This window comes from Bos javanicus, chromosome 25 (assembly GCF_032452875.1).
Source record: "Bos javanicus breed banteng chromosome 25, ARS-OSU_banteng_1.0, whole genome shotgun sequence".
In the NCBI taxonomy this organism is placed as follows: Eukaryota; Metazoa; Chordata; class Mammalia; order Artiodactyla; family Bovidae; genus Bos; species Bos javanicus.
In genome coordinates this window covers 41,438,272-41,572,257 of record NC_083892.1, presented here as the reverse complement: position 1 = coordinate 41,572,257, position 133,986 = coordinate 41,438,272, and the positions used below count along the sequence as shown (strand labels likewise).

The window sequence follows — 133,986 nt, the reverse complement described above, 5'->3', positions numbered from 1 at the left end:
GGCCGGATAGCCAGGCCAGTGGGCCTTCGTTTTACAGGTGGGACAATGGAGGTGTGGGCCTTGCGACTTCCCCATGGAAGCTGTAAACAGGGTTTGAAGTGGATCATCCCACCCATCTTCAGGCCAGGACCCCCCCTCACCTCTGCCCCACCTGGGGGCTGGACTCGGGACCTCAGGGTGGAGGGGGGGGAGGACGTCTACACAGCTCAAGGGCTGTGGTGCTGCAGAGCCCTTCAACCCGGTTTACAGACAGTCAGCCTGAGGCTGGGGCAGAGCTGGGGGAGCCTGAAGAGTGCATGCCTCCGAAGACCACTGCAGGCTGGACATGCCATAGGCGGGACAGCCACCTGGACCCACAGCCGCGTGGCGTGTGGCACACACAGCCGCAGCACACCATGGCCACACCCCCACGCTGACGACGGGCTCTCCTCCGGACCCCAGAGAACAGCAGGAGCTGAGGGGGCGGGGCCTGACTTCCTCCATCCTTGCCTTCAATCCCCAGCTCAGAGCGAGGAGGCCTGAGACCAAGGGCCCAGGACAGATGTCCCTCCAGGCTGTAACCATTTGCCTGACCACCCCCCCAGACACACACGCACACACATCTGCACACAGGTGTGCCCAGGCTCACACCTGCTCACCCACCCACCACAGGTGCGCCTGTAGGCTGTAGGCTGAGCTATGTAGGCTTAGCTCTGGCTAAGCAGCTAAACATACCTGCTTTCGTATGTTCAGATGCCGGGCAGACAAATGTCCATTGCAGTTGATGGAAGGATGGAAGGATAGGCAGGGAGGGAGGGACAGACAGACAGCTGGTGGGCAGAGACTGAAACTAAGACCCCCCATTGTCTCCTGGTCACGACAAGTCGCTCTAAGGCCTGCTATGAACCCATTTTACAGATGAGGAAACAGAGGCAAGAGGTAGGAATTGACTGGCAAGTTCTCAGTGATGCTCAGGACCCAGTCTCTAGGGAGACGCCTGCCTGGCCTGAGTGATGCAGGTGGTGTTGGCACCACAGCCATGCCGATCTCGGGCACCGGCTCCAGCACCTCCCACAGTGCTGTGCTGGGGGTCCGCCTGCTCCCCTGGGCCTGCAGGTCAGGCCAGTGGCCTGGGAACCTGCCCCACTTGTCTCTCTAGACCCCCCTCCCCACCTGGGCCGGACCCGAGGGGCTCAGAAGCAGCACACAGTGGGATGAAGCCCGGAACTCTCCCCGCCCACAGCGTTCACAGCACACGGTACTCAGAAGCTTGTAATTAAACACTTGAGTGTCATCAGATACCCCAGCACGGGGCCTGATGAATTCATCACCAGGACACAGACCCCTCGTTTCCTCCTCCCCACCCAGTGTGCAGTGGTGGCCCTAAGCTGCGAAGAGGGGGCAATGTTCTAGAAGAGCAGATCCCACTCACCCCACCCCAACAGGCCCCCTCCCGTCCCCAGCTCTATCAGGTGCCCACCCAGGCGCCAAGGCCAGAGACAGGCGTCTTCCTGGCCCCGCTCAAGACTCAACTCCTAAGCCGCCCACCCGCCCCTCCCTTACTGTCCTGGGCTCCCAGCCCTCTCCCACCCCTCCGCCACCACCCCCGAGTCCTGTCCAGCCCACCCTGAGGGCCCCGGATGCAGCCCCTCCACCACCTCCCAGGCAGCCAGACTCATGTTCTCAAAACTCACGTCTGATGACAGGACTCTTCCTCCAGAAACCCAGAACCCCAGCCTAAGCCCAAGAAAAGCTTTGAATAAACCCAAACGAAGGGGTGCCCTGCAAAATGCTGGCCTGGATTCCCTCAGACCCGCCAAGGCCCTCAGAAGCAAGGACAGTCACAAAACAAAGGAGACTCAGGGATGGAATGTCACGTGGGATCCCGGAACAGGAAAGGGGATTAGGGGAGACGAGGAAATCTGAGTCAAGTGTGGGTGAACCACCAGGAGGGCACCAGTCTGGGTGTCTCCGCCAGCGCCCACGGCCCACCAGATGAGCTGAGGTGTTGCAGGGGTGGGGTGGCCTGCGCGTGCCCAAGAGCCCTCTGTGCCGTCTCTGCACCTGCTCTGTAAATCTAAACTATCCTAAAATAAAAATGTTTTAAAATGAGACTGCGTACCAGGGATCCGATTAAAGTATGGTGAAATGTTCACACCTGTTTAATCTTGGTTGGGAGTAGGGGTTTCCCAGTGGTTGGGAGTGGGTGGTAAGGAAACAAAGAACCCACCTGCTAACGCAGGAGAGGTAAGAGACGCGGGTTCGATCCTAGTCGGGAAGATCCCCTGGAGGAGGGCATGGCAACCCACTCCAGTGTTCTTGCCTGGAGAATCCCGTGGACAGAGGAGCCTGGTGGGCTACAGTCCATGGGATTGCACAGAGTCGGACACAACTCAGCGACTGAGCTCGCAATCTTGGTGGTGAGGCAGCTAGTATCTGTTATATTGTTTTCTGTGTGTTTGAAATGTCTCATAATTAAACATTTAAGAAAAAACAAACCCAAATCTAATACATTACCCAGGCCTGACACCCTCCAAAGACCCCCTTGAACTTTAGGATTAAGTGCAAAATTCTTAACCTCCTCCACAAGACTGCCCAGGACTCTCCCACCCACCACCTTACCCTGACATCACGTGAGGCCTGGCCAATCCCCAGCAGTTGGCCTCCATGTCACACAGGGACAAACGCCTTCCATTTTGCCTGGTTCTGGCCCGGGGACCAGGCTGCCCGCCTGCAGCTCTGGCAGATCCAGCCTTTGTAGGGAGGGGTCACAGATCCCCAGCCCATGAGGGGTCACCTTCATGCACCTCAGAGTTGTGGGGCATGACGCTCTCCCTACGCCCAGGCCCAGGTCTGGGGGCCACCTGTGAGGCAGGCGTTGTTCTCCCGTTTCACAGATGGGAAGCCAAGGCCGCCCAGTGATTAGAGGGGTGTGGGCCCGAGGCCAAAGTCTGCCCCGTGGACCAGCGCTTTCCACCTCGCTGCCTTCCTGGCCCTGGTTTCCCACCTGTGAAGTGTTTCCGGGGCCGCAAGGCCAGCCTGGCTGGAAGAAATCTTGGGGCCTTTGTATTCTGGGCCCTGTTACCTCTCAACCCTTGGGTGAAGGACACCATAGAATTTTACTGGGCACCACTATGTGCCAAGCCCTGAGTTTACAATAGCAATGATTCCAGTCCCTGGTGGGGCTTGTGTTCTGGGGGGGCGTGGGGGGCGACTGGCAGTGCATAAGCAGGCACATACGTACTGACTGGAGGTCTCTGAAGAGTGCAGGAGGGCAGGGGGCTGGGAAATCACGGGGGTGAAGGGGGATGTCCCAGGAGGCCCCCTGCAAAACCAAGACCTCCTTGAGCAGGAGAGGGAGTCAAGCCACGACTCAGGGAAAAGCATCACCGGCCAGCGAGAGCAGGTGCAAAGGCCCTGAAGCAGGCGCTCCTCTGCTCTGTTTGAGAACAGCAGAGAGGCCAGTGCGTCTGCAGCGGAGCTGGGGGACTCGAGGAGACTAGGGCCTCCTAGGTGACAAGCCCCCCGGTGGGACGCCCATGGTCCCAGGTCACACAGGACCAGGCTGCTGCGGTCTGAGGGCTGGCCAGCTGGTGGGCCCTGGACGTCCCGGTGCCACCTGCACCAGGCTTGTCCGCTGTCTTCAGAAGTCTCCCTCCGGCTTAGTGAATGTCCCTCTGCCACCGCCCATCACAGGATGGGCAGGGAAATGACGGCTGGTAGGAGGGGTGGCCAACAGTCTTCCAAGTCCGGGCAGGCCAACTCCCATTACACCAAAGGGAAATTGAGGCTCAGAGGAGACTCAGAACAAGCTGCTGGGACTAGCTCTTGGATCCCCTGCTTTCCCGGCCACGTGTGTACGGGTAGGCAGGCAGGTGCATGGCTTAACTGCTGGGCAGGTGTGACGGGGCACAGCCGAGCGTTCTGATGGGAGAACCAGTCAAAGTGCCAGGCAGAGCTAAAGGCCCCACGAGGCCAGCTGGGTCCACCAACTGGGCTTCCAGAAAGGGAAACTGAGGCCCGGAGCGGGCTGGCCGGCTCCCAAGATGCTCCTGGCCCAGACGGTGCCCGTTCTTCCTGCCGTGTCCCCCCGGCCTCGCCACCAAACGACGCCTGGCCGGGGGCTGCGGCCCACCGTGGACTCACCCTGCCCCAGCCCCCAAGGAACAATTTACCTTTCAGAGCCGGTCCAAGATATTAATTAAGATAAATCTACCTCAATTTTGAGATTCTCTTATCATGTAATTTATCAAAATTATGTTAATTATTTCTGTAGGGCAGCAAAATTATTACCTCTTTTGTGTCTGATTTGTATTAATATTCATAATTTAATAATTCAGCATCCTGGCCATCTGGTCCGGGAGCGGCTCCCTTCCCTCCCTGGTCCTCGCAGGAGCGTCCCCACCGCGCCATCCGTGTCCCCGGGGCCCAGGCTCCCTGGTCCCCACACCTTCGCGCGTCCAGCCCTGTGGCCGCCGCCCCCCGCCCGCCCGCCCGGCCCGGGGCCCCGTGGCCTCAGCCCGCCGGTTGAAGCGCAGGTACCACGCACACACCGCCACCCCGCTTGGCAGGTGAGCCAAGCTGAATTGACATTTTCCACACTTTGTGAGTTTTACACTGTAATTTGACATAATTAATGCCTACATTACTGCTGATAATTTAGCTAGTTAATTAAACTCGGAGGAGATAATTAAGGAAAGGCTACTGCTTGGATTGCTAATTGTTTTTGTCATTATTTCAGGGGCCGACAGCTGCCGGCTGAGTCATCCTGTTTTGTCAGCTGACGGGTCACGTGATACGGGGGTCCCCTGGGGGGCCCCCCACTTCCAGGGGAGGGAGGCACGCAGCCGGCTACCTGGCTGCTGCCTGGAGCCCCGCCAAGCGCTGCAGGCTGGTCCCGCCCCTCCTCCCTCCCCCTCCCCCCTCCTCCTGTTGAGGTGACAGCCACCCCCACTCGGAGTACTGGGCCTGGGGTCACTCCAAGGTCAGCCTGAGCAAGCCGGGGGAGGAGGGCAGCCCTCCCAGCCCCGCATCCAAGCCCACGGGCTGAGGTGCCCAGGCAGCACCCCAGCCTTCTGCAACGGGCAGATAGAAGGGGGGACTTCCTGGGCCTGCTGGAAGTCAGCATAGATTATCCCACGTGGCGGAGAAAGACTGGAGACCGTGGGAGCAGGTGGGGGGCGGGACTGTGCGCCCAGCTCTTTGACCTCCATCAGCAGGTGGAGCTGGGCTTGGAGAACTTCTCTGACTCTGCTCCAACCCTCCCAAGAATGGAGGGCTGCCCACCCGCTGTGGCAGGCAGACCTGAGACCAGAGGAAGGAGGGCTGCTGAGACCCCCCCAGCGGGCCGCAGTCCCTGACGAGCCGACAAAGCGCACAAGGCCGCCCGCACGCAGCACAGCGCGGGGTGTAACGCCGTCACTGGGGTCTCCACTCTCAGGGGAGCCAGGGCCCTGCTCCAGGTCGTACCGCAGACCCGCCGTGGGCCGCAGGGTGGGCAGGGGGCTCAGGAGGATGGGCTCCGAGCCCCGGGCCATGCTGCCACAGACGGGGGGCAGCCTCTTCGTTCCCTGAGCAGGCCCTGAGGGAGTATGTGACTGCGTGGTCAGGGCCAGGTCATCATGTCCGTGGTGCTCACAGCCTGGTTGGGGCACACACGGGCAAAGGAAAGGACTGCACACGTAGCTTAGGGGGCTCGACTTGGCTATCAGAACATGCAAGGCAGAGGCTCAAACAATCCTGGTTTATTATCCCTTAGAACAAGAAGTCTCCACACAAAAGGTTCTAGACCAGCTAATTCAGGGCAAGGCAACAGCCACAGGATGTTAGCAAACACCCAGGAGCCTTCCCTGTTTCTGCCCTTCCAGTCACTGTGGGGTGACCAAATCTTCCCTCATGGTCCCAAACTGGCTGCTGTGGCACCGTGAGTCCCAAGTCCCACCATGGCTCCCCCACACCGCAGGTGGCTTCCAGCAAAGGTGGGAGGGCAGTGGCATCTCACGTAATCATATGACTGTCTTACTGGGAGGTTTGCAGGAGTGGTATCTCACGTAATCATATGACTGTCTTACTGGGAGGTTTGCAGGGAGGCCTGGAAACGCGAGCTTTTCTCCCAATGAGCCTTCTACTTCCTCTCTGCTTTTGGCAAGAGCTTTAGCTTGGACCGTGAGAACTGGCTTTCCTCCCACAACAAAGCCCCTTCGTGGAATGCCTCATCAGCTTGGATGAAAGCTCTGTTAGCAAATCCTCAACGTCCTTCCTCTAGCTTTCGGGTTGGCTACCTTCACCCCAAACTCACCTCTCTCTTAAGACTTATCAGAGGCCACAAGAAGCAGTCCGTTAACACTTACATTCTGAGTATTTTCCTAGTATGTCCCCAGCTTTGATGAATCTGTGGTCTGGAAGCTAAGGTAGCACAGGTTAACAGCTGCATCTAGTTTTCCATGAGTTCATCATTACGATCACCAACTTCCCAACCAGAGCGCCAGGCCTCGCTGCCCGCCACCCACCGGCCCTCCCGTAGACAAGGTCCGTGTCTGAGGTTCTGCTGGGGGCCACACCTCCACTCCAGGAAATAAATTCCCAGTCGTCTACAAATACCAGAAAATCTGAGTAAAACGAAAAGGGGATGATTTTCCCATACGGAGTAGGTTGAATGATGCCCCCTAAAACTTCATGTCCACCAGGAACCTCACGGTGAGACTTTATTGGAAATGGGGTCATCAGTGGGGGCCCTGATCCTTGTGAAAGGAGGCATCTGGACCCAGACCTGCACACCAGGCAGCGGCTGCAGGAAGACGAGCAATGCAGCCACGCGCCAGGACGCCGGGGATTGCTGGCAACTCCAGAAGCTAGTGAGAGGCCCGGAACAGGCCTTCCTCACAGCCTCAGAGGGAGCCGACCCACAGACACCTTGGTTCTGGAACCGGGTGCTTTCTGGCTGCACCACGTGGCTTGTGGGATCTTAGTTCCCTGAGCAGGGATTGCGTCCAGGCCTTCGGCAGTGAAAGCACAGAGTCCTAACCGCTGGACTGCCAGGGAATCCCCAAATTTCTGTTTTTCAAGCCAGCAAGTTGGTGGTGCTTTGTTTTCGCAGCCCTGGGAAATTCATACATGGTAAGAAACCCAAAGATCCGGAGGTTCTGCATGTGTGCTAAGACTCTCAGTCCTGTCTGACTCTTTTGTGACCCCATGGACTGCTGGGCTCCTGTGTCCATGGGGATTCTGCAGGCCAGAGTACTGGGGTGGGTGGCCACGCCCTCCTCCAGGGGATCTTCCCCACCCAGGGATCGAACCCTGGTCTCCGCATTGCAGGCGGGTTCTTTACCGTCTGAGCCTCCCAGAGCCTCCTTTACTGGGGATGAGAATGGCCATGATTGGCTTGTACTAAGTATGACTCATTTCCTAGGGTTGGGGAGGGGGCTATCTACCCTGAGCCAAGGATACCGAGAGCCGTCTACCCTGGAGGGGTACCCCAGACAAAATGGGGAAGCCAGTAGGGTCTGCTCTCAGGACATGCAGGGCCCTGGGAGTGAGCGGCGCAGGGGATGCTGTGGGGCCTCTGGGCGGCAGCCGGTGGGAACAGGCCCCCTGTGGGGACTGGACAGTGGCCACTCAGCCCGGCTCGCAGCAGCCTGGTCAGAGCGCCGCTGGCCCTGTGATAAGAGGAGAGGCGGGGTCTGAAAGGAGGGTGGGGCGGGGGTGGTGGGCGAGGGCGGTGTCCGCACGCCCGGAGGTGGGCAGGAATAGAGGGACACTCAGCCAGCGCAGGCGGATGTCCCCAGCGGGAAGGCGGGGTCATAGCGAGCCACTGGCATGGGCAGCAGCCCTGACCGCTGGAGAGTCAGGCCACGGCTGCAAGGGCTGGGCGTGCGGTGGTGAATTCCCTAGCAGCTGTGCTAAAAAAGTGAGCAAGAGACGAAATCAGTCTCGTAACATCTTATTGAACCCGCTATGTGTGAAATGTCTCCATTTCAACATGTGATCAACATAAAATGCTCTGAACGGGCGGTCCTGTCCTTCCTGCGGGCGCAGTGTGGGAAAGCCCGCCCGCCTCTCACCCTGGGGGCAAGCCTTCCCCGGGACTGGCCAAACAGCAGGTGCGTGACACCCCCTCCCCCAGGCTGTCTGAGCTCTCCTCTCCCCTGGACTGGCAAGTGGGGGGCTCTGCCGGAACTCAAGGCTGCAGCCCAGCTTCTTCTGTCCCAAGGAAGCCCAGGTGCACTCAGGCTCACCCCTGCTGTTCACCTATCTGCCCACCCTCCGACCCCCAGCTCTGAGGGGCTTCCTTCCCCCGCTGCACTCCCCGGGCCGCTCAGCTTGTCCCTCACGGTACCACCAGTTCCTGCCTCTCCCCCGCTGTCCTAGAGACAACATTTTCCCGCTAAGACGCCCCTGTCCCCCCCGTGGAGCCTCGGACCCTGACCCCAGCCCCCTACTCACAGAGAGGGGCGGGTCCATCCCGGGGGGCCAGCCCCAGAGCCAGACGCCCCCCTCCCCTCTCTCCAGAGGTCTTCCCACGTCAGTAAATGAGGGGAGAAATGGCCCATACGGAAGTGTCACGTTCCTAAAACCACTGACCAAGTCTCACACAGCCGTGTAAGAGCGAACAGAACAGTTTTAGCTTTTTAATTTAATACAATATTATTTCAATTTGTGATGAGATAAGATGTCCTGGAGATTGCATTCCGATCGGATTCTATCCTCACGGACTTTGGGAAGTGTCAGCGGCTGCAGGTGAGGCGTGTCGGGGGGAAGTTCTTTACTAGCAGCATAATGTGCTGGCGGCCATGCCATCCGCCCTCATCAGGGTCCTGGGAGAGCCCGTCAGCACAGAATCTGGGACTCCGAGACAGGACGGCTGGGAGAGGCACCCGGGTGGCCCTGCAGAGGGTTCCCAGGCCCCCAGGCCCGTGGGCGCCGGCCTCTGCTGGAAGGGGTGGGAGGCGGCATGGGCAGGCCCCAGAGTCAGCGCTCTGTTCTTGGGGGTGAGTGGGAGCCCCAGCAGCCTCAGGGGGCGGGAGGCCCCGTTTGCACACGGCCACACATGGAAAGGCAGCGTCCACAGCACACACGGGGGGGAGGGCCGGGACCCCACGTTCCCGCCGCACCCCTCCTGAGGGGCTGGGAGCCTGTGGGCCGAGGGGGTGTCCACCCAGAGCTCACGTGCACTGCCCGCACAGCGCGCTCTGGGTCCCCGGGCTCCAGAGTGCCCTGACCTGACAGCCAAGCTCTGAAGCCCCCTTGGGGTCTTCACGAGCCCCCATGCCCTAGTGTGCACGCTCCTAGGCCCACCCCTGCGTCTACCACGGGCAAGGAGACCCCTCCCGGGGCAGGACAGGCCCCGTGGGGACAGAAGAGCGGGGCCCACGTGCCGGGGTCCTGCCCCGGCTGATCCAGGGTATTCGAAGCGGGGACGGCGTCGGCGACCTATTTATTTAAATATTTTATCAAAGATATAAAGAGTAATAGGATGAGGATAGCTCAGTAGGAAAATTCAGTGGAGAAAAGAGGCTGAGTAGCTTGGTTTACGCAGGAGACCAATAAAACTTCAAGACAAGAAGTTTGCACCACTTACGTAGGCCGCAGGCGTCCTTCCGTTCTCCCGAAGGAGAGGAGACACTGAGGCCTCCCCGGTCGGATCTTAGAAGCCCAGGCATAATTAGTAAGCATGGTGGGTTCCGCGCTCCAAATGGAGACTCAACCAGAGTGAGAGAGAGAGCGACATGGGGAGACCAGTGTTTCGAGAAACTGATCCCAATTCTTTATTTTCCAGAGTCTGTTTTTATACACTGAGATGTTATGCAAAAGTCATGCGGGGTCAGCAGTCCTGACTTTTATCAAAGTCAGGTGCTTCATACAAATGTATACAGAGGTCTTAGGGGTGCTACATCATCTTCTGGCCAGGGGGGCCTGCTGACAATTTACGACCCTCTCCTTGTGACAGCGGTCAGTCCAATCAGGACACTTATTTCTCCAGGGCTGATTATTCTCAAAACAGACGCCACCCAAATAAAGTTACATTCCTACAGGGTGAGGGTGTAGTGGGTTTTAGTTAAGGAAAGAATTTACTTAGCCTAAGGTCTAACGTGATTAATATCAAAGGTTAATACTTACTTCTTCTATATATTCATTAACGTGTGTAAGGGCAGGGGATGTGGAGACTTAGCAACAAACATTGGCTCAACAAATGAAAAACCCTTCACCAATACAATTTCTAATCAGCCCACTATACTTATAGTTTTCTAACTTCTCTAAAGAACCTGTTTTTAGAGGGTTTAAAGCATCTTGTGCCTCTCACGGTTGGGAGGCTGTGAGCAATCACATGTGGCTGGACGAGCCTGTCAGGCAGGCTAGAGAACCTTCAGAGGAGTTTGTAGGTTAAAACACTCTTGTCACACCCAAGAGTTTTTATTGACTGGAGCTCTAGGTTAACTCCTTCTCCGAAAGAGGTGGTGGGGGACAGCCCCCCGTAAAGTCAGAGGTGTAGGTAAGAGCACAAAGTAGTAAAGTAGGCAGGCTCTGGTTATGGGGGTAGACGCTCGAGGATTTCCAGGGGGACTCCTGAGGCTCGATCCCGCCTTTGCGTATGTCGAGCCTCCTTCCTCATGACCTTTGTCACGGGCGGAGTACCTCACTCTGGCCCCCAACACCCACGGGCTCCAGGGAGGCCCCTCCCCTGAGCAGACCGGGCCTGACCTCCGGCGCCTTCACACTGACTCCACCAGGAAGGGCCGCGGCCAGCCCTGGGGTCAGTGGTACAGGGGGAACTCGGGCGGGCTGGTGGGAGCCGGGTCACACCCTGCGTGTGTCCTCTAGAGGCCTGGGCAGCCCTTTCTTCCCAGGACGCCCAAGATGCTGAGAGGTGAAAACGTGCCCACAGCAGTGCCCACAGAGACTTGTCTGTGGGCCGACTGTGGCTCCTGCCTGGGCCAAACCAGACAGGGCCCCTCCCCAGTGAGTCCCCAGACAGGAGGGGGCCTGGAGGGGGTCCAGGCTCTGCTCCCCGCACCTCCCAGATGGAGGCTAAGGACACCAGAGTCCAGGCCCCGCCACGCCCACTGTGCGAGCTGGCCATCCTCCAGGATCCACCACCTTCCTGGCAAAGGCGGTGCTGCTCACCTGACTCCTCGGCCCCGAGACGGGCCTACATCCTGAGGCCACACCTGCACCCTAGCCCCAGGGTCGGACACCCGCTGCCGCCAGCCCTGCCCAGCCAAGGATGCCTCTGTTGACCCCTCCTCCTCCTGCCTCTGACCAGGGGGGCCCTTCCCCCTTCTAGGGTGGGAGTGGAGATGGCTGGGGGATGGGCGCAGGGAGCCCGGGGCATTTGTGGGAGGGACCAGGCCAGCCTCAGCCCCACGGACATGGCTGAGGGAAGCGGGTCGGGACCAGCCAGTGGGGGTTGCGGGGGGTGAAGGAGGCTGCGGGGCCCCGCTGAGGTCTCCACTGTTTACAGCTACTGGGGCCTCGTGTGCGTGCTCGTCCCCCACACCCTGGGCACTCTGCCCACCTGAGCCCACGCAGCTCTCCAGGCCTGGGCAGCGCCCCCCACAAGGCAGTTCTGCGCCAGCCCGGGGCTCAGGCCAGCCCTGTCCGGGGACCGGGGAACCCCCAGCAGCATTGCAAGCCCCTCACTCGGTGAGAAAGCTCAAGCCCAGGAAGGGCGGCGAGTGGGCCAGGGTCACATCCCGAGGCGGGCCTCACTCATTCACTCACCCGTGTGCTCGGCTCATTCGCGTGCCAGGCGTGGTCCTGGGTTTGGGACACGGCCCAGCTCCCTGACTCAAGGACATGGAACGCCCGCCTTAGGAGACACACGCCTAAAGCAGGGTGGCCTCCAAGGGCCCCACGTGGGCCAGGGCGGTGGGCGGCCGGGGGCTCAGGGAGCCTCTTCCAGGAGAGCCCGGTCTTGGACCCAGGCTTGTGGAGGACGGGGCTCCAGGCGAGGGGTGGTCAGGGCCTGCCGCACGTCTGCCCCGGGGAGGCCAGGGCAGTGGAGGCTCCGGCGGCAGCAAAGGGGGGCGGCCAGGTGGGAGGCTCCCGCTGGGCTTGGAGTCCGGCACACAGGAGCCCCTGCTGGGCCACCTCCCCCTTCCTCCTGTAGCCACGCTGGCCCACGCCCCACCCTGAGCTCCCCTCACACCCCGGACCCTCCGCGCAGCCAGGCCTCGGTTCAAGCATCGCCCTGCCCTGAAAGTCCGTCAGTGAGGCCCCAGGCCAGCGTGTGGGCCCCATGAGGACCCCTGGGGAACAGCCCTCTCCAAACACACAGCCCACCACCGTGTCCAACGATGGGAGCACGGTTCCTCTGGGCCATGTCTGGGAAGAGAAAGGCCATATTGAGCGCCTCCTGTATGCACAGGTGGATCTCAAAGCCCCAGGAACCTCCCAGCTGGGCATGGGTCCAGCTAAGCCTCCCGCTCAGCGCTGTGCCCACTGCACACTGCCGTGCCCACTCCTGTTGGTCTGTGGGCCTCTTGCAATTGTTGGGGCCCCCTGGGGCTGGAGCACCAGCTGAATTCTCCTCCAAGTTGGGGGGCTGCAGTGAAGCCGGGCCCCACCTATATGCCTCGAGGGTTGTCCCTGCGGCCCCTCCTGCTCTGCCCCCGATGGAATGCATGTTGTGTGACCTGGTAACTCCTCGGCCCCCAAGGACACCGCCAGGCTTGACCTGCCATGACCGGGCACTGGCCCCCGGGTGGACAGCAAGCACAGCCTGCCAGCAGCTCACACCCTGGGGTGTGACCGCCAGCAGGGGATCTGCTACCTTGAGCCCCCCAGCACCCCCAGGGGGGCCTCCAGGGCCCCAAAGAGGAGCCATGATGGAGGGCAGCCCCCTCTCCCCGGGGGTGCCTATGAGGTGCGTGTCCCCACCAGGGCTGTCCCCTAACGGGCTGGACAACCTCACACGCGCCGGGAGGAATCCTTCCCACTCCGTCTCAAGATGCCCTGTGCACCTGCCCACCCGGGCTCCCGGGTCACGTGGAGGGCACTGCCACAGGGGTGCTGGAGCTGGGCTGCAGGTTCCAGCCCCAGGCCACACCTAGCTTGCTGTGTGACTCCAGGGGGCTGGCCGCACCTCTTTGAGCCCCCGTCTCCTTGTCAGTAAAATGCAGCTATCGGCTCTGCTGAGTGGCCCTCTGCCTCCCCCTGGTGGTGAAGAGGCCACACTGCCGCAGGGGCCCGCGTGGGAGGATAGTGTAGGGGCTGGCACTCAGGGAGGGTCAGGCTGACAGCCCCGGGGCCCTTCCAGGTCCTCTTCCTAACACGCAAGGGCCCCGCGCCTCTGCTCAGAGCCACCACGGTGCCCAGTGCCTGCGGAAGGACGTCAGGCTGCCCTACCTGGCCGAGTCCCTGCAGGGCCCAGGCCCCACTGACGGCCCAGGGCTGTCCACAGCCCCCCATCACCCCGCCCTCCACCAGGATCTGGCCGCTATCCAGGGGTCGGCAGGAAGTCTCTGAGCCCCTCTACCCACTCCTGGGCCAGGCTCAGCCCCGTGGCCCAATCAACCTCACCAGGAACACGCAGCCCATTGCTACCAGAGGCTTAGGGAGGGCAGGGCCCTGGCCCAAGGCCACGCGGCTCAGCAGCACAGCCGGGACCGGGAGTCCACCTCTGTGCCAGGCAACGCCCCGCCCTGTCAGGTCACATCCTGATCACGGTTCCCCAGACCCCAGCGGAGACCCCCACAGCCCGTGAGGACAGAGAGCTGAGAGCCGGTGGGCCCAGCACATTCAGCCAGGGGCTCCCATCCCCACGGGCACCTACAGGGTCCTGACGCCACCTGTTGCCAGGTGGGGGAGTGTCCGTGCTTTGCTGTTGCCAAGGGTCCCCAGGGCGGGACCACCATGGTGGGCTCCGCGGTGGCTGCAGACCCCACAGGAAGACACGGCTGTGACTCGCCGTGCTGGGCTGGGAGGCTGAGCCCTGGGAGGGAGGCTGACTGCGGTCCAGGGGCCCGGGCTGGCGCTGCCGAGGACGCAGGTCTGGGCTGCGAGGAACCTCTGCTCCCTCAGGCCTGCCCTGCGGGACCGTGGCCCCCTTACCCGGGGTCGGGCAGGGCGGTGCCTGGCTCTCCCTTGCTGGACGCCAGGAACACGGCCCACAGGGGCCCAGCTGGCCTTCACCTCAAAGGTCAAAGTCACAGATCTAGACGGGGATCCCCACGAGTGGGGGGCCCGCACCCGGTGCAGTTTGCAGAGACCCGGCCCTGCCCTGGCTCCTGAAGGCTCACGTCTAGCCTGTCCGCGCCACCAGGCCAGGAAGCAGCCAGCAGGCCCATCCCAGAGGGCCCAGGCCGGGTCCAGAGAGGCTGTGAGTGCCCTAGGCCACAGGCCTGTCCACGCAGCAGCAGAGGACGGTGGCTAAGACCTCTGGGCTGTCAGGAGCTCAGGGCCGGACGGGACACGGAGGCCAGGCTACGCGTCAGTTTCTTTATTGAGGCGCCCCGGACCCCGCAGAGCGGGCAGCGTGGGTCCCACCCCACTCGCAGGTGAGGGTCCTGCAGCGCCACCAGGCGGCTACTCGGGGGTCCTGCTCCGGCTCTTGGGGGACCAGATGCTGGACAAGCGGAATCTGGGCTTCTTCCTCTGCTCCTCGCCGCTCCTCTGCAGGTCTAGGGGCGGACACAGGGGCCTCGCTCGCCCACCTGGAGGCCGGCTCCCCACAGCCTCCCACCCGCGGGGCCTCCCAGGCCCCAGCAGAGCCCACCCGCCGCCCTCCCCAGGGGAACGCGCCAAGCGCCTGCCTGGAGAGCACCCGCCGGGCTGGGCGCCATCTGGGGGACGAGGCCTCCCCTCGCCCCGACCATGGGACCCCTCAAGCCCGGGAGACTCACTGCCTCATGGTGAGCCTTCCTGACCAAGCGCCTCTGCGGCCCCGCGGGCCGGCAGGCCCCCTCCCTCCCACAGGCCCCGCCCACGCACCACAGGCCCCGCCCCGATGGCCCGCCCCGCCCCCACCGGCCCCGCCCCCCCTGAGCCGGAGCCCCAGTCACCCAGCTTCTGGATCATGCTCTGCAGCACCTCGTCCTCCTCCTGCTCCCTGAAACGGAGCGGCCGTGAGGGCACGCAGCGGCGGGGGTGCGGGCACCCTCACACCGCCCGACCTCACCAGCCCTCTCACCACCTGCCGGCGGGCCACACCACTGAACCACCCTCTCCCGCCCCACGCGGGTCCCCGCTTCTCGGCCTGGGACAGTGACTCGGGGTCGGAAGGGCCGGCGTGCACCAGGGGTCTCACTAGGGGAGACCCTGGGAGCCGGGCTGCCTGGCAGGGCCCGCCCTCAGCCTCAGGACCCACCTGCAAAATGCACAGGGTGGGTCTCCTCCGGCTGACCAGAGGAGAGGTCCTGAGCCCCCCTCACCCGGACCCCCCTGGACCCCTCACCTAAGCCGGTCCTCATCCAGGAAGTCAATGATGTCGCTTCGGCTGTTGACCGTGTGCACGTACTGGTCCAGCAGATCCTGCTCCCGCCGCCGGTCCTGGGGGGACTTCAGACCCTCTGCACGGACAGCTGGCGTCAGCGGAACCCTGTTGTCCCCACCCTGCTCAGGGACGTGGTGTCCCCACTCCCCAAAGGTCAGGCTCCTCCCCTGGCGGAGCAGGGGGGTCCCTGGCCTGTGAGGGGCAGCACTGGCTGAGGGAGCAAGTGAACAGCGCCTGAACTGGAGGGGGGCGCTGCGGGCCCCTCCCAGCTGTCACAGCCACGCACACAACACCGCCCGCCCGTCCCAGACACGGCGGGCTCGCAGCACTATGGCAAGGGGCGGGCAGGCCTGCCAGGACCCGAGCCCCAGCCCTGCACTCAGCTGCGGGAACCACGATGCCAACAGACTCTTGTCAGCTGCTCCCGGCACGCCCCACACAACCCTCACCACCACCGAAGGAGAGGGCGCTGGGATCGCCATTTTCCAGGAATGAAACCCAGGCACAGAGAGGCTGAGGAGCTCAGCCAGGCAGCCAGCCGGGGGCCCAGGGAAGTCCGCACCCCGCGCCCTGCAGCCCCGCCCCGCGCCACTGGCTGGACGCACCCGGCTTGGCCATCAGCCGGCGCAGCTCCCCCTCGAGGTCCAGCTGCTGCTCCTCCAGGCGCTGATCCCTGGCCCTGTCAACGGTGCGTGGCTGTGAGCCTGGCCGCCCGCGAGCACGCCCGTGAGCACACCCACGGGCATACACATGAGCACGCCTGCCAGCACGCCCGTGAGTACGCCCACGAGCACACCCGTGAGCACACCCACGGGCAAACCCGGGAGCACGCCCGCGAGCACACCCGCGAGCACACCCACGGGCAAACCCGGGAGCACACCCGTGAGCACACCCGTGAGCACACCCACGGGCATACCCGTGAGCACACTCCGTCACAAGCACGCCCGTGAGCACACCCACGGGCATACACATGAGCACGCCTGCGAGCACGCCCCTGAGTACGCCCACGAGCACACCCGCGAGCACACCCACGGGCAAACCCGGGAGCACGCCCGCGAGCACGCCCGCGAGCACACCTGTGTGTGCACACATGTACCTGCACGGAGAAGGCCCCTCCAGGGGGCCACGGCCAGACACTCACTTGTACATCAGCTCTGACTCCAGCCTCAACAGCAGCTGCTTCTCATGGACGAGCCGGAACCAGTCCACCATGAGGGCATCCTCTGAGTCATCTACAGAGAGGAGCGGGCTGGGCGCAGGCCGGCCGAGGCGCCCAGGGCCACGCTGGCTGAGGCCAGGTCAGGATGCTGGGTGGGGAGGGGAGGCCCGACCGGGGGAGGGAGGGGGCCCCAACCCGGGGTGTGGGGGGCGCTCACCCCCCTCAGCCGCTCGCAGACGCTTCTCCAGCTCCACGCCCTGGAGCTCCAGGGCATCCAGCTGCCTCTCAATGTCCTGCACTTGCCGCTGGATCTCGGGCGGCATGTCGTCGGGGTGCAGCTGGGGATGAGCGGGTGGTGAGAAGTGGGGGGCGGCCGTGAGTCGCCCGGGTCCCGGGGCTGAGCTTCTCACCCACCCCCACCCCAGCCCACTCACCCTGACTGGGGAGGCTGCCGACTTGGCAGGCGGAGCAGCTACACCGGCCGGGCCTGGAGGCCTCCCTGGGGAAGGGGCAGGATGAGCCTCTTCAGGCACCAGGCCCAGCATGACCCAGACGTGGTCTGCAGTGGGGCCCACCCAGCCCTGCCCCCCGGGACGCCCTGGCATCCTGGTATGCCTGCCATGCCCAGCAGCCCCTGCTGGCGCCTGAAGAGTGCGAGCTGGCAGACAAATCCCAGGAGACCCTGTGCTCACCCGGGCCCTGCCCTCCTCTAGGTTGGCAGCTAGCACCCCAGCCACCCTTCCCACAAGATGCCGGGAGCAGATGCCCCATCGCTGCCAGGGTGACTCAGGTTCCAGGAGGGAGGCGGGGCCTTGATCCCGTCCTGGGGCCCAGCCCAGCCCCTCCAGCCCCTCCAGACCTCCAGCCCCACCTCAGATACACAGAGCCCGGCACGTCCAGGTGCACTCGCCTCTGCTGGCACTGGAGGCTTGTCTTCCTCCATTCTAGGCTTCACGAGCTCCTATGCATCCTCCAAAGCCCCACGGGGCATGTCCTCCAACGGATCCCAAGCAGGAACGCGGTATGCCCTGGACTCACCTGGTTTGCCTTGCGGAGGACCTTTCTCCTCCTCCTTCTGGCTCCGGGCAGGGCTTTCCTTCCTCGATGGTTCAAGCTGCAGCCAGTCGCCAGAAACATCCAGGCTGGCTGGGACAGCCAGCTTCCTGAGAGGGGATGCAGACGCAGACGCGGCTACCCGTGGTGAGGATGAGCCATGTGTCAGGCCGGTAGGCCCAGGCCCTCCCCCTCCTGCCTTCCTGAGCTGGGGCCCCTTGGAGGGTGCCCACATGGGTGTCAGGCCACAATCCAAGTCTGCCCGGCTGGCCCCGTCCATGGGAGGGGAAGGGGACAGAAGCCTGGCCCTTGAGGGCACAGGGGACCTGCTTGGGGAGGCAGAGCGGGGCTGGGAGCAGACAGGCACAGTCACGCCTCACACAGGCATGCCCGCCCGCCAGGACCAGCGGCTGCTCTGCCCCCGAGGGAAGGGCCTGCTAGACCGGGGCTGCCTGCAGAGGAGGGTGGGGGCCTCTGCTGGCAGTACCTGGGAGGCTGGCCCCGGGGCCGGCCGCGCCCGGCGTCCTGTCCACCCGCACAGAGGTCAGCGTGATGCGGATGCCCGCCTTGGAGCTCCCGGACGCCTTCCCGGCTGCATCACCTGCCCGCGGCTCTCTCAGGACCTGAGGTTCCTTTGCCTCCGGGGCCCTGGGCAGAGAGGCAGGAGGTCAGGGGAGGGACACAGGCCTCCCCACACCCTGTGCAGACCAGTCTGAAGCACGTGTGCAGCTCTCGGCCCCGATGGCCTCACCTGGAGAGCAGATGTGTGTGCACAGGTGTGAGCGTGTGCTCAGGCGCACACGGCCGATGCACACACGGCCCCCGCCTGGAGCGTGTATGAGGATGGGTCCCCGCAGCTCACACAGGGAGGCCACCCCGCACCGCGGACCTGCAGCGGCCCTCTCTCCCTCCCTGCCCCTCTCTCTGCCAAGCCTACAGTGAGTGGGGGTCCCAGGTCAGCCCTGGGGGGACGCACCTCGGGTGCTCTCCTTCCCTGGGGCCTCCAGGCTGGCTCAGTGAGGATCCGAGGGTCCTGATGGACCCTCCCTGGAGCCGCCTGACCCCCCGAGGCCAGCAGCCTGAGGGCACATGGCCTGTCCCCCCAGGCTCCCGCTTCCACAGCTGACCCGCACGGGCTGACGGCACACAGCCCTGCCATGGGTGCCAACTGGCCGCCGTGTGGCTGGCCTGTGAGAAGCGCCTGCTCCGTGCCTGCCCGGTGCCCACCCTGGCCACAGGCGGGGGAGGCTCAGCGCCCCGGGGGCCTGCCACACGCACCTGTCCACAGGGCTCTTCTCCACGGGCTTCAGGCGGGCCCTCCACCCCGCCGGCTGGTCCTCCGGGCTGCCCTGGGGGCTGGCGCCTGGGCCTGGATGGGAATAGTCTGCTGGGAAAGGCTGCCCCTCCCGCTCCTCCCACCACCCCACCTTCGGGCGCCCCCACGGCCAGCCTGGCTCCTGGGAAGGACTCCCCGCTGTGTTGTGTGCCTGGGGGGTCCCTGCCCGCTTCTCCTGCTGCCAAACAGGGTGTGCGCTCCAGGGACTCCGTGCGGGTGTGGGGTGACCGTCTGCAGGCCTCCTCAGCTCTGGGCAGAATGGCCTTCGGGCTGGGGGCTCAGCCACGAAAGAGGAGGAAGAATGCTTTGGATCCTGCGTTCTCTGAGCCGCCCAGTGACCCCACGGGTGCCCTCAGGGGCAGCCCCGGCGCCAAGAAAAAGCCAAGTGCACAGTCCTGCAGCAAAGTGCCCGTAACGCTGGCCTGGAGCACGAGGCCAGGGCAGTCAAGGGCATCAGGGCCTTTGGAGAACAGACCCCGAGGCCAGTTCTGGGCAGTGAGGAGGGACCCACGGGAAGGGGACCCTGCCAGGGCGCCGTCGCCATAGGGCGGCGGGGCTGTGGGGCTGGGCCAGCGGGTGACAGCCCCCCAGAAGGGCCCCCAGGAGCCAGGCTGGGAACAGGACCACGGGCTGGGAACAGAGTGGCCACGACACGGCGGCAGGCTGGGCGCGGGGACGCCGGGGACCCCACCACCCCCACAGCCCGGCCTGCACCCCGCCCACACTGGGGGCTCTTACCCTTGGCCAGCGGGGCCTCCAGCTTCAGCCTGGAGCCAGCACCGGCCCCGACAGCCCCTGAGGAGGCAGCCGAGCCCTTCTTGGCCTCCTGGGATGCCCATGAGGTACTGCCCACACCCGGGGTGGCGGGAGGCCCCATCCTCGCGGGGGAGCTGAGGGTCTGTGGGGATGTGGGCAGTGACGCCCTGGCTGGCGGACTGGCTCCGGGCCCCTCGGATCTGGGATGGGAGCTGGGAGCGGGGGTGGCGGTGGTGGGGGCCCTGTTGGCGGGGCACGGGTGTCAGCAGGGGTGGGAGCTCCCTCGACCCCCAGGCAGTAAGCAGCCCCTCGTCTCCCTGAGACGCTTCCCAAGGCCCACCCTCCTGAAGGCTGCTGCGGGTGTGGGCATTGCGTCTGGCCCTGGCGCGCCCTCCTGTGAGCTCTGGGGTCGGCTGGCACTGAACACCCCCCGAGGCACCACGTGCAGGGCGTGGGCAGCACCCTGACTTCCCTCCCTGACCCCCCGGCCCGCCCGGAGCAGCCGGGCTGCATGGCAGAGTCTGCGCTCCGTCCTGAGTGACATGCACGAGGCCCGCCCACAGCCACTGCGCCCCCGGGAGCGCACTTGTGCAGGAAGTGGGGCCCCGGGCCCCTCAGGCAAACCAGTTCTCTCTCCCCATCCCCCCAGACTGGGCTCCCCACAGGGGGCACCCCGGGAGCGCTCACACAGCCTCGGCCCCCGAGAGCTCTGGACACCCCTCAGCGCTGCAGCGGCAGGGGGTCTGCTTGCCCGTGCCCACCCTGGGAGGCCCTGGCACCCGCCAGCGTCAGCAGCTCCAAGCCAGGAGCGGCCCCGATGGGAAGGGCAACTCCGGGCAGTGGCTGCAGCCTTGTCACCAGCCTGGCATGGACCCTCCAGCGTGTACCGGGCACCACGGTGCACCACCCCCCGCCCCCCCAGGGGCTCAGGGCGTGACCTTATTTGGAAACAGGTTCTCTCCAGGTGAGATCAAGCTACGACTCGCTCATCCTGGATGAGGGAGGCCCTGACGTCAAAGACAAGAGGGAAAGGAGAGAAGGAGAGGACAGATGGACAGACAGGAGCCCGTGAAGACAGCAGAGACGAGCCAGGGGCCACGGGCGCCCCCGCGAGCCTGTGCTGGGGTGCGGCCCTGCCCACCTCTGGCGCTCGGACCCGCGGCCTCCAGCTCTGTGAAGGAACAATGCCTGCGGTTGCAGCTGCCTGGGCCCCGCTTGTCCAGCAGCCCCAGGACACGAGCGTGGAGACCCACCTCTACCCACCACCCCGCGGCCCTGAAGGGTCCCGCATGCTGAAGACACTGGGCTGTGCTCAGCCCCGCCAACGCTCAGACCACCCGTGGCCCCGGCCCCTCATCTGTGCATGGTGTCCTCACGTGGACTGAGCATGGCCTGGCCCCCCGCACACATGCAGCCGGCTCTACAGGGCCAGCTGTGGCCCCCGCCTACAGCCTCCAGGCCCTCCTCAGTCCCCACACCCCCCGGTCAGGAAACAGGCTGGGGATGGGCAGCCCCAGTGCCACACGCCAGGCAGGGCCGAAGCCCCGAGCACCTCCCCGGCCTCCCCGGCTGCCCCAACCCCGCTGGGCCCCAGGCCCCTCCTGCACCCACCTGCCGGGCGCCCCGAGCTCCGGGAGGGTTTTGCGGAGGAAGCTCAGTGCCTGCTCCTTGCGGCCGTCCCTGGAAGGCATATCTGCAGCAGCCGGGTCAGGGCCGGGGGCAGCTCCGGGGGTCTGGAAGAACCGCTCCCGAGCCTGCTGGGTCTTAGAGGATGATGGGGTCCAGGCTGGGGTGCTTGCTGGCACTGGAGACGCCGGCCTGGAACTGAGCTTGGTCTGGGGGGCTGAGACTCGGGGTGTGGCCCAGCCTTGCGGTGTGGCCGGGCAAGGATCCGGGGCACTCGGGGTCCCGGTGGGCTGGGGTCTGCCTGCTGGCGACGGCCATACCGTCAGGGAGCTGCTGGTTACATGAGTTCCGGCTTCACCCCCTGCAGGGCCCACCATGAGCCTGGGCGCAGCTGGGCTCCCCGTGGGGACTCGGGATGAAGCGGGGGCTGGCGGGTCGGTTGCAGCTGGAGCAGAACCTCTAGCAGACGTACTGCCCGCTACGGCGTCCCAGCCAGGCAGCCTGGCCTTTGGCCCCACGTCTCTCTGTCCGCTTGCCTCCCGCGTCTTCCTCAGGCCTCCAGGGGTCTCCGAGTCCATGGACATGGCTCCATGCCGCCTGGAGGCCAGGCTGGGCAACGTGGGGCTGGCAGAGGTGGTTTCGGGGTGATGGCTGGAGCAGATGAAGACGCCGGGCTCTCCTGTGGCCCTGTAGGCCCCCGAGTGCAGAGTGCTGGAGCACTGCTTACACCTGCGGGGGTTGGGGGCGGGGAAGGCTCCATCAGCCACACGCGTGTTCATTCCTTCCTCCCAGGGCACACACGTGTGCGTCCCATGTCCCCTAGTGTGGCTGGTGAGTCACTCAAAAACCCCATCTCCCAATCATTTTGAGGTAGTCTCGCCCAAGGCCCTCCTTAGGGGTGCAGACGCCCCGGGAAGTGCCCACACCCATCAGCACGCACACAGACGCACACGTGCACACGCGTGTGCACAAGCCCACGCCCACCTGAAGCAGCCACGATGGTACAGCCTCCCGTCTGCCAGGTGGCGCTGCATGAGATGCACGTGCTGCCCGCAGACGCCGCAGCTGCTGTTGAGGGAGCCCCCCGCGGCCTGGCCCTGGGGGGTGGGCGCCACTGAGCTGCCTGCCCCAGCCCGCCCACCCCCAGCCCGCCCAGCCACCCAGGGGCTGGAAGATCCCAGTTTACAGACCGAGGCCCCAGAGGAGGCTCATGCCTGGACTCAGTTCAGGGTCTCCAGCCTGGTCCAAGGGGAGGGGGGCTGGGGGCTGATGTTGGGGGACCCTGAGGACCAGGACAGGTTCCAACACCTCCAGTTCCCACCCCAAGGTGCAGAAATCCAACCCAGTTCCCAGCGCCCCGGGCGGGGAAGCCTGGAGTGACCACCCTACCCCATCCCGTCTCCACCTCACCTTGCAGGGCTGGCCTGGGAGCAAAGGACACACCGCCCGTTCTCCAGGCCCACCGGGCGGGGGAGGGGCTGAGGTGAAGCAGCGGCTTGCAGCCCGCTGGGCCTGTAGGGCCTCCCTGGCCTCCATTTACCCGTCTGTACAGTGGGCATCACACCCCCACCATCACAGCATTGAAGGAGCTCGTGGGGCCAGTCTAGGGGGCAGCTGGGGCCACGTCTGGGCCCTGAGGGGACTCCACATCCTGGGCACACTCAGGCCCCAGCGCCCTGCTCGGGGGAAGCTGACAGAGAACCCATGAACCAGAGTGAGGGGCTGGGCGCTTACAGCCTTCCGCGGGGGGCCCTCCGTGCCCCCATCTTTCCGCTGGACAGTACGGTTTGTGCTGACTGGAGACAGCGGCTGTCCCCGGGCCGGGCCGGGTGCGGGCTGGGTGCGCTGGGTCGGGGCCTTCTTTCCAGACGGCTCCTCACTGGCATTAGACGACGGCCTTTTGACACCGGCCGTGCGCTCAGCTGGCATGAGACACGGGGTCAGGGCCCAGGCCCCTCATGCTGGCTCTGAGAGTCCAGCCACCCTCTTCCCCACCCAGTGTGGGTTCCCTGGAGGTGCCAGTGCCAGTGCGGGAGCTGGGGTGGGGGGGTATGGGCGGGGGCCTGGGTGGGGGGCGGCCCTGACTGCTTCCACTCGCAGCAGGGCCTGGCCTTCCCTGCTCTCCCCCCTCCCCTCCCCCCCATCCCTTGCCCTCCCCATCCCCTCCCCCATCCCCTCCCCTCCCCCCATCTCCTGCCCTCCCTAATCCCCTCCCCTCCCCCCATCCCCTGCCCTCCCCCATCCCCTCCCCTCCCCAAGAGCCCTGCTCTGCGGGCAGGGAATAGGGACTTTCTCTTCCCCCACCGAGTGGGGCTCTAGGGCAGGCTGGCCCTGAGCCCAGAGCGATCCGGGGATTTCTGAGCCTGGGTGAGACGAGGCGTGGTGGGAGGTGGGGAGACTGCTGCACAAAGCAGCTGGAGCAACGTCCCCCCCGGCCAGCCCCTCCCCTGTCCGGCCTGTAGCAGCTGCACCCTGCCAGGGCCAGCTGACCGTCAGCACCCAACGGGGGGTCTCTGCGTCAGGCCTGAGAGCCCAGTGGGGCTGGCCACGCCGCCCGAGCTGTGGGCGCAGACCCCAGGGATGCAGACAGGCAGACCCAGGCCCGGAGGGGCACGGGAGAGCTGGGTGTGTCTGCCCGCGGGGGGCCTGGGCAGGGCAGCGCTCACCGGAGGCACCCCTCTGGAAGTAGTTGTAGTACTGGGACACGTAGGTCAGGATGCTCAGCCGGTCGGGCACCTTCAGGGCCACCATGTCCTCGGCGTCCAGCAGGGCCGGGATGCCCAGCTGCTCCTCCGCCACGCTAAAGGCCTGAGGGAGGGCGGCGGTCAGCGAGGGGCCGGGAGACCCCACCCCTCCTTGGCCAGACCACCAGCTACCCCCGGAGGAGTGGGATGGGCCCGAGGCAGCAGAACTGCCTGGAGTCCAGAAGGGTCAGGTTCTGGTTCGTGGTCTGCTCGGCCTGCGTGGCTCCCTGGCCTCAGTTTACCCGTCTGTATAATGGGGATCACACCCCAACAACGGGATTGAAGGAGCCAGGGGCCCGTCTGGGCCCTGGTCCTCAGGGACTCCACCCCGTCACCGTGGAGACCCCTCAACGGTCCCCCACCCCCGGATCTGTGCACTCCTGACTGACACGGGCCTCACAGGTCACGGGGCAGCTCTCTCCATGGGAGAAGCCCTCCCCAGGCCATCGGGGACCTGTGTCCTAGGAGCCAAAGCCGGGGGCCGCGGCTGGAAGGGCACTGGCAGGAGGGGCTCCCCACTGGCCCTGGCCTCTGCGTCTCCCTGCCCCGCCTCGGGCTGCCTCCCCTACCTGGCTCTGCGCCGTCGGGGCTCTTCCTGCCCGCCCAGTGGGCTCCCGCCTTCGCACTCCATTCCTCCCCTAAACTACCGTGACTCCCCCAATCTCTGTGCATCCAGGAGGCTCCTGGGCCCGCAGCCCCGCAGCCCCAGCGGTGATGGCCCCTCCACGCCAGATACCGAGGCCTCCCGCCGCCTCTAAGTCCTTCAAACACAGGCGGGATCTGGCTCCTCTGGCTGCCCCCCGCCCTGCACAGACCCTGTGGCACCAGGGGCAGCTCCCAGCACAACAGCCTTCAGAGAAGAAGCCAAGTTGTCCCCACACCCCGGGCTGCCGGCTGCTCCAGGCTCCTCCCTCTGTTCTGGTCTCCTCTTTCTTTTCCGACCTCCCCCCCAGCTCTGTTCCAGCCTTCTCCTCTCACTGTTCCAGCCTCCCCCTCCGTCCCTGCCGGCCCCGCCCGCTGTCTCCCACAAGCAGGGCGCCCTCCAGCCCCGGAGCCTCACCTCCGCAGCCCCCCTCCTGGCCTCACCCAGGGAGGCACCCCGGTCCCCTCACCACGCCTCGCACCCGCACACACATTCCCCGTGGTCAGGTGGTCTAACCACCCTGTCACAGTGGGCATATCCCATCCCAAGCCGTCCACGTGTGGCTAGTGAGGGTCTGAAACGTGGTCAGTGCCGCTGAGGAACTGAAAATGCCATTTCATTTCATCTCGATTAAGTTTCCCATTGTCCACGCCGAGCAGCGGCTGCACCCAGGCCAGGCCCACAAGGGAGCGCAGTGAGCACGGGCCAGCGCCCTGGCATCGGCGGGTGGCCAGGAGCTCGCTGAGCAGCAGAGACGCTGAGGCTAGCCGGGAGGGGTCCATGGTAGGAGAGCCAGGCAGCAGTTGAGGCCATTAGCCTGAGAGCAGGTCCATCCCAGGACCCCCAGGGGCCCCGTCCCGCCCACTCCCCCTGCTCTGCCCTGGGTGGGAAGGAGGGTCCAGGAAGAGGGACTGGGAGGGCCTGGCTGCAAGATCAGGGGCTGCTCTGGGAGCTGGGGCTGCCCTGCGCGGGCTGGCCCTTCCCCTGACCACCTGCAGGCAGCGGCGACTCTGAAGCGACCCCTGGGGACGTCGCCCCATGAGGGTCCCTGGGACACGGGCTGGGGAGGCACAAGCGGGCACTCACCAGCTTGTTGTTCTCATAAACGTTTTCCTTCCTGAGAGCATCGAAGTTTCTGGAAAATAAGAACGCTGGTGTTCAAAGCAGCTCAGGGTCCAAGAAAGGAGGAGCCAGAAGGGCCTGGGGGAAGGGGGAAACTGAGGCCGGGGTGGGGGTGGGGAAGGAAGCAGGTCGCACGGCGACCGCAAGGAGGGCAGGGCTCTGGCCCGGGAGGCCATCCAGCACCTCCTCTGACCTGGGCCTCACGGCCCACACGGGCCCCCAGCTACAACCGTCACCTCTCACCCTGTGGAGGCTGCACATGATCCTGCCCGTTAGGTGTGGCTGGAAGCAGGCCCTGGGCGGCAGAGCGGTCAGCCCTGCCGGGCTCCCACTCAGGGAGGGCGCCCCCTGGCAGGGAGCTGGGGGGTCCCAAGAGGCCAGCGTCCCAGAGCGAGTGGCTCCACGGACGGAGGTGCGCACGGCCCAGTGGTCAGGGCAGGCCGGGCCCTGCGCCAGCTCCAGGCTCCTCTCGCTCCCTGTATGAACTCAGCGCTGCCTGTGAGCGCTGCTGTCCCCAGCTCCGTACAAACACTGCCCGGCACTTGCAGACGCCGTCAACGCCCCGCTCACAGACAGGGATGAGGCAGAGAGGCTCAGTACATGCCCGAGGCCACACAGCAGGACGACAGGACCAGAGCAGGGTCGAGGCCCCAGAGTCCTGGCGTTTGAGGTTCACACGTGCCCGCCAGGTACCCAGCCGTCCTCCTAAGGGGGCAGACCCTCCAGGCTGAGAATGTCAGAGCCCCCACGCCCACCCCCACCCCGCACTTTGCCGCGAGTGTGCAGGGGCCCCAGGCCCGGCCTGGAGAGGCCAGAGCACAGAGGTCACTCCAGAAGGGGGATAAGCCTGGTGCCAGCTCCAGGCCAGGCCTAGGACTCCGCGCAGCACCGCACGGCACCCCTGGGAGGACGGTCCAAGCCGAAGACACAGCCGGGCCCCAACAGGCAGCCAGCCCAGGCCTGGACAGTCAGCTGGGTGGCTCAACGCCTCCGGGAGGCCTGGTCACATATGGGTCTGTCTGGCTGTCCATGTGCTGGGCGGCAGCCTCGCCACTTTGGGGTGATCTTCTGCAGAAGCCTCAGGGTACAGGAGAGAGCTGAGGGCTGCACCCCAGTGCTGCCCGACCCGGGCAGGGCCCTCTTCTCTTGGGGCCCCACCTAAGAGGGCGACCGTAGCTGCTCACGCCCACCTTGAAGCTGGGGAGGTCACAAACAGAAAGGAGACCCTGCAGCCACCTGGCCCGGGAGGCCTTGGCTCCCAGCCCTGACCGTGCACTGACCCCCTGACCCCTGACATACCCAGGAGGCCTAGTACACAGATGAGGAAACTGAGGCTGGCCCTGGGCCACACGTCGGGGGGCCCACAGGCTTCTGGCTGCTGTTCATTGCCCTGCCCGGCTCCTCGGGACCCACCGGTCTCCGCCTGGACCCCCACCTCCCAGGTAACTGGTCCCAGATGTGAGACCACCCAGGAGAACAGAGGTGCTTTGTGCCCGGGGCAGGGTCGCCAGCAGGCTGTCTGCGGGGACAAATGATGGCGGGGCAGGGAAATGGGCGTGGCGGCCCGGCCTCCCCTCCCCCGCAGTCCGTGGCTGGAGGACTGGCTGGGTTCCATCCATCGTCCAGCGACTCCCGGCCAGGCTGGCCCTTCTGACCTCAGCATCCCTTTGAAAGCCCAATCTCTTCTCCAGACCTGCCCTGGGTCACTGACCAAAACGGCCATGTCCTCAGCAAGATGCTCGGTGCTGCAGGGCAGGATAACAAGGTCTGTTTTGTCTCCAAACAAGCAAAAGAAGGAAGCCCTCTGCCCCCTGCGTTGGCCTCGGTCCACCCGGGGGGCTGCAGCGGCTCCGTCCTGCGAGGTGGGGGGCAGCCAGCTGCCCACAGGACCCTGTCCACCTGCAGACTCAGAGTGAACATCTCAGAACCCAGGGCAGGTCGGGGCACCCACGGCTTGGGGTCAGCCCCACTGAGCAGGCTCAAGGTGTGCCAGCCAGAGGGTGCAGAATCGCCCTTCCACTCAAGTTCCAGGCCACCACACTCAGCACCAAAGCCAACCTGCCTCCCAGGCTCCTTGGCTGGGCCAGACCACCCTGACCAGTCCCACAGCGACCATGCCCCACCCAGACCCGGCTCTCTCCAAACTCCCTGTCTCCTGCCACCGGGCCTTGGCTCACGCTGTTGCCTGCATCCAGAGCGCCCCTTCTCCCAGAGCCTGAGCTCACAGCTCCCTCAGCAGGGGGTTCGGCCGGCATCGCCCTGGCTCAGCGGGGTGGCGGAAACAGCCAGAGTCAGAGTGGCCTTGCAAACCCTTTCAGAGAGCATCAAGGAGCGCCCACCCCAGGTCGCCAGCCTTCTCCCAGCAGGTGAATCCCCGGTGGGACGGGCTGAATTATCCTCCCCAAGGGGCCGTTTGGAGCCCTAACCCCCACGACCTCAGGACGTGACCCTGCTGGGAAGCAGGGAGTTCACAGAGAGAATCAAGCTAAGTCAGCAGGGGCCCTAACCCAAAACGCCTGGCGTCCTTCTAAATGGGAAACGTGGACGAAGAGAGGCCCAGAGTGGAGGCTCGCGGAGCAGACCGCATCCGCATGTCCAGGGCGGAGGCCCACAGGGAACCAGCCCTGCGGATACCCGCCCGGGGCTCCTGGACGGGCCGGTGGGACGGCTTCCTTCTGTGCCTCAGCCGCCGGTTTGCAGACCTTGCCCAACAGGCCCCGCGGGCTGACCCCTCGTCTGACTCAGGCAGGCCTGGCGCCAGCTCGTGTTTCAGTTTAAGGCCTTGAGGGGTCAAACCTGCACACCTGTGGGCGGGGACCCAGAGCACCCCCAGCCCCAGGTAAATCAGGCCTGTTCCCGGACTGTCCCAGCGGCGCACTGCTTAGGACTCTGCTTCCCCTCTGGGCGGGGCACGGGTTTGATCCCCTGGTTGGGGAAATAAGATACCACAAGCTACTCGGTGTGGCCAAAAATAAAAATAACCATAGTAACGATAAAATCATGGATGTTCTGTTACGACTCCAAGGCACCTGCCTGGGGCCAGCACACAGCCCGTGCTCCATAAACGCTCTGACGAGCTCCTCTGTGCAGTGCTCGCTGAGCGAGGGGCCCCCTGGGCATCTGTTCACTGTCGCAACGCTGGCTGAATGAATGAACTCACTGGGTCTGGGTGCCCTGCCCTGGCCAGCGCCCAGCCTGGCACAGTGCCCGGGCACGCACAGCCCCTGCCCCCCGCGGCCACAGCTGAGCAGGGCTGCTGATCTCCAACGCCCCGGGGGCTCTTGGGCATGCATACCCCCTTCCAAATTCCTGGAGGGCTGACCTCACGCTGTTTACTTCCTGGAACTAAAAGCAGCTGCGTGGGGGTGGGCTCTAGGGCTGGAGTGGGGGTGGGGAATGCCAGAAGCAGAGCCTTTTTTCCAGGTGCCTCCAGCACATCTGGGGTTAATCCCACAGGGAAGGGGAGCAGAGAGGGGGACAGATGGACAGACAGGCCGAGACACAGACGGAGGGACACATAGGCACGAAAGCACCCAGGGAGGAGACAGGAGAGGCCACGGAGCCGAAGAGAGTGTTGGGGCGGGGGGAGCTGGTTTGGGGCCAGAGACACCAAGGCAGACACCTCGGAATAGGCTGGGGGACTGGGGCGAGGAGGCGGCCAGGGCGAGGCAGGGAGGGGTCCCCACGCGTGGGGCTGGCCCCAGGACGCCCCCCTGCTTGCCGTCTGGCTGCAGGCCTCCCCCAGGCTGGAGTAGGCCCAGCCAAGAGGGGTCAGCCTGGGGCTCGTGCAGCAGCTGAAAGGGGAGTCAGGCGGGGGTTCGGACCCGAGCCTCTTCCCACAGGCACCCTGGAGAGCTGGCCGGAAGGCCACAACAGGGCCGGGCTACAGCTCTCAAGCCAGAGCCAAGGCTTGGTCCCCAGGTGGCTTCCTGCTGACCACAAAGCCAGCGCCGGAGGGTGGGGAGGCCATCGCATGCCCGGGGCCTGGCCCCTCTGCCCTGGCCCAGGAATTAGGTCTTGGGTGGGGGCCTCTGGGACTAGGCCTCCTGACCCCACCATGACTGGTGAGTCTCCCAGAGCGGTCAGGGAGCCCCCCACCACCGCCCCTGCTTCTGGCCCAGCCTGATACAAGCTGCAGGGAAAGGTCAGGTCACTCCCCACGGGACTGTGGGGTGCGGGGGGCACCCCACAAGTTTGCACAGAGCCCTACTCCCTGACTCCTGACCCCTCCAGGGCCCCCACAAGGCGGGGGGCTCCAGCAGCACACCCGCCCGAAAGGCCCTGGAGAAGGAAGCCCTGCCTCTGAGAAGGGCTCCCACGCTGCATCGTGCCCGCCCGCCTTCCTCCCGGCCTCCTGGAGTCTTGGTTCCTCCAGGTCCAGCCCCACAGGTTTACTGCCCGGAGGCGGAACGGGAGTGTTTACTTTGAGCTGTTCCTGAGCTCACCTGGCTGCTGGGCAGGTGTGGCGTCACTGGGGAACAGAGCCTGTGGGCGGCACCTCCAGGCCCATCTGTGAACCTACAGCTTCAGAGTGGGCTCGGCAGGGGGGCTGGGGGCAGGGACAGACCGCTGGGTGAACCTGTCTCCCTACCTGCAGCAGACACTGCACACCTGCCAGGGTGCCTGCGGGCGACCAGTGCAGGGCACACGGGAACCCCAGGTCCCGCTGGGCAGAGCTGCCGTGAGGACCCAGCAGCAGGCAGCCGGAGCCCCGCACTGGTGTGCTCCTCCGCTGGGCGCCAGGAGGAGACAGGCAGCAGGAAGGCCTGAGAAGAGGTAAAAGGAAGGCCTTCCTGGTGGCAAAGCTAGGAGACGCGGAGACAGGATGTCCACTTTCCTGCTGCCGGGGGTCTTCACAGGATGGGGAGGGAGGGGGTGAGTCTCACCCAGGTCTGACCAGGGAGGAGCCACCCTGCCAAGTTCCCACATGCTTCCTCCCCTCCTGCACCGCTGGGGGCCGGTGGGGCGGCTCAGAGCTTCTTGGGGAGGCCATCCCCTTGCCCAGAGGCGTGGCCGGAGCCAGAGGCAGAGGAGGGGTGCTTAGGGCACAGACAGAGGCCCGCGACGCACGTGGGCCCACGCTCACGGAACCCCACCAGTTAGTATCTGTGGAGTCCCTTCCAGGCCCCGCCACGTACGGGACCCTGACGCGTCGCCCACGGCTAACGTGACAAACATCCGCAAACGGGGCGGCTGAGGGTAACAGACGTTTACTCCCTCCCACGCTGGAGACCGGAAGTCCAACACCAAGGTGCCGGCAGGGCTGAGCTCCCTGCGGAAGCTCCCGTCCCTCTGGCCTCCGGTGGCCTTCCCCGGCTGCAGCCATGCGCCTCCACCCTGCCTCTGTGGCCACGGGCCGCCTCTGCCCTGTCTGCTGCTCCCAGGCGCCTGCAGAGCCCTCACCTGGCAACGACAGCCGCGCCTGCTGGGCCCCAAGCACCAGCCACATCTGCCGACCTCCGGCTGCATGCTGTTAGCTACTGAGCGCCTGGCACGCGCCAGATATGGTCCCAGGCACTGGGGACACAGCAGTGCACAAAGCGGACATCCCCCCGCCTGGAGCTGAAAGTCCAGGGGGCAGGTGATGGACACCAAGCCAGCAAGGAGGGGCTACACCATCCCCTGCGCCGGGCAAGGCCTCCTCCTGCCCCAGCGGCCCCTGCCCCGCCCTCACCACCTCTGGAGCTGCCTGGAGCTCCTGTCCGTGTGTCTGTCTGCTGTCCGTCTCTACATCACTCCCTGCCTGAGGCGGGGGAAGGCCACCTGGCACAGTGCGGAGTGCTGAGTATACAGCAGGCACTCAATAACGGTTATCGGAACTGCTGCATGACACCAACTTGCGCCAGGACGCAGACACACCCACATGTGCACGCCTGTGTTCACCTGTGGGCAGTGCATGCTGGGACAGGCTTGCACACACACAGGCCTCCAACCCCAGCTCAGCTGAGAACAGTTGGGCACTCCTGGGGCTCGGAAAGGCCCCAAATTTCCAGTTACACCCATGTGGTGTCCTGAGGCTGTGGGGCTGGCAGAAGGCCACACCCGCTGGTTTTCTCGCCAGTGGCAGACTCCTCCTGCTGACCCTGTCCAGGTTTCCTGGGCTCAGTCACCAGCTAGCCTTCCCCAGGACCCTGCCTGCCCCAGCCTCCACTGCTAGTCCGTGCCCCAGTCTCCAAGACCCCAGCCCACCCCTCAAAGCCCAGCTTCAGGTGTTCAGTGTGGAACACTCGCTGCATCCCCAAGCCGGGGCTGGGGGCAGAGAGCACAGCCCACCGGCCTCACACGTGCATTTCACAACCCCCGGCTGCAGGAGGAAATCCTTGCGGGCCTCTTTCTTAAGACCAGCTTCCCTCTAGAGGGCCTGGGGACAGTCCCTGGGGGTACAGGGGACATCTGGGTGCGGGCGGTGGGGGGGGTCGGGGCACGTGCCAGCTCTGGTTCTGCCTGATTGTGCTCTGTGTCCCAAGAAAGGATGCCTCCTCCCTGGGCCTCGGTCTCTCGGTCTCCCGGTCTGTAGAGCAGACCCGAGGGCAGCACTTACTGTAGGAGGTACAGCCTCGGGCCTCTCCCACCTGCGGGCTCCCTGGAAAACCTGTTCCACCCACCTCTGGCTCCACCCACAACTTCTCGGGAGAACTTTGAAACACCCTGCTTTCCCAGAAGGCATCTTCTGAGGACACTCTTCCCGAGCCTCTGTCTGGCCAGCCCAGGCACCCGCCCGGGCAGCTTTACTCATTGTGAATTCTCACGATGCAGGGGCCCAGGGCCTCACGGCACAGAGCTTTGTCCCAGCCAGCTGGGTCCCAGTCAAAGAGTGTTTGCTGAGTGCGTAACAGATGGAAGGGCCCAGAATGGGGACAAGGCCTGGCAGCAGGGCAGGGTCCACCTCCCAGCCTCGGCTCCGAGACGCTCCTGGGGGGAGACGACCTAGTCCCCAGACTGCCCCACCTCCCAACGCTCCTGTCTCTGGCCCTATCATCCCAGGGTACTGAGGCCTAGCCAGTGGGACCTGGACCCGGGTGGTCTCAAGCTTTTGGCTCTGTTAGCCCCTCCCCTACAGTGACCCTGGGTTGCATTCCTAAAGGTGCCTAAACAGGCTCCGGGAGGGGCAGTACCCCACAGTCAGTCCGATCAGTAAGGGCCCCTGATCTGGTGGCTAGGTCTCAGGACAGTGGGGGGTCTCAGAGGGCCCGGAAGGGCAGCTGTGCCGGCCCTTTCCCAGGGAGACCAGCCAGGAAGGCTGGCTGTGGCCAGAGCCCAGGTCGCTGGCCTGAGTCACAGACTGACTAAGCCGGCGGGGGCGGCCGGAGGTCCTGGCTCCGGCCCAGCTCCACTTGGTGGTCGGGCAAACTGAGGCCGCGGGGGCAGCCTGCGGAGCGTCCCGCCGGGCCGGGGGTCCTGGCCGCAGTCCACTGCCCCGCGCCCGGCCCGAGCAGGCCGGCCTCGGTCTCCCCGGCGGCGCGCGGGCGGCGGCGCACTCACATGAGGTCCGGCCGGTGGCGGTGCAGGATGGCGCAGAAGGCCAGGCCGTCGCGGAACGACGTGGTCATGTCGGTGATGCTCACGTCCCGGTAGCCCTCGCACTGCTGCCGGCACCACTGCTGCAGCGCCTTGATGGCCGCCATGCGGGCGGCGGTGTCCGCCCGGCCGGCGCCGGAGCTCGGACAGCGCTTCCCGGTGGCCGCGGCCCGGCCCGAGCCCGGGGGGCGGACGAGAACCCCGTCCCCGAGCGCTGGGAGGACGAGGAGCCGCGGCCGAGGAGCCCCGGGAGCACTAGGAGCCGGCGGGAGCGCGGCCGGAGCCCGCCCGCCTGGCCCTGCCCCCAGCTAAGCCACGCCCCCTACCACGAGGTCCCGCCCTCCAGGCCCCACTCCTCCAGTCAGGATCCGCCCCAGGAAAGGCCCCGCCCCCGGGCCCGGCCGGACCCCGCCCCGGCCTGGCCCTGCAAGGCTTCGGCCCGAGCAAGCCCCGCCCATAGGCCCCGCCCAGGCCCCGTCCGCCGCTCGCCCCTCCCTCCCGGGGTCCTGCGGAGGCGCTTCGACGCTCTTTCTTTTCAGTCCTGTCCCGCACCCTTCTGGGACGCGGAGACTGAGGCCTGACCCGGGTGCCACCAGGCGGGCCGGCCGGCGGCCCCCACGCCCTCCCGGCGCTCAGCAGGAACGGCCCTCGCATTTCTGGCCTTTGGAAGGACTTTCCGATCCGGCCTGTCTTGCCGGCGGGCCCGTGAACCTCCCGGATACAAAGAAGAGGCAGCGGAGGCCGGGAAAGGGGCTTGGTGTCGTTGGCGGCCCTGCGGGTGGGGCGACGTCCTCTAGGAGTCTCCCTGCCTGAGTCCCCTGGGGGGTCTCGGTGTTCTGGTCTGTGTCCCAGTTTTCCGCTACGCCCCAGGTTATTAAGGAAAAAAAAGGTCCCCATGGGGACCTCAGTTACGGGGCTGCTCCCAGCCGTCCGTGTTCTCTGGGAACCCTGTCCGTATGCAGGAGGACAGGCAGCCAGAAACACACGAGACATGTGCGGTGACCCTGCCCACCCGGCCAGGCCCAGGGCTTGTCCAGACAAGGCTGCTGCGGGCAGGAAGGAAGGTGTTTTTCCTATAGAGGCCCAGCAAGGGGACAGGGTGGCTTCTGTGCCCACTAGGAGTGGAGACGGTCTTCCCACGCAGAGGCAAGTCCTTTCTGCGACTGGGCCCAGTGGTGGTGAGCTTCCCATCCCAAGGGGAAGCAGGTACTAGACAGGGAGCCCCTGTGACTTGAGACCGTGGCCGCTGCCCTGACCCCCTGGGGTTTTCCGGAAGGGACAAAGGGCGATGTCCTGCCAGCTCGGCTGGGCTGGTGCTTAGTCCTGGAGCCAAGTGGGTTTTCCTGACCCCAGGGCAGAATTGAGAACTGGAAAAGCCAGTGAGGCAGGGAAAGGCCAAGGCCACGAAGGGGTGGTCACAGGGCTGGACGAGGCTGGGGGCTCCGAAGGAGGAGGGAGGTGGCCGGAGCGCTGACTCTTGCCCGCGTGGCTGCCTCTGGGGACAGTGGTGTGGCAGGCAGCACGTGTGGGGTGTCCCCTTCAGCACCTCACAGAGAGTGCGACCTTCTACCTCGGATACCTCCAGTCTGCCCACACCTCCCCGCCACGGCCCCTCCCATCCAGGCCCCTAAACTTGGGCCCCTCCCCTGCAGCCTAGGGATCCTTCCAGAAAGCCAGCAGAACAAGCCCTTCCCTGCTTGGCCCCTGCAGCACTCTGAGTGAAGTCCGGCCTCTTATCACATCTCCTGCTGCTGCCTGGCCCCACCCTCCCACACCTGCCCTGCCCCTCTGGCCTAGAGCCTCTGCCCTGGGGCCCCCTGCACTCAGCCACTCCTGGGCCTCCCAGCCCTCAACCAGCCCCGCCCGCAGCCACCGACGTGGTCCTGCTGTTGGGGCCGCAAGCCCGGGCATGACCCTCGCCTCCTGTCTCCTCCCTGCCCACATCCAGTCCAGCCGGAAGCTGACCGTTGCCACCACCTCCACAGCCACCAGCTGCTGCAAGCCTGGGTTTCTCCAGGAAATCTAGCCATGCCTCTGCTTCTGGCGTGACACCTTCAGTCTCTTCTCAGCACAAAATCTTTGACAACAGTGGGAGCCAGAACTTGCCCCCCAACTTCTCAAACCCCTCCTCCGACCCCCCCGCCCCCACTCAACAGAAAAGCACTGTCTTCAAAACGGGCCTTCCAGCCCTCCCCCAAAGTCACCTCTCCACATCCCTCCCACCACCACCCCTCGGACGTGCTCCTCTTCCTGCCGTTTCCGCTGCCTGGAGCCTTCTGCAGCCTCCCCTGCAGGTCAGGAGACTGCTGTGGCCTACGGAGGCGGTGGGTGCACTCCGTCCCCGTCTTCTCCGTGGTCTGCGGGCTGGATGGAGAGAATTTACCAGATGATGGGGCGGCAGATGGAGGAGCTTGGACAGTGCAGGTCCGACAGAAGGTCATCACTGGCCAGGTTGGCCTCTGGGTCGTGAGAAACACTGGCGGGCTGGATCCCGTTGCTGGAACTTTGGGACGTGTTTGTTACAGCAGCTAGCATTCCTACCTGACTGATACACGTAGCACAGACAAAGGCAAACGGCCCCCATGACAGCGAGGGGATCCAGTCCCTTTAGATGGCGAGCGAGGGGCCCCTGTGCTGAGCCAGAGGCAGGAGATGGCTTCCCTGGGGAGACCTGAGACCTGAGACCTGAGGGTAAGTGGGAATCGGCTTGTCCCCCTGAAAGGACAAGGACAATTGGCTTGCCCTTCCTAAGAGGAAGGGGGGAGTGTCCCAGGCACAGGGGCTGGCGTGCATGGAGCTCGGCAGCAGGGATGAAGCCAGGGGAGCGCCCGAGGGATGGAGGAGCACCGGAGGGATGGAAGGACCCAGCTGCCGGGGCGGCTGGGGTGGCGGCTGGGGGGGCTCGGGGAGGCGGCAGGGCCAGGCCGGCCCCACTCCAGCCTTTTCTAGCATTTCCACACCCATTTTTCTCACCAAAAGTGGGTGGACCCGACCTGTTCTGCAGCTCAGGAAAATGAGGCTCTGAGGGGAGAGGGGACCACTGGGTCGGCAGACAGAGCTGAAACCTCGGAGTCCCAGCCCCTGCGTGTGGGAGGGCCCAGGGAGCCTGGGTCAGCCCGGCCGGCCTCCTACCCGGGGGGCCACCCTGGTCCTGGGCAGGACTTCCAGGCCAGATGGTCTCAATCTCCCCGCTCCTGCTTTCCAGACCTCTTAGTGAGGCTGGGGGCCCTCCCTGGGAGGAAGGCTGGCAGGCAGGGTGCTGGGGACCAGGGGCATTCGGACCACAGGCAGCACTGATTTGCATCCCAAAAGCCTGCTGGGCCCCTAGGCAGGTAAGCGGTGGGGGACCGTGCAGTGGCGGGGTGGGGTCTGCAGACCTTTTAACCGGTAGATTGAACTGCAAGTAACAGATCTGGTCAAGGCTGATAGCCTGAGCTGGAACAAAACCAGGGGTGCCTGTCAGACACAGCAGAGCTGGCAGTGCCTGGAGCCTTGAGGCAGAGGGAGGAGACCAGAGTGGGAGCAGGGGCGGGTGGAGAAGGAAGGGAAAGGTACCCACCCACCAGGCCCTTCCTGCAGGACTTCTCAGAGCCTTCGTCCCCTGCCAAGCAGCATGATGCCCAAGGGAGTGGCCATGCTGCACAGGGGTTCCCAAACTGACCCCCGCGTCAGGGTTGTCTCAGGAAACGGCGCTGGGAGCCCGGGCTTGTGTGGAAGACACGCTCGGACCCCATGGGCAGGCCCGGGCTGGCAGCCGCGCTCTGCACAGCTTTGCCCCATCCGTCACACCCCTTTTCTGAGCCTCCTGCGCTTCACAGCAAGGCGAGTGGCTTGTCCCCAGCAGCACTGGGGCTGACCCGTGGAAGTGAGGGCAGCTGCAGTTGTGGTCGCCAGACGCTTGTGGGCAACAGCTGAGCAGAGCACCCCGAGGGGAACCAGAGCCACTTGCACGGGTACCAGGGGGTCACACGGACTTCACAGCAGAGCATCCCAGGGGCGTCCCATCCTCCCCCAGTTCCCAAGGCCACCGTCAGTTCAGCTGCTGGCTCACACGGGCGGCTGTGGATGCCAGCACCCCAGGCAGGAGGGAGCTGGAAGCTGTGACACCCCATTTTAAGGGGCCACCCATTAATTAATTAGGCCCCATGAATAATGCACGCTGCCTTGGGTATATTAATAGCATATTTATATGGCATGCTATGGATAGTATACGTTCTCGTCCGAACACCTCACGAATAATTCACGACCCGCTCCTTCCACAGGCTCCGGGGGAACCCGGCCGGTGCTTTGGCTGAGGCTCGTGGTTTGCTTCCAACAGCCGAATTTTACATTTCATTATAAATGGCTTTGCTGGGCATGTCGGTAACTTTTACATTTCCATCCACTTTATTATTAATGGCTTTCCCGAACTGTAGCAGCCCAATGTTGCACACAATGCATTATAAATATTTGATCCGGCATCTATAGTCTGCCATTTATCATTTATAACGGGTTACAAAAACATTATAAAACATTAACCGCACATTTATAGATCATTTTCGGCTACCACGACGATGTGTTATAAATACATTATTAATTCTCCTCATGCCATTTATAGGAACCCCATGTAATGGGGCCCAGCCCTCCAGCCCTGTTAACAGCACGCAGGGGCTGGCGGGGGCACCGGGCGGCGGGCCAGGGCAGAAGCTGGCCCTGCCTGCAGCGCCTGTGTGTCCTTGGCGAGGTCGCAGCACCTCTCTGTTCACAGAGCAGGCCTCGAGGACGGGCCCCCTTCACTGAGCACTCCTGTGCTCACAGCCCCCAGACCCGGGCGTTGGCGCATCCCATCACATGGAAGTGGAGGCTGCAGTCAGGGATGCTGAGCTGGCCGTGGAGGCCTGGGGTGCCCCAAGCCACCTGCCCCCGGCTTGGGGCTGAGAGTTCAGACACGGCTGCCCTGGCCTTGAAGGGAGCAGGCCTGGAGGACCCCAGGGGTGGAGCAGAGGTTCAGGGCGAGGACACCCAGGCAGGGGCGGCAGGCTGATGGGGCAGCTGGGGCCCAGCGTCCCCCAGCTCCTGCTGCCACAGCGCTTCCATCCCATGGGCTCTCCCGGCCTGTGGGCGCCAGGGACACCGACGGTGATCTGGGCCAGGGATGACGGGCTTGAGGGCCCTTGAGAGCCCCCTAGAGACTCCCTGGGTGTGCAGAGCAGGCGGCAGTCAGCAGTTGCTTCCTGCGCTGGAGCGGTCAGTGGGGCCCAGGGCTCTGCTGCCTCAAGTCCTGCCCCAAGGCCCCCGCTCCCCGTGTGTGGCATGTGACCACTCGCTGGACGATGCCCATGGAGCCCCGTGTGTCAGGCGTACCCTCTGGGCCGCTTGAGCCCCACAGACCTCCCAGGCCAGGCTTTACACCGGGAGGCACCAACAGGAAACCGGGGCTGCGGGCTCTCCACGCGTGCAGCACAAGAGCCCAGGGCTCCAACTGTAGCTTGGCAAGCTGAGTCCTGCAAAACTCCTCTTCATCCTGCAAAACCCACTGGACACTCCACCTTCTCGGAACAGCCCTTCCCAGCTCCCCGGAGCATGAGCCTGGTGGGGTCTGACCTCTGGGGGCTCGGCCTGGGCCTGGACCGGGGAGAGGGCTCCGGGGTCAGCCTGTCCTCCCCAGAGCCTTCCTAACAGTCCACTTCCCCCGGGAGGGAAGGGCTGGCAACCCTGGGGGAGCCCCCCGCCATAGCCCTCTTGGCCAAGACGCCTGAAATAACCCCACCTCAGCCCAGCCAGGCCAAGCTGCACATTTTCAGTTGCTCTGAGGGAGGAAAAGCTGGGGAGTGTCCTGGCCCAGGACTCTGGGGCAGCTCGACCTCGTGTGACCTGAACAATGAACGGCCTCAGTGCCTCATCTGCAAAGCAGGGCCACGAGCCGGCCCTCCCTGGGTGAAGGCGCGGCCCTACTGCTGGGGACCTCCATGAGGACACCTGGGTCCTGGGCCCCCGCTGCCCACGTCTCTCTGGCCCTCTGCCCGGCCACCTGGCCCGTCTGCAGGTCAGGGTCCACCTCTTGCCAGGACCAAAAATGAAACCAGGAGGCGTTTGTTAATGAGGCTGTAAGGACACAGGTGACACACATTGTCACCATGGCAATGGCAATCTGGCCCCACCCCTCTGCACCTGGTGAGGAGAGCCAGGTCCTCTGTGCCCTCTGACAGCCCTCCCCGGACAGCAAGGGGCCTGGGGGCCAGCGGGGCTCCTCAGCTCACTGCCTCCCTCTGCTTGTTAAAGGGGGGCTGAGGCCCAGGAAGGGTGCAGGGGTCACACGTCCAGGACTGGAGCCGGGGGGCTCCACCCCACCTCCACATCTCCCCACCTTCCTGACTCTCAGGAGCCCCAGCCCCAGGCTGGCCCGTTTCCCGGGACCTGTGGGTCCAGCCAGGCTCCTGGACCTTGGATGTCCCCTGGGCAGCCCAGCCCACCCTGCTCTGCAGGGAGCAGCCCCGAGTTTCCGCCATGCAGGGAGCAGGACTCGGGCTTCCACCTGCACGGTTGTGCACAGGTGCCTATTAGGTGGCCTTGCTCCCCACAGAGGGGCTCATTCGGCGTCCCCAAATCCCCGCTCACCCCGCACACGCACACCCCGCCCCTGCCCCCCTCCACTGGGCCCTGGGCCAGGCGTCCCTGTGTAGAATGGAGCTGGCCAAGGACACTCATGGGGATGGGGGCCAAGCCAGGAGGCCACCCGCACCCCCGCTCTGCCCTCCCCTGCACATGGCCATGTGCTCTCCGAGCTGGCCCCGCACCCCCTGCAGCCCCCACCCGCCAGGCAACGCTGAACCCTGGCTGGCAAACTCAGGGGCTACGGACGCCGCCGAGCCACAGCCACCTGCCCACAGCCCTGCCTTTGCCCCTGTGGGTGGGGGCGGGCAGCGCCCCCTCTCCCAGGGCCCGGCTGTGCCTCCCTGCCAGCCTCGGCCCTGACATTGCTGGGACTGGGCAGCAAGGGGCCCCAGGCTCCCCTAGAGCCTGCCTGCCAGCTGGGCCCGTCCTCAGCCCGTGTTGAGGTGAAACGCCCCAGCCCCAGTCCTCCAAAACCCCAGGGCGCCTGTTTCTGGCCACCCTGGCCCGGGTGAGACCTGCAGATGTCCCCACAGCCACCACCCAGGCCCAGATGGGGGCTGTGGCATTGTGGAGGTGCCATGGGGCTCTCTGCAGGGCACCCAGGCTGGGAGGGGACCCTTCAGGTCCATGCCTGTCTCTGCAGGGGCGGCAGGGGGGCTCCAGCCCCCAGGTGGGGTATCCATCCCACATGCCCTGGGCAGGAGCCACCCAGACAGGACAGGAGGGCGTTGGGGGGCTTCACCGGGAAGTGGGCGGGACCTGGACACTGAGGGGTCATCGCATGGGCAGCTGTGTGGCTGACCCGTCAGGGGCAAGGGGAGCAGGGAGGCTGGGTGAGGGCGCAGGGGTGGGAGAGGGCCTGTGAGGCCGTCCTGCAGCCAGACAGGGCCACGGCTGACCCGGGGCCCTGGGCAGGGAGCACAGCCCCATCCCTGGGGGCTAGAGCACTGCCCGCCCCTGCCCCCAAGGGCCTGTCTGCCTCACCCAGGCCGGCCTCCAGGGCCTGGGCCCATCAGAGCCTCAGTGGCCCCTGGTGGCCCGGGCTGAGCAGGAACCGGGTGACCCTGCTGGGGGGTGGGGCGGCGGTGATGAACCTGGGGGGCAGTGGGAGGGAAGACGGAGGCGCCCTGTGCGTGGGGAACACCCGCTGCTGTGAGCGTCGATGTGGGAGAACGGCGTCACCCCGCAAGATGGACACAGGCCTGGAGAAACCAGTGCCGCCTGGGGGCCCCAGGGCCCTCCCCTGCCCTCGGTGCCCCAGGCCAAGTTCCCGGGCAGACCAGCCCCCAGCACTGCGGCTCCGCGGGGCCGCCAGCCACCCTCAGCGGACAGATGCGGCTGGCCGTCCCCCTGCAGCTGGAACAGAGAGGCTTCCGGGAGGGAAGCCTGCAGCCTCAGGCCCAATGGTCCCTTCTGGGGATGGAGTGGGGGCTAGTCTGCACCCCCAGCACGCCCCACTCCCCCAGGCGCTGATGAAGCCGGGCCCGTGGGCAGTGGGCGCCCGGGCACCATCGTCTCTCCCCCCAGCGCTGCCAGAAAGGAGAGCTAGCTGGAGGGCCAGGACTGTGCCCAGGCAGGGGGCCTCCTGTCTCCCGGCTGGGCCAGGCTCCCGGCTCCCATTCATTCCCCCTGAGCCCCCTCAGGTCTCTGAAAACCACACAGGCAGCGGGATCAGAGAATTCAACAGGTTTCATTTGAACCCAACTCTGAGCCACGACCCACAGGATGTCAGCACCCTCCCCCCCGGCTGCGCCCCCAGCACCCGCAGGCAGGACAGCCTCTGGGAAAGGTGGCCCCCATTGCCGGCAAGGCCCTGGGCGTGGGCTCCGAGTGCTGCGTGGTCCGCCTTGGTGGTCTGAAGCTCGGCTCACATCATGGCCTCCAAGTGCAGGATCCTCAGGGCCTCAGAGATCTGGGCGCTGGTGTCCATCTGGCCATACATGCCCACTAAGAAGGCCCGGTGCAGCAACACGGCCGCATGCTCTGCGGACGGAGGAGGGCCCGTCAGCTCTGCCCCTGCACCCCAGCCATTCTCGGGAGCGGAGCCTCTGCCTGTTCTTGCTCCCGGCCGGAGGACTGAGGCCCCCGGGGGCAGCAAACTGACCTTGGCAGAGGAGGGTGTACTCAGGCAGGTTCCTCAGGGCTGTCTGCACCACCTCGAAGTCCCGGCTGCCCAGACAGTACATGAATGTGGGCAGGAAGTCGGCTGCAATACTGAAAAAGCCACGAGTTCAGGGGAGCCCCGCCCCCCCACCCCTACCCTGAGCCAGGACAGCCAAGGCCCCAAAGCCCCCCACAGCCCTAGCCCCGGGGACACTAGCTCACCCGGGGTTGTTCTGGATGGAGCGCAAGGCCAGGCTGAAGGCCAGGCTGCGGCAGGACTCCTCGGCCGAGCTCATGAGCCGCTGCAGGCTGGTCTGCAGGAGAATGCCTGTCAGCGGGGCCACCTCCCGCTAGGGCTCCCCGCTTCAGCAAGCGCGGCCGGGGACCCCACTCCCCCAGCCCCACTCCGCCTCAGTTCTGGGCTGGATGGCAAGGCGCGCTGCCCCTGCAGGAAGGAGGTGGGGGTGGCTATGCCTCCCGCCCCAGCCCCCTGGGGCCCGCGGCTGCTCCGCACCGAGAAGAAGCCCAGGATCTCCGGTCTCCGCCGAGACATCTCATCCACGTCGCTCAGGACCTCCAGCAGATCTAAGTCGAGCAGAGGGCGTGTGTGACGGAGATGTGTCCCCCCCACCCCAGCAGCCTAGAGGCGGGGGGCAGAGTCCGGGGCTGGCCCGCTGCCCGCCCCACACCGGACGGGTAGGGATCCCAGCCTGGCCGAGGCCCCAGGGTCCCAGGTGCAGCTCGGCTGCTCAGAACAAGGCGCCCAAGCCTCCTGGGACCCTCCACGCCACCTCAGCGCTCGCTCAGGCCAGGGCGCCCCCAGAACCTCAGGACGCCAAGCCTGCGGTTCTGCCGCCTCCCCGACTCCACCGGGACGGCGCCTCTGGTTTGGGCTCGACCCGGAGGTGCACGCTCCCCCAAGACCCTCCGTCAGGTCTGCGGGGCTGGGATCTGTGTGTGCACCACATCCCTGGGTGTCTGTCTGTGCCCACCTCAGAGTCATGCTGCAGACATACCGCCCTGCCCTCCCCCAGGGGCCACCCGGGCTCAGCTCCCCCGAAAGGGACCAGGGGCCACCGGCCAGCTCCTCGCCAGGCCTCCCTTCCTTGGTGTCCACGGGGACTCCAGGGGGTTCCCCAAGAACACTGGCCAGCAGAGCAGCCCCCACCCCCGACCCTGGTCTGCAGCTTCCTCCTCCAAGCCCCTCTCCATGGCCCCACCCCCACTATGAGCAAAGACCCGGCCCTCCCAGCCTTCCCAGGGGCCCTGCTGTCTTCTGGATGCCCCCCAGGAGAAGCCAGGACAGCCAGGGCCGCTTTGGGACCCAGGACCACAGGGACAGAATGGGGGCCACCACCCACCATGGGGGCACCCCGGCCTGGAGGGCGCACGCACCCCTAACTCACCCTCAACCGTCTGGCCGCGGGACAGCCTCTTCATGTAGGGGGCCATCTCGGCTGCAGTCAGAGGAGTGAAGATGCAGACACTGACCAGAGGCAGGGAGCCAGCCGAGCTCTCATCTGCGAGATAGGAAGCCAATGCCAGTCAGGGGCAAGGGGACAGGATGGCCCGCCCTCAGCCACCGTCCACAGAGGGCCTATGCAGCCAGATACACTCAACGCTGTGGCCACAGGACCCCAGCGTGGAGAGGAAGGGTGTCCCTGCTGAGCAGCGTCTGGAGTCAGGGCAGATACCCGAAGACGTGGCCCTGCCCAGGCTGGGCACAGCACCAACATGCAGCGGGCGCTCAGTGTGTGATAAGACCACGAGCCTGCTGGGGGCCACCTGGGAGACACGCGCTTCTCCCCAGAGCCTTGCACTCCCTGCTGCCACCGTTCACACAGCAGGTGCTCAATAAAGGCACTGTGCCAGGCGTGTCAGCGGATGGCTGAAAGTCACACTCAGCACCAACGACTGGGCAAAACCGGGGCAGGACGACCGTGAGGGGCCAGCGTCAGGGCAGCCCCCGGGGGCAGGACAGCCGTGAAGGACCAGCGTCAGCGCGGCCCCCGGGTCCTCAGCCTGCTCACGAACCCACCACTCGCTGGACACGCTGCTGCAGGCGCCGGGCTGCCGCCAGGGCGGTGGGAGCCGCGAACGGGGGCAGGAATGTGGATGCAGCCAGGCAAGGGGACAGAGGACCCGACTGGTCCCACAGAGCAGGTGCTGGAGGTCACGTGGGCCACGGCACCACCTGGGGCTGCGCGAGCGTCACAGAGCCAGAGCCAGAGCCAACGACGCCCCGGGGACGCCCAGGGGAGTCCAGCCCGGCCCCGCCCAGCAGAAGCCCAGCCCCACTCACCCTCACCCTCCTCATCCAGTGCCCGGTCAGCCCCGCCGTCCCTGCTAGGAAGGCTGAGCCCCGCCAGGAGCGACTTAAGCATCACCAGGTCGCTGCTGTCAAGGGACAGGTCACTAGGGGGACAAGGGGGGGGAGACAAGGCTCTGCGTGAGGACCACATGCAGGGGGCAAATGGCGACAAGGTCTGCCTGAGGGCCACACGGGGCGGGGAGGGGGAGGCCAGGGCTGTGCCTGAGCAGCATGGGGGTAGGGGACTCAGGGGGCCGGGGAGGAGGGAGCCAGCTCAGGACGGCCCTGGCGCAGGCCCAGCGTCTGTGACCCGGGCACCATGGCCCTGGGAACTCCCCGCCCTGAGCCCTGCCACGCTGGGCCCCGGCCGAGACGCTGGGACAGGGGTGCACTCACTGCAGCACGTTCAGATGCTTCTGCAGGAAGGCGACGGCGGCTGCAGGGCTGCAGCTGATGTACTTGTGGGTGAACCGCACGAACTTGCTGGCGAAGGGCACGAGGTGGCGGGAGGACTTCCTGTAGTTCTGCAAAGGGCATCGCGAGGCGGCGCTCAGCCGGGGCTGCCCCAGACGGAGGCTGTGTGCCCCGTCCTGCGCGCACCCCTCCCAGAGCCTCACAGCGCAGGCTGGACACCACCAGGTGCCGCCCTCTGCTGGGTCCCTGAGGCTCAGGAGTGGCCCTGGCCCACGCCCCGCAGGGGCTCCCCCGGGAGGGCGGCAGCTGGGGGCCTGGCCCTGCCCCCGCCCCCCTGCAGCCCGGGGCTCCGCTCTCCTGCAGGGCTCCCTGGAGCCACATCTGCCCTCACCCAGCGGCTTCAGTGGACAGACCCCCAGTCCTGGTCAGGAGGACCGAGCCTGCTGCAGTTGTGGGAACAGGGGGACAAACCGACTGGGGAGAGAATTCAGAATGGGGGGGCAGGGCATGGTGGCGGGGGTGGGAGGGGGCTTGGAGGTGGGGGCAGAGCGGGGCAGGGCACAGGGACGGGGCACCCACCCGCAGCAGGCGCACGAAGGAGAGCAGGCAGTCCCACAGCGCCCCCTGGTGCTCGCTCTGGAACACCTGCGGCTGCAGCAGCTCCAGGACCCCCAGCACGTGCATGAAGAAGGTCAGGTGGTTCTGCTGCCGGAACTCCTGGAAGTTGAGGTGCGTGCGGCCGTGCAGGAGGGCGGCGATCATGGGCAGGTGCCTGCGGCCAAGCCAGAGCCGCCTGGTCCTGGGCGTCCCCCAGCCTCTCCCCTCCCCTCAGAGACCTCATCTGCTGGACAGAGACCACCCCGAGCCCACGGATGCCCACTGCGAGGCTCCTGGCTGCTCAACCGACTCACCCGGCCCTGCCCCCCAGGCTTGGCTCGTCAGCAAGCAGCCTCCGGCCCTGACCAGCCCCAGGATGACCGCCACAGAGCCCATTCCTACAGGAACACCAGGTGTGGGGCCCGCCCCTGGCTGGGCATGGGGAGACACCACGCCCCACAGCCAGGCGGTACCTCAGCAGCAAGAGGGGGTGGGCCACCGCCAGCTTCCGACAGGCCATGCTGGCGTCGGCCACTCGGCTCTCGGATGCCCGGGAGTCGCTGGTGTCCGCCAGGAGGGTGATGAAGCGGTGGATGAGGCCGTCCAGCTGAGAGGGGCAGGGGGTCAGGGCCAGGGCCCTCGCGGCTTTCGTGCCCACCTGCCCACCTGGGCTCAGCCCCAAGGCCCTGGCACAGTCCCTGAGGCCCCTCATGGTGTCCCAGAGAAACCTGCCCCCACTGCTTTCTGGGGCTTCAGAGGATCAAGCTGGCTGTAGCCAGAGGTCCTGGCCAACCTCAGCACGCAGTGTGACATCAGCCGCTCCCCGGAAACAGAACAGAAGCCCTGAACTATCTCAGGTGAGAAAGACCGACCTCACAGGTAAAGCTTAACTTCAGGTGTGTGAAACACAGAACACACACAAAGGAAAGCAAGCTAGAAAAACGTCGCTCCCTCCTCCTGGGACGCAGGGCTGGAGGCAGATCCGACTCAGGGCCCTGCCCAGGGAAGGCAGGGAGGGGGCAGGGAGACCCGCAGACCACAACCCCCCCGCACCGCTGAAAGGAGGGGAAGGCAGACTCTGAACATGGAAGACCACACTAGGCACGTGGGGGAGGCAGGCAGCCAGGAAGGGGCACGCTGTCCACACGCGCCGAGCACAGCGGCTCGAAGTCACCACGCCCACAGGGAGCCCGGCTGATGTGCAGGGACAGAGCAGGGGCCGGGCACAGGAGACATCATCACACACATCGCGCAGTCCGCGTTTCTCAACAGTCCCCATCAGGGAACGAGGGGCACACGGGGGGACGCCCACTCTGCTCTGCTCCACACCTGGAAGACTTCCCGGAGGAAGGACCCTTCAAGAGGTCAGACAGGAGAGGGAGGCACGGTAGGCTCCAACTTCAGACACTCATCCACCCTCACCGAGTTCTGAGAAAAAGCACTTCCCTACTTCCTGGTCTGGGTTCTACCCCCAAGCAGAGGACCCAGGCGCCCTGAGGAGCCCGTCGGGCCTCACCTTGCAGACACTGCTGCCGGTGGCCCCCTGGCTGTGCAGCAGGACGTCAGGCAGGGGCACCCGCAGGTCCGGCCGCTGCAGGTAGAGCTGCACCAGCAGGTCGCGGCTGCACTTCCCCAGCACGCTGTGGGAGAGCAGATGCGGCGGCTGCGTGGCCAGGGCAGTACCCCCCACCCCGCCCCGCACAGTCTGAGCCGGGTGGCCCCTCACCTGTCGCCCCACTGCTGGACGCAGCTTGTCAAGTGTGCCGTCACCTTCTTGATGCCTTCGTCGCCACCGCGGCAACAGCTCAGCAGCAGGGGCAGCCGTGCCTGGAGCAGCCCGCAGGTGCCCGCATCCCCATCCTGGCTGCGTGCCTCCGCTTCGGCCAGGATCAGCTCCACTAGCCCCACAAGCTCCGCCGGCTGCACCCGCAGCACCAGCTCCTCCCGCCGCTTCTGCAGTCGGATGCGGTCGGTCAGTCCCGCGCGGCATGGCCATGCCCGGGCCACCCCGCCCTCTGGGCAGGGGACACCCCAAACCTGCCTGTGGGGTGCGCTGGTCCCTGCCCTGCCAGATCCGAGGGACGTGGATGCAGGCCCAGAGGAAGTCAAGGGAGGCCGAGGGGTCAAACCTGGAGGAGGTGGGGAGGCCAGACCCAGCAGGAGGCGTGACTCCAGGCGGAGGGAGGCGGATGGGACCGGCAAGATGCCCCTTGTCGGCTGTGACCCCGGCCGGGCTCAGAGGACGTGGGCCACCCGCCCGACCTCGTCCAGCCCTTCCCCCACCCGCCCCGCACTTGCAGCCACGCGGCACTGACAACAGCCCTTACTGTGACTGGAGAACAGGGCACCGGCCACCCAGAGCAGGGCCACCCGGGCCAGAGAGCCGGCTCCTGCAGGGGCCAGGGTGGTGCTGGGCCAGGCTCCCAGAGGAGCTCTGCACTGGGCGGCTGCACACAGCACTCTGGGGCCTCACAACGCCTGTGGTGCCAAGGAAGGAGCCAGCCTGTGGGGTGGCGGGGGCTCACCTCTGTTCCCGGCCCCTGCCCAGCAGGATGCGGATACACTGGTGCAGGGTGGACCAGCTGGACTGGTGTGTGAGCAGGGCCAGCAGGTAGGGACGGAAAGATGGCACCTGGGGGCCAGGGTGGCCTTTGCCCTAGGACAGAGGAAACCTGGGTTGGTCTCCACCGGGCTGCCCAGCTCTGGCAGATGGGGTCAGTGGATGGCGGGCAGCCTGCAGGAGGTGGCACAGGGCAGGGAGAAGCCGCCACTTCAGGGCAGGGCCTCCCAGGCTGGCGGGTCACTCCGCAGATAAAACATGGGCTGAACTAAACCCACCTCTCAGAGACGGGACACACAAGCAGCACTGTGGGCGCGGAGTGTGACCCGCACCCTCAGAAGCGCAGACCCGCCAGCGCAGGGCAGGAGCAGGGCCAGGGGTCGCACAACCCCTCCCCGGCCTCCCGGTCAGCGTTTCTTCGTCTTTCCACAGCCAGAAGGGCCCTGATGCGGGCTCCGGCCCCCACTCCTCGTCAGGGGGAGGTGGGCTCCACTCTCCCTCCAGCGCCCTGCGAGGACCTGGGCCCACAGGGACCAACCTCACCCCTGCCCTCCCGCCTCTGTGACCAGATCTGGCCGGTCATGGCGACTGGCTCGGCACACTTGGGACCTGTCCGGCCGATGAGACTCCAGCCTGGGGCCTGCCAGAACCGACGGAAGAGCGCGCGCCGGCCCGGTGAGCCCCACCTTGCCGCGGGAAAAGAGCAGCCTCTGCTGAAGGTCGGGGCAGCTGCCAACCACCTCGGGGTCCAGCATCTCCAGCCAGTCGACAAGCAGCCCCGAGCAGGGCCCCAGGAGCATGGCCTCTTGGCTGCAGGGAAAGGGGCTGGGGGTCAGACACAGCCGCCCGGGACTGCCCCCAGGCCCAACCGCAGCTCCGCCGACTCACCTGCAGCTGTCGGCCTCCTGCTTCCCAGGGGCCAGGGGCTCCTCCTTCTCTGGCAGCAGCAGTGAGCTGACCACCGCCACGGGCCCCGAGGGCGGGACGGCGGACGCGGTGGAGAAGAGTGCGGCCAGCAGCTCCTCCAAGTGAGGTGACCTCGCCTCGATCAAACTCCGGAGGACTGCAGATCAGAAGGGGTGCCCGTCACACGGGCCCAGGGCATGCCCGACTCCAGGACGGACAGCCCCACCCCCGGGGTTCTGTTCTGCTGGGGGTACCCGGCATAGGGACTCTGGAGCGGCAAGGGGGTCCTCAGTGGAGCCCGCGGCCCGAGTACCTTTGCTGATGAGCTCGGGCTCCACGTCACACTGCTCCCCAGATTTGAGGGTGGCCACGATGGCACGCACGGTGGAGCTGACCGCTTCTGGGTCCCCGCGGAATGTCAGGGCCTCCACCAGGTGCAGGAACCCGCTCCGCACTGCAGGGGAGAGTGTGACTGGGTGGACTCCCGCCAGGGCCCCAGGAGTGACCCCCTCAGTTCCCCCACACACTCCCCTCCCCGAGGGGCCACCCCTGGGCCCTGGCCCTGAAACCACTGGACCACGCCCCCGATGCCGCTGGGCGCCCCCGGGAACAGGCCCCCCGACGCAGCGGCAGAGCCTGGGAGCCCCGCCTCACCGTTGCTGATCCGGCGCCGCGCCGAGCACTGGGCAGCAAACAGCCTGAGCTGGGCCTGCAGGGGCCCAGCCTCCACGGAGGGGCCGTCCAGCCACTGCAGGGCCTGCATGAGCACTTTGAGGAAGAGTGACGAGAAGCCAGTGTCCTGGGGCGCGCAGCGCTGGGGGCGGGCAAGGCACGGCTCAGACGGGGCCAGAGCCCCAGAACCCACCCGCCGCGCAGCGCCCCTCCTCCACGGTGAGGGCCCACCTAGCTCCCCCAGTGATCCTGAGGACACACGACAGGGCAAGCACATGTGCGGGCGTGGACGGGGCGGGAGAGGCAAGCGCGGCCCACCCGCGGCCCACCTGGTACTGGCAGAGCTGGCGCATCAAGGGGCAGGCAAGGACGTGGCTGCGGTGCATGGCCAGGGCCAGGGCCCCGCCGTGTGGGGAGCTCAGCAGGGTGGCGAGAGCCTGCAGGAGGCGCACGGCGACACCTGGCACCTCGGGGCTCCCCTGGCGGACTCGCGCCAGCTCCCGGCCCAGGGCCTGCTGCAGCGCCAGGGCGGCAGGGCGTGCGTGGGAACTCTTCCACCGTGGGCCCGGGCTCAATGGGAAGATCTGTGCAAAGAAAGGGGGCTGTCAGGCCAGCAGCGGACACCCTCATCCACCACTCTCTCCAGGTGGGCGTGCGGAGGAGACCGTGGACTGGGGACAGGGGGGCCAAGGGCAACAGGCCCCGGAGACCACGTGTGACCTGTGCACACACGTGTGTGCAAGCGTGCAGCCAGGAAACGGCACGTGTGCTCTGCAGCACCCGCTCCTGTGCCTGGGGAGCCCAGCCCACGGGCCCGGGCGGGGCCCTACCTGCAGGAGCAGGCCGGCCAGGTCGTCCTCTGGGCCCAGCGCCCGCACCCGTGCCACGGCCCGGGTCCCGCCCTGGCCCGGCGGCTGCTCTGGGCTGCTTTTGGGTTTCGGCGCCTCTGCGCTGTCTGCAGGGAGGGAGGAGCAGTGTCAGTGAGAAGCCCTCCCACCCGCTTCACTGGGACCCTGCCACCCAAGGCCAGGCTCGCCCGGGGCCCGCCGCCCACAGAAGCAGCTCACGGGCCCTACCGAGAGCTCTCGCCCGGGATGCCAGCCTCACCGGGGCTCCCGAGGCCCACGAGGCACAGAACCCACTAGCGGGAGGGGGACACGGGGCAGGGCTGCCCGAGTGGCCGTGCGCGGTACCTCGCCGGGCGGGCAGGGAGGCTGTGAGCAGGGAGTGGAAGGTCTGGCCTCCGGACGCGCCACGCTCGTGCTGGACCTCCACCAGGTGGGCCATGTAGTCTGCAGGGACACCGCGGGTGACCACACGCAGGGCGGGGCTCCTCCCCACCGCGCCCACAGAGCCCCTTGCCTCCCCGGGACCGCAAGCGGCGTCTGAGGCGGCCGTCCGCTTGGAGCCCCTGCCCGGGGCGCTCGGCAAGGCCTGGTGCTCACTCTTGTCCATGATGTTCTGCTCCAGGGTCTGGGGGTCGTGGGCCACGGCCTGGTCCAGGTACTGCAGCAGCTTGCTCATGCTGGACACGGGGATGCCGAAGGACTGCACGAACAGCAGCAGCTGCTGCGGTTCCAGGTCCTGCAGGGCTGTGGGCAGCTCCCCTCAGCGGCCGGGCGCAGGGCCGGACAGCCCCAAGGGCAGCCACTGGGTCCCCCAGCCCCCGCCCCGCGTCAGACTTGCCCACGTGTGTCCTGTTTCCCAAACCAACTCACCCCCTACCTGCCTGGCCTCCCCAGCTACTGGGCACCCTTCCTCCTCCCTGCAGGCTGCCCCAGCCCACCCCACAGTCCAGACCAACTGCCTCCCTCCCTCCTCCAGCACCCCATTCTCTCTGGGGCCTTGTAAGGCCGTAACAGCTTGCACATAGAGACAGCTCCCTGAAAAGTCTAGACATGAGCCGGACAACAGACGTCCCAGAACGTGCCAGAGGCCCCCGAGCTGCCCTCTTTCCTTGGCAACGGCCTACAGTGAGAGGCGAGGCCCAGATCCCCCCAGGCAGTGCCAGCGTCCCCCCCGGGCTGTCCCCCCCCGGGCTGTCCCCCACCCCTGGCAGTACCAACGCCCCCCTCCCTGGGCTGTCCACCCGCCCCGGGCAGTACCGGCGTCCACCAGCCGAGGGACCTCTGAGCGGATCATACGCAGCTTCAGCCAGTCGGGCAGCAGCAGTGCCTCCTCCGACGTGTCCACCAGGAAGGCTGTGGGTAGCGGCTTCTTCTCCGGGAACCAGATATCCAGCAGCGCCTGGAACTCGCTGTCACCAGCTTCAGGAGAGAGGGTGCAGTCAGCACCATAGCCACTCTGGGACCTCAGGCTGAGGGCTGATGCCAGCGTGTCCCCAATTTACGGGGGAGCCGGGGCTGCTGAGGAACAGGGCGGGGGGGAGTCTACCAAGAGCAAGTGCGACGGGCGCCAGAGCCTGCAAGAGGCGGGCTTACCCAACCCTCACAACCACCGTGTTCTCCTCTCTCGGTCAAGGAGATCGAAGTGCAGGGAGCCGGCCAGGCCCCCAGAAGCCGGGTGAGGCCAGGACCAGCACGTGTGCTGGGCCCCGTGGGCTTGGCCGAACCAGCCCCTTCCCGCCCTCGTCTCCACAAAGCCCTGGGCAGCCAGCAGGCCAGACCGGCATAAGGCCGCCTCCCTGGACACAAGACGCAGAGTCACCCACACCATCAGCCTCACAGGAGGGATGGAGAGGCTGCCAGGCCAGGAGGTCTCAGGCAGCCAGAGGATCAGCCAGCTCTGGACACAGCCCCTGGGCAGCGGGTCAAGGGCCACACCCAGGCCTGTGGCGGGGACCTGCGGCCCCTCGGTGGGCAGCCCTGTGGACATCTCCACCTCAGAAACCTGGCAGGAGAAGCAGGCCCAGGTGTCCGGCAGCACCCATGTGCACCTCAGGACGACGGGACAGCGGCTGGACCTGAGGGGCCCCACCACGGAGAGGTTCACGTGCTCCCCAGGAGGGGCGTCTGCCTCCACCGGAGACCCGGCCCTACCACCCGCAGCCTGCTCACCACGGGGCGGGCCCAGAGTCAGGAGGATGACCATGGCGTGGACCACCAGGATGTGCATGGTGGCCGTCTCCCCGCTGCTCCAGCGCAGGAAGACCTGGTCCTGCGACTCTGACTGGAGGAAAAAGGCGGCGTGAGAGGCCGAGGCGGGGCGCGGGGCCGCGGAGCTGGGCGGGGCCTGGCGGGGCGCCACCTCCTTACCCAGCTGTAGACCTCCTCGCCCTCCTTGCTCTTGCGCATGCGCTGCACGTAGCGGGAAAAGATGGACAGCAGGGCTGCCAGCACCACGTCCGATTCGGCGCTGCAGGAGCGCTTGGAGAAGAGGTGGGACATGATGGTGGAGCGCTCCACGATGAGCCGGGCCACGTCCTAGGGGACCGGGCGGCAGGGGGCGGGGTCAGCGGCTCGGGCTCTCCTCCCGTCACACCCGGCCAACGGCCCATCCCTGGCCAAGGCCACCTGACGCCGCACCCCATTTGGCACAGACACCCCAGCACCGGCCAGCACGCCGACGACAGACGAGGCCCCGTGTGCAGCCCCCTCAGGCACACGGGCTGTGAACTGGAGAAGGCTGGCCCCTCGGAGAGGAGGGAGTGACAGGAACACAGACGGCTCAGGACCCACAGGGAAAAGCCGCCTGCCCACAGCCAGACGCGTCTACTTGCAGCCGGCAGCAGTGACGTGGGGGAGGCTAGCCCCTAGACCAGACTCAGAAGGCAGGGGCCACCGGCCCCTCGGCAAGAAGCCAGGCTTGGGCAGAATCCCACTGCCCACCAACCTCAGTCCTCAGCCAATCCCTCCACTCCCTCTACAGGGACCTGGAGCCTTCAGGACCCCCGCGCTGTCAGCCGACAAGCTCATAGAAGAGCAAGGTCAGGAGAAAGACGGCCACGAAAGAGCAGGCCGCGGGAGAACACAGGCCCGTGCCCGGCTCACGGGGCCCCACAGGAGCAGGATGCGTGGACCTCGCCCCTCCGCCTCCCAGGCTGGCCAAACCACACCTCTCGGGCCCAGAGCCCCAGAGACACGGGGGCTCCTGCCCTCGACTCCTGCTCTGGACAGAAGGTCCCTACCAAGGTCCCAGCACTCGGGACCCAGAGCCAAGGTGTGGCGCTGCCGCCTGCTCGCTCACAAGCTCCCCCAGCCCCGCCCCCTCACCAAGGCTAGGTCGCTGTGCTGGCCCTGCTCCTCCACGGGCGTGTGCTGGGACAGGTAGACCAGGTAGGCGCTGATGGTCTGTGGGTCGGTCTCCATGTGGATGGCCTGCGGAGGGGGGCCGTGTGAGCGGAGGGGATGGCCCCCGGCCCCTCCCGACGGGGACGGCCCCGCCCCTCGCCCGCCCCCGCCCCCTCGGTGCCCCGCCCTTCGCCTCCGCCCCCGCCCGCACCTGCTGCAGCGCCAGCGCGGTGGTACTCCTCACGCTCTCGAACAGCGGCAGCCGGGGCAGGTCGCGCAGCAGCCACTGGTAGCCCTGCAGCGCATCCGCGTCGCCCGAGTCCTCCTCCAGGGGCGGCTCCTTCTCCTCCCCGTCCCGCAGGCTGCCCTCTGAGAGCACCAGGGACAAGCCCTAGAAGCGGACAATCGGGCTCTGGGGCTGCCGGCTCCCTCCAGCCCAGCAGACACCGCGTACTCAGAGCTGTCAGGACAGTGGGCTGGCTGCCCGGGAATCTGGCGCCAGCGCCTCTGGGAGGCGGCAGGACAGACACAGGGCCGCCCCCGGGACACTTCCGGTCACCCCAGAGCGGGAAGGGCCCGGGCGGGCCAGGACCCAGTGTCTGCACGTTCCTACCATGCCCTTTTCCCTGATAGTCTCTTCCGGTGAAGCCCCGGTGAGAAAAACGGTCGTTTTAACAGGAAAGACAACCGTGCCAGGGGAGCAGAGGGCCTGGTCCCCTCACCTTCATGGCCAGCACCCTGGCGGCCACCTGCGAGGAGCCCAGCCGCCGCAGGAAGTAGTCCAGCACCTCACACGTGGTCTGCTCGTCTGCCTTGGGGCCCAGCAGCAGGTCCTGCAGGCGGCCCAGCAGCTGCTTCTGCTTCTGCTGCCTCTGTGGGGGCAGGGGTCGGGGGTCAGGGCGGGCGTGTGGGGCCTGGGGTCGGGGGGTGGGGTCAGGAGATGGGATCAAGGTGGGCATGTGGGGCCCCGGGGATCAGAAGTCAGGCTGGGCATGTGAGGGTGGCAGGGTCAGGGCAGGCATGTGGGCCCCAGGTGTCTGGGGTCGGGGCAGGCGTGTGGGCCCCCAGCGGGCACTCACCTGCCGCTTCCTGGCCTTCTGCTCCTTGCTCTCGCCCTCCTCCTCCTCCCCGCCCGAGGCGGGCTCATCAGCGGCGTCATGCAGCAGGAACTCGCACAGGCACTGCACGGGCAGCACGTCCAGGGAGCCCTCGCTGGACTGCACCAGGTCGGCCAGCCAGGGCATGGACTGCGAGGAGGCCTGGGCGGGCAGCAGCACACGGCTCTTTCTAGTCAGTCCCGCTGCCACCCTCCCCCCAGCAACTGCCCGCCACCAGCGGGGACTCCCGAGGCAGCTCTCTGCACCCCGGAGCCGTGGCTGAAGGGCCCGGTCTCCAGGCGTGCCCTCCAGCCCACAGTCTCATCTGATGCCAGGGCCCCCCGCAGCCTCGGGAAGGCCCCCCGCAGCCTTGGGGGTGCTCACCTGCCTCTGGATGATGTTGAGAAGGAAGTCGGGGTTCCGGCTCCGACATAGAAGGTGCCCAAGGCGCAGGGACTGGTTGAGGCCTTTCACCTGGTCCAGGATGTGAGGCGGAGGCCTCCGGGGTGGCCCTCTGAGAGCGCCAGGCAACACGTGTGTGTCAAAGCAGCAAGTGAAGCGCCCCCAGCTAAGAGTGGATGGGGGGGGCCTGCCTGCCTCCCACCTGCAGCCAGCTGCCCATCCTCCCGCAGGCCCGTGGCTCCTCCCCTCTCAGCCTGGCCTCGGGGGCTCTTGGCTTCACCCACAGTGTGGCCCGGCCTCCCTTTGGCCCCACCCCCACCCCCCAGGCCTGGCCGCCCCCCGCCGCCCGCCCGGCTGCCCCCTGCCAGCCAGGCCAGCTGTACCCCCCAACCCCTGCCCGCCACGCCCCCACGCCCCGGGCTGCGCACGCACTGGGGCTCGAGGCTGGTGAGCTGGGACAGCAGCAGGCTGCTGCTCTCGGTGATGGTCTGCCGGGTGGAGGCTGCGGCCAGGTGCCCCTCGAATGCCAGGATCTCCTGCTTCTCCCGCTGCGAGACCTGCAGCTCCCGGTTGATCATCTCGGTGCGGCTCTCCTCATCCGTCAGGGTGCACGGCGGGTACGAGTAATTGCTGGGACCGGGGGGCGAGAGCCTGTCACAGTGCCGCCCCCGGGGAGTGCTCAAGAGTAGGGGTCAGAGCCCGTGGCGACGTCCCTGGCCCAAGCCCGAATGGAGCCGTTAGACTGTGCAACGTGTCCAGGGGCCATCGGCAACACGCCACAGTCAGACCTCAGTGAGGGAGCGGGTGTCCCTCAGAGCCCACAGCCGGCCACTCTGTCCTTCCGCATGACCGCACGCTGGTGCTTCCAAAATTGGCCAATAGGCGTCAGGGCCCCAGACCCAGAACAGAATGTGTGCGGGAGGGCCGTGCGAGACCCCTGCCACTGGGCCAGGTGTTCCGGCACAGGCACCAAGCCGACTCCCACTTCAGAGACACAGGCGCCCTCCGGGGGCCTGAAGGCCGGGACCCCTGACACACATTCTGAGTGTAACCGAGCCCCCGCATCCTGGCCCCGCGTGGTGGCAAGCGACTCACTTGGTCATTGCCATCTCCATGAGCATCTTCAGCGTGGGGTACTCTTCCCAGGCGGCCAGGCCTAGGGGGCAAGGCAACAGGTGGCCGGGGGACCCTGGCCCGCCCCCAGCCCCTCCCCACTCATCAGCCCGCCCCTCGCCAGGCTCTGCCCCCCGGCCCGATGAGCGGAACATCCAGGAGAAGCAAGGCCCACACAGGCTCAGGTGGCCGTGGCTGGCTGGGGCAGTGGGCGCTCACCAATGTTCTCCGGGTTGAACGCAGCGACCACCAGCAGGAGGGGCCACGCCTTCCAATAGAGGGTGGAGATGGCGAGGTTTGGAGGCTGATACCTGGAACCAAGATGGCCACAGCTCAGCTTTGGCACCGGGCGGCAACAGCACACACATCCTGTGAGGGGCCACGCAGCCACTGCAGCTCAGATGTGAAACGTGCAGAAACGTCCAAGCTACAGGACTCGTGGCGTCTGACGGCTGTGTGTGTTTGAGGGGAAGGGGAGGGGAGCACCAGCGGATGGGCAGAGGCTTCTTGGAGGAACGACGCTGTCAGGTCACGCAGACGACGGCAGCGGAGCCCCGCGGCTGCGCCGAGACCACCCTATCACATCCGCAAACGAGTGACGCACGCGGCAAATGGAAACCGCGCCGCGGTCGGGCGCTGAGGAAACGGCGTGCACGCACTGTCGTCCCGAAGCAGACACAGCGCCTGGTTCACACACGAGGGAACCAAGCAGCAGAGTGCTGCGGGCCGAGGAGAGAGCGGGGCAGTCGGGGGACCTGGGTGCCGGGGGCCTCACCCTGGCGGGAGCTGGATGTTCTCGGGGTGGTGGTAGGTGCACAGGTTCAGGACGGCGTCGATCAGCTGCACTCGCTCCACCTTCAGCACGTCCACGTCTGAAACGCAGGAGCCACACGCGGGTCCCTCGGTGCACGCCCCGCCTGGACTCGGGCCGTGGACGCCCAGGAGCAAGGGCACAGGGCAGGGGGGCGGGGACGACGCAGGCGCGGGCGCGCTGCCGCAGGAGCCCCGGGGCGCCAGGGCACGACCGCACCGCGCGGCGCCCGAGGCTGCAGCACGGCCGGGCTCAGGGACGGGCGAGGACACGCTGACACCTGTGGGTGCAGCGGGTGCGCCAGGGCGAGCAGGGGAACGGCGAGACCCCCAACGCTGCAGGCCAGCCCAGGCCCACCAGCAGCGAGACACACGCTCTAGAAGGGGGCGGCTCCGCCTCAGGCCCCCCCGCAGCCCTTCAGAGAGGCGGGGGACAGACACTCCTGCCGGGTTCAACCGTGCAGAGAACACACGGAGGCCCGGGAGGTCGCGGGGAGGGGAGCCAGCAGCGGGAGGCCCTCACCGTCAGCCTGCACAGCTGCAGCCCGCTTCACCAGGTGGTCAGCCAGCTCCATGGCGTCGGCGGGGCCAAGAGGGAGCTCCCGCGAGAGCCCGATGACTAGAATGCGCATCAGCGTGTCCTCCAGGATGGGCACCTCCGAGCAGAGGCGGAGGAAGAAACTGCGGGCAGAGCGGGCAGAGGAGGGCTCGTGGGAGCCCACCCCCAGGGCAGGGGAAGCCCCAGCTCGTCTCACCTGGGCACAGAGGGGGCACTGCCCACCCTCCCCATGGTCACTTGTGCCTGATGCCCATGTGGACCGGGCCCCACAGCCCTGCGGAGGACGGAGTGGGAGCCGGGCCTCGGGGGTCTCACAGGCCAGCTCGGCCCCGTGCCGTGCCCTCAGACAGGGGCGGGGCTCCGGCAGGGGTGGAGGAGCACGCTGACGCCGCGGTGGGGCCCAAAGAGGCAGAAGAGGGAAGCGACCTGTCAGAAGCTCAGGGAGGGTGACCCGGCTCGGGGACCGGTGAGGGCAGAGAGGACACGTGTGCGCGCTGCCTGGACGCGAGGGGCGGGGCCCACCCAGCCGAGCATGCGCGAGGGCGCAGGGGCCTGCACAGTGCGTCTGGGGAAAGGGCGGCGGGGTGCGGGCTCAGGGACCCGCCCCCAGGCCCGCCCCCGCCCTGCTCACTTGCGGTCGCTCTCGGGGGGCCAGTTGTCCCACTTGTAGTAGGTCTCGGGCTGCTCCGTGAAGAGAACCTTGTGGAGGCTGCAGCGGGGGAGGGCCGTCAGGCTGGGGTCCTGGCCCCACCCCATCAGCCCCCGTGGGCGGGGAAGCCCGTGCGCAGAGCGATGGCCCGGCTCCTGGCTCTGCAGTGAGGCCTGGGAGGCTGGCAGGCCATGGGCCCCTCCCAACAGGGGGCGCCCCACCCCACCAGACAGGGCCCCGCCTCCCCGACGCCCTGCCGGAAGCTCGGACACCGCGAGGTTTTGGCTGTTGCCCCCTGGCCCCTCTGGCCTCTGACAGCCTGGCGCCAGCTAGTGGCCTGTCATCCGGGGAGGAGCCCTGTCACTCGTCACCCGTGAGCCCCGGGAGCGCGGCCGGTCGGGGGCGAGGCAGAGCCGGCCGCACCAGTGCACGTAGTCCTTGGGGGCGAGCTTGCTGATGGAGGGCACGACGGTGTGCAGCCACCACACGGCATCCCGCTGGATTGCAGCGATCTGGTTCTGGAAGGAGCGCAGCACCTCGAGGTCTGGGGAGGAGGAGCCGGTTACATCGCCTGCATGGCAGCCAGGCGCACGGAGAAAGCCTGGGCGGCACAAGCACCCTGAGACGTCACAGAGGAGCGGGGCCCCAGATGGGGGGTGTGGGGGGGGCGGCTGAGACGGCTGGGCAAGGCTCGCCAGCACCTGACCGTCCTCCAGGGTTGAGGACACCTCAGGGAACTGAAACCCTGAAATCCCAAGTGTCCTTCCAGCCAATCGCTTAAAGGGCCTTGCAGCCAACCCTTTCCAGGGTCAGTAATGACCCAGAGCAGGCTGACCCAGACACCGCTGCCCTGCCCCCCTACCCTACTCCCAGCCCAAAGGCACCAGGACCTGCACAAGCAAACCAGCAGAGGGCGACCCCGGGCTGGGAGCGGTTGCTCTCCGCCTGGGCAGAGTAGGAACCAGCAGTTTCCTGGGACTCCAGGAGCCGAGCTGCAGCTGCGACCCTCCTGCCCCAGGCCCACACTCAGAGCAGAGCCCCCTTCTCCCACCCAAGGCCGCCTCCCCAGCACGAGAGCCCCCCGCAGAAGGCAGCCCGCCCCCAGCTCCTCACTCTTCTTCTCTCCTTTGTCCCAGGCGACGCCAGCCTCCTTCACCTGGGCAGTGATGCCCAGCATCATGGACACGGCCAGCACGTCCGTGACGTGTACCACGAAGCGCTCCTGCAGGACAGAGCAGCCCCGCCCAGCCCAGCTCAGCGCAGCGGTCCACGTCCCCGTCTCCCCTCTACCCACCCCCCACCACGGCCAGCAGGACGGCAGGATGCTAGGGACCAAGAACCAGCCACAGCAAGGCCAGGTCGGGCCACAAGGGGAGGTATAGCCCACAGAGCTGGACTGAGCTACCCTCGGAGAAGAGGACCCCCAGGGGCTGTCTGCTGACAGCTCACGTGGCTCCCGAGATCCACCACTCTCGGCCCCAAGTCCTATTCTCCAGAGGCCCTTCCCGCCTCCCCAAACTCCCTAAAACCCACGCTGAGCAGACCCGGGCCACGGGGGCGCCGTCGGTCTGCGCACACCAGACACTGCTGCCCCACCCCCACACCCAGCGCAGGGGCCGCGGGGACGGTGGCCTGGGGGTGCGGCGCCGCGCACCTTGAACTCCATGTCCAGGTACTGGGGCTCCTTGCGCTCCTGCATGAGCCCGAGGCAGAAGGCCTGGAAGTTGATCTCGTGCTTGGTCTGCTTGATGATCTCGCGCAGCAGGGCCCGCGAGGCGCGCAGGTAGTCGTCCTTGTTGGTCAGCAGGTCCTGGAACACCATGGCCAGGAACTGCGGAGAGAGACCGCGGGAGCTGCCGGCCGCCCGCCCCAGCCCCCGCGGCTCTCACCTCATGGGCCAACAGGAGGCCTGCCCAGAGAGCCCGCGACCAGACACCCCGGGACAGCAGAGCCTCCTCACAGCGCTCTGCACCCGCCGATCCACACCCTCTCCTCCAGCGGCTCCGGGGCGGGGTCGCGGGGCCCCACCTTGGGCGCCAGCTCGGAGCTGTGCTGCAGCACGGTGTACAGGATCTGCATGTTGTTGGGGTTCCGCGCGTTGGAGAGCTCGTTGAAGATCACGAACTTGATCGTGGTGCCCAGGTTGTCCTTGTGCGCGTTCAGCAGCTCCCTGGGCCCCGAAAGCAGAGGGAGCTCCAGCAGCTGCCGCCCGCACCCACCATGCCCCCGCCGCCCGCCCCCGGCGGCCCCACGCCCACCGCCCGCCCCCAGTGCCCCCGGCAGCCCCGCGACCCCCTACGTCCCCACTGCAGCTCGCCCCCGGCGGCCCCGCGCCCCACATCCCCATTGGCCCCGTGCCCCCGCCCCCGGCGGCCCCGCGCCCCCCACCCCTGCAGCTCGCCCCCGGCGGGCCCGCGCCCCACACCCCCGGCGGCCCCGCGTCCCCGCCCCCCCGCGCACCTGATGCAGAGCATGTAGTGGTTGAGCAGGACCTTGGGCTTGAGACGGATCTTGATCAGGTGGGAGATGACGTCCATGTCCTCGGCGCCGTGCGTGCTACAGTTCATGCACACGGACATGAGCAGGTCCTGGGCAGGCCGCGTCAGCTGCGGGCGGCGGGAGCGGGGGACGCTGTCAGCCCCGCGGCCTCGGCGCAGGAGGGCCCCGCGCGCGTGCGCGCAGACGCGCGCCTCACCTTGGGGTTCTGCAGCCACATCTCCAGCCTCTGCACCGCCATCAGCCGCGCCTCCTTGTAGCCGCAGGCAGAGGTGAGCAGCCGCAGGAGGTTCCGCGAGACGCTGTCGATGGGCTGCCGCCGGTTGAGCTGGTCGCGCAGCATGTCCAAGACGTACTCCTCCACGCTCTCCGCCAGCTCCTCGTACCTAGGCCAGAGGGGGGACGGCAGCGGGCAGGAAGGCAGGCAGGCGGGGGTCTCCTGGGACCGCGCGGGCCGGGGGCACGCGGCACACCTACCTGGGCATGAGCTGGCCCTCCTGCTCGGGGCTGAGCTTCTCCTCGGCGATCAGGAGCTCCGTCTGGCTGTCCTCCTCCTCCGTGAGGGACGGGTGTGGGCTGCTCCCTGCAGAAGGAGCGCCTAGTGGACACCGGCTCCCCTCGGTGCCGCGTACCCGGGCCCCTCCCACTGGGAACCCAAGCCCAGCTGCCGCAGGGGCTCTCACCAGCACTGAGGTCCCCTCCGCCACGCCCCGCCTCCCCCTGCAGGAGCACACTCTTGGGGGGCATCTTGGTGTTGAAGGCTGTCTGGATGTTGTCCACAAAGGTCCTGCAGTGCGGGCTGTCCACCCAGATCCGCTCCCCCAGGGAGTCTTCGATGTACACCTGCCAGGACGGAGCCCAAGCCTCAGCCTGCCCTCTCCTGCGACCCCGTGTGAGGGCAGGAGCAAGCTGGGAGCCTCCCCAGGCCCTGGCTGCCCCTTCACAGCCAGCAGCTCGGGGCAGAAGATGCCCTGGGTTGCCACACGCGGCCCTCGGGGCTCAGACGCCTTTACCCCCCGGTGGTCCAGCAGTCCCCCCACCCCAATCGCGGCCCTCTGCCCCCTTCACCAAGAGTGATCGCCTGGGAGAGGCCACTCACCTTGACGAAGATCTCAGGCCAGTTCTCATCCTCCTCATACGCGGCCATGAGGAGGTTGCAGGCCAGCACAGACACTAGGCTGTTGCCCTTGGCCTTGAAGCTGACGGAGGCATCCCGGCGCAGGAGGCTGCACAGCGCCTGCGGGAGATGGCGCGGTGGCGAGGAGGCCCGTCTGGCCCTGCCCGCCCCTTCCCCACTTCCTGGCATGGAGGAGGGGACGGCAGCCCTCACCTCAATGACGCCCTCCGTGGCGAAGATGTTGGGCTTCATCTTGGCCAGGTACATGAGGCTGAGGTACAGGACGCTGTCCGGCTTGGCCCGTGTCACCTTCAGCTGCTTCACGGCCCCACACAGCACGCCCTCCAGCCGGTCATCATTGCCCTCCAGCTCGGCCGCCTCGATCTCGTCCAGCAGCACCGTGGGTGGGACTGCCGGGGGAACGCCCAGTCAGGTGGGCAGCCCCGAGCCAGACCGTTCCACGCAGCCCCCAGGCCAGGGGCTGCCGAGGCCGACTTCCAGGGACCTGACTGAGGGCCTGGGGTGGAGCCACGACCGCAGGTCCCCAGGGAGTGGGCGGGGCAGCTGGGCCGTGCGGTGCAGGGGTTGCCCGACCCCCAGGAGTGACCAGGCCCAGGAGGGGCCGTGCGGGAGCCCCCCAGGCACTGCTAGAGCCTCTCGCTGCAGGTGCGTGGCTTAGGAACACCTCCTTTTCTACAAGCTGGTCCCTCCCTGAGCTTCCGAGCGGGCTGGCCGGGCACCACCTGTGGACCCGGGCCTCCTCCTCCACTGCGGCCTCCCCGCGTCTGCCCCTCAGAGGCTGCTCCCTGCATCGCTGAGAGCCTGCCAGGGCTCCGACTCTCCCCCCGCGCAGCTGCCCTCTGCTCTTTCCCTCTGCTACCTCCTTGGGCATCCCGGCCCCGACCTTCCTCCTCTGACGGGACCAGAGGCCCCCCTCCCCGTTCCCCACCTGAGGGCCCCCCGGGCCAGGCGCGGCTCCACCCACGTCTGATCTGTGCCGCACTTACGATCGTTTGGGTCTACCTGTTCTGTCACTTCCACTGTGATTTCTTTTCTGACCCAAGAGGTTTTGTTAGGACTGTGTTTTTAGATACCCAAGTGATGGCAACGCGATGGATTTCTGACTCAAATGCATGGAGGACAGAGGTTGACCGGCACTCCCCGAGTGCTCTCCACGTGCCAGGGAGAAAGACAAACAGGCAGGAAGAGGGGTGGAGCTCAGAAAGTCCTGGCCGTGGAGACACTCCAAGTGCCACACGCCATGAAGTAGCTGAACTCAGCCTCTTCTGTTTTGCTAAATGTGTTTCATTTGTAACATGCCTTTCATAACCATACTCCAAGTAACCTTCAAAGCCACCTTATCTGGGACTCGTGTGATGATAAAACCAAAGCATGGCCAGTGAGGAGAGAGCTGTGGCCTGAGTCGGGACTCGGTCCCTCAAGTGCTCAGTGCTGACCTGGCCCAGCCGCCAGGGAGGGACCCCGAGCCAGAGATCCGAGGCGGCTGCCACCCAGCGCAGCCCCGGGCCAGTCTCCGCCCGGGTCTCACCGCTGCCCGGCACAGCCCCGGCCCTGGCCTGAGCACGGGCCCCTCCACCAGCACGAAGGCCGCCAGGCCACGGCTCCTCTCGTAGTCCTGCTGCCAGTCGAATCCCAGCCAGCCTGTCAGGCTCTGTTTCCCACCACAGTCCCTGACGGGCCTCCTCTCTCCCCGGTTCCCCGATGGGCCTTCCCCTCCCTGGCTGCCACGTGAGCCCCTGTACACTTTAACACCCAGGACTGATGTGATGTTAAACAGACCCGACCTCCAGAAAAACGGGAACGTCCAGGGCAGAACAGCTTCTGTGTAAACAGCGGGCTTGTGGGTAAGCTTTATGCCTGTCTCTAATGCTGTCATGATACCTCATCAGCTAAGAGATAAAAAGCAAGCAGGTGAACTCTGCACCGTTAGGAACTGGGAAGAGAGTGAGGTAGCACAAGCTACCGCCTCCTGGGTGGACAGGGTCCTCACGACACGTACAGCCCCCAAGGACAGCACCTGTCTGTCTGCACTGCCCTGGACTCCCTGCACTCAGAGAAGACTGTCACAGAGGCGGCCTCGGAAAATAGCCAGGCCAGCAAGGGAACAACAGAGTGCGCCTGCTCCCCAAGGACCGGAGCTGGCAGCCCTCCAGGAGAACATCAGGCTCACGCCCGCTCCAGCCCTGGAGCAGGGCCGGCAGGAACCCGTGCAAGGCTTTCCAATGCAGGAGGCCCCTGCACGGCTGTCTGCTCCCCAGAGAGGGCCACAGAGGCGCGCACTCGGCAGCAGCCCCAGATCGATGTGGGCCACCCTGCCCTGAGTGACAAGCACCTCCCATCACTGTCAGTCTGAAGCAGAGGTGCAGTGAAGGCGGCCCTATGAGAGATGCTCTGAAAAACAAACTCACAGCTGACTCCTGTCCTCCATTCTCCAAAGAACCTACACTCCTAAGCTTGGAAGTAGCCTTTCTGAACCCTGGAGCACGGACGAGGCAGGGGCTGTGCTCTCTGGGGGACGTATAGAAGCTGTCTTTACCTTCAATCGGGACCACGGATGGTTCTTTAATGGAGGGAGAGATGGCACGCTTCTCTGCAACCGCAGCCTCAGCCAGGCGTCCCAGGGCACTCAGCGGAGGCGTGGAGGAGAGTTTGGGGCGCTTGGTGAGCCCCGGCAACGCCGAGGCACCCGCCAACGCAGCCGCAGCATCCCGCTTCCGCTCCGAGGGCAGGCCGGAAGGGGCAGGCTTCAGCAGGGTGGAGGCTGTTTTCGACTCAGTAGTCTGACCCTTTGAGCCCAGAGCAATGAAGTCTCCTGGCGGAGGGTGACCTGCAGAGGGACACGCACCTTCACACAGCAGCTAGGTAGAAAAGGAGTCCGAGAACAACTCCAACCTCCCACCATTTCCATGGGGATTCGACTACGGTCGGGGCAGGCGAAAAAACAAGACACCCAGCAAGTGCACAGCAGTGCTGGGACTGGCCAGTGAGCAACAGCGGACAGTCACACGGCGCTGACTACACACCAGGCCGTTTCCAGCCTATCAGCTTCCGGTCCCTTCACCCTCAACAAGTTTCTGAAACAGGCATCATTAACCTCACTTTACAGGTTGAGTACTACCAGGCACAAAGAAGTTAAGTAAAGCGCCCAAGGCCACTCAGCTAGCGCGGGTTGGAGGCCAGTCTGGCTCCAGCCTGCTGTCAGCCCCTGCTTGTGCCGCCCCCTCCTCCCGCCAGGCACTCCTGGGCTGCGGTCCGCGGCCTCGGATGCATAGACCAACGAGCCGGCCTGGGTCGAGGAGGCGGTGGCGGCGGTCCCAGACCCCCGTCCCGGGACTCCCAGGGCCCCCGGGACCAAGGGCTGCTGTCCGAGACCCCATTCCTGGGAACCGCGTTCGGCTCGGGGAAACAAAGCCGCGACCCGAAGGCGCTGCGCCGTGTGCCGCGGGGAGAGGCCGCGCACCCGAAGGCTTGGCCGCAGCGCTGGGCCTGCGGACAGTGGTGGGCTTGGCCCGGTTCATCCTGCCCCCGAGCCCTCGCCGCTCCGCGCTGCCGACGCCGCACTGGGGGGAAGACCCGCGCTAGTCAGCAGCCCGCCGCTCGCCCATTCATTCCAATCTGGGACTGCGGCCCGGGGCGAACACTCCGCCCCACCGCGGGCAGCAACTCCTGAAGCGGCCGCGCGACCCCGCCTTTCCGCCTTGGATCCCGGGAGGCTCCGTCTCTCCGGCAGAGGCGACCCAGTTTCTTCTACTGAGAGCGATAGATGCCCATCGCACCGGCGCCCGGGTACCGTCGCGGCCGCCCCAGAACCGGAAGTCGTCCTTTGAGCCCGACTTCCGGAACACCCGGAAGCAAAACAGCGAGGGGGGGGTGGGGTGGGGGTGGGAAGGCGAGCGGGTCCGCGGTGCCTGCAGCGCCCTCTGGCGGCGGGAGGCCGGTGCAGCCTCCTCGGTGAGGCGGGTTTTGTCACCCGCTCCCGCAGGTGCGGCTGCCCTTAGTGAGTGTCGAGCCCAAGAACACGCAGCTCGGAAGGGTGGCCTCGGCTGCTCCCCGTACGTGCTGGGCCTTCAGAGTGCTCTCCCACCTGTGGGCCGAAGGGCAGGTTGCGGGGTTCCCTGGGGGGGAGGGCGTCTAGGAGGGAGCCCAGCAGCCAAGCCGGCACCGGGCAGGGCCCCGGGGTGCGGCCTCGGGACTCCCGCGGCCTCGGGGCGCCGGCCTGCGCAGCGGGGCCCGCTCGGTGCTGAGGACGTGGTCGCCAACCACGCGCCGAGTGCGGCTCCACGCCAGACCCTCACGTCCTCCTCTTCCTGGGGGTCTCCACGCCGTCCCCACCTCCCAACCAGGAACGAGGATCGGGTGGACAGCCAGGCCCCACCCGGCCACTTGCAGCGGGCGGCCCCCTTGAAGGCAGAGCGGAGGGTCCCCGCGCGAAGGACGAGGCGACCGTGGGAAGGACGCGGGCGCCACTCACCGACCGAGCGCGTCGGAAAGGCGGCATCGCTGCCGAAGGAAGCCGGACAGGGCCCGGAGCTGAGAAACGGATTTTATTCAGTAATGCTGCAGTGGGGGCAGCGCTGAGCTTTGAAAGGCGCAGAGAGGGTGGGCTCAGGTGAAAACCTGCGGACGGTGGCCAGTGTAGACGCACCGGACCAGCTGCCGGCGGCTGTCAGAGCCCCGGACCGGCCTTCCTCCCGAGGATGGTGTTCGGAGAAAGGGCTGCGGGCCTGGAGAGACCCCTGCCGGGGAAGGGGTCCGGGGGGCGGGCGCTGGCTGCACAGTCTGTCCTCTCGGCAGCCCCCGCGTTGCCGGACTGAGCGCACACGGAGGCGGCGTCCCCGGACGTTTGTCAGCTAGAAGCCCTGCTGGTCTCGGCCACGTCTCTGTGAGGGTGTTTATGCAGAGGTGGTTTCTTGTTTGTTTTTTAAAATTAAGTTTGTTTGTCTGTGTCTGTGCTGGATCTTCCTTGCAGTGTGGGCTTCCCTCCAGCTGCGGTGAGTGGGGGCTCCCTACGGTTTTGGGGTGTGAGCGGCTCACTTTAGTGGCTTCTTTTGTCCCAGAGCATGGGCTCCTGAGTGCAGGGGCTTCAGAAATTGTGGTGCAGATGCTTAGTTGCTCCACGGGCTGTGGGGTCTTCCTGGGCCAGGGACCGAGCCCATGTCTCCTGCATTGGCACGCGGATTCTTATCCACCGCACCACCAGGGAACCCCCTGAGCAAAGATGCTGTGTGGTTCTCACAGCCCAGCCCCAGCCAGAGAGGTGCCTTCCCTGACCCCACCAGCCCCACCTCCGCTCCCCCGGCGGGTCTGCTGCCCACCTGGGGCAAGGTGGGCTGTGGTCACTTTTCTCTCTGCTGTGACAACATCAGTTGCATTTGGGGTGTTGAGGTTCTAAGCCAAGAGTCCAAAGGCTCCCAGGGGCATCTGCAGGAAGGACCGCTCTCCAGGGACCCTCAACACCAGAGAGGCTGACCTTGAGCCCCCCTGGACGGTGCCAGGCAAGCCCCGGAAGGTGCCAGGGAGCCAGCAGCTCCAGGTACAGGGAGCGGGGGCTGGAGGGCCAAAGGCTCAGCAGAGGCTTCAGGGAGGGCTGGACTCTCTGTTTTGCCTCCTTGGAGCTTGTCTGCCCGGAGGAGTAACGGATGGTGAAGAATGAAGGGTGGAGCAAGGGAGGGACGCTCAGTGAGGAGAGAGGTGCCCACCTCCCGAGAAGGAAGACAGGCAGGGAGGGCGGGCTGGAGGGGCGCTGGGGTAGGTAGACAGCCAGGGGTGACTTTGGGCGGACAGGTCAAAATACTCCCCCTCTGATGGGGTCGGATGTTGGGGGGGAGCTCAAGAGGAGGGGACATGCGTACACCTATTGCTGACCCGTGTCAGTGTACGGCAGATACCGATACAGTAGTATAATTATCCTTCTATTAAGAATAAATTTAAAAAATTGAAACAAAAAAAGGAAACCCCTCTGCATCAGACTCCCGGGGGCCCACCCAGCGCTCCCTGTCAAGGCTGCCCCTGGCTGCGCCGGAGAGGCCCCCTTCTCAAACCTGGGACTGCTGCAGACAGTGGGGCTCCAGGAAGACAGCCCAGGGAGCCGTCACGCCAAGGCCAGGTTCCGGCAGAGGCTCTGCCAATGCTGGCCTTCCCCTGGGGCCCCCAGCCGGCCCCACACCACGTGAGCGCATGACCATCCTGGGGAGATGTCTAGCGACAGCCTGATTCTGTAAGCTGTGCCCGACTTCTGACCCAGCCAGCACGCCTAGGATCTGACCCCAAATGTGCAGGAATTCCAGCACCAAGTTGAGCCTCTTGGAGGCCTGGGGTCTGGCTGCCTGGACCCAGGCACAGGGCGCCCAGAAGACGCACTCGTCAGAAGTTGCTGCGGAAGGACCAAGTGGACCTCCTGTGATGGAACAGCCCGATCGGTGGCGAAGGGAAAGAAGCCGTCCGGGTGTCAGGCTGTCGGAAGTGACCGCATCTATCTAACGGTGGAAACGGTCTGGGAGAGGCACACCCAGTGCTCCCCATGGTTACAAGCAGGCCTGGGCTGGGCGGGGACAGCCGGACAAGCCGTCCTCTCTGGGCGCTTCATTTTCACTGATGTGAATGGCCCAGCGAAGGTTTCCAGGAATGAAGGGCAGCGCGCCTGCCCCACGGGGCTGTCCCGGCTCCTCCTGCGGGGCCTGCTCAGGCCCCAGCCTCCCTCTGTGTCGCAGGAGGGGCAGGCACGGTCCAGGCTGGCAGTCACCACCCTGGCCTCTCCCTGGGACTTCAGCCTCTGTCTCACTGGACAGCCTCTTCTTCCTTCAAAATCCAGCCTCCCAGCATGGTCCCTTCTTCCATGAAGTCCTCCAGGGCTGCCCCCGCCGGGGCAGGCGGTGGCCGTCGCCCTGCTTGTGCCTCCACCCTGGCAGCTCGCACACCTGGCGTCTGTGCTCACGGGCAGTGCCCCAGGGACAGCGCCCAGCCCTTGTGGAATGGAGCCTGCCTGCCTGCCTGTCTGAACTTTCTGGACAAGCCCCAGATGCTGAGGTCGGGGTCACAGAGGTCAGAGGTCAAGGGGTGATGGACAGATCTTTCCTGTTGGGATACTGGGGCAGCAGCGCTGGAGGCCCGTCCCCCACAGCACCAGCTGGCCACCTGGAGCTCTGCCGCGCCCGGTCCAGGAGGGAGGAAGGGGCTGCAGGGACAGCGAGGGGCCACCCGGGCTGCCCCCAGAACTGGGGGCCCAGGAACCTGCTTTCCACAGGTTACCCGAGAATGCAGGGATCTCCAGGCCTGCCTGAGACCCCACTGCGTTCGTTAGCTTCCCAGGGAAGCCCCTCTGCCGGGCAGCTGGAGCACAGGCGTGCCCTGCAGGCTGGGTGTCGAGGTTGGGCGTCCAAGGAGGGGTCCTCTGCCCCTTCCAGCTCACGGAGCACCAGCTCCTGGGCTCCGGCCGCACTCTCCGTCTCTGCCTGATCCCCAGGCCGCCCCTCTCTGGTCCCCTTTTCTCAATGGATTTAGGGCCCCCCCAACCCAGACGACCCCAGCTTGAGGGCTTTCCCTGAATTAGGCCACAAAGACCCTGTTTCCCGACAAGGTCCACTCTGAGGGTCCGGTGTGGGCATGTGTTCTGGGGCCGCCCTCCCGCCCATGGCAGCTGCATTCCGAGGACCCTCGCCTGGTTTGCCGTGCGCCCCGACCCCGTCCGGCACCCCAGCCTTCTCATCTCTGCGCACGCCAGGCTCCTGTCTCAGGGCCTCTGCCTGCCCAGGCTCTTCCTGTGTCAGAAACCCCAGGCGCCGCTGTTCTCACCCCAGGACCGTGGCCCAGGCCCCCAACAGCTCCCTTTGGAGCCCCTGCCACCCCGAAATCCTATCGTTTACCTCCTTCTTTAAGGCCTGCGTCCTCCTGCCTCCCCCCCAGCAGCACCTCGCCGGCGTGTCCCCTGCCAGATGAACGTGGGTGGGGTGAGTGGACCAGGCGGGCAGAGCGAGGTCGCGACCTGAGAAGCCGTGATGGGCTGGTGCGGGGTTCAGCCTGGACAGATGCGTCGGCTGGACAAGCCCAGGCCTCTGACCCCCACTGCCCCAGGTCATCTGGGCGGTGACCCCAGAGCCACGGTGAGAACCCTCGCCCCCCAGACTCCTCACCTAGTGGGCGCGTGGTGGGCACACACCTCCACCAAGCCCCCACGGCTCTGCAGGAGACAGGAGGGCAGCCCCTCCCTGGCACCTGCAGGTCTCAGGAGCTGAGGGGGCCCGTAGATGGGGGTCAGAGGTGAGAGGCACCTACCCCGGCCCCCCGGGTGGGGGTTGGGGAGGGGGCAGGACTGCAGCTGTGTGTGGTCTAACGGCCTCCATGCAGGAAGCAGCTGCTCCAGTCTGGGGCCCTGGGCACCCCCTGAGCTGGTCTCCAGCCCTGGGGGGCGGGGTGTCCCCGGCTGAGGTCTCCTTGCCTGGGGCAGGGGTCCCCAGCCCAGCCAGGCCTGGCCCGGCCCAGCACTCACAGTGGGGGGGCTGGGAGATGGGTGCCCTCCAGCAACCACCACAGGCTGAGGACCCATCAGCTCCTAAATCCAGAAGCCACCTCGTCCGCGCTGGAGACCAGGTCAGCCGTGAGTCAGCGGCCGTGGGGACTCTCGGGAATTCCCTCCGCCAACGCCGGGCTGTCGGGGGGCGCAGGGGCCTGCCGCGGGGTGTGGCTGTGGTGAGGCCAGCTGGGGAGTGGGTGCCCTGGGCGCCTCCGCCCCCCCACCCCGCCTGAAGCCTCTCCGGGGGCCGGGGGGGGGCTGGGGAGGTGGAGCGGAAGCCCCAGGGAGGCCGCCTCTGGCCGGAGGTGGGAAGCGCCTTCCGACAATGGTCTGAAAATAGAGCTCCTGAGGAAGCTGACCCGCCAGGGGAGGGGCGGGAGCAGGAAGGCTGCCGGCCCGGAGGGGCCCCAGGCCTCAGTTTCTCCGCCGGCACAGCCCGGGTGTGGGGCCGTGCGGCTGAGGAAGCAGGCCTGGGGGGCAGCCCCCCACAGGAGAGCCTCTCTGAGGGCACGCTTCCCACCAGGCCACGGGCATGCCCAGCAAACGGATTCCAGGGTTAGTCCCGTGTCAGCCGGCGCCCCCTCCCGCCCCGTGAGGGCTGGCATACTCTGGGGCCTGCACCCAGGACCAGGCTCAATGCCTCTAGGGACAAGACTGAGCCCAGGGCCCAGCTCCGGTGGGAACGCCAACCCACTCGCGACACGCTGCTCCCACGCTTTCGAGAGCCTGCGAGGCGGCGGGAAGCAAGTGTCAGCCACAGAGAGCAGGGCGGGGAGGAGCCGGGTGCCCCAGGGTGTGGGGGGCCGGACCCTTCCACCTGCGGAACCCTGGGGCCCCAGGGAACCCCGCTGGAGAACCAGGGCAAGCGGACTAAGCAGCAGGGACCCCAGGTCCAGCCCGACCCCCCCCCGACCAGCGCTTCACCGGGTTCCAGGCTCCCCTAACGGTCGAGGCTGAGCACCTCCACCGTGGCTGGGAAGCCCCAGGCGCACCTGAGGGGCTGCTCAGCTACGGTGGGGAGAAGAGGTCAGGGGTCAAGGGCACGGGGCTGGCAGGGCTGGGGTCACTGGTGTCAGGGCCAGCATCACAGGATGGGAGGAGCTCCTCCAGGCCTGCACTCGCCCTGGTCAGTGGACGGAGACCCTCAGGCCAGCCCCTCCTTCTCGCCTGTCCTCCGGCTGGTGGGCCGGACGGGGGTCCTGCGACACCCACGGCAGCCCCAAGCCCATGCTCCCGTCTCGCCGTCCCGACACCGCCTTGGAACCTCCCAGCTCCCCAGCCGGGTTTAGCTTCCTTGTGGGGTTTGCCCAAGTTGCCTGCTCAGAGCGTGCACCAGCTTTGAAATTAGAAAAACACCCTCACGGATTTTGCTTTCTTCTTCCCGCTTAAAAGCAGATGCAGACAAATGTCCCCGAGGCTCCAGCCTCCTCCCAGGCCCGCTTCTCCCGGTTGACACTTTTCTGTGGGAAGTGCCCTCACAGGCTCCCACTCCATCACGTGTTCCAATGTTTAGCTCAGGACTGAGTCAGATGTCCCCAGGTTGGCTTGGTCTCCGTGATATTCTCAGGCTGAGCAGAGGCCGGTGGGGGAGGGGGCCCGCCCCCAGGTGGGTGACTGCAGGCCCCACAGGTCACAGGACTCTGTATTCACCGCCCGTGTTACCACCTCTCCTGGCTCACTGGGCTCAGCTGGGCAGTTCTGGGTGTGTGTGTGTGTGTGTGTGCGCGCGCACACACACGTGTGGGGCGGGGAGGCAGGGACAGAGGGCCGGACGGGAGCACCGCGGTCAGTCTGGTCAGGGGTCAAGACCTCCTCAGGGGCAGCTGCCCACGGCTCGGGCCTCCTTACTGCGGGACACCAGGTTTCCAGGTCAGGAGGCAGAGAGACAGGGCCCGGCAACCCTGTACAACAAGGGTGTGCACTTCCCCGGTGGCCCAGTGGCTAGGACTCCACACTCCCAGCCAGGAGTTTGATCCCTGGACAGGGAACTAGACCCCCGGACCACAACTAAGTCCCGCCGCAGCCAAATGGCTTTTTTTTTTTAAAAAGGACATGTTTGGTCTTCGTGCAGACCTCCTGGCGGGGAGCTCCTGAAGCCCTGAAGCTTCCTGAAGGGTAGGGTTGTCTGCGGTTGTTCCTAACAAGCCCCCGTGGACCCCACCAGAGTTCACGCTAAGGAGGTGACTCCCGGGTAGAACCGCCCTTGTGAGGAGGGGGTGGACCTTACAGCTGCACCCCATCCCCAACTCCGAGGAGGTGGGGGTTGGGGGAGTGCCGGAGAAGGTCCGGTGAGTTCAATGGTCAATGGCCAAGGGCTGGATCGATCATGTGTACATAGCGAAACCTTGATGGAAATTCTGGAAGGAGCTCTCCTAGGAGCCTCCGAGCCGCTGCAGGCACAGCTGTGCAGGGAGGACGTCTGCGCTCCGAGTGCGCCCTGGCCCGCCCCCTCACAGCCTGAGACCATGCCCCGGGGCCTCCCCACGCCTTCCCTGTGACCATGCCCCGGTGGTTCCCAAGTTGCAGCCTCAGCGACGCTCTGCCCTGAGTATAAGTCCTTCCTGTGCCCTGTGCATGGGTCTCTTTGAATGAATCATTGAACCTGAGGCTGGGGTCATGGGAACCCCCCAAATCTGTAGTCAGACAGGTAGATGAGAGGGGAGCCTGGGGACCTGGGGCTTGAAATGGGCTCCTGAAATCGTGGGGGGACCTTGTGGGACCGAGCCCTCATCCGCGGGGTCTGCACTGACCCTGGGAGCTAGTGCTCGAGTCAAACTGAGTTGTAGGACACCCCGCTGGTGTTGGAGAGTCACAGAGCTGGCTGGTATTTGGAGAAACCGAACAGCTCCTTTGGTGAGCTGGTGTGGACACCCCCCCGGTGTCCTCTGGGGCCCGGCGTGCTTCCGTCTTGAAAACGGGACTCAGGGCCCGGCCGCCACTGAACACGGCACATGGTAACAGCTATGCCTGCTGCTTGGAGGACGCAGCGGGTGCTGCAGTTTGGGGAGATTACGGATCAGGCCAAAATAAACTCCTGTGTGCAGGCCGGCTACTTGGACTGACTTCACCTGCCCACAGTCACCCGGACGTGGTTCTCTGTCCTCCGTAACTGGGAGGTGACGGAGCTGTGGCTCCGGGTCCTTGGCGGGGGCATCTGGTGAAGGCATCTGGTGGCCTCACCCTGCGTCTGGGGCCGAGAAGGACACAGAACGCAGCTGCTTCTGTCGTTGTTGTGGGGCATGGGGGACACGAGACTCGCGTTTCCCCAGAGCAGTTTCTTACCATCCTTTAAAAAAAAATCAATATACTGTTTATTGATAGGGACTGTGTGGATATATTGGAGAAGGAAACCGCAGCCCACTCCAGTACTCTTGCCTGGAAAATTCCGTGGAGGGAGGAACCTGGTGGGCTGTAGTCCATCAGGTTGCACAAAGTCGAACACGACTGAGCGGCTTCGCCGGCGTGTGTGTAGTTGTCGTTTGGCTGCTAAGCTTTGCCACCAGGTTCCTCCGTCCATGGGGTTTCCAGGCAAGAACGCTGGAGTGGGCTGCCACTTCCTCTCGTTCTGCCCTGCAGCCTTCTTTGCTTTCTGGGGCTGCCCCGTGCATTCTGGGATGTTTAGCAGCATTCCTGGCCGCCACATGCTAGATGCCAGTAGCAATTTTTTTTCTCAATAGGACAGGGGAGAACCGCTCAAAATGTCCTCTTGAGCAGACCCACAGCATCGGCAGGGAAGGCTACAGGGCTTCTGTGTAGGTATCACACACAGAAAGCATCACTGGCTTCACTGGCGAGGAAGCCTCTGGCTTGCTCTCTGAAGCGAAGGCCACACGGCTGTGTAAACACGCACCATTATCGTGGTCACTTACGACTCCAGACGGAAAGGCATGACTTGGGAAAAGAATTTTTAGTTTTGGATCCTGAAGTCAAGTGCAGTTACCGAGAGAGGAACTTCTGGCCACAGTCTTTGTTGCTTCTCCAAGCTGTGACAACCCAAAATACAAAACAGTGTCCAGTCTTGACCAAGTGCCCCCAGGCCCGAATCATCCCGGTTGAGAACCCCGCCCTCCAGCATCTCTAAGTCCCACGGGCAGGAAAGGTGTGTCTCTTTGCAGAATCAAAGGATGGAGGGACCGTGGCGTGGCATGCGGTCTCCCTGCCCCACAGTCCTGTGAGAACCAGCGCTCGGAGCCGCCGTCACTGCGGGCCCTCCTCCTCCTTTATAACCCGCAGGGTCTGGGGGCCCCGAGACAAGGGAGTGAGCATCTTTAGTGAGACGCTGGTGGCCACAAGCCAGCTTGCCATCGCCTGAGTCTCAGGTGCTCCACCTGGGAAAGGAGGCCAAGTAATACCTGGATAGCCCGTGGGTGCCAGTGTGGGATGGGGCTGCAGACCACGAGGGCAGCCAGCATGCCCCCCCTGGCTGGCCGCTGCGGACGGGCTAGAAATGTCGGGGTGGGGCGGTCACGGGACCCTCACCTGGGAGCAGGAGCTTTGCAGGGCACTCGGCTGCCGCCCAACTCCTACAACTCAGTTCCACTCCAGCACTAACTCCCAGGGTCAGTGCATACCCCATGGGTGGGGGTTCAGTCCCGCGAGGACCCCCCATAACTCCAGGAGCCGGTTCCAAGCCCCAGGGCCCCAGGTAAACACAGGAGAGGCGGTGGGCAGGGAGGTTGCGGGGGGTGGAGGGAGGTAACTTCTTTAGGAAACTTGATAGAGTTGTTCTCAAAACGTGACTGGAGACCAGCTTTATTACTCAGTAACATGTGAACCTGGGACCGTCTCGGCCGCGATAACTGAGGTCTCGTCCTTTCTCGGAGCGCTCTCCCGTGTGAGCCTCGGGCAGCTCTGCGCGATGGACGTGGAGAAGGCCAAGCGCCCTTGGGAGCCTGACTCCGCTTCCTCCCTCTGCGGCCCCCTGCTCCCCTCCCAGGGTGGAGATGGAGGGGCCCCTTCCCCGGAGCTGGAAGGGGAGGAGACCGCTGGGACACAGAGGGTTCCAGACGGACGCTGGTCCTGGCCAGGCCACCACCTCCTTCGCCCCAGAAACCGGAGGCGGGGAACCAGCAGGCAGATGCTCCCAGCCGCCCCCTCACCCCTGCTTCCTGGCGGGGCCCAGGCTGCGGGGAGCAGCGGGGCGGCTCTGCACTCCCAGGAGGGGCCTTGGCCCCGAAGCTCCCCCGGGGGAGGGACCAGGGCCCGGAGCGGGTGCACACATCTCCCAGCGAGGGTGGCCCCACACGGGCCTGAGGGCCAGCGGCAACCCATGGTTCCTCCAGAGCCCTGCTGGCCTGTCCGGGGCTGGGTGGGGCGTGCAGGAGGAGCCCCTGCAGTCTGCCCCCACCCTGCAGTCCAGCCCCCCACCTTTCAGGGGTCCGGGATCCTGAGGGCAACTGTGGGGACGCTGAGGGGTCGTAACTGCTGGGCCCCCCCACAGAGCTGAAGCGGGCCCCTCGTCCCCTCCCCTGCAGACAGAGTCACTGGTCTTCAGGCCTCAGTGTCCCTCCCTTTACCTGGACCTTGGCCAGGGCCACCTGAATCTGCCCATGGCCTCCAGCTGTCTGGGAGGAGGGAGGAGCTGGGTGGACCCTGGGTGGAGAGGGGGGCCCAGACTCCTCCCTGGGAACCAGCTCTACCCAGCTGGGCAACGAGCAGGTCTGTCTACTGCAGGCGGGGGCCCTGACGGTCACAAGCCTCTTCCCAGGGCAAAGAGGAGCCGTTTATCTGGTAACCAGCTCTGCCTTCACCATAAAGCCGTCATAAATGGGCTATTTGTCAAGGCCAACCAGGACCCAGAGCTGTGCAAAGGTCTTCCCAGCCATTTAGAAAGTGCACTCTCATGACAGTCGTGTGAGGTCAGCCTAGTTCCCTCCATCTTATTTCATTTTTAATTTGACTTTATAGCTTTGAATAGCTAACACGTTGCACGGTCTGCCAGCGGAACTGACGTAAAGAGGCTGACATGGCGCCTCGTTTCTGTCCCACGGCGTCGGCCCCGCCAGCCACAGGCACCCCCTGCCCCCGGTTTCTGTTCTACCCCCAGCCTGCCTTCTGCAGGAACAGACGTGAATGTGGCCGAACGTCCTCCATGGAAACCAAGCTCCAAGGCTGCGCAAGTCCCTTCCACAGCACAGGGGACTTCCCTGGTCGTCCAGTGGTTACGACTCTGCGCTTCCACGTCCAGGGGCCAGAGGTTCGGTCCCTGGTCAGGGAACTGAGATCCCATATGCCATGAGGCACAACCAAAAATATATTTTTTTTAAATCGCAGTATTTGCACGAAACCTACACACACATACTCTCAATCATCTCTAGATTACCTGTGACATTTAATGTGATGTAATTTCTATGTAAATAGCTGCCAGTGCATTGCAGACTCGAGTTTTTGCTTTCTGGAACTTTTGAGAAGTTTTACCCCTGAATATTTTCAATCTGAGACTGGGTGCACCTGAGGATATGGAACCGGAAGATACAGAGCGCCGACTGTATACGTTTTTATGTTCTTCCCTTGCTGACACTAAAGGCAGCACATCATCCGCTAGTTCTGCACCTTGATGCTTCGTGTATAACAGACCCTGAGGGCTTTGGTAACGCGCAGGACCTCGCGCGTACTTTTTGCATGGCTGCGTGGTACTCCGTGATGCAGGCGTCCGCAGTTTATTCAGCTGGTCCCTTGATAATGACAATGCGGTGGCTTCCCGTCTTCCTTTATTGCAGGTACTGCCACAATGGTGAGCTCATACACCCAGCTTCACATGTGACCAGGTGCACATGTGGCACAGATTTCGAAGTGAGTGACTGGGTCTAAGGTTGAGTAAGGTCCAAGGCAACATGGAAGAAGCTGCCAGATACTCCCCCAACCCCCCAGCAGTGCGCTCCAGGGCTCCTGCCTCCAGCCTCTCCATCTGAGGAGGTGCTCTGGCCTTGGAGCCTGGAAGATGGACCGGGCGTTGCGATGCCATGGTGACGTGCGCTCCGTCTGCGGTGGGCGTCTTTGCTGCGTCTGTCGTGTAGTTGTCCTTTTCTGTCGCTGACTCTTCCTACCCTTTGCTCCTTCTGTTGGTCTTTTACATTTCTAGGAGTCCTTTGCGGACGAGGAGAGGAGTCCTAGTCTATTCTTTGTGTGGTAACTTTGCTTATGGTGATTTTTGCCTTAATTACTTTTAAATTTTTTAGTGTTTTGTGGTTGTGCTGGTTCTTTGTCGCCCCCCCGAGCTTTCTCTAGTCGTGCTGAGTGGGGTCTCCTCTTCGCTGGGGCGCACAGGCTGCTCCTTGCGGTGGCTTCTCTCGCTGCAGAGCGCGGGCTCCAGGGCACATGGGCTTTTGTTGCTCCACAGCATGTGGGATCTTCCCAGACCAGGGACCGAACCCATGTCCCCTGCATTGGCAGGCGGACTCTTAGCCACTGAACCACCAGGGAAGTCATTAAGTCATTTTTATGTTTCGACTTTTCATCATAATTAGAAGAAACCTTTTCCCACTGAGAAGTTATAAAGGAAGTCACTCGTGTATTCTTCAATATGTGAATGTTTTCTTAAGGTTGTTTTTCTTGTCGTGGCGACATACAAATAAAGTGTAATTCCCCATTTTAACCATTTTTGGTGTTTCAGCTCGGAGGCGTCAAGCACGTTCTCATTGCTGGGCAACCACTGCCATCCACTTCCAGAACCTTCTCATCATTTCATGGCTTCTTTTAAAATATTATTAATAATTACTTGATCCCTTCGAGATGCATAATACTGCCGTACCCTGTAGGTAAACCATGGGCCCAACTTTATCTTATCCTGAATGGTTATCATGTTGTCTCAACATCACTTTTAAAAAGCCCATCTCAGGACTGGCCTGATGGTCCAGTGGCTAGGACACTGTGCTCCCAGTGCGGGGGGCCTGGGGCTGCCAGCGCGGGTTCGATGCCTGGTCTGGGAACTAGATCCCACATGCCACAGCTAAGACCCAGTGCAGCCCAAGTGATTAATTAATTAAAAATAAAAAGCCCGTCTTCATTTTGGTTTTATCAAGCCCATCTTATTTTTTATTTAAAAAATTTATTTTATGTTGGAGAATTGATTAACAGTGTTGCATTAGCTTCAGGTATATAGCAAGGCGATTCAGTCATACATGTATATGTATCTCCTGTTTTTCAAATTCTTTTCTCATTTAGGTTATTAGAGAGTATTGAGCAGAGTTCCCTGTGCTATACAGGGAACTTGTGATACAGGTCCCTGTTGGTTATCTGTCTTAACTACAGCAGTGTGTACATGTCAAGGCTAAGCTCCCAACCTTTCTGCCCCGCGACACTCCCCACCCCGGTAACCATAAGCTCCTGCTCCAAGTTTCTGACTCAGTTTCGGTTTTGTAAAGAAGTTCGTTCATCAAGCCCATTTTCCAGCTGAGGAAACTGAGATCCAGAAGTGGACCTGCGTGACTGGCCCCAGCACAGGCGCACCCCCAGCTCCCACAGCCACCTGCTGCCGCTTCTGCGTGCCGCCCAGAAGTGGACCTGCGTGACTGGCCCCAGCACAGGCGCACCCCCCAGCTCCCACAGCCACCTGCTGCCGCTTCTGCGTGCTGGGAGGTCACGGCACTGAGGAGGCCATTTAGACAGCGCCCTTGGTAACCAAGTTAATACAAAGAGTCTGCAGGCTGGTGAGGGGAATGAGGACAGGGAGGAGAGAGTCCGTCAGCCTGACCTCTCACCGTGGTGTCCTGCTGAGAGAGCCACAATCTGGGGACGGAGGGCGTGGGCTGGGAGAAGGGGAAACACCTTTCAAATTCCAGCTCTGAAAACATCCTGGAGAGGCGAACGCTCCTGTGTTTGTTGGCAGCTGTTACTGCTGAGGCCATCGGCAAAGTCCAGCATGCCTGGTGGCCCCACAAGGCCAGGGCACCCTGGCAGAGCAGGTTGCTCAGAAAGAAGCCCACCTGTCATGGGGACTGCAAACGGGGGACTCGAAAACCCCTTGGCACTTTCTCCCATTTGTTGCTGGGATACACTCTGAAGGGCCCAAGATGGTTCGAGGCCCCCTCGCCCTCATACCAGCCTTAGCGACTTTCCCTGCTCTCTCAGAACCCAGAAATGTGGCCTCATGGACGTAGCTCATTATTTCCGAGAAAGATCCAGAAACCGTCCAGGGATCTGGCATGCCATCCAAGTGCTGAGGAGGGGGGAATGGGTCAGCTCCCCAGCTTCAGCCTCCACGTGCAGCAGGAGCGGGCTCTCCTCTCCCGGGCTGGCCCTGGCCTGAGTCTGGGCAGCATTCTATTCTGCTTTTTGGGGGTCTGCCACCCCACAGCAACCATCAGCTGGGCCTTAGGTGGGCACTGTTTCCAGGTCATGGGTCTTGGAGCCCCTTAACACTGAGGCTCTGGGTTGAAACCATTTAACACCATTTTATCTTGTTCTCTCTACCCATATCTAGGTCAAACTGGTAAATCAAGAGATCGGGGGTTTCTGAGGGCCCTGGTGAGTCTCAGGGATGCGCGGGCCTGGGGGATGGGGGGCGTTTAAGATTAGGTTCCGGAGGTCAACCGGCGAATATGGATGTGGATTGCAGACAGGAGTTTGCCCTTCCATCGAGCTGAGAGCGGACGAGCTCGAGGGAGAATGGGGTGCTCCCGGCTCTCGACATCTGGGGACTGCTGCCGCCACCGCGCGGCGCGCGCGGCACCTGCGGTCACAGGTACGGCGGGTCGACTCAGCGCAGGTGGGCTCGGGGGCGGAGCCTCCGCTGGGCGGGGCCTGGGCGGGGCGGGGCGCGCGGTGGGTGGTGCCTCGAGTGGGCGGGGCGCTGGCGCGCGCGGCGGGTGGGCGGGGCGGCGCGCGGTGGGCGGGGCGGCGTGACGCGCGCCGACGCCGATCCCGGAAGCGGTGTCAGATGCTGGGGAGCCGGGCGGGCGGGCTGGCGGCGGGCGGCGGGGGGGACTTGTTGTTCTCCGTGAGGTCGGAGCCCGAGCGCTCGGCGAAGGCAGCGGCCGACGGGAAGCGCGAGACTGAGCGCGAAGAGAGCGCGTGCCCGCGAGGAGCCGCCGCGCGCCCGCGCCCCCCGCGCGACGCCAGGTGAGGGGCGGACGGGCGGGGCCGGGGGGGGGGGCCGAGGGGCCGCCCGGGGGGCGCCCGCCGCAGAGTGTCTGCCGCCTCGGACCCGCGGCCGCTGGTGTCGGACCTCGGGACCCTGGCCCGGTCGGCGCACCTGCGGTCGGGTGTCCAGCCCCGAGCGCGCCGCACGGGCGGGGGGCCCTTCCTTGAGGGCGCGCCCCCATCCCTGAGCCCCGGCCCGCGTCCGGGGGAGGCGGGCGCCTGGCGGGCCCGGGGAGGGACGGGTGGGCAACGCGGCTTTTCGGCGGGCCCGGCGCCCCTGCCAGGCCCGCCCCACCTGTTCTGCCCTCCGGGCCCCCGGAGATGCGCTTGGGGGAAGCGGGGGCGCGGCGGGGGCCACGTGCCGGGGAGCGCATGGCGACCCGGGCGACCCGGGCCTCGCGCACCTGGGCGCTGCCCGGCTTGGCGGCGCGGTCCCGCCCCAGCGGCGCTCAGGCCGGGCCTGCGCTGCCCGCGCGCGCCCGGGTCCCTGCCGCGCCGGACGTGCGCAGGGCGAGGAGCAGGGGCCTCGCTGACCGGGTCCCTGTCCGAGCAGCCGACCTGCCGGGGTTCACCGAGGGAAGCCTCGGCGTGGGAGCTTGTGGTGGGGAGGGGGGCGACGAGCGCGTCATTTCCCGAAGTCCGTGGCTCGCGTCTCATCTTTCTCTTCTTTGAGTGGGGGTCTCCGCCTCTTCTAACTGGAAACAGAGACCCTTCGCTACTTCTTTTGAGTTCCGGACACCGCGCGCTTCCACACACCTGCCCCGCCACCTGGCCTCGGGTCTGCGTTGGGAAAGCAAGGTCGCTCCGCCCTGGCCCCCGTCCCCTGGCCCCCGAACCAGTGTCCTCACTCGCCACGTGTCCCGGAGCCCTCAACCAAGCGGCACTCGCCCCTTCTGCTCACATTCCGGGAGCTGCCTGCGGCCGCGTTGTTGCTGGAAGTCCCCTGCTCTCCGTCTTGTGTTAATGATTACGCTCTTGTTTACCTTCCCCACGGTAGGGCAGCCTAGAGAAGTGAGGTCCTCCCCCTGACAGTCCATTCAGAGTTGACTGCCACTCAGCCCCCTCTTGCCAGGCGCCTGTTCTCCCAAGGTCCCGGGACTCGGACGTCCACATGCAGCCCATAGTGACAGCTCAGTGGCTTCCCGGTAGTGTGGCTTGGCGGCCCATCGCCCTCCCCTCGCCCCTTTGTTGGCATCTATCAGGTTTTGCCAGCACAGTGGTTGCTGCCCAGGAGTCTTAATGAAGTGTGGCCGGATGCCTTGCCTGCCATCTCTGAAGCCCAGTCCGCAAGCTTGATGTCTTTGCTGGCTGGTGGGGGGTTGACCCTTTTTTAAAAAGCGTTCCTTTAAGCAGGTGGGAGGGCCTGGAACACTGAAGGTAGGCTGTGCAGGTGGGTGGGGCACACCTGCCTTGTGGATGGTTGCCTCCTATGCGAGAACTTCCCTCCCTGGGTCCAGTAGGGATGTTTGAGCTCGGTAGAGGGTGTCTGCTCTTACAACTTAAAGCTGGACCTCTCGGTGTTCCAGAATAAAACATTTATTAATTCAGAACCACAAGCGAGGCTTCTCGCCTGAGCGTGTTTGTGTCTCGTGCTTGAGCAGGGCTGGCCTTTAAGGGACAGCTTCCAAGTTGAGCATCGCTCACTTTCAAGGTAGTTGCTAAAAATGGGAGTTGAATCGCGGCTACCGGGGAAGTCGGCTCCGGGGCTTGCTGTGTTCCAGCCCTTTCTCCAGCCCTGCACTGAGGCTGCCGCCAAGCGAGTTCGTTTTCCGGGCGTTCTTTGTCCACTGAAGTGCGTGTTTTCACGCTCAGGCTCTGCCGTAGCTGGAGAGTTTGTTTACAGTCTCAGGCAGCCCAGAATTCCTGCCCGTGTCCTGGCCGTTCCCGAGTCTAAAGGTTTCTGGATGGACTTTCTGGACGGCGGGTCCAGCCCGCACGGGAAATGGAGCCCCGGCCAGTGGGGACGGTCCTCTGCGTGGCTGCTCCTCGGGGCAGTAAACAGTGAGTCACTCTCCTCTCTGCTCCCCGCCTCCCTGTCCTCGGCTGATGGAAGATGCACTGCTCCGGTATTTACTTTTGCTTTTTATAAGTCACAGACTCGTCATGTTTCCTCTTTCTTACAGTTTCAGGAAATTGAGAGTGTCATCTCACAATTGTAGAATTTTAGAGCAGGTAGAGATGAACCTGCGGGATCTCAGTCTACAGACACACAGTTCTCCCCAAGGAATCTGAGCCCCACAGCGCCTCACCTACCAGAGGGGCGGGCCCCACGCCCAGTGCCTGGTGTGGCTGGCCTGCCTTTCTGCGCTGCCCACCTGGGTGCCCTGGGCAGAGGGGCAGAGAGGACACGGGGTGGGACGCCCCAGCCCCTCCCTCACACAGGCGCTGTCACCTGCTCACGCAGCAGGCCTCCCACCTGCCAGGAGTCATGGGGAATGGGGAGGTGAGAGCGCCCCTGCCCTCCACCCATCGAGGGAGGCAGGCCTTGGACAGAAAGGTCAGCGCTGGTCCTGAGCGCTGCCCTGGATGCGTGCTCAGGAGGGGGTGCCCACCTCCCACACATGAAGCGAGGCAAGGAAGGGGGCAATGGCAGAGGGGCAGGAGCTCGGAAGTGGGAAGGCCCCCGGCACAGACGAGTGGGGGCTTCAGGAGGGACCCCCCGCCTGCTTGTGGGGGCTGTGCTTGAGGCACTGGGATGGGAATCCAGACCAGACTCGGGGGCCCGTGCCCAGGCGGTGCCAAAGGGCTGCAGCATCAACGGGGATGCAGGCCAAGCCAGCAGGTGGGCGCGGAGGGGAGGGGGGCCTGTGGCCGCCACCCACGCTGGAGACCCAGGAGGAGCGCGGTGCGAGAGGGGGTGTCTCTGGGGCCGTGCGGGCTGGGGTGGTCCACCGCTGTCGCGTCCCTGGCTGGACAGAGAGGTGGGGCTGGTCGGAGCCCTGGTCAGCCCCGCTGGGCTGGGGCAGAGCAGAACCCCCTGCCGTGGGGGCTCCAGGGGAGCAGGGGCCCAGCCTGAAGCTGTGGCGGGGGTGGGGCAGCGTTCAGCTTGCTGTCAGCCTGGCGGCTGCCTGAGTCTCCTCTGGACATGGCCAGGATGACACAGCTTCCTCGGGCTGCGAAGGCAAGGTGACCAGACGTCCTCCAGGCCAGGCAGACAGTCACGTCTTGCCGGAGGGCAGCCAGCCAGGGCCAGCCTGCAGGCTGGGTGTGGGCTGGGCCGGTGGGGTGGCCGGCAGGGTGCGGCGGGACACACCCCCGTCTCAGGGAGCTGGCGCAGGCGGCGGGCACCCTCCTGTTTCTGGGACCTGCCTCTGCTGGCTCCTTCCAGGGTCGGATGAGTCGACGGGTGCTTGTTCGACAGACAGGCTCCTGCTGTGGCACCAGCCCCAGGGGCAGTCGGCTGAGGGTCTCTCAAGAGGCGGCCCCAGTCCCCAGAGCAGAGGCAGCACGGCATGGTGGTTCTGGCTTTGGGGTTCACTCTTGGCTGCCACGCCCCCTGGACAGCCCTGAGGCCTGGCAATGGGAGGTCCGCTCCGACCCCCTCTCTCAGGCTGAGCGCTGTGGGCATCGGGAACCTGCCCTGCTCGACGCTGACGTTGGAGACTCGGCTTCTCCCGCCCGGGCTCACGACCTGGGCATGCAGACTGGTCGTGCAATCCAGTGAGAATCTGAGACTCTCGAGGCCCCCTTTGCTCCTGGGTGATCTAAGCCCAGGGCTGCCCAGGTGGGTCGCGCCCCCGTTTGCCAGTGGCTGCCCTGATGAAGAACGGGTTTCCTGGGCCCCGGACCCTGGCCCGGCCTGGTGAAGGCTGGAGCACACAGGGGCCGGCCAGGCCGTGCGTCACCCCGGGAGCCAGGTCTCAGCCGCAGCAGGGACTTAGGAGGAGGGCAGGAAGTGATCCTGGCCCCGGCTCACCTGCCTGCTGGAAGGGCAGTCCTGTACTGTCAGACTGGGCGCCCTGCCCTGCCCTGCTTCTCATGGGCCCAGAAGGGGAGGCACGCTCCCGAGTTCACTGCAGGCCGTGTGGTCTCCAGGTTGCCTCTGTCTAGGCCGCTGGGTCCCCTTCCCTACAGAGGACGTCCTCTTTTGTGTTCAGCTGGAACGGAGTTTCTGGCTTTGGGTTGAAAAGCAGCCTCTGAGCCGACAGTTGGCTGGGAGGTGCTCCTGGGAGAGGTGCTGGCTGCGTGCTGCACCAGCAGCTCCTCGGGGCATGAGAAGGGGCAGAGCAGCCCCGTCCAGTGTCCCAGCCTGGCGCGGGCCCGGCTTTGCGGGTGGCGGCACCAGGAGGAGCCGCTGGCCGGGCTGTCGGGAAGGTGTGTGAGGGTCCAGGCTCTGACGCAGCAGCGCTGGCCTTGGGCATCCTGCCCGCCCCGGCCGCCGTCTTCCCTGGCCAGCTCCCACCTCTGCTGGCCTGCACGGCTGCGGGGGTCACAAACACCTTTTCAGGGCAGCTCTTCCCCAGTCAGTTGTTCTACAAACTCTCGTTCACACCTGCAAAACTCTTCTCTGAACCTCTTTCCAAAAGCAAGCTGTTGTTTTCTGAAGCCTGAAGTGACGTGAGGTCGGTTCTGGGGGTGTTTCGGGTGTTTTGGGGAGAGCCGAGTAGCCTGCCACTCCTGTTCCCTTACTGAGTCCATGGAAGGGCTCTTGGCCCGCTGACCCACAGCCTGACTTCAACGTGAGCCCCCGGGCCCTGAGGGCGTTGGAAGCCGAGCACTAACGCGCCTGGGTCTGTGGGGGTCACGCCTGGGTCTGTGGGGGTCGTGACGATGGACAGGGCCGGCCAGTGTCTGCTTGCCTGGGGCTCGCCTCCCTTCCCCTGGGGTGGGGGTCCTGTGCAGACCCTGGGGTGAGCGCCCAGGGTCAGGGTATTGTCTCTGGGCGTCACCGGAGTGGCCCAGCTGAGGACGTTTGGCACTGGGCCCTTGGTTCCGATCCCCTCGTTTTTCAGAAGAGAAGACCAAGACCCACAGAGAGGAGAGGTGTTTCAGAGGCTGGGGACCAGCCCCTTGGCTCTGTCTGGTTGGTGGGGGTCTGAGGACTGAGGGCAGGCCCCGGGGGGACCCCAGCCAGGCTGCTCTCCCCCGTCTCTGCCAAGGCTCCTCGCCCAAGTCGTGGGCCCAGAGGCCAGGCGGTGGGCCAGGTAGACTCAGTGCCGGCAGACGTGGGGCCTGGGGTCTGCAGCCAGCTCGACCCGGTGGACGGGGATGCCGAGCCCCAGTCCCGTGTGCGTCCTGGGCCCTGGGTGCCCACCCGGTGACGTCACGGTGGGCAGGTCCCCAGGGGAGGCGCCCCTGGGAAGGCGCTGGGGTCCCAGCCAGGCTGGCGCGTCCCTGAGGGTCTGCTGGGTCCAGCACAGGCCCCCTGCCCTTCCTTTCCCACCGGGGGTGGGCGGGGCCTCCGCCTGTGGGAATGTGAGCCCAGCTCTGTAAACAGCTGGTGACTCACCGCCCAGCTATGCCCTGGCGTGCTGGGAGCGGGCTGGAACGATAGCGGCCCCTCCTCGCTCGACGTGGAGAAGTTTCTCATGGCCTCTCGACCGCCCGGCCCACCGGCCCTCCTGGTGGCTTCTCCAGACCGGGGCTGACTCCCGAGCTGGAGGGAGGGGTGGCCCACGGGGCGCACTGGGTCCCTAGGGGTCAGGCCGCAGTCAGGCTGCAGTTCTCACCTCTTGTGGGTTCACCTCCTGGGTTCACCCAGGACACGCAGCCGTGTGTCCACCGTGGGCACAGGCGTGAGCTCAAGAGGGCCCAGGGGCCCGGTGCCCCCAGGGCTGGGAGAGCAGACTGGGCACAGACCGGGATGCTGAGACTGTCTGGTACTGAAGGGTGGGCGGGCCGCCAGAGGCGGGACCAGTGCCTGGGTGAGTCCAGGTGGCGCCACCATGAGGGTCTCAGGCTGCGGGGAGACTGCCCAGCAGGCCTCCCTCACCGTGAGACACAGCCTCTGCTGCAGCTCCACCTCTGGCCCCAGACCCTCCTTGGGTGTCTCTCTCTGCTCAGTTCACCTCAGAACCGGGGGGCGGGCCCTGAACCTGTGAGCCCGAGACCCGTGCATGAGTCGGGGCCGGGTCTTCTGCACCCCTTCCCCAGCTGTGGGCCCGGGGGGCCTACTTGCCGCCCCACAACCTGTCCTGTCGGCGCAGCCTGCCCAAAGCCATTGTTGCTGTGGGCTTCTCCGTTTCCATGACGACCACCAGGGGCTGGCTACTTCCCAAGGTCGCCATGGCAACTATCAGAGGGGAATCATGCTTGGGATGCTTTGGCTGGCTTTTTCATGAATGATTAGAATGTGTGACACAATGCAGACGCGAAAATGAGAAGGGCGGGCGGTGGGGGCTGGCGGGCGGCGGGGACAGCTCCCGCCAGACGGTCGGTGGGCGCTGGAGGCGGTGGGAGCCCCCACTCTGCCTCTGGGCCTCGGGTCATGGCTGTGGGGCGGCCTCAGTGGAGGGGGTGATGTCACCGCTGCAGTGCCCCAGGAGGAGGTAGGTCTTCCGGGGAGGATGGGGCTGCCCCACCGGTCGTGGGGGTGAGCTCAGCAAGGCTGGAGTTCCCCAGAGGGGGCCTTCCTGTCGGGGGCCAGGTGGTTCCAGGGTGACGGGGTCCTGCCAGGGTGGGCGCGTCCCTGGGGCCAGCATGCTTCTCGGCTGAGGCGTGGCCTCCTGGGAGGGACTCTGCTGCTGCGCACGTGGACCCCAGGCGAGGTGTCCCGCGCTGCCCAGCTGCCGCCGTCCAGCTCAGGGCGAAAGCAGGAGGCAGCCGCGGCTCCTGCCTGGTGCCGGCCCTCGACGCTAGCGCCTGTGGCCAGGGCCCTGCGGGCGGGGCAGCTGTTGTGACCGCTGCTGGACGAGGTGTGTCCAGGCCACCCCGATGGCGGATGCTGGACTGGAGGAAGTAACCCGGTGTTCCCTCTGCCCTTGGCAGAGGCTCAGGCCCACCAGGATGCCCTCGCTTACGGGATGCTGTGACCCCCTGCAGGGGGCCGTTCCCGCTCAAGTCACTTGTGACGGCGGCCTGTCCACCCAGCCCCCACCATAAACTGACTGCATGCATCTCTCTGATTTCCAGCTACCATTTCCAGGTGGTTCTGTCCGGGTGACTGTGCCCAGGTTATGACGACTAATCCCAAAGCGAACAAGGCGTTGAAGGTAAGGGATGGTGGGTGCAGCCCCATCTGTGCGCCAGGCACTGGCCTGGGAGAGGCCCCCTCTGGCCCCAGAAGCCCAGGACCGCCCTGGTGTGTATGGAAGGGCGCCTGTCAGCAGGGTCGGGAGGGGGCTGCGGGCTGGAGGAAGTACCTGAAGGAGGCGGGAAGAGTCGGGGCTGTGGCCTCAGGAGACGTTGGGGAGGAGGGGTGGGTGCCTGCTGGCCAGGATGTGCTTGTCAGCCCAGCACCCGGATGTGGGCGTGTGGCCTCTGATCCCGCAGAGCCCCTAGGGCTGGCCGGAGTCCGTTCTCCGTGTGTGTGTGTGTGTGTGTGTGTGTGTGTGTGTGTGTGTGTGTGGGTGGGTGTGTGTGTGGGTGTGGGTGTGGGTGTGTGGCCTGCAGACCTCCAGGCCCTTGCTGGGTCCCGCTGGGTCAAGGTGGCCTTGGGGACACCCCATGGACCGGAGGGGCGCACAGGGTGGGGCAGCCATCTGCCCAGCAGCCCGGACCAGGCACTGGAGGTCCCCAGAGGGCAGCACAGCTGGGACAGCCTCGCGGGGTTGGAGTAGCCGGCTCACAGCAGGGCATAGCCAGTGGCTCCCTCAGGATGGCCTGCGCCCCACGCCGTGTGTGCCCGACGCCCGGTGAGGCCGCGGTGCCTGTCCCGAGCCCAGTGGAGGGCAGCCTGGGGGCAGAGGGTCCCGGTCCCTCGCGCTACTCACCGCCCGAGTCCTGGCCCCTGGAGCTGACCCGGCACTGTGGCCCCGCAGGTCAAGAAGGAGGCGGGCGAGAACGCCGCGGCGCTCAGCGACGATGAGCTGGTGTCCATGTCGGTGCGGGAGCTGAACCAGCACCTGCGGGGCCTCACGCGGGAGGAGGTCGTGCGCCTGAAGCAGCGGCGCCGCACGCTCAAGAACCGGGGCTACGCGGCCAGCTGCCGCATCAAGCGCGTGACGCAGAAGGAGGAGCTGGAGCGCCAGCGCGTGGAGCTGCAGCAGGAGGTGGAGAAGCTGGCCCGCGAGAACAGCAGCATGCGGCTCGAGCTGGACGCCCTGCGCTCCAAGTACGAGGCCCTGCAGACCTTCGCCCGCACCGTGGCCCGTGGCCCCGTCACGCCCACCAAGGTGGCTACCACCAGCGTCATCACCATCGTCAAGTCCGCCGAGATGGCCGCCTCCGCCTCCGTGCCCTTCTCGGCCGCCTCTTAGTGCCCGCCCGGCCGAGGGGTGTGGTCCCGCGGACTCCTGCGGACCGGCCGGCGGGAACAGACGGGGTTCCGCGCGCCGCCCGCCCTGCACACGCGAACACGCACGCGCACCGCACGCCCCGCCTGCCCTGGGCTCCGCCGCCCTCTCCGGGCCGTCTCCCGCTCCGGGCTGCCTCCCGGGCTCTCTGTCCGGCGCCAGCGGGGGCAGGGCGTGTGGACGGAAGGCCCTCAGGAGGCCCCTGGCCCAGACGTCTTCCACCCCTCCCTCAAGCTGCCCGTCTGCACGAGATAGCGTGTCCACACCCCGCACGGGCCCCCAGCTGGGCCAGCACCCCTTCAACACGCTGACTGCACCTGGGCGCCCGGGAGGAGCCGCCCCCCACGGGGTCCAAACACTGTGATCCTGCTGCAGCCTCGGCCAGAGGCCCAGACCCCCTGAGTGGGTGGAGGAAGGGCTGTGCAAGCGTGTGCGAGGGTCACCTGTGCGTGTGAACATGTGCGCACGTGTGCCTGCCCTCCTGCGGGGTGCTGCCGCTCTGGGGACCTCGGGAGCGGCTTGTCACTGGGCCCGCCCACGCTTTGCGTTTCCTCTCCGTGTCGGGTGGCCCAGGGGCGGTCCCCAGCGAGGAGCAGCAGCCACCTGGCCGGGAGAGGGGAGCCCCGGGGGTCAGGCAGGGGGAGCACGTTCTCTGGGGAGCAGGTGTGAAGTTGGCAGTGGCCGAGGTCCTGCTGGATGAGACGGAAAGCACGGAGGAGGGTAGGTTGGAGGACGAGGAGTGTTGTTGGTGAGGACGGGGGAGGGGTGGGCGCTGGGCTGGGGAGGCGGCAAGGACCAGCCTCCTGGGGACACTTGGACGGTCTGTCGGCAGAGGACGTGGCACTCTGCCACCTTGGTGCTTAATCGTTGCCTGGAACCTTCGTCCGCTCTTCCTCTTGGCACTCAGAGCCACTGATGATCGGGTGGCCTTTGCTGGGTGTCCCTTCCCTGAGTGTGGCCAGGCTTGGGCGCCCCTTCCCGCCCTTCCTGGGAAGGTGCCAGGCCGAGAGGCGGGTGGTGGGTGGGTGGTGAGCCCCAAGCCCCCCGCAGGCCAGAAGCCCTGAGCTCCAGCTCCCGGCTCCTTCTCTGCTTGCTTTCCACCGATAGCCCACCCAGGAGGAGGAGGCAGCGTGTGGGGTGGGCAGAGGGCCCCAAGGGCTGCAGATGAAAATTGTCCCCCTGTCTGGGGGGAGGTGCGGCCTCGGGGATGTCTGGGTCCCTTCAGAGCCAGGCGGGCATGTAGAGAAGCTGTCCGCACCATAGCCATGGTAGGTAATCCACATTGGATATCAATAAGGACCATGGGGATATTTAAAAGAGAAAAGTATATATATATATAAAATTATATACACATTTTATCGTTCAGATTTTCGTACCTTTTCTTCCTATTTGATACTGTAAATCTCTATAGAGCAGAGCTGCCTGGCAGTGTGGGTGGGGGGGACCCCCTCCCATGCCTGGCCTCTCAATTCGGCTGCCCACCGCCCAGTGCTGCCCGCCGGACCTCCCTGCTCCCAGGACCAGGCCTGGGAGACCCGTGTGCCCCCTCCTCCTTTCAGAGCGTTGGAGTTTCATTGTCACAGTTTTAATATATGGGTTTTTTTATTTAAGAAGACAGGCCCGTACCCCTGCTCCCTGGCGACAGGGCCCTGTGCGTCAGCTCCACACCCGTCTTCCACACCTCCGGCCACTCAGCAGTTTCATTTCAATATTTATTTTTGTGCTGCTTTTATCATGATATAAATTATTGAGAACAGACCCTATGTCGTGGCCCCGAGGTGGGAAGCGGCCCGCCCGGCTGGCCACACCTAATTTATTGCTGTACATCTCTGCTGTGACGCTTTTGTACCTTTCAATAAAGAGTTTTCTGGTTTCACGTCGTCTCGCCGCATGGCTACCGCTCAGGGACAGCTGTCTGTCCGTCCTTCGTCTGTCCGTCCTTCCCCTGCCCGAGGGGGTTGTCGGCGCTGCACGTGCCCAGCCATCGCCGTGACCACGCCCCCCCGGGGCCGGGTCAGCAGCGGAGCTGCTGGGGGTAGGCGGCCCGGCCTGTGTGGGGCGGGGTCAGGCGCCGGTGGGTGGGCTCCCTGGGACACCACTGCCCCGTCGCGGACGCCCGCACAGCTGTCTTGGCTGGGGCTGCAGTGAGCCCGCAGGAGGCGGCAGAGCTGGGGTCTGCCCGGAGTGTAGGGAAAGCAAGGAGTCATGCTCGCCTGAAAGCCAGTGCTGGGGCCCAGCCAGCCTGGGCCTGCTGGGCTGGGGCGCCCGTCCTCATATGCTGCCCCCTCGTGCTCCACGGACCCACCGAGGGTCAGGCGGGTTAGTACTCGGCCTCGGCCTCGGCCTCTGAAGAGAGGCTTGCAGGGGAGCTGCTCATCAGCGTTTCTGACTGCTGTCGGCCCTCCCGCCCACCCCTGCCTGAGCTGACCCGGGCAGCACCTGATAACCCAGGGACTCTGCTTCTGCACCAGCCGCTCCGTGCGAGTCCACGCCTGGCCTCCACCGGCTCGTCCTGCGTGCACTGAGCGCCCTTCCGTGGAGTCAGGTGAGGGGACAGGTGCACTCAGCTCCCCCCTGCCTTCTCTCAGCGAGGCTGGAACCCCGCCCCAGCCTGCTGCTTCTCAGGACCCCCAGAACGGGGCCAGAAACCAGGGCAGGCAGCAGCCATGGGTGTGGGCCGGGGAGGCACGGAGCATCTGCATCCTCTCCCTTGGCTTTGTCAGGTCAGGAGGGCCTGGCCACAAGCAGAGGGGCTGCGGGGCCAGGACCAGGGTGAGCCGCCCCCTGCTTCCAGGCTCTGTGACCCAGGCAAGTGGCCCAACCTCCCTGGGCCTCCCTGAGCCTTCGTCAGGGGGGTGTGTGTGTGTGTAGTGTATGGGTGTGTGAGAGAGAGAGCCACACACACACAACGGGTGCTCCCTGAGTGCCAGGCCTGCCCAGGAGCCCCCTGCCCCCAGGACCCCACCACCCTGGGGTGTCCAGGAGGAGGCCTGGCCCCGGGCCCTCCTGGTGCACAGCCTTGGGCAACTCACACCACACGGAGGTCCCTGCGGACAAAGCCTCCGGGCTGTCGCGCCCCCGTCTCACCACGGAGCCGCAGAGGCCTGTTCTACAGCCTCCAGAAAACCTCCCTCCTGGGCCGGCACGTCTCTGGGGAGCCCCGTGGCTGCTCCCACACCAGCTGACAGACGAGGGGCCTCCCCGCGCTGGTCTGACAGCCGCAGAGGGTGATAAGGCAGGTGGGGACTTCCCAGGGGGTGGCAGGGAGGAGGCCAGCCTATCTTATCAGGCAGGCGGGCTGGGCCCTGGGAGAGGCCGCTGGCCTTGAGCCCCGTGTCCCCAGGCCCAGGGGTGATGCTCTGGCCCGGACACCACAGGCCATTTCTGCCTGGCTGAGCCTCCCCGAGCCCTTTGGCCATTCGCTCTTTCCCTGGTGAGGTGGGGGCCAGCGACCGGGAGGCGGGGGGCATCGCACCTGGGTGGTGCCCGGGCCTTCCTGCCCACCCAGCTGGGCCACTGCCCCCACCCTGCTCCTTCCCCTAGACACACTGGATCGACTCAGCCTCCCGGGTGGCTGCTGCCCCCTCCCCAGGTGCTGAACCCCGACGCCTGGGGCCCACCCTCACTTCCCCAGCTCCTGTTCCCCTTCCCGGGTCCCAGGCTCCCCCCGCACGCCAGCCTGGCACAGGGAAGGGGAGAGGATGGGGAGGCAGCTCCAGGGAACAGTTCCTTCCTTGGCCTCTGGGCTCTGCACACCCAGCCTTCTCAATCCATCCCAGGCAGGGCGGCACAGGGCCTTGAACCGGGAGAGCAGAGGCTCTGGATCTCAGGGCCTGCAAGGGGCAGGCCGCCCCATCTCAGGTCCAATCCCCTTGCCCGCCTGCTCGGAGCTGTGACCGTAGCCGGTCGCCCCATAGTGGATGAGACCTTCCCCGCAGCACCCAGACTAGGGAGGGTGGTGTCAGCTGTGCCCCCCACCCTGCAATCCATCCGTCAGAGTGCTGACCCTGCAGGGACACAGCTCGCTGGAGGCACTGGAAAACCTGGCTGTTTATGTATGAACATGTGCAGCTCACCAGGAGACCCTCTGCCCTCCGCAGGGGGCCCTGCCCCCCCAACCCACAGCCAGCACACCCTCTGCCTGGCGGGCCGGCTGACTTGGGGGCTTGCACCTCGGCCCCTCCCTCCAGGGCCCACCCCGCCTCCCGCAGCCCATGTGGAGCCCTCCCGTGTGGCCTGCAGCTCCCGGCTGCCCCGCCCGGGTTCTGTCCATACGGGGAGGCTGCCTGAGTTGCCGGCCGGGGGAGCCCGGCAGGTCCCTGGGGTCACCAGGTGGGCGCAAGTGCCTTCTTCTGGGGCTGCGGGCCCACCGGGTGAGGGAGCGGCCCCTGGGCGCCTGGCAGGGCTACCAGGTGACCCACTCCACCGGCCGCAGGTGGGTGGGCAGGAGGCTCCCAGGAGAGGCCTGACCTTTGGCAAGATGGTCAGCGGGCAGGGCGCCCTGTCCTTTCCAGGCGGCCGCTAACCGCAGGCCCCCTACAGCTCCTCCGCGGGTATTAGCATCCTCTTCTCCACGTTGCGGCCCTTCCTGCCCCCACCGGGGCCGCCATCTGGGCTGTGGGTGGGCGTGTGGGGTGAGGGCACACTGCCCTGGCCGGGCCGGGGGGCCTCCTGTGTGGCCTGCTGCGTGTACTTCTGGTAGGCGGGTGAGAAGTTATGGATGGCGTCCTGCACGATGTCCTGCGGGCTCATGGTCTCCTTGAGGCCACTGGAGATGCTCTGCATGGGTGCTGAGGGGGCTGGTGGCGGGCGGTGGGTGGGCTGGGCGCACCCCGGGCACGCACCACCCCGCCCCTCATGCGCCCAGCCCCCAGGACCTGGCTTCCTCCCTGCCAGCCTGCGCACTGCCCAGGGCTGAGGCCTCTTTTCTGCATGTCCAGGTCCTGGCTCAGCCAGCAGGGGGTGACTCCAGGATCCCTGGATCTCAGCCCAGCCCTGGGGCACTCCCAGCCCAGACCCTCTGCCAGGTCGCCTTGGGTTGGCCCCCACCTTATCTTCACCTTGGGGTGATCCCTTCATCTCCTCACCACTCCAGGCTGACCAGTCCAGGCTGAGGCCCGTCCCTACCCACATGGGCCTTTCTCTAGGGACACCAGCGCCAGCCAGCTCCCCGACTCTCCCGCCAGGCCTGTCTGAGTGCCTGGGGGTGCTGGTGAGGACCCCTCAGGCCCAGGGGGCAAGGAACTGTCTATCAGCGCAGGGACTCACTCAGCTCATCCCGCCCCTGGTCTCCTCCCTGGGACTGTGTGAAGGTGACGCCCCTGCTGGGGCTCGTTCCTTCCTTGGGGCCATCTCCCTGCCCACCACGGTGAGATGGGGAACAGAGGCGTGGTTTGGGAGCTGCCCAGGCCCCCCCAGCACCCCTGCCCTAGAGACGGTCCAGGAGCTCCTCACCCGGGCTGCGGGCCCTGCATACCTGGTGAGCTCTCTGTCTTCTCCGAGTACACCTGGCAGGTGAAGGCATAGCGCAGGGCGATGGACGCAAAGAGCATCTCAATGCAGATGATGAAGTTCTGGTAGCCGGCGGCCACTGTGCCGGCCCCCACTGTGCTCCCATCGATGACCTGGACCTCGGGGATGACCCCACACCTCTCCAGGATGGCCAGCAGCAGCCCTGGGGAGTGGTGATGGCTGCTCAGTCAGCTGCTCCGGACAGGAGGCTGGACGGGAGCCGACCCCAGCCAAGACCCGCCCCCCCCCCCCCAGCCGAGGCTGCGTGAGCTTGGTAGGGGTCTGCAGGGTCTGAGCTCAGTTCAGGGGGACTGGGTGCCTCCAGTGCTGGGTCCTTGGCGGCACAGCGGGCATCAAGAATTCCCAAGGGCCTGTCTTGCTCTCCCCCTGGCCCCAGCTGCTCACTGTCCTCTGAGAAGTGGGGGCCGGGAGTGCCCAGGGGGTGGTGGGTGCATGGCTCCAGCACCCCTCTGGGCGTCCTGACTCCCCACATCAGGCCCCATCTGCTGGGGGGTCCTCGCTGTCTCCCCTACTGAGAGGGCCACCGGCTGACCAGGGCTGCAGCTGGGGGTGGGGCTGGGCTTGAGGGCACCAGGAACGTGCCCACCCACCCTGCCAGAAAGAGAGGAAGATGACGGCCTTGATGGTGAGGAACTTGAGGACGGGCTCAAAGGGCTGCAGCAGCTCCCTGGTGGCAGAGTAGAAGAGGAACAGGGCGTACAGCGCCAGGCTGACCGAGGCGTTGTAGACGAGGGTGATGTACAGGTAGCCGCTGCGGACGCTGCGGGCCAGGACGGGAGCCCGTTAGGGCGGCCACAGCGCTGTGCCCAACCCCATCGCACCCACTGTGCCACCGGCCTGAGCCCCCAGCCTGGGCACCGCAGAGACTCAGACCTGGGCCCCCCTCCAGGGCCGCACGGGGCACCTGGCGGGGAGGCCGAGGAGCTGAGGGGCGCTGGTCTCCAGCGCCCGCCCCCTCCAGGCAGGAGCCCCGCTGCCCCTCCCCAACCTCCCTCCATAGGAACAGCCCTGTGCAAGGCAAACCCACGTCGTGTGCGGGCCTTGGTGTGCATGTGACTGTGTGAGCAGGAACATGTGTGCACACGCATGCACACGTGAGCCTTATGTGTGCACGCGCATGTGTGCGCTCCTCTGTGACAGCGTGTGCCTGCACATGTGCATGTGTGAACATGTGTGCACGTGAGCAGGAGTGCGCATGCGTGTGGCTATGTGCAGGAGTGCGCAGGCGTTTGAGATGCGAGCAGGAGTGCGCATGCGTGTGGGATGTTCCTGAGGCCCTGGCCCAGGGGCACGTACGAGGGCGGAGCTTGGCTCCCTGGGTGCCCTTAACTCCACCCCGGCTGTCCGGGGGCCGTGGGGTCGGGGCCGCGAGGCCCTGGGGTACCTAGGCCTCACGTGGGAACAAGGGTCTGTTTGCCACAGCCTTGCCCCCGGCCCTTCCCCCTGTGCTAAGCCCTGCCTCCCGCTCCGGCCCCCACCCCGCCCTGCCCGCATCCCAGCCGGGCCTCACTTGAAGTCCCCGTCGTGGTATTTGCCGAACGCCTGCAGGACGATGGTGACCAAGGCCATGATGGGCTTCACAATGCAGAACTGCAGCGTGGCCTGGGGGTCGGGGAGGGGCTGAGGATGGTGGCTGGGGGCCACTGGTGAGGAGCCAGCCCAGTAGAGCCAGCCCAGCATGCTGGGTGCGCAGGGGCTGTGGGGGGCTGGCCGGGCGGCCCAGGGACTCACCTGCTTGCAGAAGCGCAGAAAGCCGATGGAGTAGGTCATGCCCCGAAGGCAGCAGGTGCCGTGGAAGCAGCTGGTCCTGGGGTGCAGGAGTCCCTGAGGCGTGTCCCCGGAGGATACCCCCAGAGTGTCCTGGCTGCCCAGCAGGGGGTGGGGGACCCGCGGGCTCTGGGCAGAAGCTTACCGGACGGGCTTTCCCCGGATCTCAGCCATGATGGCGCTCTCACCCCCCAGGTACTGGAAACAGAGGCTCAGGAAGCTGTAAATGACAAAGGCTGCAGAGCAGGGTGTGGGCAGTGAGCCTGGGCCGCCCACGAGGCCCGCTGGCCACGCAGAGCTCCTGGGCACCCCCTGCCCAGGAGACACAGACACACTCCTCACGGGGCTCGCAGCCCAGCCCTGGGACGTTCCCCCGGGCAGGGGGGTGGGGCCAGAGCAGTCCCTGTGGCTCTGACTCCCCCACGACCTGGCCCACGGCCTCTCCCAGGCTCCGGCCGGCCCAGCTGCAGCCGCTCCCCCACCTTGGGAGCCCGGGAATCTCCTTGGCACCCCTGATCTGGCCATCTGGCGGGGCCCTCGCTAAGCCAGACTCAGGCTGGCAGGGGCTGTGCAAGCCCCTGGGAGCCCCTCACTCGCTCCCGGGGCCCTGGAGAGCTGGCAGCACCCACCTTCGTAGCAATCCCTCACGGAGTCGAAGTAGATGTAGTCCTGGTGGCCCCCCAGGAGGAGGAGGCTGAGCCAGGAGTCGAAGGCGTAGACGGGGACGATGAACAGCAGGCGGATGATGTAGCGCTGCTCGTGGGGCACCGTGTAGGAGCGCAGGTGCAGGTAGATCTGGGCAGGCAGAGAAGGCAGGCCTGGGGCTCGCTGCCCGCCCGCCCCCAGCCCCCAGCCAGCAGGAGGGAGCAGAGCCAGCCTCGCTGGGCCCTGCCCTGAGCCGACGCTGCGCACCAGGAGCGTGCATAGTCACGGGCGTGCTCATTCATTCATTCAGGGGTGGGCATGTACGCTGGCCTGCGGAGCAGTATGGCACGGCGACATGGGGCATTAGAACAGCTGATGCCTCCGACCCCTCCTTGGGACTTAGCCCACGGAACAGATTTATTCAGAGACAAGGACAGGATTCACGTTCAAGGATGTTCATCGTAGGGACACAGGAGACCGAGCCTGGTGGTGGGCCCTTGACTGCCTTGCAGAGGGCGACCCTCAGCCCCGGGCACCAGCCTGGGGGGCTGCTCCGAGAGAACGCAACAGGACGGCAAAGCAAGTAGGGCCCAGGTGTGTGCCAGAGCTGGGCAGAGATGAAGGGGAGGACATCCCTGGATGAAAGGGACAGATGGGTAGTCCCCATGATCGCCTGTAACCTTCCTACATCATCTTTGTTTTCTACGAGGACATGAAAAAGCAGTGAGGGGAAGAAGCACAGGGAGCCAGGCAAACAGGTAGCTGGCCATGGGCCCCAGCACCCCTGGGAGGCTTCCTGGAGGAAGCGCCATGAGGGAAGGGGGAGGGGCAGGCTGAGCGCAGAAGCCCAGCCTCTGGGGGCACAGCCCGGGGTGGCGGGGGCAGGCTGGCATCATCAGGCTCCTTATCAGCTGCTCCCTCCCCAGCGGGTGCATTGGGAAGGGCACAGCTTGACCAGCTATCAGGAGACAGACTCGGGCCCTTGGGCACGCACTGCCCGCTGCGGGCCTTGGCAAGCCGCTGTCCCCTCAGGCCTCAGTGCCCCGTCTTTAAAGTGAGAGTTGAGTCGCTTTCTGTCCCCCTGGGTGGAGAGTGAGGGACTCCCTGTTGGGGTGGGGGGAGGAGAGGAGGTGGGGGCCTGGGAAATGCCGCCCACAGGCTCTCCGTCAGCCCTGCCCAGGCCGTGGGGCCCCGGGACACTGGGCTCCAGACACACGCTCCCAGAAGGTCAGGGCTGAACAGAGGGCCAAGCCAAGGCCCAGACTGTGGCTGGAACTGGGACAGCCTGGACCCAGGACACTGGGTGCCCACCCCCCCGGGTGCTCGTTGTCCCACAAAGCACAGCCGCCTGGGAACCTAAAGCCATGCTGCCACCAGGAAGAAGGCCTGGCTTCCGTGTGATGCAAACGCACCACCCACCTGTCTTGTCTACCCATCCAGATGCTCCGGGACAGCTTGCTAAAACTCAGGGCAAATACTGCCTCCTCCAGGAAGGCCTCCCGGATGGCCCCAACAGGAAAGGGCCACCTTCTCCTGCCGCTCTCGGCTGCACCTGGCCCACCCTAACATGCTTGCCCTGTCCCCCTTATGACCGGTTATCTGAGGCCACGCCTAGACATGCACCAGCCTGGGGGCGACTCTCACTGGGGGGGCATCGGCCCCCACGGCCCTGCCTCGAGGCCTCTGGCCTCCTGCTGTGCTGCCAGCCAGTCTCCTGACTGCCCCTGCCGCAGGCTCACTCCGCCAGTCCAGCCTCTGCAACGATGCCAGCCAAGCCATCCTACGGGGCCACTCTGCCCTTGGTGCCCAACCGCAGCCTCCTCTGGCTCCCCAGCACCCCTGGCTGAGGGCCAAACTCCCACATGTCCGGGGAGTGCCTCCAGCCAGGGAAGCCCTCTCCTGCCAGCCTGCACTCGTGCCTCTTTGGGCTGGTCCTGGGCTCCCGAGCTGCTCTGCTGTCTGTGATGCCTGGTACCCACTGCCCAACGCTGCCCCCAAGCACCGCCTCTCACCGCCCCCCAGCCACTCCCTCACTCTCTCTGCCAGGCCTGGCAGTTCCACCTGGGGCGACCTGGGTCCCCAGCTCTGGGCCCCTCCAGCCACGCTCTGACCCCCGGGAGTAGAGGACTCTTCCCCTCCCAGCAGCGTGGGCCTGGGAAAGACCCCCAGTCTTTCACAGCCTCACTCTCCTCGTCCGTGAAAGCGGACCCTGCCGCTGACCTCAGCGAATGGACCCACGGCCTGACAAAGCGCCCCGGGGTTGGGTGGGGGGGCCGGGCATCCAGCGAGAGTTCTTCCCACTGTTGGGCGGAAGCTATCTGTCTTCCCGCCCGGCTCTCTGTCCCCTGACCCTCCCTGGCCCCACGTGGCTGTGGTGAGCCCCGGGGCGCTGCTCCTCCAGCCAGCCAGGCCTCAGGGTCTGCCCCAAGGCCGAGCAGGCCCCCTGGGGCTGGGCTGTGGGTCCCCAGGGGGCACCGAGGGGAGGCTCACCTGGTGGCCGGTGAGCACCAGGGCCGCCCACACGAAGACGCCCGAGACGCCGCGGGCCAGCGGTGAGGTGAGGAAGAGGGGCCCGGGGCCCTGGGAGCCGTTCCCCGCACGCTCCATCTGCGGTCCCGCAGGCCTGGCCGGTGGCGTCCACGCCAAGGGGGTGCCCAGGAGCCCCGGGGTGTCAGTCATCTGTAGAGGGAGGAAGGGCACATGGGGCGTGGAGAGGGCAAAGGTGCGCTGGGGGCGGGCGGCATGTGGGCGGGCCGCAGCGCCGGGCTGCGCGGCCAAGCTGGGCTTTGGCCAACGGCCCTCCCGCAAGGGTGCCAGGCAGATCCTCCTGCCTGCGTGCCTGGGCTCTGGGCAGCCCTCTGTGTGCAGGGACCCAACTCCGAGGCCCGGCCCTGAGGTGCTCTCCTTTCTGGTGTCTGCCGCCTGGGCGCAGACACCAGCCGCTCGCCCGTGACCTGGGGCGATGCCCCCTCTGGTGTCCTGGGCTTGGGGGAGCCTGCGTCCAGGAGCCAAAGACATCAGAGGAAGTCGGGGAGTCCCCGTGGCCCTGCCTGCCGGGGGTGGGGTCTGGGAAGCCAGCCAGACTAGCCCTGCCCTCAGCAGCGGACGGGGTGGGGGGCGCGCCCGGTACCCACCCACCCAGCCTGCCTGCCTGACCATCTGGCGTCCTGCTTGGCCAGGGCTCCTGGCCACCCCAGGACTGCTCGCCCATCCTGGGTGCCCGCTCTGCAGCCTCTTGTAACCTGCTGGGGCGCCAGGCACCTCCCCGCTCTCGCACTCGAGGCCTCCACCCCGCCCTCCGGCCCTGGTCACAGGGCCCAGCACCTACCTCTCAGGCAGGAAGCTCCCCGGCCAGTCCTGGGCGCTGGGCCTCTAGGGAAGCCAGGCTGGTCGTTTGCGTGGCCAGTGAACCCGGCAGGCGGCCCTGGTGGGGGTGGGACCGGGCTACCTTTGGGAGGCCACACCAGGCCCCGGGAGGGGCGGCCACCAGCAGGCACAGCCCCGTGGCCCCCCCAGCCTCAGGCGGAGGGCGGGCCAGCAGAGGGGCGGCGCGAAGGCGGGCCCCTCCCATGACACTCTATCCCTCCCCCGGCTGCTTGCTCCAGGCGGCTGGCTCCCGGACTACCTGCCGCCAGGTGCCCTCACCTGCCTGGACCAGAAGGCCAGGCCCACGGGGGCCTGAGACAGGGGGCGGGTCTGCGGCGGGCCAGGGTGGGCTGCACTCCTGTGGGTACAGGCTTCCCGTTGGGCTGATGGAGTTCTCCGAGGAGACAGTGGGCATAGCGTGACATCGAGGGTGGATTAAATGCCCCTTAAAATGGGTAAATCTATTATTGGGTCCCAGCCCCCAAAAGTCTACTGGGAATGTTCCTGTGTTTGTCTGCTGGAGGAGGGGAGGAGGGGCCTGGGTGAGTGAGAAAGGCAGCTGGGCCTGCGGGGTCAGCCCTGGCAGGGCCGGGGGCTCGCCCGCCCGGCCTCGGGGTGGCAGGGGGCGCCTTGGCGGGCGTCAGCGCGGGCACCTGCCCACATGGTCTTTCCTTGGTGCTGCCCACCCTCCCTGAGGCCCTGGGTCAAGGCATCAGGCTCCTTACAGAGGCGGGAGTTGTTGGGGAGACGTGACTGGGCTCCCCAGGGGTATGGGGGTGCTCCAGAGAGGCTGCCGGCCCCTGCGCCTGCGCCCGTCCACCCATATGGTTGCCCAGGGAGCCCCCAGATACGCCCTGAGGCCCTGGTCCTGACCCGGAAAGCCCGGGACTGCCCCTCCCCCAGACCCCTGCAGGCTGCCCTGGCCAGAGTCCCCTGGGCCCAGTGTCATCCTGCGTCCCAAATGTCCCCTCCTTCAATTCCACAGGCGCGTCAGGATCGCTGTGCCCTGCCCAGCCCACGCCCGGGCCCCGGGGAGCCAGCGCCCTGCGCGTGGGCTCCCACGCTGCCTGGCAGGTGGCTGCTGCGGCCTGTGGCTTCTCCCGCCGCCACGAGTTCCCGCGGGCCCCCAGCCCCGTCTGCCCACTGCGCGGTGGCCGCACGTTGTAAGCCTGGGCACCCGCCCGTCCTGCGGCTTCCTGATCAGGTCGCCCCAGCGGCTGCCTCGGCCCCGCCTGCCGCCGGGATCCCGGCCTCCTCGGAGGCCCCTTCACCTCACTGTGCCTCTGTTTTCTCGTCTGCAAAGGTGAGTCTGGGTTCCACCAGCCCTTCCGTGGGCTGCTGTGTGCAGACTGCAGGCCCTGCCCCACCTGCTCCTTCCTTGAGCCCCAGACCGCAGATCGCAGACCGCAGAGCAGGGCCACGTACCAGGCGTGGCAGGATCAGGAGCCCTGGGGGGGTGAGGCGTGGCTTCTCCCGCTTAGAGGGAAGGACCAGCTGTGCCAAGCCCGCGCGTGACTGGCGAAGGGTCCCGGGTCTGGGGAGGCGAGGACTTCAGCACCCAGTCCTGGGAAGGGCCAGGGCGAGGCTGACCCTTCAGCCACCATGGGACTCTTCAGCCAAAGGAGGCCTTACGCTGTCACAGCCACACTTCCTGCTCGCCCTCCTGGGGCTGGACACTGACCGAGCCTGTCTCGGGACAAACCTGCCCACCCAGAGGCCGAGGCCCCTGAATGCGGGTCCCATGACAGGTGACGGGGCCCCAGGTGGCTCCCGGCCGGGTTGCGGGAGGCGGGGACGCTGCAGACCCATCACAGACCTCAGCGCCCTCGTCCCAGCGCCTGCCCCTCACCTCAGGGACCTGACACCCGGGGCACTCAGCCTGGGTCGGGCACCGAACCTCCCTCCAGGCATTCCTGCCGAGCCAGCCCCTTTCTAGGCCGGCCTGCTGCCTGGGGACATCTCCGGGGTCATGCGGGGGCAGACTCCCTGCCCGCCCTCCTTGCATCCAGGCCCTTCCCGTGCCGAGAGCAGCCCGCCAGGGTCCTTTGATGCCCCCTAGGCCCTCGCTGACAGTGCCCACAGGCAGTGAAAGGACTCACCCCTGGGCTGTGGCTGCTGCCAGCAGAACGGCTGGTGACTCAGCCCACACCCGCACGGCCTGCACAGGGCGGCTGTCATGCCCCAGGACGCCTCTGCAGCCCGCGGGGGATGAGTCCCGGCCTGGCCGCCCACCAGCCTGCAGGCCCCGAGCCCCTCCTCCTCTCCCTCTGGGCCTCAGCTTGGCGGCGGGGGAGGCGCTGAGGGGCCTTCCAGCTCTAGTTTGGGGGCAGTTTTGGAAGCATGGCCTCTCTCTGTCCAAGGTGCTGGCTCCTCACCTGGGCGGAGCCCCGGGCCTGAAGCCGGGGGTGCCCGGCCCCGGGCAGAGGCAGGCCTGGGAGCCTGAGGGCCTCTCACTGTGTCTGTGGCCATGGCCGACTGTGGCCTCTCCGGGCCCTGGTTTCTGCGGGCGATGATGGCCGTGTCCGGCAGGGCAGCCCTGGTCAGCACGGGACTCGGGAGGCGCTGCCGGCTCCTCCCAAAGGCGGCCTCGGCTGCCGCCGCCAGGGGCTGGGCGAGGGTCCCGCCAGCGAGCGCACGTGGGTGGCCTTCTGCTGCCCAGTCACCGAGCCAACCAGCCCTGCCCCGCGATGTGCGGGGACCCACACGAGGCTTTCTCCTTGCATCCTGCCCTCTTTCCTGCCCGTGCCCAGCCGAGTCCCTGCCAGGCCTGCTGCCTTGGTCCCCGGGACAGCCTGTGCCTGCCCGGGGCCTGTCCATACCTGCCTGTTGCCCCAGAGCAGACTGGGGTGCTGACCTGGGCCTGGCCTGACCGGGATGGCCTGAGGGCCTCTTTGGCCACGGGGTGGCACCCGGGGCACGGGGTGCCTGGCAGGGGGCACAGCCTCTGGGGTGGAGGTGGGCTGGGGATAGAACTGCTGTGAAGCTCAGAATCTCAGGGTGTGGGTGTTTCTCTCCAGGGGTGCACAGGGGTCCAGCCTGGACACATCTCTCCCCTGGGTGTGCGGGCACGCCCACACACACACACACACACACGCGCACACACACACACACACACAGCTCACCTCCCTGGTAACGCCCTCAGCCGTCCGGCCGGGCCCCTGAGGCAGGTCTGACGCAGGCCTCCGGGCCTGTGGGGGTGGCGGGCTGTCCGGAACCACCGCCAGACCTCCAGGCCTCTGCCGCGCCTCCTCCCTGCGGCTGGGGTCAGTCCGATAGGCCTGCTGCTGGGAAAGTGCTGGCCCTGCCCCAGACCCAGCAAATGCCTCCCTGCTGCCCGCCCCAGCTGCCCTGCCAGGCCGGCCCTACCTGCCTGGGTAGCCCAGCCACACCCTCCTCCGTGCCCTGCCCAGGGTTGGGGCCAGCAGTCCTTCCCACCCACCACCCACCTGGCTGTCATGGCTCCGACCTCCAGGCGTGGGTCTTGCTGGACCAGTGACTGCTGTGGCTCTGGGTCCTGCGTCTGCCCGGCCCGTCTGTGTGGCCGGGGGGTCCGAGGCCCGCTTCACATGCGGCGAGGGTTGAGTGGGGTGATGTGGCGTTTGCCACACTCGGAGCACCCCCACCCAGCCCTGCTCTGTTCACGCTGCTCCACTTTCCTGTCTTCCGTCCCTTCTGCCCTCAACTGCCCCACGTCAGGGAGCCGCGCCTCCCGGGGCTCCGGCACCTCCCATGTCTCGCAGTCTGTGTGGAATGTACCCTTCTGATGTCCCTGGTCCCCACAGGAAGCCAGGCCTGCCCCCTGCTCTCCAGCTGTGACTGTGAAAGCCGGCGGCGCGCTCACCTCCACACCACTCAGCCAGCTCTGAGCTCGTTCTCGTGGATCCGGCCATCACCCTCGTCCCCTGCCCAGCGCCCCCTCCTGATCTCCAGTTTCCCTCCAAGGCACGAAACAGAACAGCCGATGCCAGCTTATCCAGCTGGGCCTGCGCCCGCTGCCTCATTCAGTGGGCTGTCTGTCATAATTGGTTCAGGAGGATCCAGGGCTCCATCAAACCCCGGACAAACTGCTTGGATGGATAACCGAGGATGGCCGCCCTCCTGGCCTCTCTTGACCGCCAAGGGACCCACTCGCCCTTGACTCTGAGCTGGGGCTGCAGGCCCGCCCTTGACTCTGAGCTGGGGCTGCAGGCCGTGTCCACTTAGGAAAAGGCAGCAAGTGGGAGAACGTGGGCTTCTCTGCTTGCAGCTCAGCAGCAGGGATGTCTACACCACCTCACCCCACCCCGCGTCCACCCCACACTGCGTTGGTCCAAGGCCACGGCCTTGAACAAGGGCGCTTCCTGCACCTGTCGGCGTTGCAGGGGCGGGCACACCGACCCCACGTGTGTTATCCACATTTGGCCATAAATTGCTGGGAGTTGTAATTACAGTTTGATTGCTGGGTAAAGCACCATATGCAGCCTTTCCATCTAAAGGAATAACAATTTCCACGAAGCCGACAGCCCTGCCTGCGGAAACCGCGGCTTTATGGATCTCTTTATTGGAGTGTGTCTCTCCTCCTGAATTACAGCAGCTGCGAGCAGAGCACCGCAGAAAGGGCCAAGCGCCTTCTCACACGAGCCGCCCGTCTTGATTTACAAGGCAGAGCAGAGCAGCGAGGCGCTGGCTTCAGTGACGGAAGTCTTTGCTCTCAATAGCTACGACAGCTTTGGGCAGCTGTAAGTACCACTTGGGACAGCGCTGGGGACCCTGGTTTCAATTATACGTCAGCCGTCCCCCCACATTCCCGGCGGGCAGCTGTGGGACAGCACAGATGATGGGCTCAAGTGCGTTTGCATCCTGGGGCCGGTCCCCTGGGGGCCTGAGCAACTCGCCCCGTCCTGCTGAGCCTCAATTGCCTCCACTGCCCACCTGCCGAGTCACCAGGACTCGGTCAGACGGCAGGGGCGCCGCCAGGGCCTGGCGCGCAGGAGGCCACAAGGCTGCACACGAGCCCTGCACGCAGAGCACGGAGGGACGTCCGCCCGCCGTGTCAACGAGGATGGCCTGTCCCTTAGAAAAGGGACCGGGGAGTGCCAGCGTGGGGCTGGGGCCGGGTGAACAGCATGGGAAAGTGAAAGTTGCTCGGTTACGTCCAACTCTTTGTGACCCCATGGACTGGGGCCCGCCAGGCTCCTCTGTCCGTGGACTTCTGCAGGCAAGAGTACCAGAGCGGGTAGCCTTTCCCTTCTCCAGGGGATCTTCCCAACCCAGGGATCACTCTGGTCTCTTGCATTGCAGGCGGATTCGTTACCAGCTGAGGTACTAGGGAAGCTTGTGTGGCCCATCCAAGGAGTCAGTGTGAACGGCGTCCCTCGGGGCCCTCTGCTTGCTTCAAACCCCAGCCCTGCCGCTTGGTGGCAGCGTGCCTCTGTTTCCTCAACTGCTGTGTAGACCTCATTGGGTGGGCAGGAGGATTAAACGTGTTACCAGGACTGAAGGGTGAGCCCAGAGCTCACCAACAGGCAGGGTGAGCCAGACCTCTCGTACATTTAGGGGCCAAGTCAGAAAACCAAAGCTGCAAATCTGGACTTAGCCCCAGGCTGGAGCCTGACCTGAGGTTCAGGTTCCTGGCTGGCCAAGCAGGAGAAGCGTTTCCAGACTCGTCTGATGCCTAGACGACAAGCGTGCTAATTACAGGCTGATACGGATGGAGGCGTCTCCGGCCCAGCGGTGCTCGTGTCGCCCCGTGTGCCCAGCCAGGCGCCGGTCCTCCAGGAGCTGTGACCCCCATCATTCCCAGGTGCTGCTGACCTCCCAACACACCTCTTCTACTCCGGTGTCTGTGTCCCCACACCTGCCGTGACCTGTGTCACCCCTCGGGCCCTCTCATGTGGGTGGACAGGCCTTTCCCTTCTCCTGTTGGTCAGCTGCTTTCTGGCCTTTAAAGCGTCCGTGCAGGCCCTCCAAGTGCAGACGCCAGGTAGGGTCTTCTCAGGAGAAAGGCCAGGGCTGAGAGCGAGCAGCAGGGAGGTGGACCCAGAGCCCCCAGCCAGATGTGGCCGCCGAAGAGCCCTGAGCTGCCCAGCATGGATCTGCCCGTTTCCCCTGGTGGGGCCTGGCTCCCAGGTCCCTCCAGCTCCCCACACAGGGGCATCTGCTCCGCTCTAGAAGTCTGGTGGACCCTCGTATGACTGCCTGGCCCTCCTGACACAGGTCACCGGGTCACCCCACAGCTGGTGTGTGCCTGTGGGTTTACCCGACGGTCCTGAGGGGCTGTGAACGTGCCTCCCCGGGGGTCCCGGCATCTGCTGAGGGAACGAGCCTTTGAACAAGGCTGTCTTCTGTCCCATGCTCAGCAACCCCACTCGAGTCCTTCTCAGCTTAGACCAGAAGCATGGTCTCGCCATCACCAGTCCCTGACAGCCCCTAACGTCCCAGTTTGAGCTTCTGCACCCCGGCCGTTCCCACGAGCACCTGCGTCGGTGGGGGGATGCACCTCTACCCTCTGCATTTAAGCACGTGGCTCTGGAAGCTAGGGTGCCAGCCCATCGCGAGGCCGCGAGCGGCGTCTGGGCAACGGAAGGATCAGAAAACCCACGGGAAGAGGAGCAGGATGAGGGAGGGGGCAGAGTCAGCTCCTGGAGCCGTCTTACCATGTGAACCTCAGATCGAGCTTTTGCCAAATAGATTTTCCTTCCCCCAGCTGTTCACTGCAATGAACGTATGTCGTGTGCCTGACATTTCTCAGCGTTGTTAAGAAGAATGGTAAGGTATTTGGGGATATGCATTTATTTTTAATAATAAAAAAAACTTCCCCCAACAATTGAGGGCCATGGCTCATCCGTCACTTCTCACACACGTGAGGCTCTGGACCTGGGGAGGAGGACTCGCAACCTTCTCAGGACGCGCTTCCTGTCCCTCCACAGGGGCCGTCAGCCTCCAAACCAAGGCCAGCCCGAGGCATCTGTTTCTTCCAGCCAGAGAGCTCCTGCTTCTAACCAAAGGAGCACCTTCAGATCCTTGCGAAGGTGTCTGAGTTGCCGCATGGCCCTCCTGGATGGCAGGGGTGGCCACGCCAGGGTCACCACACCTGGCATGCCTGGATCACCTCCTGCAGGGCCTTCACTGCCTCCATGCTCTTGTCCTTCGTGGCCAGGGCAAGAAGAACGGCTCTGTTCCCAGCTTCTTGAGACACAAATGCCACCAGGTTCTTTGCGAAGACATGGACGAGAGGCTGAAGAGGGAAGGGGAGAAGACCACTGTAACTGAAGGAAACCTTTTTCTTCTTAACGGCTTCACGCAGTGCCTCTCAGGAGCCCAGGCCAGCTTCCCGGCCCCTCTCCTGGTTCTCTCTACTCTGGAAGGGCCATGAGAGTCCACAGAGGGAAAGCCTGTCAGACCTCACAGATGATCTTTCCCGAACGGGGCAGAACGGCTGTCACTACCATGAGGTACTATGATGGGGTCAAACTGTGGCACAGGCTTGCATTACAAAGCCAATGCCTCTGCGTGTGTCTGATAAAATGCTGATGGGCTGCATGCAGCAGGTGGACACCCTCCAATTATCTTCGGGGCCCGCGCAGTGCTGCCCTGGGCTGTGGTGGCGGGGGGACAGGGGTGCGCTTGCCTACTAGATGCTCCACATCCTGACAAAGTACGGGCACTGGGAGCCCTTCCCAGCCACATTACCTCATCCTTCCCGAGGAGGACTTTGGTGGTCAGCACAGGCTTGCCGACGTCACTAGTCACACTGCTGGGCTCCAGGGAGACCAGGGTACCCATCTTCCCCAGCTGGGTCACCACCACCAGGATGTGGCTGCTGAAGGCCGTGCAGACCACCTGGGTGGGGACTCCGCACACCACCGCAGTCTTCTGCTTGGACGTCAGCAAGGGTTTACCTTCCATTGCGGAGTCTGCTCGATGGCACCTTACATTTATCTTAAGAAAAAAAAAGTAAATCAATCGATGGCAGATAGCCTGGGAGCTCCAGAATAAACACTATTTGGCATTAAAAGAGAAATGCCCATTCAAAAGCCTGTCTGTTCGCCCACACAAGCTTTATTCGCCCGGAACTTTCTGGATTCACTCAGACACAGAGGTACCCAGGCTAGATGTCAAAGAATGCTGCTCCCGATGGAGGCAGACGAGGACTCTTCTTCCCCGCGCGAGGGCCCCGCCCCACCCCGAGGGCCCTCCCTGAGTCCCGGCGGCCCGCCCTCGCAGGGGGAGTAGGCGCCGCAGGTTCGGAAACCCGGCAGAGCAGCGGGCCGCGCCTCCGCCGCCCCTCCGGTCCGCCCACTAATCGTTTCCTGCGTTTGAGGAAACCGTCGGTCCCACAGAAGCAGCAGCACCCCTACCACAGCGCGGGGACGAGGGCGGCGGGGGCCAGGCGGAGCCCCCGGGGGCGCCCAGCCTCTCCGCCCGGCTCCAGCCCCACCAGACGCCCACTACCCTGCCACCCGCCATGCCGCCCGCGCTCACCGCGCCGCGCCCGGAAGTGACGCACGCAGGCTCCGCGGGCCCGCCCCCGACAGGCCCCGCCCTGCGAGCGCCGAGCCCTCCCCTCCCCCGGAAGTGCAGCCTGCGGGACTTCCGGCTCCCGCTGCGGCCTCGGGACTCTGTGCTGTGGGGTTCCGCGCGCCCGGGCAGCGAAGGCTGGGCGCCATGTTTGCGAAAAGGGGCTGCAGCACCAACCCCTGGGCCTCTCGGCACCTGGCCCTCAGGCGAGGGGAGTCTGACTTCTCCAGAAGGGTGTCCCCGCGCCCTCCTGAGGGAGACTCTGCAGCTCTGTGGTTGAGGAACCTCAGAAACAGGGTTTCTGGCCCCTTGGCCCTGGGTTCCTGGACCTTGAAGGAAGCACGGGGAGCTGAGAGAAAAGCAGGGCTGGACGTCACTTTAAGCGCCGAAAACATCCCCGTCAGGACCCTTGACGTAGGGCGCAAGAGACCTCAGTGTGGGGCCCTCTGGGTTCACCCAAATGCCTGTTGACTGAAAAAAAACACACGACCTAAAAGTCGGGAGTTATGTTTTATTCCTTGGACAAAACTGAGGACTTAAGCCCAGGACGCAGCATCTCGGATAGCTGAGGGACTGCCCCGAAGAGGTGAGGGCGGAGCCAGGGTATATAAGGGTGTTTGCAACAAAGACTAGGTAGTCCGAAAGTCAGAAGATTGCTTAATCCAGGAAAACCAGGCATCTCCAGGAATTCAGCGCTTTCTTACGTTCCTTTGATGTGCACCTCAGCTTCCCGGGGCCAGCGTCCCGTGCTTTCTCACCCGAGTCCCCTCAGGGTGCACCTTCGGGCAGCTGTGATGTGACGGCTTGTAGGCTGCAACATCTGCTTACTGATAGAGCAGGTGACATTTTTCACTTAGAGCAGCAGGAACCAGTGGGGATTTACAGCCAAGGTTCAGGATAGGGTCAGTGGGTGGGAAATTACTAAGAGGAAAGGGGGGTGAGGGGTTTCTAGGCAGGAAAACCCAGCAGAATTCCTGCTGGAGGCAGGCCAACGTGGCCTCAGACCACGTGGGGGCGGTGGGGAATGAGGAGCTGGTTAGACATTGGTGGTTACCAGACATGCAGGATGGGGTCGGGGGGGGCAGTTCTTGCTAAGACTGGAAAATGCAGAGATACCACAGAAGTCCAAAAGTGAGTGCCTAGTTGGGAAAGACTTCAGAGGGACTTCCCTGGTGGGCCAGTGGATAAGACTGTGCTCCCAGCGCAGGGCTCCATTCCTGGTCAGGGAACGAGATCCCACATGCTGCCGCTAAGCCCAAGCTCTGCAGTGAAGACCCAGCGAAGCCAAGATTAAATAAACTGTGGCAGAGAATTTTTTAAAAAACAGTTCAGGGAGTAGTCTGGTCTAGGAGAGAATGTCAGTATGCTCTGCCTGGCAGTAACAAAAGCCTTTTTTTTAAAAAAAAAAAAAATCTTTTGGGGGCTTCCCTGGGGGCTCAGTGGTAAAGAATCTGCCTGTCAGGGCAGGAGACAGGTCCAATTCGTGGTTCGGAAAGAGTCGACATCCAGAGGGGCAGCTCCACCTGTGCACAGCTTCTTAGCCTGTGCTCCGAAACCCACAGGGAGAGAAGCCACCACCATGAGAAGCCCATGCACTGCGGCTAGAGAGTATCCGCCACTCGCTGCAGCTAGAGAGAAGTCCTGGTGGCGACGAAGGCCCACACAGCAAAATGCATATATTTGAGAGTCACTGAGGTTGTAGAGACCGCTTTTGGTTGCACCACGTGGCATGTGGGACCTTAGTTCCCCGACCAGGGATTGAACCCGCGTCTGCTGCATTGGAAGTGCGGAGTCTTAACCACTGGACCTCTCGGGAACTCCCTGACTAGGGCCTTTGAGCCCTCGTGGTGTGCCAGGCGCCTCTGCCCTCACGAGCCCCTCTGGGCCAGCCGTCCACGGCCGAGGGCATGATGACAGCTGGCATTTATCTGGCACTTAGTGTGTGCCAGGAGTTGTGCTCAGTGCTTTCCTGCAGTAACGTGTTTAATCTCAACCCCACTGAGTAGACACGTTACCATCCCTGTCATATAGATGGTAGGTTCAGGCTCACCGGACTCGCCCAAGGCCACACAGCTGCGAGGGGCGGAATCTGGCCTTCCGAATTTTACCCTTGATTACTGGTCTCATGATGCGCTCGCCCAGGTAAAGGGGAAGAGCAGGGGCAGTGCTGTCCTGAAGCAGGATAACTTCTAGTCCCCCCAGGGGTCTGAGAGCCCCCCACACGCCCTGCACACATCTCTCTCTCTGAGCTGAAGTGGTGTTGGCAGAGGAGGGTCTTGTGCTGACCCTGCAGTAATCAGAGTCTTGAGCCTCTCCCTGGAGAGATGAACACCCCTGAGGAACCTGTCCGTCTTCCTGACGGCCTGTCACAGCGGACTCCCCCCGGCCAGGCCTGTCCACATCACTTAACCCCTTAGGAAGCCCTGTTGTCATGTCCAGCTCTGCGACCCCATGGACTGTAGCCCACTAGACTCCTCTGTCCATGGGATTTCCCAGGCAAGAATACCGGGGTGAGTTGTCATTTCCTCCTCCAGGGGGTCTTCCCGACCCAGGGATTGAAACTGTGCCTTCTGCCTTAGCAGGCAGACTACCCCTGAGCCACCTGGGAAGCCCTGGGTGGCACCCTCCTATCCTTACTGCTTTTTCTCAGGGTTTGATAACTCCGTGCACAATCCAAGTTATGTCAAATGAAGCATGCTCCTTGCACAGTGATTTCTGGTGGCATGAAAGAAAAAGGCTTGTCTGCAAAAAATGATCAAGACAGACATAAAAGTCAAGAGAAACCTTGTATTTTGAGCTTTTTTGCAGCCAGTTCACCAAGGGAAAGATTAGGAGAAAGTGAAAGTGAAGCACTCAGTCGTGTCTGACTCTTAGCAACCCCATGGATGGCAGCCTTCCAGGCTCCTCCATCCATGGGATTTTCCAGGCAAGAGTACTGGAGTGGGGTGCTGTTGCCTTCTCCGAATATTCGAAAGAAGAAGCATACAGTTCCTCAGGCAGGTCTAGGTTTTTGTTGGCTCTAAATTTAAACACCCATCCATCCTCACGTGCCTCAAAAGCCAATTGCCAATGTATTGCCGTGTGAAACCTGTAAAAGGTTCGTTTACTTTTATTTACCAACTCATGCATTCTTTCTCTGAAGGCAAATAGGTACGAGAAATCTGACCCCCCCGAAAAAACTCACCCAAACAAAACAAACCCCCAAGTCTGGAATAAGCTTATCGCTTTTATTAACGAGATGCTGAAGAACAAAGTAGATAGCTTTTTAAAGATTCTTTTTGATGACCATTTTTTAAGTCTCTGTTGAATTTGTTGTAATATTACTTCTGTTTTATGTCTTGGATTTTTGCTTTGAGGCTTGTGGGATCTTAGCTTCCTGACCAGGGATAGAAGCCACAGCCCCTGTGTTGGAAGGTGAACTCTTATTTTTGTTGGACTGCCAGGGAAGTCCCTAAACTGGATAATGTTTTTATGATGGCATTCTTTGGTTTAGATCTTTGGTAAAGCCTGAGTATGAAGGACATATGAGGTGAGATGCTGTCCCAGACTGAGGTGATGGCCGTCCAGGCAAGGGACTTCCTGGTGGCCTGAGTGGGTGTGTGAGCAGAATTTACACAGTTACAATATCGAGCCTGCCCTTGACTACTTGAGTGCAAGATGAGACTTGAACTGGAAAGAAAGATACCTTAAATGAATTCACTAAAAATGGGAATGACATAGTAATGATGTCAGTGGTGGGGCAAAAGAGTTTGAGAATTTCTCTTGAAAAAAAAGGAGGGGGAGTATCTTGAATTTGTCTCGTATTCAAGGAAATTTAGGTTCTTAATGCAATGATGAGTTGTAGAACCAGCGAAGAATTAATCAGGTGGAGTGTTGGCAAGTCATAATTTTCCCAACAAATTGTATGCTTGCTCTCCACGTTCTCCTTCACATCGTGTATGATTTCCCCAGCTCTGTCATAAAAAGGGTCAGTTGTGCTGAGATATTTACGCTCAGCATCCATTTCCCCAGGAGCCTCTCCTAGCCCCTTGCTGTTCACGTCACTCACAGTGGGAGCCCCAGCCTGACACCAGCTTTGTCAGTTTCCTGGTCCTCGGTTGCACAGTCAGGCCCTCCCACACTTGCCAATGGCTTTGGGCCAGGTCTGAACATCCCTCAGCATTTCATTTATGGACTTACTGAAATTTTGCATCTTTTGCAAGATTTACAACCTGACTTGATCTGCACTGCACTTCCACAGCCTCACAACATGATTCCCAGGGCGTTCAGTGTTGGGGGTGTGTGTGAGAGAGAGAGAGAGAGACAGAGAAAGAGGTGGAGAGAAGTAGATTCTGGAGCTACACAGTGAGGGACACCTGAGCGGAGTCCAACTATGCAAATAGTCAACTCATTCATGAAACTTCTTGTGTTATGACAATGTCTCTTCCTCTTCAGCCTCCTGACTGCAGGCACTCAGGCAGCTGAAACCTGGACCAGCAAGACTTCCAGGTATCGAAGTCTTGGAACAGGTAAGGCATTGCCAGGGTTTGCCTCGGTCTTGTAGAGGCAACATCCCTCTAAATTTTTATGAGACGCAGCAGTTAGTGGAACCCCTTTACTTATTCATTTGACTGCACCTCCTGGCTTTCGGGATCTCACTTCCCTGACGAGCAGTTGAACCTGGGGCCGCAGCAGTGAGAACACTGATTCCTAACCACTGGACCGCCAGGGAAGTCCCGCTTTGTTTGTATAAAGGGTGCTCGCTCTCACCTCTCTCGGCCAGTCCGGGTCGCAGCCATTGGAGATTACATTTGTAATGCAGGCCTAGACGCAGCCGGGGCGCAGGGCTTTAATGTCAGGAGTTCCCTGGCTGTCTGGTGATTAGGACTCGGAGCTTTCACTGCCGTGGGTTCAGTCCCTGGTCGGGGAACTAAGATCCTGCAAGCTGTGTGGCTCGGTCAAAAAAACAAAAAGTTAACGCAAAAGCATTAACCCGTGTATCTAGGAGTTTAAACAGTGCTCCTAAATACTATATGTCAAACAAGACGTTGTAAGTGGGAATGGCAGAATATTTAGGACTTCCCAGGAGAAGGCAGTGGCACCCCACTCCAGTACTCTTGCCTGGAAAATGCCATGGACGGAGGACCCTGGAAGGCTGCAGTCCATGGGGTCGCTAAGAGTTGGACATGACTGAGCGACTTCCCTTTCACTTTTCACTTTCATGCATTGGAGAAGGAAATGGCAACCCACTCCAGTGCTCTTGCCTGGAGAATCCCAGGGACGGGGGAGCCTGGTGGGCTGCCGTCTATGGGGTCGCACAGAGTCGGACACGACTGAAGTGACTTAGCAGCAGCAGTAGCAGTGGAAACCACTCGTTCACTTTCTGCTTCTGTGGTTCAGCCTGTCCTGGGCATTTCCTTCAGATGGGCTGAGTTCTGTGGCCTGTCATGTCTGGCTTCCTCCCTCAGCCTTCGAGACTCATCTGTGCTGTGGCCTGGGTCAGTGCTTTTCCCTCTTGGAGGAACCCATTCTTGCTCGTTCAACACTTGGGAGGATTAAATGACATCCCACTTGCAGAAGGGCCTCCTTTAGGGCCTGGCCCATACAAGGCACTTACAGTCTCCTTCCCCTCACGGGTCATTGAGTTCCACTGGCAGTGCCCTACGCACAGGCCCTCGCGTGATCCGTGACACCAACCGCTACGTGCGCCAAGCTTTTGCAAGCAGCAGAAAGACCGGGAGAGGCTCGGTCCCTGATTCCCCTCGATGCCGAGTCTGGTATCAGAGCAGCATCCTAGGGACCGTCGGGGCCGGGAGGTACTGCTGCCATGGCCCCCTCTCTGGAGAAAGGCTGTGATGACGCGGACGCCGCGTCTTGCTGAAGCAGGACGTGCGTTCAGAAGCAGGCGCAAGAGCTGCGGGGCCGAGAGGGCCAGCGTGGCAACCACGGCCAGCCTCAGGGTGTCCGCAGACCTCGGTCCACTCGGCAGCCCTGCGGTCAAGGATGGGGCACCTTCGTGCTTGCGGACCCCGCTTGTCACCCCCAGCCTGCCGCTGCTCTTTGCCCTCGGCAGGGTGCAGCCTAGTCTCAAGGCGTGGCCGCGTGCCCGGCAGTCGCCTGTGTGGTGTGGGGCGCCCCCGCTCGGCGGTTGCAAAGAGCCTTGAATGAGCAGCAGCATGGTCCCCAGCCAGGAGGCTCTGGGCCCCAGAAGCGGCCTTTCACTGAACCCAGTTATCTGGGAAAAGGTGGTGCACCGTGACTTTTTTACGAACTAGGTTTATCTAAGTTGAGGGAGGGGGAAGGATATAAAGATTAAAGGCAACCCATTGAAAATCACATGTATTTTATTGCAGGAACAAAACCCTGGGACTCCCTGAAATTCTGATTTTTCTTGAGGGAAACAAACACCATCAACACCGAGCCCAGCTTATAAGGGTCTGGGGAGTGTTTCACCGGAAAGGGCGTAAATCCTCTTCCCCAGGCCGGGAGTGGAAGCAGCACCTGCTCGTGGAGGCCGGTGCCATCTCTCCGGCCAGGTGCCCGCGCATGGCCTGGCGGTGCCCCCGGCTGTGGAGCTTTATGTCAGCAGGAGTATTTTCATTTAATGTCATATGGTAAACACAAAGAAAATCCTCTGTTTTTGCACCTAATTTCAGCAGGGCACAGAATTAAGAGTTTAGCTGGTTGCCTCGTTTTCTGCTGAACTCAGGCTTCAGTATTTTTGTTCCTGGAGCAAAGCTTCCTGCCCTCATTAGAGAGATTGAAAACTTCCTTGTACTCATATCTTACACTATTTGTTTAGTTCTTTAATAAATGAAACCCTAATCCAAGTGCAATTTCCAAAAGCCTTTCTTTCAATATTTTAAGAAGTTATTTCCCCTGATGAGAAGCCGTCTTATCGCCCCGTGTCGAGCTGAACGACAGAGCCTGCCAGGCTGGTTATCAGTCGTCCTGTCCTCTCTTACAGGGAGAGGACAGAAAGCCAGCACACGGCTTTGATAAAGCTTAGCCAGGTTGGATTGTATTCTAGTTGGTGTGAGACAGGGGTCCAGGGTAGTGGGTGGGCGTGGGGAGGGGGTAGGATGGAGCCCTGTCCCTGGGCCCTGGCACTAACTTCTGATGACCACGGACCATGCCCTTCTGTGCTCTGGGCCTCCATTTCCTCATCTGTAAAATGGGAAAACAGGCTGGGTGGCCTCCAGGTGCCTCTGATCCATCCTCTGAGCTCCGGGCCTGCGATGGGGACAGGGCTGGGCGGGGTGGGGGGAACCCGGCGTCGGTCTCGTCCGAGCAGGGAGGGCGTGGAGCTGTCTGGGGAGGTCAGAGGCGGGCTCACCTTCCTGAAGGCCGTTCTGCATCTGCGCACTGGGCTGGGGCCTGTACCCCACAGAGGGTCTGGGAAGGCAGACTGGGCACAACACAGGGACCGTCTGGCCACCGGGGACGCCGGGCCTTGCACAGGAGGTGGTGAGCACGCTCCCTCCGGAGGTGCTGAGGCCGGGCGGTCACTGGGGTAACGGTTGTGCTAGGGTGTCTGCGCTGAGGGGACTGGACTCAGAAGAGTTTGAAGGCTTTTCCAAACCCAGCATCTGCGGTTCTGTGAGTCAGTGTGGGCCGATGACTGCAAGAGATGTGGCTACTAGAGCGTCTCCAGCAAGACACACAGCTGAACTCCGCAGGGACCCCCCACGCCAAGTGCTGGGGGGAACGTGGAGCAGCTGGGGCACCCCTGCACCACTGCTGGGGATGCTGGGCAGGGCGGGCACCTTGAAAAGCAGCATGGCTGCTCCTCGCGGAGGTGAACACGCGCCTGCCACACGACTCCCTACGCGTTGCTGTTTGCCTGGGAGACACGGATGTCATGCCCGTACCAACGCCTGCACACAGGCGTTCTCACTGACCAAAAGCTGAATACGACCCAGTTGTCTCCAGCAGGCGCACAGACGACAAGCTGTGTGCATCTGCAGATGGAGCACTGCTCTCTGATAGGAAGGAAGGAGTCATCGGGGCTTCTGATGGTGGGATGGGTCTCAAGAAGAGAGCCAGGAAGGAAGCCAAACAGGGAAGGCAGTGTGCTCTGCGGATCAGCTCAGGCGATGTTCTGGAAAAGGCGGGATTCTGTACGGATCAGTGGTTGCAGGGTGGGGGTGAGGGGCAAGTGTGAATGAAAAGGGGACGCTGGGGGAGGACAGATCTGCCGTGTCCTGAGTGTGATGGTGCCTGAGCACTCGTCTACACTCAGAACTGTGTGTCGTGAGTGAATCCCAAGCTTTGTAAATTAAAGAAGGGCAAGGAAATGATTCAAGCGAAGAGCAGACAGAAACAGCAGGAAGCTCCCACCCCCACCCAAGGCAGTGACTGCCTTTAAACAGGGGCCCGTCACACCTGTTGGGATGGCTCGTGTATACACAGATGTGGCGAGAACAAGCGTTGGCCGGGGTGTGGGGGAGCTGGGCGCTGTTTGGGGGGCTGTAAATGGTGCGGTCGCTGGGTAAAGCCATGTGGCGGTTCCTCAAAACACGGAATCATGATGTGATCAAGGTGGGTCTGCCCAGAAGAACTGAAAGCAGGGCCTTGAAGCGAGATGTCAACATGCACACACGTGTTCACCACGGAATTGACCCCTGTAGCCAGGAGGCAGAAGCGACCAAGTGTCCATGGACAGGCAAACGGATAAGCGCCGCGTGCGCCGTCCCTGCGGTGGGAGGCCGTTCAGCCCTCGAATCCACGTGTGCATCTGTACATCCATCCATTCATACGTTTATCCCTACACTCTCTCCACGTGTCCGTCTCCATCCACCCGGCGGTGAAATGTTTGCTTGCTCACGCAGTCAGCGGACATCCTCTGCAGGGAGCTGGTCTGAGGGCCCCCAGATGCCCACCGCCTCACTGCAGACAAGAGACGGACGATGAGCAAGCGGCTGCGGGTCAAGGCAGCGTCTGGAAGAAGCAGGAGAAGCCCCACCCCAGCAAAGGAAGCGGATAAGACTTCCAGAGCAGGCCGGAAGCACAGTGCCGACACTCCTCGAGGAAAAGAGCTCTGAGACGTAAGGAGACGGATGCACACGCAGCGAGGTCCTGAGACACAGGGCCCGCTGCCTGCTGAAAAGGCCCGTCACGACGCTGGCCTTCTGGGCTGGTGGGGGTAAAGAGTTAGGTGGGGCTTTCGGTCTCCACGGCCACGCATCTCTGTACCATTTGAATCTGTAGCATATTTCAGAAGGGAAGTACAAAGGGGAAAGAAGGAGATGTAGTCCTGGCTGTCAGGGGGTTCTGTCCCGTGCACACGCACCCAGAGCCCCGGGTGGACCCAGGCTGGGGCCTGAGTAGGGTCTGGGACCAAGGAGCTGGGCAGGGAGTCTCTGCGTTATCAGCGAACACCCCTGGGGGGCAGCAGAGGCCACAGAACTCACTCAGCGTATGGAGCAGGGACCAGCCAACCCCAGTGTGGGCAGAGGAAGGGCCCTGTCCGCCTCCTCCCCTCAGGCCCTTCCACCTCATCAGCCATCCTGCGTCTTCCCAGAGGCCAGAGGCCGATTCTGCTCTCTGGCTCCCTCCCCCCGCTGCCCACCCACCCTTCCTCCCACCCCAGCCCACCCACTCTCCCACTCTGTCTCTCCCTCCCCTCCCCATGCCTCCCTCTCTGTCTCTCTCCGCATCCAAAGAGCCACCTGATGACAAAGCTCTTTGTCCTTCAGAGGTGTCAGCATCTGTAATTTGTCCTGGGGCCTGGACTCTGAGCCAGGGGCTGCAGGGCTAGCAGGAAGCTCAGGTCCAGCCGCCACACCTGGGAGACCGTGGGGCGAGCCCTGTGCGGGCACTGCCCTCAGCCGTAGGAAGTACCACAGGCCGAGACCGTGGGGCGAGCCCCGTGCGGGCATTGCCCTCAGCCGTAGGAAGTACCACAGGCCGAGACCGTGGGGTGAGCCCCGTGCGGGCATTGCCCTCAGCACTAGGAAGTACCACTGGACGAGACCGTGGGGTGAGCCCCGTGCGGGCATTGCCCTCAGCCGTAGGAAGTACCACAGGCCGAGACCGTGGGGTGAGCCCCGTGTGGGCATTGCCCTCAGCCCTAGGAAGTACCACTGGACGAGACCGTGGGGTGAGCCCCGTGCGGGCATTGCCCTCAGCCGTAGGAAGTACCACTGGACGAGACCGTGGGGTGAGCCCCGTGCGGGCATTGCCCTCAGCCCTAGGAAGTACCACAGGTCGAGACCGTGGGGTGAGCCCCGTGTGGGCATTGCCCTCAGCCCTAGGAAGTACCACAGGCCGAGACCGTCGCGGCCATGGGTCCCGCCGGCTTCTGGGCCCCACGTTCGCTAAGATTGGCCTCAGGTTTAGCTTTGCGCTTCGGGGTGCCCCTGAGAGAAGGGGAGCAAGGTCAGGCATCCAGGTGCCTTCCTTGCAGTCCATGATCAGAAGCGTGGGCTGTGCAGACTCCGCGGGGAGGATGGGCCTCTCCAGGCTTTCTACAGGGGCCGCTGTGGGGTCCGAGCTGCCCCTTGCTGGGATGTGGCCCCGGAGCATCACTCAGACAGGACTGGACCGCTGGGGGACGGAGAACAAGCCTCCCCTGGGGCTCAGCCTTGGGGCCCTCGGGGCTGTGACTTTCCCTGAATAAACAGTAGGACTCTTAGAGCAGGTTTTTAGTCTTCTTAAAAATTGAGGCTTGACATCCATGCGGGAGATGCCCTTGGCATGCCATCCTGAGTTCTGACAAATACGTGTTGTCACGTAACTGCGACCACATGCCCCGCCCCCAGCTCCCCTGGCTCCCTGCCCGCATGACCCCTGGGCTCTTCTCTGTCCCCGCAGTTTTGTCTTTTCCAAGACATCACCTGGAGAAGGAAATGGAAACCCACTCCACTGTTCTCGCCTGGAGAATCCCATGGACAGGGGAGCCTGGCAGGGTACAGTCCATGGGGTTGCAGAAAGTCGGACACAACTGAGCGACTAAACAATAAAACAACCCCCTGAGCAGAACCGCACGGTGTGTGCTGGCAGGGCTGCTGGGGACGGTGCGCTGTGTGCACACGCGTGGGTAAGCGTTTGCCCGTGTGTGCACCTGCGTGCCTGCAGCTGTGTGTCTCTCGTCCCTCCTGGGGCCCCGCCCGCCCTCTGCCCGCCCTCCGCCTGCCGCCCGGCTCACCGCCTCTACAGGGATGAGCTCCCGACCCTCGACCCCATCATCTGACAGTCCTCCTTGTACTCAGGCTCCTCGCCGCCCGCCCCCCACGAAGGGCATGGCCCCTCCTGGCCACGGCAGGCACTTCTGTAGAGACGCACGAGTGGCCCTGGGAAGGGAGGCTGTGGGGGGACCCCCGTGGGCGCGGCCCCCTCAGGGGCCTTGCACTCCTGCGCGCCGTGTCTGTCCTCATCCTCGCCAACGGGGGCAGGCGGGCCGCGCCACACCTCCATCCTGGCCAACCTCCAGCTCGACTGGTCAGACTCCTGGTGCGTGGGGGCATGCGGTGGGGCTTGACACCCGCCCAGGTTGCGTTCTGCTGGGCCCTCCGGCGGTCAGTCAGCCGCCGCCAGTAAGTCCCCTGCTGCCCGAGCCCTTCCCTTGGCTGTGTCACGCTGGGGACAGCAGGCTTCACCCAGCGAGGCTGGAGACAGTAACCTTCTCCGCTGACTGCCGTGGCTGTCGACACACAGGCCTTGCATGGCCTCGGGCCTGTTGAGGGGCTTCTTCACCCGCCGTGTGTCTGGGGGAGACCCCAGCACCCCTGCATGGGGCTGGGGGCCGGGGAGTCTCTGGGGCATGGCCTGGCACAGTAGAGATGCCCAGGGTCTGGATGCAGCGTGGGCCGTGGCGCTGTGGGGTGCAGGGTGAGGGCGCGGGTGAGAACCTGCTGGCCCCCTGCCCATCTCCGTCACACATCGCACTTGGCTCCACCAGCAGGAGGAGCTTCTCTCCTGTACCCGAAGGCCTCCCAGCTCCCGTCTGTCCCCGCAGCCGTGTGTCCGCTGTCCCTCAGCAGCCCCCCAGGGCTGTGGCCCCCGAGAGCCTGCACTTTGGGAGCAGAGCGTCCTAAAACCAGAGAAACGAACACGGGGGATTTGACTTAAACTCATTACACCCCCGACCCCGCCTGCCAGTGATCCCGGCCCGCACGCCCGGCCTTTTAATCTCGTCCGGCCTGGGGATAATTTGTTTAGCTGTGCTGATCAGTTGAAGGTTGATTCAATTGCACGGGGGTTATTTATTTGTGCCCGGATTTGCTAAGTGTTACTGGAGGCGCATGAGGTCTTCATTAGGGTGGCGAGGTGGCTTCGTCAGGGTGACGGCCCCTCCCTCCCACCTCCCCACCCCCTCCCTGCTCGGAGCACGGCGGGGCGGGGGGCGGGGGGGCGGGCAGGCGGGGCCATGGCCGCCTGGGGGTGGTGCCTAGGGAGGGCATGGCCGCCTTGGTTGGGGGCGGGGCTGGTGCCCAGGTGCCCCCTGGCTTTGGGGGGCGGATGCTGTGGGGGGTCCAGACCGGGGTTCTGATTCTTGCTCTCATTCTCGACCACCTGCAGTTCCACTTATGAAAACGCCAGCTCTGGATGAGTTCGGGCGACCTGCTCACGTGCACTGCTCCCCGCAGTGTGTGTGTGTGTGTGTGTGCGCTGGGTCATGTCCAACTCTTTGCAACCCCATGGGCTGTAGCCCACCAGGCTCCTCTCTCCACGCCATTTCCCAGCAAGAACACTGGAGTGGGCTGCCACGTCCTTCTCCAGGGGATCTTCCTGACCCAGGGATCGAACCCCGGTGTCCCACATCACCTGCGTTGCAGGAGAATGGTTTACCACCGAGCCATCTGAGGAGCCCACTCTCCCCTTTTAGCCCCCTCCTTGCATAAGGGCCCCAGGAGAACCCTAAAGGCACCCCCTCCCCTCACACTGGGAGCACCCACCTTCCCTCTTGCTGCAACCCCCCTTCCAGGGTGGGCTGCATAGTCCGTGAGACCCCGTGGCTGGTGCCTGTGGACAACGAGGTCACAGGGAGGGCAGGTGGGGCCAGCTGGCCGGCACACTGCCCAGAGCTGGGCTCACTCTCCGGGCAGCTGGGAATGATGGATGGCCCTGTGATGCCCTCCCAGGATGAGCGGCCCTGGCAGCTCGCCGCATTCCTGGCCCAGGGTCAGATGCCCGGCCGGCTCCTCCTGCCCGGCCTGTGTCCTCCCAGCCCACCTCACCATGACTCTTGCCGGGGGCAGGCGGGCGGGGGGCCCCACCCCCGTGATGGTGCACAGGGTCACCTCAGGGTTGCTCATCCCGGCCGGCAGGCTGTCCAGCCCAGAGCAGGTGCAGCGAGGACAACAGGCACATTCTGGGTGGGGTGGGGGGCCCGGGGCCGGGGGCTGTAGTGACCACAGCTGGGGAGGTGGGCACGGGGTGGGGGTGCCCCCAGAGACTGCCGGAGGGTTGGAAGGCGGCCGTCATTCCTGTCTCTGATGCAGGAGCCGGGGCAGGGTGGGGCGGGGAGGGGTGTGGGGGCAAAAATCCTGCCCACATTCCCCACCCAGGGGCACCAGGACCAGCTTGTCCTTCCATCCCTTCTGGGGAGGAAGCAGGGCAGAGCCAAGTGGCCCCCTAGGCAGTGCTTCCTCAGCCAATAAGCTGAGTTCTGAGAGCTCGGCAGGTCTCAGCTGCTCAGGCTGACCCCTCAGCTGAACCTGGAGGAATCTGAGGCCCAGAGAGGGGACGCAGTGCCTGCAGAGTCACACAGCACACCAGGGGCCCCGCAGGGACCCCTGTCAAGGGCCATGCGAGGAAGACGCTGGTGATGACCCAGAAGCCAAGCCCTCCATCCACAGACGTTGATCTGCTAAGGCCCAGAGAGGTTAGGTGACTTGTCCACGGGTGCACAGCTGCCCCACTGAAGAACCGACTACAGACCTGTCTGCTTCTTCCCCAATCCCCGGACCTCCCTGTGCAAGACAGGCTTCAGGGCCATCCTGGGAAAGACTCGGGGATACCCCCACCAGCCAACCCCGAGAGGAGAGTCTGAGCAGGTGTGTGCGGGGTGGTGGTGGGGGGTGAGGCAGGGGAGGGGCAGCCATGGAGGGCAGGGCTTCATACAGGTCACCCTGGGGGCGGCTGTGGCTCCCTCTGCTGCAGCGCCCTGGGCAACGCCGTGGGGCATCCCTCGGGGCCGGCCCCCCTCCTGCAGGTGAGGGGGCGTGTCGTCAGGCGCTGGGGAACCTCTGTGTCCTGGACCATCTCCTCCTGACACTATGGTGTCTGGTGGTCGTCATGTCACAGATGGAGAAAGGGGCTCAGAGAGTCCTGGCCGGCTCAGAGCCCAGAGGCCCTCCTTCCTTCTCCCCGGCTGGGTGCCCTCATTGAGCTCCTGTGCTGCCCCGCGTCACCACTGTCCTTGCCCTGAAGAGCTCGTGTGAGCCCCCAGAGAAGTGCGTTTCTGACTCACCTGAACACCCCCAGATGTCCCCGTGCTCTGGGCACCGCGAGAGGGTCAGTCACAGCCTGGTCAGTGCCTGGACTGTCTGTCCTCCTGCGTGCTCCAGTGACCCGTGCTGTGTAACGAACCACGTAACACTCACTGCCACTCGAGACACTGGCTCAGGAATCCGGGCGGGGCTCAGCTGGTGCTCCTGCTCTGCGTGACGCTGACCAGAGGCCACTGGGGCACTCAGCCCGGGATGGGCTGGACTGGTGGGTCCCAGACACGGTCAGTCACATGCCTGGCACCGTGACAGGGATGGCTGGACGGCTGGGCTCAGCTGGGATTGTCCGCTGGGGTTCCCACCTGTGGCCTCTCCAGAGGAGCTGGACTTCTCATGTGGCAGCCCAGGGCCCCCAGAGCCAGTGTCCTGAAGGCAGAAGCTGCCAGTGTCTTTGGGCTGGACCAGAAGCCAGCAGCGTGGCGCCGGTCCCCTGTTCCCTCTCTGTTAATTGTGGCAAAACACTCAGAACACAGTGGGGCTTCCCAGGCGGCTCTCGTGGTGAAGAACCCGCCTGCCAATGCAGGAGACAGAAGAAACTCAGGTTCTATCTCTGATAGAAAGGTCAGGAAGACCCCCTGGAGGAGGGCATGGCAACCCACTCCAGTATTCTTGCCTAGAGAATGCCATGGACAGAGGAGCCTGGTGGGCTCCAGTCCATGAGGTCGCAAGAGAGTCAGACACACCTGACTTAGCATGCACACACGTAGAACACGGTAGTCATTACCCCGTCTTAACCATTTGTAAATGTCAATCCAGCGACATTAAAGTTACTTACGACGTTGTGTAACCATCACCATCCATACCTGAAATATTTTCATCACTTGGAACAAAATCTCTGTCCCCATTAAATGCTGACTCCCCCCGCCCTCCCCCAGGCCCTGGCTCTCAGCCTCTACTCTCCGTCTCTATGAATTTGACTCTGGGGGAGCCGCCTCTAAACGGAGTCACACAGCATTTGTCCTTTTGTTAATGGCTGACTTCAGCGAGCATATTGTCTTCCAGGTTCATATGTCTTGCAGCAGATGCCAGCATCTCCTTCCTGTTTTAAAGTTGAATCGTATCCGTTGTGGATGGACCACAGTTTCTTATCCATTCATCCACCGAGGATCACTTGGGGCTGTTCCACATTTTGGCTACGATAATGGTGCTGTGACGGTGGGTGAACAAGTATCTGAGTGCCTAGGCTTTTTTTGCAGGGGGCGTGCCATGCCGTGCGACCTGCAAGATTTAGTTCCTCAACTGGGGATTGAAGCTGGGCCCTCAGCCGTGAAAGAACAGTATGGTAACCACAGGGATGCCAGGGACCCCTGCACGCTCTTTTAAAAAAAAAGTTAATGAATTGATTTACTGTTGGCTGCGCAGCGTCGCTAAGAGTCGGACACGACTGACGCGACTTAGCAGCAGCAGCAGCAGCAGCGGAGCTGCGTCTTATTGCCGCAGGGCTTTCTCTAGTCCTGACCAGCGGGGGCTGCTCTCTAGCTGCGGGCACAGTTCCCTTTGCTGTGGCTTCTTTTGCTGCAGAGCACGGGCTCCGGGGCGCACAGGCTTCAGCACCTGTGGCGTTCAGGCTTAGCTGCCCCGAGGCACGTGGAATCTTCCTGGGCCAGGGATGGAACCTGTGTCCTGTGCGTGGGCAGGTGGATTCTTGTCCACTGACCAGCAGAGAAGTCCCCCCATGCACTCTTGATAAGCACCCACGGAGCCCACAGAGTCAGGGGAGGGCGTGCGGGCTCCATGTCAGCAGGAGGAGGGCAAGGACCCGAAGGGTCTTGGTGCCCCCCGCCTGGATGCTTCGGGTCATGTGGTGAGTCAGGAGGCGGCAGCAGGGTTGGTCAGAGTGGAGGAAAGCGGGCTGGGGGCCCGGGGTCTGGGGTCTGGGGTCTGGGAGGGTGGGTGGAGGCAGAAGTGGCCTGAGAGGTGAGGGCTGCGGCTGAGGCCTCTGGGGAGGGGGGGGCCCATGGTCACAGAGGACGCAGGGGGTCTGGGTATAAGGCTGGGCTCCGCCCTCTGGGAGCTTTGTGACCTGAGTCTCAAACGTCCTCCAGAGAAGATGGCGGGGGTGTGGCGGGGATGGCACTGCCGCCCTCAAAGGACGTGGGGCGAGTTCAGTGGGGCCTCTTGCCTGGCTCCCAGCTGCCCAGGTGACAGAGGGCTGTAGACCCACCCACAAGGGTCCAGGGCTATGCCCCCAGGGGTCAGAGTCGGGAGGGCTGGGGCTGGGGGCTTCCCAGAGCTCTGGGCAGAGGGGCTCCTGGCTCCCTGCGGTGGAGCAGCACTCACCCGCCTGCACTGGTGCCCCCAGGGCCACCCTCTGGGGGCTGCGGCACTGGGCGGCTCCCTTCCTGGGCCCCTACCCTCGGAAGGCTGAGCCAGCTTCCTTCCCAGGACAGGGCCGCTCGGGAGAGCCTTTCAGGGGCTTCTCAGGGCAAACTTGGGAACACGGAACTTGACCCCAGCAGCATTCCAGCGGTCAGATGTGTCCTGGGAGACCCAGGGGAGGGCCAAGGGAGACCCCACAACTACAGGGGGCGGGGGGCCGGCCCGGAGCCCTTGACTGCGGGGCACAGGGCCCTAGGACACAGCACCAGGAGCGTCCAGCAGGCACCGAGTGTGTGCGCGCCACAGGGCTGTGCAGTGACTAGGCGACCCGGCGGGCCCTGCCTGCTGACAGTGGGCACCGGGGAGGGAGTGAGGCCGAGGGGGGCACCTTGCAAGGGTTGTGCCCGCACACGCCTCCCCTCGCCCGCGCCCGGGCCTCCCACCCTCCCTGCCTCCCCCTCAGCCCGCCTCTCTTTGCTCGTCAGCCAAATTCCAATTCCCCCAAGGCTGCCTCATCAAATATTCCTTCTTTCTCATCACCATAATGTTTCATTTGTAGGTTAAGCTGCACCTGGGGTTCTCAGAAACCCACTCGCTGCCCTGCAACTTGCCAACTTCTCAGACATCTCGTCCTCCTCCTCTGCGTCTTTCCTTCTGCAGGAGGAGCCGGGCCGTGGGGGGTGGGGGCGCCCGGTGCCATCTGTAGGACTTCGCTTGCAGACGGTGGGCCTCGGGCCCCGCTCTCAGCTGGGAAGAAGGAGCCCTTCCTGATCCGTCTGTCCATCTTTCCCAAGCACGGTGGACTAGAGGGGTTAGTCAGGCACCTTCCACGTGCCGGGCACTCTCTACCGGACCCGCTGAGATTATCTTGTGAACACTGAACTCCACACCGCCTGGTAGGCCCCTGTCGTCCCCGGAGAGCCAAGACTCGGGAAGGCTGCGGCCCCTGGTCACCTGGATGGTAGCGAGCAGAGCTGGGGTAGAGCCTAGGGCTCTGGGGTCTCAGTGTGCTCAGGAGGAGGCACGTGGACAGGACACCAGGGCGCAGAGCAGCTCGCGGCCTTGGGCAGGGGCTCGGCACAGGTGAGGCGGGAGGTGGGGAGCGCGGGGCGGAGTGGCTGGATGTGCCGTGAGGGTCAGAGCACAGGCCAGGGCTGGGCCCATCCTGGGCAGCCCGTCAGAGCCCCAAGCCCCGGTCTGGAGGCGGGGGCGGCTCTGCTCGCTGGCAGTGTCTGCGGCGAACCTCTGGCGGCCCTCTGCTGGGGGGCGAAGGCACAGCCCCACCCGCAGCTCCCCATCCAGGATGCCCACCCCGCAGCAGGCCCGAGTCCTGGGGGGTGGACGCGAAGACAGGCCGGGCCTCTGTCCCCAGGCGGCCCAGGCGGCGGTGTCGCTCGGCCTCGACAGGAAGCAGCTCCTGCTCCCCGCACACCCTGAGGGGCTGGGTGGTGTGTTTTTACCCATTACACGGATTATTATTCCATTAGTGAGGTCACACAGTGGGGACCGTGAGACTCTCATCTCCAAAAGGCCTTGAGAGCATTGATCACTAAAAATTAATTAAAGCATCTAATCTCTAAGTGCCTCCAGGCTGCAATATTCTCTTCCTGTGTCAGCTGAGAGAAACACAGCCCTGGTTACGGGAAGCTTCTGGCGGCCGGTGGGGGGCAGGGACCGCGCAAAGGCAGCCGGGCAGAAACCAGACACCTGAGAAGGGGGCGCAGGGGCGCAGGGGGCGCAGGGGAGCAGGGGGAGCAGGGAATGTAGGGAACAGGGAGCAGGGGGCGCAGGGGGCGCAGGGCTGCAGTGGGAGCAGGGGGCGCAGGGGAGCAGCGAGCGGGCCATCCCCCTGCTGCCTGCACTGGGGTGAGGCTGCTTCCTGGGCTGAGGTCCCCCGCCCTCCTGCGAGGAGGCCACTTGCTGACCTTGAGGGCATCCCTCTGCTTCCACTGCGTCCCCGGGAGGATGTGAGGAGGAGCAGGCATGACTCTCGACGACCCCCCACCCCAGGCCCCGCGTTCTCCTCAGTTACTGAGTCTCCGGAACCCCTTCCCACCCTGACTGCCCTAGATCCGAGAGAAGCTTCCGGCACTCTGCGGCCTTGCCAGGCTGACTCTCGGGTGTAAACGTCTCACCAGCCAGAAGGTTGAACTAATAATGAAGGTTCTCCAGGTTCATTATGTTCCCGGCTTTCTCTCCCCACAGGAGCCCTGGACGTCAGATGAGAAGGTTTGGGAAGCAGAGCGTCCTGGCTGAGGGCTGTCCTCGGAGTGGGCCGTGGCGGGCTCAGTGGGCATCAGATGCAAAGGGCAGGTGCGCTGGGGGGACCCGGGGGCCGTCAGCCTGGGCACCGCGTGCTCAGCGTGTGGATGTGTGTGTGCACAGTGTGTGGCCCCCACAACCCCAACTTCAGAAAGCCAGGGCTGTCCAGGCTCCCAGGGCCTCAGGGGTGCCCCGGGACGGGCATGCCCGGCCACGTGTCCAGGACACAAGGGTAAATCCAGGTTCCTCGTTAACTTACGGGGTGTGGTCATGCCTGCTGTCGGGACTCCTGGGAGGACGTCGATGAGGTGGGGGTTTGCCGGCCCTGGGTCGCAGGGCACAGTCCCGGTTAGCGCTGACTTAGCGGAGTGCGGGCGTCAGGGGCCCCTCAGCCAGGCTTCAGGCAGGTCCAGCAGCTAGGCTGGTGGCAGGGCTGGAGCGGACGTTTGGTGAGCAGGAGGCCAGGGCCGAGGGTCCTCCCGGGAGACAGGGCGGGCGTGCTGGCTCAGGACTGCAGAGGCATCTCTGAGGAGGGCACTGCCGCTCTAGCAGTCACTGGTGGCCGCTTGTGTCCAGCTAGTGGGCGAGGGGGTGGGAATCTGGGGGGTTGCGACCAGGAAGGAGGCTCTGGATACTGCTGCAAAGGCCATGAGACCAGAGCCCAGTCAGGAGCCGGGAACCAGGGCCTCGGGTCACGCGCCTCCGTGCTGCGAGAGGGGAGTCACCCGGCCTCCAGTCCTGGCCTGGCCTCGGAGGAGCTGGGCGGCCTCGGGCCAGCCAGTCTCTGAAGGGCGGAGTCCTTGTAGGCACACTGTGAACCCTGCAGTGCTCCAGGGTCAGCAGTCACCGGGGTCAAACCCCAGCCTGCTGCCTGGCGCAGCAGGAGCACAGCCCATCGGTGTGAGTGTTTGTTTTTCAAAGAGAGCTTGAAAGTGAAAGTGTTAGTGCTCAGCTGTGTCCGACTCTTTGGACTGAAGCCCGCCAGGCTCCTCTGTCCAAGGACTTCTCCAGGCAAGAATACTGGAGTGGGTTGCCATTCCCTTCTCCAGGGAATCTTCCCGACCCAGGGATCAAACCCAGGTCTCCTGCATTGCAGGCGGATTCTTTGCCATCTGAGCTGCCACGGAAGCCCCAAAAGAGAGTTTATTTTTATTTATTTATGTGGCTGCACTGGGTCTTGGGTGTGTGCCACACGCAGACTCTTCAGTTGCGGGAGGTGGGATCTAGTCCCTTGATGAGGGTCGAACCCGAGCCCCCTGCACTGGAAGCATGGAGACTTAGCCACTGGACCACCGGGGGGTCTTGAGATAGTGTCTGATCGTTGACCCGCTTAAGGAGTGAGGCTTCTGCCAGGGTGGGGGGAGCGTGGGTGGGCAGGGCTGTCTTCAAGGAGCTTGCCTCCTCGCTGCAGGAACGAACACTCAACAGGCAGCTCCAGTCTCAGGCACTCAGGGCTGTGATGGGGAGAGGGGCTGTGGGCGCCCAGACCAGGGGGCGGGGTTCCCAGGGGAAAGTGCTATGAAGGGCTCTCGCAGCTCAGGCCTGTCGCTGAGTAACTCTTCTCCAGTGCAGATGTGCAGAGTCCTGGGCGGAGGGGCCAGCACGCACACAGGCCGGGGAGAGGGTGCGCCCAGAGCAGGAGCCGGTGACGCTGGTGAGCGCCATGCTGCGCTGGCGGTGACGCTGACAACCGTGGTGATGGTGGCGATGGCGACGGGGTGGCAGAGCGGATGATGGAGGTGGTGATGGAGGTGGTGACGAGGGCACAGGGGTGATGCTCGTGGTGGAGCCGGTGGCGCTGATGCTGACGATTATGGTGATGACTCAACCGTCGCACAGCCTCCTCCACCCGTCAGGGGCCCAGCTCAGCTGACAGGGCTGGAACCAGAGCGCTGGCTCGTCGGGAACCGGCTGCCTCTTCTTGCGTCTGAGCTCTGCTCTCTGACCCCCCTGCCTTTCCCGAGGCCCCATGCGGAGTGCAGGCCCGGGGCTCCTCCTGTCTGTCCCCACACAGAGCTTTGGTCTGTGCTGTGTCCCGTCTCAGGGGCAAGGACCACCCAGGCTTCGGTGCCCCTCAGCCGCACCCCAGGTCACTCCCAGTCTGGTTGGTTGGGGGAGGTGAGCCTCCATCTTGGAGGGGTTGGCCCCCTCTCGCTGAGCAGCCCTTATTGGGAGGTGACAGCTGGTGGCTGCTGGACCACTGTCTCCAAGGCTGGCTGCGACCGGGGGTCTTATCAGGCAGGGCTGACCACCCCACCCCCTGGTCCCCCCCAACCCTCCTCCTGGACTAGCCACATCTTCCTTAAGAGCAAGTGATTGTGATTTGAAATTAAGATCACTTCGGAGGTTCTAGAAATCCAGAGAACCTCTCTACAGGAGGTCCCTGTAGGGACCGCATGCAGCCATGGTGCCTGCACGGTGGTTTTATTGGAAGGGAACCAATCTGTGAGCCTCTGCCCCTAGCTGGCCCCCAGCCCTTGCAGACACCGGTCGCGGAGGCTGAGGAGCCGGCTGAGAACGCGGGGCGAAGGCTCCTTCCCAGGGCCGCGGTCCATGTTCCTCATGCTCCTTAGTCTTCTCCAGGCCCTCCGAATGTGCCCTTCCCTGGCCCCTCTCTCACACCCCATCGGGCACTCAGCGGGCACCAGGCATGGGTCTCCATTCATCTGTTTACGGATGACACAGTGGAGGTGCCCGAGGCAGACCTCTCCAGCTTCTGAGCCCAGATGCTTGGCCAGGGCCCAGCCCCCTCCCCGCCCTTGTGTTCCAGCCGCACGGGCTCCCCTGAGTCCTGCTCACATGCGCTGGAACAACCTTCTGACCCCAGCCCAACAATCATATCTTCACACTCCCCGGACGTCTCCTGTCTCTGGGGCTGAGCCCTGGGTGGGGATCCCCCCAGAATAGGCAGGTAAGGTGTCATCCCAGGGCATGGAGCCAGCTTGCAGTGAGGGGGGCGGTTGGGAGGACCAGGCCTATGAGTGAGAGCATTCTCCTGGTTCTCTGGATGCCCAGCAGGCATTTCTAGGGCCAGGTGGGGCAGTGATGTCCCTGAGTCCTGCCAGGGTGTGGGGTGAGAGGACCCAGGTGGGGGCGGTAAGGTGATTGCCGATCCCAGTGCTGGCAGAGAGGCAGGGAGCTGGGGAGGGGCCAGGGGTAGCCAGGGCCTCTGGTGTCTGACGGGCTTAGGTGGTATCCGCACGGGCGTGGGGACACGTGGGAGCTTGGGGCGGCTGGGGGCTGCCACCACGATGCCACATGGGGAGACCGAGGCCCTTCTGCCGTGTCCTGCCCACTTCCCACGACACAGATGGGGAGCAGCCAGGAAGAGGGGCTGCTCAGGGTCCTGGCCCCCCGAGCCCTGCATGGGTGTCCCCAGAGGCTGGTGGAGGGGCCGCAGCCTGCAGGGTGTCGTGACCGGTGCAAACGGCCTTGAGAGAGGACAGTGAAGAGCCACCGCGTGACCGCGCCAGCAGCCGCGTGGATGCCGGCCCTCCCCGCGGACGTCCCCACACAACCTGCGACGCTCACGAGCTTGGCAAGCAGCTCCCAGCTTTTAATTTGTGGGGAAGCGACCTTTTATATTTCAGATCACATGAAGCTAATTTGCACTCCAAGTTCAAGAGAGCTTCTGAGAAGGTACAAATGTGATTTCTTAACAGCTGTTCCTGTAGGACTCAACACGACAGAAATGAGAAATGAGGATTCATCTTTAGAGAGAGAAAGAGACGCTCCCTCCCCAGGCCGGCCAGAGGGTGGCCGTCGGAAGAGAAAAGCCTGTGGCAGTGTGGGAGCCAGTGCTCAGCTTGCTCGCGTGAGGCCCCGGCCTGCAGCTGTCCCTGCTGCTTGAATGCCACCAATGATGGGGGGCTCACTGTCTCCAGGGCAGCTGTGTCTGACGCTGCTCAGCTTGGCTGTGGGAAGGTCTTGCAAGTGTTGGGTCAAACCTGCTTCTGCTGATTGTGCTCTGCCCTTGGAAGATGCACAGATGACCTCCCTTCCTCCTCCTCCTGCCCTTCTGGTGTCTAAAAGCGGTCAGCTCATCCTGCCCTCTGCTGACCACCTCCGATTCCTTAACAGCGTGTCCTAAGCTGGCGTCCGGGTCCTCCCACCCTGTCCCTGAGAATGTTCCGATCCACCCAAGTCTCTACGATCAGCCACTCAGAACCAAACGGAACGTGCCTTTTTCTGACCAACCGGCCAAGATCCCTGTCACCTTCCCGCCTCGGAACACCGCACATCCAGCCTGACGGCCGAGGGTCACACTGGGCATGGCCTTCAGGACACTGCTGGCCCGACCAGTCAGCATCTAGGGAGAAACCGCACGGGGCCGTTCCGTGCTGATCCCTGCTGGGGGTCGGGCAGGGGGGCGGCCGCAGGGGCAGTGGGTCTAGTCTGAGGACTAGCTGACACTGGCTGGGGCTGTGGCTTCGGGGTGAGCCCAGCTGTCACACCGCCTTCCCTGCCATCCTGACGACTGGCCCCGGGCTGGTCACCTGACTTAAGCTAGACCTATTGGACTGGGAGTCAGGATAGTGGGTCAGTCCCTGCAGCTAGCCGAGGGGGCGCTCTGTTCCCACGCAGTCGGGGAAGTTTGATGTCTGTCTGCAGAGACGCGGTGGGGGGGCCACGTGGACAGAGGACTAAAACAGGACACAGATGCAGAGAGGTGGGGATGGCCCCCGCGTCACCTGCCCCCCATCCACGTAGACCCGAAGGTCCCAAGGGAAGGGTTGGTGCCGGGTATCCCGCCCCGGGACTCGGCTCCAGTTCCGACCTGAGCCCCTCCTGGAGCCAGGATTCTCCGACGTCCTCTGCCTCGTGGGAAGATCCAGGTAGCCCTGAGGCGCCAGCCTCTCAGGCCCACCCTCCTTGCTACCAGGGTCGGGGCTGGGGGGCAGGCCCGTTGGCTGAGGCCCCTGGCGGCGGCGCAATTTTGCTCCTTTTGTGATTTGCTCCTGCCACCCTTGGGGACAGTTCCTGGCTTCTGGCTCTGTACCTGCCCAGGTGTGGAGCCCCCTGCCAGTTGGGGCTGGGTGAGGCCTGGAATCGGGGCGGGCGTCCAGGCCGAGCAGACGCTTCGCTGCTTGACCGAGAGTGGTTGAGACAGCCTGGGTGCAGTCTTGCCTGGGCCCTGCGCGAGCCGGAGCCTCTGGTCTCCGCCTGCAGGATGGGGGACGGTTACGTGCCCCACCTCCTCCCAGGCCAGCTGTGCCGGCTCTAGGTAGGACGCCTGGCATGGAGCCTGTCCTGGGGGAGGCTGCCTGCAAGGTGGCGCGCTCAGGGGCGGCAGGGGTGCTGGCTGAGGGCCAGCGTCCTCCTTCCCCTCCAGGTGGGTCTCCCCACTCCCGGCCCCTCCCTGCCTGCCCCCACGCCCCTCCCCCAGCCTCGTAGTCAGCCTGTGTTACACGCGGAATTGAGTCCCCTCCAAACTGTGGAGTCCAGAGTCCTAGCAGCTCAGGCTGCGACTGTGGTGGAGATGGGTCTTTAAAGGGTGAACTAAGGTAAAACGAGGTCACGTGTGTGGCTCCTAATCCAGTCTGACAGGTGTCCTAATAAGGAGATTAGGACACAGACGCGCAGAGGGACGACCACGTGGGGCCTGGGAGAAGACGGCCATCTGCACACCAAGGAGAGAGGCCTGGGGAGGCGCGGGCCCTGCCCGCACCCGGCCCTGCGGCTTCCAGAGCTGACGGGAAACAGGCGTCTGCTGCTTCCCCGCCCGGGCGGCTCTGCAGCTGCGCGGCCCCGGAGGCCATCAGAGGCCTGTCCAGGCGGAAGGAGGGGCCACAGCGGCCCCACCCCTTGATGGGGGAAGGTTCTGGAAGAGCAGGTGGCCCTGGAATGTCATTGCTGGGGAAGTCCATGTGCTCCAGTGACGCTCGAGGACAGTCCAGGAGGGGGTTCAGGCAGGAAGCGCGGGAGGGGCGGGTGGCGAGGGGGCCGACCGCATAGACGGCGAGGCGGCGGCGTGGGGCGGGGACTGGGGTGAGCGCCGAGGGTTAAGACGGTTAAGGAGCAGGAGGTGCCCCGGGACAGCAGGGAGCCTCCCGCGCACCTGGAGACCAGGGCCGCCCGGCGCCCCGGCGCCGCCCCCGGGCCTCCCGTCCCCCACCCGCCCCCCTGGGTTTAACAGGCTGTTACAGCCTCTCAGACAGCGTGGGGCGGTGGGGAGAGGCTGGAAGACAGGGCTGCGGAGCGCAGG

At 64.6% G+C, this 133,986-nt stretch overlaps 5 protein-coding genes and 2 long non-coding RNA genes across 16 annotated transcripts; 3 read left to right on the top strand and 4 right to left on the bottom strand.

Moving 5' to 3' along the window:
* Positions 1 to 14,401: 14,401 nt before the first annotated feature.
* MICALL2 (MICAL like 2) lies at positions 14,402 to 33,677 on the bottom strand. Of its 4 annotated transcripts, none has more exons than XM_061402373.1 (18): positions 33,331 to 33,608; positions 25,813 to 25,861; positions 24,006 to 24,147; positions 23,074 to 23,261; positions 22,324 to 22,436; positions 21,325 to 22,068; positions 20,855 to 20,884; positions 19,696 to 19,955; positions 18,900 to 18,990; positions 18,109 to 18,269; positions 17,607 to 17,759; positions 17,003 to 17,067; positions 16,786 to 16,906; positions 16,551 to 16,641; positions 16,015 to 16,088; positions 15,371 to 15,485; positions 14,979 to 15,025; positions 14,402 to 14,597 (listed from the first exon to the last, which is right to left on the bottom strand). In XM_061402373.1, the coding sequence occupies exons 1-18, from the start codon at positions 33,471 to 33,473 to the stop codon at positions 14,503 to 14,505; spliced, it is 2,682 nt and encodes an 893-aa protein (XP_061258357.1). In that variant the 5' UTR covers positions 33,474 to 33,608; the 3' UTR covers positions 14,402 to 14,502. The 4 variants fall into 4 exon arrangements, with proteins under 4 accessions (XP_061258357.1, XP_061258359.1, XP_061258358.1 ...); XM_061402375.1 differs by having other exon boundaries at positions 25,813 to 25,926; positions 33,331 to 33,401; XM_061402374.1 differs by lacking the exon at positions 20,855 to 20,884 and having other exon boundaries at positions 33,331 to 33,677.
* A 7,954-nt stretch (positions 33,678 to 41,631) lies between these two features.
* On the bottom strand, positions 41,632 to 65,797 carry INTS1 (integrator complex subunit 1). Of its 2 annotated transcripts, XM_061402371.1 has the most exons (47): positions 65,438 to 65,797; positions 64,514 to 64,804; positions 62,170 to 62,366; positions 61,939 to 62,076; positions 61,523 to 61,682; positions 61,317 to 61,422; positions 61,039 to 61,225; positions 60,804 to 60,949; positions 60,372 to 60,513; positions 59,998 to 60,174; positions 59,457 to 59,565; positions 58,767 to 58,887; positions 58,326 to 58,403; positions 57,659 to 57,816; positions 57,101 to 57,197; positions 56,545 to 56,636; positions 56,308 to 56,368; positions 55,645 to 55,842; positions 55,195 to 55,324; positions 54,793 to 54,972; positions 54,436 to 54,585; positions 53,925 to 54,104; positions 53,696 to 53,800; positions 52,739 to 52,906; positions 52,541 to 52,652; positions 51,629 to 51,790; positions 50,969 to 51,115; positions 50,717 to 50,815; positions 50,354 to 50,478; positions 49,853 to 50,107; positions 49,506 to 49,665; positions 49,165 to 49,305; positions 48,834 to 49,008; positions 48,632 to 48,755; positions 47,911 to 48,041; positions 47,427 to 47,514; positions 47,112 to 47,338; positions 46,902 to 47,025; positions 45,859 to 45,992; positions 45,368 to 45,560; positions 44,771 to 44,898; positions 44,366 to 44,478; positions 43,470 to 43,583; positions 42,578 to 42,648; positions 42,286 to 42,377; positions 42,065 to 42,174; positions 41,632 to 41,943 (listed from the first exon to the last, which is right to left on the bottom strand). In XM_061402371.1, exons 1-47 carry the CDS (start codon positions 65,493 to 65,495, stop codon positions 41,828 to 41,830), a joined length of 6,570 nt encoding a protein of 2,189 aa, XP_061258355.1. In that variant the 5' UTR covers positions 65,496 to 65,797; the 3' UTR covers positions 41,632 to 41,827. The 2 variants fall into 2 exon arrangements, with proteins under 2 accessions (XP_061258355.1, XP_061258356.1); XM_061402372.1 differs by lacking the exons at positions 61,523 to 61,682; positions 61,939 to 62,076; positions 62,170 to 62,366; positions 64,514 to 64,804; positions 65,438 to 65,797 and having other exon boundaries at positions 61,311 to 61,400.
* Positions 65,798 to 78,982: 13,185 nt separating this feature from the next.
* LOC133238830 (uncharacterized) lies at positions 78,983 to 80,228 on the top strand. Its single transcript, XR_009733649.1, has 3 exons — positions 78,983 to 79,802; positions 79,908 to 79,951; positions 80,043 to 80,228. It is a non-coding gene; the product is annotated as an uncharacterized LOC133238830 (long non-coding RNA).
* Positions 80,229 to 80,460: 232 nt separating this feature from the next.
* Positions 80,461 to 90,835, top strand: MAFK (MAF bZIP transcription factor K). Of its 2 annotated transcripts, none has more exons than XM_061402380.1 (3): positions 80,461 to 80,545; positions 87,638 to 87,717; positions 88,486 to 90,835. In XM_061402380.1, exons 2-3 carry the CDS (start codon positions 87,682 to 87,684, stop codon positions 88,921 to 88,923), a joined length of 474 nt encoding a protein of 157 aa, XP_061258364.1. In that variant the 5' UTR covers positions 80,461 to 80,545; positions 87,638 to 87,681; the 3' UTR covers positions 88,924 to 90,835. The 2 variants fall into 2 exon arrangements, with proteins under 2 accessions (XP_061258364.1, XP_061258365.1); XM_061402381.1 differs by lacking the exon at positions 80,461 to 80,545 and adding an exon at positions 83,207 to 87,054.
* Positions 90,836 to 92,991: 2,156 nt separating this feature from the next.
* TMEM184A (transmembrane protein 184A) lies at positions 92,992 to 106,926 on the bottom strand. 3 transcript variants are annotated; one of them, XM_061402379.1, is made up of 10 exons: positions 103,392 to 106,926; positions 100,232 to 100,327; positions 99,394 to 99,582; positions 96,888 to 97,053; positions 96,404 to 96,494; positions 96,223 to 96,298; positions 96,002 to 96,093; positions 95,082 to 95,251; positions 94,436 to 94,633; positions 92,992 to 93,758 (listed from the first exon to the last, which is right to left on the bottom strand). In XM_061402379.1, exons 3-10 carry the CDS (start codon positions 99,580 to 99,582, stop codon positions 93,496 to 93,498), a joined length of 1,245 nt encoding a protein of 414 aa, XP_061258363.1. In that variant the 5' UTR covers positions 100,232 to 100,327; positions 103,392 to 106,926; the 3' UTR covers positions 92,992 to 93,495. The 3 variants fall into 3 exon arrangements, with proteins under 3 accessions (XP_061258363.1, XP_061258362.1, XP_061258361.1); XM_061402378.1 differs by lacking the exon at positions 103,392 to 106,926 and having other exon boundaries at positions 100,232 to 100,395; XM_061402377.1 differs by lacking the exons at positions 100,232 to 100,327; positions 103,392 to 106,926 and adding an exon at positions 100,060 to 100,224.
* A 91-nt stretch (positions 106,927 to 107,017) lies between these two features.
* Positions 107,018 to 108,765, bottom strand: PSMG3 (proteasome assembly chaperone 3). Of its 2 annotated transcripts, none has more exons than XM_061402384.1 (3): positions 108,733 to 108,765; positions 107,941 to 108,189; positions 107,018 to 107,485 (listed from the first exon to the last, which is right to left on the bottom strand). In XM_061402384.1, exons 2-3 carry the CDS (start codon positions 108,154 to 108,156, stop codon positions 107,333 to 107,335), a joined length of 369 nt encoding a protein of 122 aa, XP_061258368.1. In that variant the 5' UTR covers positions 108,157 to 108,189; positions 108,733 to 108,765; the 3' UTR covers positions 107,018 to 107,332. The 2 variants fall into 2 exon arrangements, with proteins under 2 accessions (XP_061258368.1, XP_061258367.1); XM_061402383.1 differs by lacking the exon at positions 108,733 to 108,765 and adding an exon at positions 108,609 to 108,695.
* Positions 108,766 to 108,836: 71 nt separating this feature from the next.
* Positions 108,837 to 115,577, top strand: LOC133238829 (uncharacterized). 2 transcript variants are annotated; one of them, XR_009733647.1, is made up of 4 exons: positions 108,837 to 109,354; positions 112,125 to 112,182; positions 113,203 to 113,276; positions 115,101 to 115,577. It is a non-coding gene; the product is annotated as an uncharacterized LOC133238829 (long non-coding RNA). The 2 variants fall into 2 exon arrangements; XR_009733648.1 differs by having other exon boundaries at positions 108,837 to 109,607.
* The last annotated feature ends 18,409 nt before the right edge of the window (positions 115,578 to 133,986 follow it).

What these genes read in the sequence shown, in the direction of transcription:
- MICALL2 (XM_061402373.1), bottom strand. Translation starts at nt 33,473, where the DNA reads ATGGCGGCCATCAAGGCGCTGCAGCAGTGGTGCCGGCAGCAGTGCGAG. An exon ending in CCCCGGGGCCAGCCTCCCAG is followed by an intron (nt 17,760 to 18,108) that starts GTACTGCCAGCA and finishes CACCACGGGTAG; the next exon opens with CCGCGTCTGCGTCTGCATCC. An exon ending in GAGTCAGAGCTGATGTACAA is followed by an intron (nt 16,089 to 16,550) that starts GTGAGTGTCTGG and finishes CACCGTTGACAG; the next exon opens with GGCCAGGGATCAGCGCCTGG.
- INTS1 (XM_061402371.1), bottom strand. Translation starts at nt 65,495, where the DNA reads ATGAACCGGGCCAAGCCCACCACTGTCCGCAGGCCCAGCGCTGCGGCC. An exon ending in CCCCCCGAGAGCGACCGCAA is followed by an intron (nt 57,817 to 58,325) that starts GTGAGCAGGGCG and finishes CTCTGCCCGCAG; the next exon opens with TTTCTTCCTCCGCCTCTGCT. An exon ending in CCCTCGGCTGGTGGACGCCG is followed by an intron (nt 51,116 to 51,628) that starts GTACTGCCCGGG and finishes AGCTGCCCACAG; the next exon opens with CCCTGCAGGACCTGGAACCG.
- MAFK (XM_061402380.1), top strand. Translation starts at nt 87,682, where the DNA reads ATGACGACTAATCCCAAAGCGAACAAGGCGTTGAAG. An exon ending in AAGCGAACAAGGCGTTGAAG is followed by an intron (nt 87,718 to 88,485) that starts GTAAGGGATGGT and finishes GTGGCCCCGCAG; the next exon opens with GTCAAGAAGGAGGCGGGCGA.
- TMEM184A (XM_061402377.1), bottom strand. An exon ending in ATCCGGGGAAAGCCCGTCCG is followed by an intron (nt 96,299 to 96,403) that starts GTAAGCTTCTGC and finishes CCTGCACCCCAG; the next exon opens with GACCAGCTGCTTCCACGGCA. An exon ending in CTTCCTCTCTTTCTGGCAGG is followed by an intron (nt 94,634 to 95,081) that starts GTGGGTGGGCAC and finishes ACCACTCCCCAG; the next exon opens with GGCTGCTGCTGGCCATCCTG.
- PSMG3 (XM_061402384.1), bottom strand. Translation starts at nt 108,156, where the DNA reads ATGGAAGGTAAACCCTTGCTGACGTCCAAGCAGAAGACTGCGGTGGTG. An exon ending in TCCTCCTCGGGAAGGATGAG is followed by an intron (nt 107,486 to 107,940) that starts GTAATGTGGCTG and finishes TTCCCTCTTCAG; the next exon opens with CCTCTCGTCCATGTCTTCGC.